The sequence below is a fragment of the Talpa europaea genome (genome assembly GCF_964194135.1).
Source record: "Talpa europaea genome assembly, chromosome: 6".
NCBI classification, from domain to species: Eukaryota; Metazoa; Chordata; class Mammalia; order Eulipotyphla; family Talpidae; genus Talpa; species Talpa europaea.
In genome coordinates, this window is record NC_140072.1 from 39,182,629 (window position 1) to 39,326,807 (window position 144,179).

The 144,179-nt window shown below is 36.9% G+C and overlaps 4 protein-coding genes across 6 annotated transcripts; 2 read left to right on the forward strand and 2 right to left on the reverse strand.

Moving 5' to 3' along the window:
• Nucleotides 1-2,260: 2,260 nt before the first annotated feature.
• MITD1 (microtubule interacting and trafficking domain containing 1) lies at nucleotides 2,261-7,796 on the forward strand (the record flags this gene model as incomplete). Its single annotated transcript, XM_084235116.1, has 6 exons — nucleotides 2,261-2,309; nucleotides 4,170-4,306; nucleotides 4,389-4,475; nucleotides 6,431-6,546; nucleotides 7,418-7,478; nucleotides 7,572-7,796. 6 exons carry the CDS (start codon nucleotides 2,261-2,263, stop codon nucleotides 7,665-7,667), a joined length of 546 nt encoding a protein of 181 aa, XP_084091242.1. The 3' UTR covers nucleotides 7,668-7,796.
• Nucleotides 7,797-10,453: 2,657 nt separating this feature from the next.
• On the reverse strand, nucleotides 10,454-11,560 carry LIPT1 (lipoyltransferase 1; the record flags this gene model as incomplete). Its single annotated transcript, XM_084235335.1, has 1 exon — nucleotides 10,454-11,560. The coding sequence occupies one exon, from the start codon at nucleotides 11,558-11,560 to the stop codon at nucleotides 10,454-10,456; it is 1,107 nt and encodes a 368-aa protein (XP_084091461.1).
• Nucleotides 11,561-25,868: 14,308 nt separating this feature from the next.
• Nucleotides 25,869-26,144, reverse strand: LOC311172215 (uncharacterized protein C2orf15; the record flags this gene model as incomplete). Its single annotated transcript, XM_084235446.1, has 1 exon — nucleotides 25,869-26,144. One exon carries the CDS (start codon nucleotides 26,142-26,144, stop codon nucleotides 25,869-25,871), a length of 276 nt encoding a protein of 91 aa, XP_084091572.1.
• Nucleotides 26,145-58,622: 32,478 nt separating this feature from the next.
• Nucleotides 58,623-103,288, forward strand: TSGA10 (testis specific 10; the record flags this gene model as incomplete). Of its 3 annotated transcripts, XM_084234593.1 has the most annotated exons (15): nucleotides 58,623-58,673; nucleotides 59,186-59,341; nucleotides 64,947-65,117; nucleotides 65,217-65,294; nucleotides 66,273-66,424; nucleotides 77,722-77,837; nucleotides 80,416-80,570; nucleotides 84,589-84,644; nucleotides 85,722-85,890; nucleotides 87,373-87,483; nucleotides 89,979-90,164; nucleotides 94,650-94,859; nucleotides 99,761-99,963; nucleotides 102,545-102,653; nucleotides 103,139-103,288. In XM_084234593.1, the coding sequence occupies 15 exons, from the start codon at nucleotides 58,623-58,625 to the stop codon at nucleotides 103,286-103,288; spliced, it is 2,073 nt and encodes a 690-aa protein (XP_084090719.1). The 3 variants fall into 3 exon arrangements, with proteins under 3 accessions (XP_084090719.1, XP_084090720.1, XP_084090721.1); XM_084234594.1 differs by lacking the exon at nucleotides 94,650-94,859; XM_084234595.1 differs by lacking the exons at nucleotides 77,722-77,837; nucleotides 80,416-80,570; nucleotides 84,589-84,644.
• Between the last annotated feature and the right edge of the window lie 40,891 nt (nucleotides 103,289-144,179).

Here is a 144,179-nt window from a genome sequence, read left to right on the forward strand (position 1 = left end):
ATTTTTCCTCTCATTTGAATGGTATGGAAGCACTGTGTCTTTTACTAGCTACTTTATCCCCAGCTTAGAACAATGTCTGAGATGCATAAATGAGTGAATATTGCAAGAGTGTAGGATAGACATTAACTTGAAGAAACTGAAGTCAAGGAGCTCCTGTAGGAATCAGGATGAGAGGTGATGAGGGCCTGAATGAAGCAGGAGGATGACACCAATATGAGGAAAAGGAGGCGACAGTGTGGATATTGAATTACTGGCACTGACTCATGCCTAGATGTGGAATGACCTTCCAGTGGAAAATAAAGATGGCTTTGAGGTCTCAGGTAGATGTGAAAACTGAGATCTGAAAAACTGAAAAGGTGAGGTGTGATGGCTGAAGAATAGGTCTGTAGTATCAAACATAGCCAGCTGATCAAGCATGATGGTCAAGAAAGAATTACTACATTTATAGAGGATGCAGAATATGTAGCATGTTTATAGGCAGTAGCAAGGAACAGTGGTGTCAGATAAGTTGTTGTTCTAAAGGAAGTCCAGAATGAGGTGTATATAAAAAATTAGATGATAGTGACAATATTTATGTCTTACATGCCAGTCTCTTTCATAATTAATCATCTACACAACTACAGTACTCTAAGGTACTGTAGTATTACTTGTTCCATGTTAGAGAAGAGGATATAAGGAATTTGAATAAATAGCCAAGGTCACAGAGCCAAAAGTGCCAAAACAGGTTTTAAACCCAAACAGTCTAACTCCAGACATTCTGATTTTAACCATTATTCATACTACTTCATAAAGAGACAATAAAATACATAATTCTGACAAAAAAGGACAGTTGAATGTTTTTGAGTTTAGAGTAACAGACAGGATACCTCACAAGAAATTTACTGATTATATGTATCAACATAGCAGATTTTCTTATGCCACCAATGTAGAAGCCTAAGAAACTAGGAGGTCTAAATTACATTAACTTTGTCAATAAATGGATTTCAATAATTATATTGATATCAATAAAACTTTAGTAACAACCTAAATGACCATGGAAATGAGAGTAGTTGAGTGAACAAGTATATATCCACACAATGAATACTATCCTGTTGTAAAAAAATGCAAAAATTGGTGAAATACAATTAAGGTTTGTAGATGGGTCAATAGTGTTATTATCAGTGTCAGTTCCTAAATGACAGTTGTACTGTGCTTATGTAATATATTACATAACAAATGGGACTCTTGGTAAAGGGAGTCAGTACCATTTTAGCAGTTTTCTTACCGATATAAAATTAATTGAAAGTAAAATATTTTAAAAGTCTGAGATGATCCAAAGGAACAAACTTCTGGTTTAAGGTGAGTAAGAACAACACTATTTGAAAGGTACTAAGACTAGATCTTTAAAAAGTTTTCATCACAATGAAAATAATTGTACCTATATGTGGTGATGAATGTTAACTAAACTTACCTTGATCATTTTGCAGAATATACATACATCAAATCATATTGTTCACCTAAAACTAATTTACAGTGTTATATATCAGTTACATTTCAATTTAAAAAAATGTTAAACATACACTTTCCATATGACTCAGTAATCCTATGCTTGGGTATTTACCCAAGAGAAATAAGAAAACAAAAAAACAAGGGTATAAAATGAAATCATTCTGGAGATTATAAACAATATCCATAGGAAAGATGGAAGAAACCAGAAGTGAGTTAGTGACTGGTTAGGGTTGGAGTAAAATTTTATCGATAATGAATATTCATAAATACATTCTCTTCGTAACTGGGAAGATGGTTGAGCATCGACTAAAGTGGGGAAGTCTGGAAGAGAAGCTGTTTTTGTAAAGGATTGATATATATTGTTTGCTCTCTTCTGATTATGCCAAATTTCAAATTTGTGGGTGATTAGGACAAAATAGTGCTCAGAGGCAGGTTTAACATAAATAAGGCACCTTTTTCTTCACCTTACCAGTTTTGGTGTCCCAGAGATAAGACATGGTCCTTACTTCTAAATAAATTACTTCAAATGCTTAGTGCAAAAAATGAAGGATCTTATGATCAAGGCAAAATTGAACCTATTTGTGTATTTTAGAATGAGGCTAACCATGCTAAAAGACAGAATATTTGTTTAAAAAAAAAAAAAAACTTGTAAAACTGGAACTACCTGTCCTGAATAGAAATACTGCTTTGAAAGTGAAATTATTTTTTTTAATTTGTAGGAACCAAAGATGATAAAAAGAAATGTAATCTCAGGAAAAAAATTACTGACTATATGGATAGAGCAGAAAACATAAAGCAATATTTGGATCAAGAAAAAGAAGGTAAAGAAGCTCTTTTAGAGAATGTATCCATAAACTTTGTGATATAGTCCTTTTCATCCCATTTTTTCTGGCTCTGCATTTGGAGCTCTGTGTGGTCTGGATCACTTATTCCTGGGTCTTTATCAATTTGCTGTGTATTTCTGGTCTCTTATACATAAGCTAAGCTTCTTGAGAATCTGATATAAGCTATATGTACTGCAGAATTTTGCATTCCATTTTAAGGAACTTACAGATCATGAAGTTTATTAGTGGACTTGAGTTTAAATAATACTATAGAGGAATATAGAATGTAAATCCAATATTCTTTTTGTATTTCCCTTTATAAAATGACCAAAATATTACAGTAGTAAAGAAACTCTTGGGACTTTGGGATTTTGTTCAGGAGTTAAATGTTTATAATGATTAGAGGTACAGTAGATATCACTCCCTATTTATTAGTTCCCTACTCGTGAGTGTCCAGTTTACAAATATGTCTATAAATGGCCTTTGCCATCTTTGCCTGAAGAGCATACTCCTGCTGCTTTCTTTAGCTAAAGGAACTGCTGTCCTCAGAAAACCAGTGACCCTAGCCCTTAGCTGTTCATCCTCACTATCCTTACTATAGCCCTCTCCTCACTTCCCTCTGGTATTCTGTACCAGCCCATACCATAGCTAACCCTGCTGAGTTCCTCTGTTGAGTGGGAATAATTGTGTTTCCTTTACGCAAAATTAAAATCTACAATGAGATTTCCTTCTAAAACATTAATGAGGGCCTCCCTGGTGGCTCAGGGGTTAAAGTCAGCCCTATCAAGCTATTGGCAGCCACTGCAGCATGAGTTCGATCCCCAGCCAGGGAGCTGACCCACAAGGCACAGCAGACCTCTCCTGTCTTGCCTGCTGCTCCCCTCAGCAGTATATTTCAGTAGATCTGCCTGTTCTACTCCCCACTCTGTCTCTGGTGAATCCTCTCACCACCCCCTGCTCTCGCCCCGAACCTCTGGCCTACACCCTAGTTCTTGTATGCATAAATAAAAGTAAATCTTTAAAATAATAAAATAAAACATGAATGAAATACAGTATTTGATGACATTGGATTAAATTAATAGGTGACTAGCTTGGCTTAAAAATTGATGGGTAGTTGCTAACATATCTGTGGGAATATTAGTAACAGAGTACAAACTACTGGTTTTTAAATAAAGTTTGAAAGTACAACCACCATGGAAATTAGGAATCATATTTTCTAAAAACCTTAAATATCTTTGATAGCTTATTTAGTAAGTATTCATTAGGAATTAACAAAAACTGGCACAATTCCACTGATCTTGTGACATCCTTGTCTTTGGCTTGGGTTATTAAGTGTAATAAATTTCCACTTAAACTAATCTCTACAAGTTCTAAGAACAATTTCTAACATACTATACTACATTTATATGTTTAATATCCACTATAAATTGCAGAACATGAAAAAAAATTTGTATTTGAAGAGAAGGACCAGCCAGCACTGAGTTAAAACTTGTGTTTCTACTCATGGTGACAAATTTATCTGACATATTTATATACAGTTCTCTCTTGAATAAACTTCTTGGTCTATAGGATTTAGCTCATGAATAAGTTCTAAGAAATGTCTGAATGTTCCCCCTTGCCTGGCCTCTGTGAAGACGGAACTTACTCATGGAGTGGTTTGCTTATTTATCTCTGTATTTGTAGCATCTTGCAATGTGCCTTGTATATAGTAGACATTCAGTCAATATTTGCTGAGTGGATAAATAAAAAAAAAAAATTAACTTTTATCTGATCCTGATTAATCACTATATATAAATACAGTATATATAAAAAGAAAATGTTATCACTGGTTTTACTATTGAAGTTTATGTTTTGTAGATGGAAAATATCATAAGCAAATTAAAATAGAAGAGAATGCAACAGGTTTCAGTTATGAGTCACTTTTCCAAGAATACCTTAATGAAACAATTACTGAAGTTTGGGTAGAAGATCCTTACATTAGAAATACTCAGCAGGTAGGTAAAATGTACTAAAATATAATACAATGTTATCATTTAAAATGTACAATTTAGTAATCACCTATCCAATATCTTGCAGCTGTATAATTTTCTTCGATTTTGTGAGATGCTTATTAAGAGTCCATGTAAAGTAAAAACTATTCATCTTCTCACCTCTCTGGATCAAGTAGGTATCTGAAAACACTTAATCTTTGTTTCATTACTTTATTCAATTACAATTTATAGACCAATCAAGGAAAACCTGCAATAATGCTCCAGCTAGAGCTACTTCCTTGGGAATGAACTTATTATCTAACAGTATGCATAAACCATCTTTTTTTTTTTTTTATAGTGATAGATGTATAACATTTTTTTTTAAGATTTATTTATTTATACAAGCACTGGGCACAGTCAGAAGCGCGGGAGGGTGAGAGGATTCACCAGAGCCAGAGCCGGGAGCAGAGCAGGCAGAAAGACCGAAGTACACTGCTGAGGGGAGCAGCGGGCGGCAGGGGAGGTCTGCGCGCCATGTGGGACCCTCCTCCGGTGACCGGGGAGCAGCTGGGGATCAAACCGGCACTGCAGAGGCTGTGGGCAGCTTCGCAACCCAGCGCTCAACCGCTGCGCCACTGGGGAAGCCCTGCATAAACCATCTTGAGAAAACATGCTATTGATTTTAGTATGTTGTTTCTTGCACTGGGTCTCTCTGCTAACCTGTCTTATTCAAATAGTTTGTCAGTTTAGTCTTTTGGATGTTCTAGGAGCTGCTTATGCACTCTGCACTATTGACTAGTTTGTCTTTTCATTAACAATTATTAAATCTCGGGCCTCCCCGGTGGCGCAGCGGTTGAGCGCTGGGTTGCGAAGCTGCCCGCGGCCTCTGCGGCGCCGGTTCGATCCCCGGCTGCTCCCCGGCCACCGGAGGAGGGTCCCACATGGCGCGCAGACCTCTCCTGCCGCCCGCTGCTCCCCTCAGCAGTGTACTTCGGTCCTTCTGCCTGCTCTGCTCCCCGCTCTGGCTCTGGTGAATTCTCTCACCCTCCCACGCTTCTGACTGTACCCAGTGCATGTATAAACAAACAAACAAACAAACAAATAAATAAATAAAACATGCCTCTATAAAAAAAAAAAATTAAAATAAAAAAAAAAGTTAAAAAAAAAAACAATTATTAAATCTCTGTTTTGATTCATTGGCCTCCTGGAGGGTCATTGCATAATAGTGGGCATCTGTATCTGGGCTTTTGACTCAGAGAGGAATGCTTCTAAATAAATCAAATTTCTAGGAGAAAAAAAGCAGTCCTTCTGGGCCTCCCCTGGTGGCTCAGCGGTTGAGTGCTGGGTTGCGAGGCTGCCTGCAGCCTCTGCAGCACCGGTTTGATCCCAGCCACCGGGCAAGGGTCCCACCAAAAAAAAAAAAAAAGGCAGTCCTTTTGAATAACTGAACAGCATCACTAAAGTATATTTTAGGAGATAGAATTGTGTTTACATTGGAAAAAAGCAATTTTTTAAAACAAAATTTGTTGATTTGCCACTCACTTGCAAAACTATAATCATCTGACCCCCTCTGGATCCTTCTTCCTCCCCCAACTCTGGTAACCACCATAATGGTTTTCATAGAGACTAAGAAAAAAGTTATTTTGATGAAAACAATTACTTTTAAACTACTTCATATTTGGTTGCTTCTTTGAGACAACAGACATTGAAACTAGTATTGTTAGGAATTGGCGCCTCAACTCCGTCCGGGGTTCCCAAACACCACACGGAGCCAGAGATGCAAACACAAAAAGGCTTTATTGCTAGCTTAAGCTAGGGCCCAACTCTGCCTGGTACACTGAAGCAGCAGTCCCATCAGGTTGAGAGAAGGGCCCCCTTGCAGGGCACAATGCTTTCTTCATACCATATTGTCGGGAAGTAGGACTTTCCAGTCTTAGCACCAGGTCTATTCTGATTGGTTGATCTGTTATTGTTGGTCTAAGTTTCATTAAGTTCTGTTTTCCCTAGTTTCTGTGGTCTCTGTGGTTTCTGCACAGAAACGAAACTCAGCTGTGCTCTCCCTGAAATGGCTGCTGTCCCGTTCATCCTACAGTATAGAACCACTTCACTTAAAACTGAGGCAGAAAATTACATTTTTCATATTCACAGGACAATGGGAGAACAGAGCAAGTTAGTGCCCTGAATGAAATAAAAGGGTCACTCAGGAATCATGGAGTGTCATTGCAACTAGACTACTCTTCTTCAATACATGACCGAGAAATTAGGTTAGTATATTGTAATAGTTTAATTTTTAAGCAGTGGAAATATACTTTTTATTTCTCTTATTAATTGTATAGATTGTATATATTCAATTTAAATATTACATTTTAAATAAAACTCAATTTTAGTGTCTTCACTTTTGAGAGGGAAAGTCTTAATTTTGTTCTATATGTGAGTTTCACATTTCCTAATGGCATAAAATTTACATGTTCTGTGTCATATAAAAAATGCTTTTCTGTCTATTCAACTACTTATATAGTGTATGGGAGTAATTTTCTTTTCTAGTGAAATAATATTTAATGTGGCTTTACTTACAGTTTATTATTCTAGTAGATATCACAGTATGCTATAAGGAAACAGTATAAAGTTATTTTAGTGATAGGTCCCTTTGCTTAGCAGTGTTTACAGTGATGGCATCCTTTGTCTTAATGAAAACTTAATCACAAGATAAATGCAAAACAGATGAAAATGCAGCTGCTGTGATTGAATTAAAGGTCAGAATCCCAGAGCTCTTTCTACTTACATTATCCAACTCTGGTAGGGGAACCCCTAAAACCACCATAGCCCACCAGAGTATACATTGAAGCCATTTGTTAACAGAACAAGAACGTTTATTTCAGCAAGCTGAAATTCAAGAGTAAGTTTAATTTACTGTCAAACTCTATCAGTTAGTCAAATCGACTGCTGGCTTTTGTAGGACTTTCTGATTCTTTATGGACACAGCCAATGAATAATTCCAAGTTTGGTTCAATGCATGCCATGAGGAAGGGATTTTCTTTGTTAGGAGGAACTTTTGCTGACACTTTGTACACTGCAGCTTTAATAATTGTCTGACTTAAGTGTCTGGAATGCAATGCTATATATACATTTCAATAGGTTCAACAATGGATGGATTATCAAGATTGGAAGGGGACTCGATTATTTTAAGAGACCAAAGGTAGGATTTAGTTTTATGATGAGTGTGTAGAACTCTTGTTACATTTTATTATGGATTTAGTCCTTTTTAAAAAAATTTTTTTTCTTTTCTTAGGGTCCTTTTTCCCTTGGATATTTTGATTATGATTTAAGACCATGTCGTGAAACAACAGTGGACATTTTTCATAACAAGCACACAAAAAAAATATGATGGGCAGTAGCCTAATTTACAATATATGTTTCTTTTTTTATGTGATTGTTGGATTTTTTTTTTCTTTTGACTGACCATTCCTGTAATGTATGCACTTAACAATAAATTTACACATTTTTACTAATTTATGAATCATTCAGTTGTGTAAGCAATCCTAAATATTTTGTAAATATATTATTCAGTAGATTTACAGTTTTGTTTTCAAATCATACAGTTAAACAGTATACCAGTTTTTATTTGCCTTTTGGAGAGTGATTCAGTATATATTGGGCACTTATTCTGAAGATGAATTGAATATTAATCTTAACCCTGGGAATAAGTCCAGGTGGAAAATTCATGGATTAGCGTACTCTTAAGAGACAGATGGACAAGTGGGTTTAATAACCAGTTAAAAAGTATAATGCTAATTTTGTCACAATTAAATGTCTTTGGCAAACATTCACCAATATTCAGAGCTCTTCTAATGCAGCTTACCTAACTCTGTAAGAGCAAATCAGCCCATTTAGCTATCCAGATGCACTCTGGAGCTCATTCAAACTTGACTGGCACATTTGTAAAACTTTGCATTTTAGAATCAACTGTTCTAGGTGAGCTCATTCATTCAGATTCCAGGTGACTGGTCAGGGACAAAGACTAGGTTGCATGGAGATAGACTGGGAGAGGGGATATACGTATAGGCAATGGGCAGTCCAGAAGGTTTAGATAATAAGTTAAGCCAGAGTCCACAGAGGGAAACAGAAATACTGGTATTGGGAGAATGCACAAATGAACATCATCTCCTGCAGAAAACTGAAGATTAAATCAAGATTAAATGGTGAGGGCCTCCCCGGTGGCGCAGCGGTTGAGCGCTGGGTTGCGAAGCTGCCCGCAGCCTCTGCGGTGCTGGTTTGATTCCCAGCTGCTCCCCGGCCACCGAAGGAAGGTCCCACATGGCGCGCAGACCTCTCCTGCCGCCCGCTGCTCCCCTCAGCAGTGTATTTCGGTCCTTCTGCCTGCTCTGCTCCCCGCTCTGGCTCTGGTGAATCCTCTCACCCTCCCGCGCTTCTGACTGTACCCAGTGCATGTATAAACAAAACAAACAAACAAACAAATAAATAAAAAAACATGCCTCTATTAAAAAAAAAAAAAGATTAAATGGTAAGACGAAAGCCAGGTGGAAATCATGGAAATAAGGTAGGATAGAGTGGGCCTGGGTAGACTTGGACACCAGCTTTATATTTTGCCTTTATAAGCAACATGATTGAGTTGTCACAAAAGACCAAGAAGGGCTTCCAGAAAAGTTCCTGATGTTTTTCTCTGATATTTCCAGATTTGGGTGTAGAAAATGCTGAATCTGAAAATACTGAAAAGCAGTTTTGCCAGGCTTTTATTATGAGGATATTAAGGCCTCATTAGAACATGTAGACGAGTATTGGACTTGATCAAAGTTACCTTCTGCAAAGTATCCTAGCTTATTTTTCCAGTTACCCATCATCACATGAATGTAGAGTGGCTTTTCATTCAGATGAGCACATGTGTTAGACCTTCTTTGTTTCCTATTGAAACAACTCTGATTTCTAGAGTGTATGTACTATCAAGTATAAGCAACCCACAACCCTATGAAATTATCCAACTCTCATAGGAATTCTCCCTAAGAGATAATGATACTTAAGGAAGAGAGTCTAGACATACTAGTCATAATTCTAGATTTTGGAAGTTCTATCCCTAAATCCAATTAGAACACTGGAAGGCTACAAATACAAGTTTACCTATTAAATATATCAAGAAATGTGCAAGATCTATGTGGAAAAAAAATCTTTATGGAAGGATATAAAAGTTTAAAACTAGAATAACTGGAAAGACAAGTTATATTGCTGAATGGGAAGACTTAAGATGTCAGTTCTCCAAATCAATTTATTAAAGTGACAAAAAGAGACTACCACTAGGACATTTGCTTGACCAACCATAAAGACAAAGTACATGATTAAAAAAATGTTTGGGCATAAGAATGGAAAATAAATTAATGGGCTAGAATTAGGCATCTGGAACATGAATGAGGAGTCAGAACATGTCTGAGAGCGACAAAGTGAATGTGTGTATGAGTAATTAATACACAGTAAATGTGTCTTTCAGATCAGTGGGGAAAGGCAGACCATTCTATTGTTAAAGCTACTCTAACTGGCATTTTGTTATTGCAGCCCTAGCAAACTAACATACAGTGCTTTATTACTTACCTTTTAAAAGAACTATCTGTGTATTATTAGAAAAATCAATTGTTGGAATAATAAAAGTGACCATTGTAGGTCAAGAGAGAAGCAAATGCAGGTAATAAAGGACATTTTGAAAAATTTCATGCTGGAGTTGAGAGATGAAATGAGATTAGGAAAGAGTTAAGGGCTCAGAAAAGTACAATAGGTTTGACTTAATGGGAGAGGGTGAAGGATAAGAAATTATAATTAAAAGGGAGAATTTTAGAGTTTAAGGAATACAAGGTGGCAAGAACCCTGGGTTATATTCCCTAGGAGAAAGAAAAACTAATTTTTTGAGGTCAGAATGTTTGATAACGGTTTAAATCTCCAATGGTAATGAGTTAAACTATAAATGTATTTGAAATATTAAAATCAGTGATGAAAGAGAGCAAAGTATCCTAGAAGTAGAAAAATATGACAAGACTAGGGGACAGACAACTTCAAATTGGGGAGAAGTTACTATAAGAGAATAGGCCTTTTTTATTTTAGGAGATATACAGTGTACATTTGAAATTTAAATTTTCTCATTTAAACAAATATTAAGAAATTTACTTGAAATCACATTATCCCCTTAATTTTTTCACAGAGAATATTCCATTTACTGTGCAGTTCATCATCTTCTAGACTTGTTTTATGTAATGTAGTTTCAATTGGGCAAAACTTACTGCCAATAAAACTTGAATTTAACTTGTCACATATTTCTAGTGGCAACCAATGATCAGGTGCTTCAATTTTACAAATTTCAATTCTTCCATTCTTTATGTCTATAAATATTTTAATTTCCAAATATGACTGTTCATATAACACATTAAAAGAAGTGTTTATAGTAAACTTTGGAGTTTTGCCATATATCCACTCCCAGGTTTGTAGTTCTTTGGCTTTGTTATTTATTCCAGGAAACAGTGTCTCATCTGTTGGGTTTATTAGGTGAATATGTTTATCAATGTGATGATAAGCAGCATATTCTGCAGCAATAGCATTCATCATTACTTCACAGGTCAGAGTGGGATCCTTATCCAAAAGATTTTTTACTAAGGAAGGTATGCTGGCAGTGGCATTGCTTCTGATCCCTTGGTAAGGGCTCTTCAGCAAAGATGACAAGAAGGTCCTGTCAGTACTACATAATAAAGTGCAATGGTGATAAGCAGTAGTCCGGCCAATCTTAGAAGCTGTTCCTGAGATTTTAAACTGTCCATCAAGTAAAAGGTCAAACCTTTTGGTAGGCTGCACATCCAGCTGAGGCTGGACAGCATTCAGAGCTCTTACAACTAATTTCAGATTTTCCATCCGATCATACTTTTTTTTGGTTGAAAAAAAAGTCAAATTGATATTACCCATATCATGGTAAACAGTTCCTCCTCCACTTCTTCTTCGAGCCAGTTTTATACCTTCTTCTCTCATCAGATTCAGGTTGCATTCCTGCCAAGGATTCTGATGCCTACCAATCACAACACAGGGAGAATTTCTCCAAAGGAAAAGAACTGGCTTGCCTTCTAGATTCATGTGGTCATGGATCCAGTCTTCTACTGCCAGATTTTGGTACACATCATTGGAAATAGACTGTAAAATGAGCCCACTTTTTACTGTGCTTTTAAAGCCAGCTGCTGGGACCTTGAAGTTACAAAGTAACTGGAAGCAATTCTTCTTTGGAAATGGGATCTGCATGCTTTTGAAAATGAAAGGCAAACAAATTGATTGATATATAAAAGGAAAATGAAATTCTATTTTCTAGCTATCAATTCTTGGTTATTTAACCTAAACTTTTCCAATTCTCTAAGTATCTAGACTAGTTGCTTGTCTTTAACTATCGTTAGCCTTTAGTAATTCTACAACTGAGTATTCTTTACTTTTTTTTTAAGATTTATTTATACAAGAACTGGGGTACAGGTCAGAGGTGCAGGAGGGTGAGAGAATTCACTGGAGAGAGTGGGGAGCAGAACAGGCTGAGGGGAGCAGCGGGTGAGGCCGGAGAGGTCTGCAGTGCCATGTGGGTTTCTCCCTGGCTAGGGATCGAACCTGCGCTGCAGAGGCCGCTGACAGCTTCACAGCGCTGTACTCAACCCGCTGTACCACCAGAGAGGCTCTACAACTGAGTATTCAAAGGAAATATATAAAGACAAATCTCAAACCACTTCAACTGATATGGAATAAGGACACAGATTTTTCAAACAATAAATCTACAAAAGCATTATGGAATATATCTCAAAGCCAAACTAGGTATTTTGAATTCATAGGTAATACATTTTCATTAAGAAAAATGAGAAAATACAGATAAGCTAAAAGCAAAATAAAATAATCCATAATGCCAGCCTGTTTAGATGATCACAATTAATGTTTTGGTGTGTACCTATTTTCTTCTTCTACCTAGTTCTGCATGTGTAACATACATTCCCCCTCAAAAGGAAGTGAAACTATTTCAACGTTATTAAGATCAATGATGAAAGAGATCAAAGCATCCTAGGAGTAGAATATATGGACAAGACTAGGGGACAGACAACGTGAAATGGGGGCGAAGTTACCAAAAGAAAATAGCTTGACATCAGCCTTAATATTGTAAAGCAGTAATATTCCATTGTTAGATATACCACAGTTTATTCAAATAGTCCCTTAGTTCATAATTTTAATTATTGCTAGTTTTTCTGTGTTGACAATATATTCATGAAGATCTCTGTGGAAAGCTTTAGTTCTGTCCTGTAATACTTTAAAAATAATTCCTATTTCATTTGAGATATAAGATTTATTGGTGGCAAATAGCCCAAGGCCAGCCGCTAAGCTTGCGCTGGAAAAGAATACGCGGATCACAGCTGCCCTGGTCCCCGCGCCTGCAACCTAGGCTGCTGGGGAGACGCGTAGGAACCATCGCTGAGGTAAATGACCCTCCCTGAGTAATCAAAAACTGGGCTCACCGCAAGGGAGCGGGGTGCAAAAGGTGCAATTTCTGTGGGCACTGAACTGGGCTACAGCCCTCATCGCGGATCTCAGGACTTCGGAACTGAGAACTGGGGCACGAAACTCAGGGTCTGGGATCCCCACGAAGGAGGGGCACAGGGCACACACAGCTCCCAGACGCCACTGAGGTGATCCAAGCCACCCCCACTCTATTGGCGGGGAGGGGAAGGGGCACAGTTCAGGAAGAATACTAGGAAAGATCTCTGGCACCACCTAGTGACTAGAACAAAAATCACCAACTTCTGATGGAAGCCAGGGATCCCAAAACCACCCTCAGGCTGAGAGAGTGGGCCACACGAACAGGGTTAAGAAGGGAAACATGGTGTGGAGCACGACCCCTTTCTGGAACTCAGAGCCAGACACAGGATCTGGGGCGTGGGACGGGCCATAACAGTGGGCACTGCACAGGGTGACAGCCAACATTTTGGATCTGATAACCCTGGAACTGAGACTAGAGCGCAGAATTCAGGGCACGGGATCCATACAGCTGCGGGCACAGCACTGGGTGAACACGGGGCAGACACATCACTCAGCTTGAACAAGAGCCCCTGTGCTGAGGTGTTTGTCCCCACCCACCTCTCCCGTTCCTCAGAGAACCACTGGGAGAAAGCACAGGTCAGCAAATACAGGTCTCTGGCACCACCTAGTGACCAGAACAAAATCACAAAATTACCAACTAGCTGATTCCCTGCTGGAACTGAGTTAATACAGAGGGAGGAAACTGTAAGGGACAGTGCCCAGCAACACAGCATCAACGCCCTGGTGGAGTATTGGCATACAGTGCTGGACTTGGTCTGGTAAACAGTTTCCAACACTACTGAAGGAGCACCCCAAAGAGATGCACGCCACCACCAGTGGCACAACGTCCTAATGCATAGAGCTAATTAGAAAGCAAACAGTAGGAAGAAGGAAAAATATAAATAACCAAGCAAGCCCAAAGAAGGAGGACACACCACAAAAAGAAAAACAGTCACCAGAGCTCAACACTGGAAGAACTTCTCGGGGCCTGTCAAATAGAGAATTAATGATCATGATTAAAAAGCAGAAAGAAAGTGAAAAGAAAAATATAATTTGAGACAAATAATCACTGAACTGAAGAACGAAGTTGAGACCTCAAGAAAGGAAAGAAAAGAAATGCAGGAGATTAAAAGATTACTAGAGGAGATAAAGAACTCTGGGAAAAGTAATGAAAAGAGAATCCATGAAGTAGAAGAACAGATCAGTACTCTCGAAGATACAGAAATAAAAAGAACCAAAAGAGAAAAGGAGAGGGCCTCCCTGGTGGCACAGAGGTTGAGCACTGGGTTTCAAAGCTGCCCGCAGCCTCTGCAGCACCAGTTCGATCCCCGGCTGCTCCCTGGCCACTGGAGGAGGGTCCCACATGGCGCACAGACCTCTCCTGCCGCCTGCTGCTCCCCTCAGCAGTGTATTTCGGTCCTTCTGCCTGTTCTGCTCCCCGCACTGGCTCTGGTGAATTCTCTCACCCTCCCGCGCTTCTGACTGTACCCAGTGCTTGTATAAATAAATAAATTAAAAAAAAAAGTAGAGAGAAGTGCAAAGGAAGAAGTATGAAGACATTTTTGGACAATTATCAGACTCCATGAAGAGAGGAAATGTGAGAGTTAAAGGCATTCCAGAAGATGAAGAGAGACACAAAGCAACTGAGAAATTGTTCAAGGAGATAATTGAAGAAAACTTCCCAAGCATGAAAAAGGAGACGAATGTAGACATACAAGAAGCAAGAAGCGGCCTCCCCGGTGGTGCAGTGGTTGAGCGCTGGGTTGCGAAGCTGCCCGCAGCCTCTGCAGAGCCGGTTTGATCCCCAGCTGCTCCCCGGCCGGCCTCCGGAGGAGGGTCCCACATGGCGCGCAGACCTCTCCTGCCACCCGCTGCTCCCCTCAGCAGTGTACTTCGGTCCTTCTGCCTGCTCTGCTCCCTGTTCTGGCTCTGGTGAATTCTCTCACCCTCCCGTGCTTCTGACTGTACCCAGTGCTTGTATAAATAAATAAATAAATAAATAAATAAATAGATAGATAAATAAATAAATATCTTTAAAAAAAAAAAAAGCAAGAAGAATACCCAATTACCACAATGAAAAGAAAACTACAGTAAGACACATAATAGTAAAGCTTGCAAGAGTCCAAGATGAGGAAAAAAATAACGAAACTGGCAAGGGGGAAGAAACAGATAACTTACAAGGGAAAACCAATCAAATTAACATCAGACTTCTCTGAAGAAACGCTACAGGCAAGAAGAGAATGGAGTAATATATTCAACAAACTTCAAAACAGCAAATGCCAACCAAGAATACTTTAACCTCTCCTTCCTCTATGAAGAAAAAATATGGACCTTCTCAGACAAACAGAAACTCCAGAAATTTATTACCACTAAACCCCACTCCAAAAAATTCTACAACTCCTAAACCCAAAACCAACAGAGGAATGAACAAGAAGAACAGAATAAAGCAAGAAATAAAATCACAAAGAAGGCAAACGACATGGCAAATAAAGATGCCAACATATCAATATTAACTCTAAATGTAAATGGATTAAACTCATCAATAAAAAGACACAGTAGCAGGCTGGATTAAAAAACAAAATCCAACCTTCTGCTGTCTCCAGCAAACTCATTTAACCACAAAAGATAAACATAGACTGAAAGTAAAAGGTTGGAAAACAATCCTACAAGCAAATGGACCAAAAAAGAAGGCAGGAACAGCTATACTTATTTTTTTTTTAAATAATAAATTTTATTTTTATATTCCCTATACAATTGCACCCCCCCCCATTCTTACCCCAATCCCTCCCCTCCCGCCCCTCACCCCCCAAAAAGTGTCTCTGGTTCATAGTTTTTTGTTGATTTTGATTTTCGCTTTCTTATAGTTATTCATTTTTCTGGTCCCTTATTTAAGTTTTCTAGATTCCTGCTATGAGTGAGACCATCCGGTATTTTTCTTTTTCTTTTTGGCTTATTTTGCTGAGCATGATCCCTTCCAGCGCCATCCATGTTGCTGCAAATTGCATGTGTTTATCTTTTTTGAATGCTGAGTAATATTCCATGGTATATATGTACCACATCTTCTTGATCCAGTCATCTATTTTTGGGCATTTGGGCTGTTTCCAAAGCTTAGCTATTGTAAATAGTGCTGCTATAAACATAGGGGTGCAGGTGTTCTTTGGAATTGATGTTTCTGTGTCCTTTGGGTAAATACTTAGGAGTGGAATTGCTGGATCATATGGAAGCTCTATGTTTAGTAGGTCCAGAAATCTCCACACAGCTCTCCATAGTGGTTGGACCAGTTTGCACTCCCACCAACAGTGCAGAAGAGAGGAACAGCTATACTATTATCAGCTGAAATAGACTTTAAATTAAAAAAGGTAAAAAGAGACAAAGATGGACACTACATTATGATCAAGGGAACAATACACCAGGAAGAAATAACACTCATCAACATATACTCAACAAATGAAGGAGCACCAAAATATACTAGACAATTATTATCAACTCTGAAAACAAACATTAAAGAAAATACATATATAGTGTGAGACTTCAACACCCCACTCTCACCAGTAGACAGATCAACGAGACAAAAAATAAACAGACACTAGAGCCCTAAATAAAGACATAGAACTCATTGACTTAACAGACATCTATAGGACACTACCCAAAAAAATCCAAGTACACATTTTTCTCAAGCGTGCATGGATCGTTCTCCAGAATCGATCACATACTGGGCCACAAGACAAACATCAACAGATACATGAAGATCAAAATCATTCCAACTATCTTCTCTGATCATAAAGACATCAAACTAGAAATAAATCAATAAAAGAAAACAAGGAAACTTTCCACTTCATGGAGATTGAAATCCACACTACTGGAAGAAGACCACTGGACTAATGAGGAGATCAAAGAAGAAATTAAAAAATACTTTGAGTTGAACGACAAGGAGGACACCACTTTTCAGAATGTATGGGATGCAGCAAAAGCAGTAATTAAGAGGAAAATGTATACCAATACATGCTCACATCAAGAAACAACCCAAAGAAACAACCTAATCTCACATCTCAAGGAGCTAGAAAAAGAACAACAACAAAAAAACCCTAAAGCCAGTAGAAGGAAATAATAAAAATCAAAGCAGAAATAAACAAAATGGAAATTAAAAAAATCCAAAAGATCAATGAAACCAAAAGTTGGTTCTTTGAAAAAATAAACAAAATAGACAAACCTCTAGCCAGGTTCACAAAGGAAAAACGGGAGAAAACGCATAATTAGGATTATAAATGAAAGAGGAGAAATAACAACAGACTCAGTAGAAATCAAAAGAATAATCAGAAATTACTATGAACACTTATACGCACACAAATTCAACAACCTAGAAGAGATGGACAAATTCCTAGAACAATATAATGATTCAAAGCTGGACAAAGAAGAAATAGAACTAAACAGACCAGTTATAAGCAGCGAAACAGAGGCAATAATCAAAGCACTTCCCCAAAACAAAAGCCCAGGCCCAGACAGCTTCACAAATGAATTCTACCAAACATTCAGCAGTGTATTAGAGCCTATCCTACACAAACTCTTTCAAAAAATTGAAAAAGAAGGAATACTATCAAATATGTTCTACGAAGCCAACATTACACTAATACCAAAACCAAACAAGGACAGCACAAAAAAAGAAAATTACAGGCCAATCTCCCTAATGAACACTGATGCAAAAATCCTCAACAAAATCCCTGCCAACAGAATTCAACAATACATCAAAGGGATAATATACCACAATGATAATACACCCCTGGGATTCATCCCAGGGGCACAAGGACAGTTCAACATACGAAAATCGATCAGTGTAATGCAACACATCAACAAAAAGAAAAATAAAAACCATATGATCATATGATGAAGGCCCTTGAAATTCTCGGGATAGAAGGAACATACCTTAACATGATATAAGCCATATACAACAAACCCATTGCCAGTATTATTTTCAATGGCGAAAAGCTGAAGGCCTTTCCTTTAAGATCAGGAGCAAGACAAGGATGTCCTCTCTCACCACTGCTCTTCAATATAATACTGGAGGTCCTAGCCAGGGCAATAAGACAAGAGAAAGACATACAAGGAATTCAAATAGGGAAAGAAGAAGTAAAACTATCACTATTTGCAGATGATATGATAATATACGTAGAGAATCCCAAAAACTCCACAGAAAAACTGCTTGTAATAATCAGTTCAGTGAAGTAGTAGGATACAAAATCAACACACAAAAATCATTAGCCTTCCTATACACAATCAATCAATCTGAAGAAGAAGAAATCAAGAAAACCATCCCTTTTATAACTGAAACAAAAAAATAAAAACCCAAATACTTGGGAGTAAACCTAACAAAAGAGGTGAAAGACCTATACATAGAAAATTATAAAACACTGTTAAAAGAAATAGAAAAAGGCACAAAGAAATGGAAAGAGATTTCCTGCTCATGGATTGGAAGAATTAACATTATTAAAATATCCATCTTACCAAAAGCAATACACAGATTCAACGCTATCCCAATAAAAATCTCAATGAGGGCCTCCCTGGTGGCGCAGTGGTGGAGCGCTGAGTTGCGAAGCTGCCCGCAGCCTCTAAGGCGCCAGTTTGATCCCGGGCTGCTCCCCAGCCATTGGAGGAGGGTCCCACATTGCTCCCCTCAGCAGTGTACTTGGGTCCTTCTGCCTGCTCTACTCCCTGCTCTGGCTTTGGTGAATTCTCTCACCCTCCCGTGCTTCTGACTGTACCCAGTGCTTGTATAAATAAATAAATAAATAAATCTTTAAAAAAAAAAAAAAAAAACCTTTAAAAAAATGCTAAAAAAAAAACAACAACTCAATGACATTTTTCAAAGAAATAGAACAAATACTGATGAAATTCATATGGAACCACATACACACCAAAAAAACCCACAAATAGCCAAAGCCCTACTGATGAAAACAAAAGAGAAAGGAGGTATCACACTTCCAAACTTCAAGCTATACTATAAAGCCATAATAATTAAAACAGTTTGGTATGGGAACAAAAGAGACACACAGACCAACGGAACTGAATAGAGAGCCCAGAAATAAAACCACACTTATATGGACAACTGATCTTTGACAAAGAAACAAAGAACATGCAATGGAACACTGATAGTTTGTTCAATAAATGGTGCTGGGAAAACTGGATCACCACATGCAAAAAAATGAAAGTAGACCACTACCTCTCACCGTGCACAAAAATCAACTCAAAATGGATAAGAGAACTGGACATAAGACCTGAAACCATAAAATATATAGAAGAAAATATAGGTAAAACACTACAAGACATACATCTCAGAAACATCTTTAAAGACACATCACCCAAAGCAGTGATAGTGAAGGCAAAGATAAACACCCGGGATTATATCCAACTAAAAGCTTCTGCACAGCAAAAGTGATGTTAACCAAAACAGGGAGACACCCCACTGATGGGAAAAAATCTTTGCACTCCATTCAACTGATAAGGGACTGATCACAAAGATATACAAAGAACTCACACAGCTCAACAAAAACAAAATAAACAATCCAGTCAAGAAATGGGCAGAAGAACTCAAAAGACATTTCTCCAAAGAGGAAATGCAAATGGCCAACAGCCATATGAAAAAATGTTCAACATCCCTTATCATCAGGGAAATGCAAATCAAAACCACATTGAGATACCACCTTACACCAGGAAGAATGGCACATATCAAAAAAACAAGCAACAACAAATGTTGGCGAGGATGTGATGAAAAAGGGACTCTCCTACATTGCCGGTGGGAGTGCAAACTGGTCCAGTCACTATGGAAAGCTGTCTGGAGGTTCCTCAGTCTACTAAAAATGGAGCTACCATATGACCCGGCAATTCCACTCCTAGGGATCTACCCAATCAATCAAAAACATTGATTCAAAAGAACACCTATACGCCTTTGTTTATTGCAGCACTATTTACAATACGTAAAATCTGAAACAACCCAAATGCCCCAAAATAGATGACTGGATCAAGAAGATGTGGCATATATACATAGTGGAATATTATTCAGCAATCAAAAAAGATAAACTCATGCCATTCGCAGTAACGTGGATGGAGCTAGAAGGAATTATGCTCAGTGAAATAAGCCAGAAAGAAAAAGAAAAATAGCAGATGGTTTCACTTATACAGGACTATAAGGGAAACAACTAAGACATTAGTGTAAAAAAATAATAACAGTACAAAACACAACAAAGCAAAAATGGACAATTATAAATCAGACATGCTACAGGGGAGGAGGAGGGAGAGCGATCAAAGGGAGGGAGGGAGGGGCACAGGGGACTATGATGATGGTGCATGGGGTGCACTGGTGAAGGAAACTATGTGGACTACACCTGAGGGGGTGAAGGGCAAATATTGTTTAAAAATGAACAATGATGTAAAAATATAAAAAAAAACTAATTAATAAAAAAATCCATATTAAATTACAATTGACCGCCTGGGGGGGGGAGGCAATGACAGTTTCAGGGTTACATGGGAAATCTATTAACAATTTTATTATTTTTAGACACTACACATTATTTTTGTTAGTGGTAATAAAGTACAAGGTGGGGCTGAAAATACTAGCAGTAATAACTATTTCAACTTGTCATAAATAAACCATTCTATTCCAATTCTGTTTTTTAGAATGGTCACAATTTTCCTCCAGGTTAAAGAACTGGGATAGAATGTGTTATTAAAGTCTATAGTTAGATCAAGTTCTTTAGCTAACATCCTAAAGCACAATTCCACTGAAAAATTAAAGTCTTCAGGGCCTCCCTGGTGGTGCAGGGGTTAAGGTCTCAGCGTTACAAGCTATCTGTAGCCACTGCATCCTGAGTTTGATCCCCAGGCAGGGAGCTAACTCATAAGGCACAGCAGACCTCTTAGGTCTCACCAGCTGCTCCCCTCAGCAGTGTATTTCAGTCAGTTTGCCTGTTCTGCTCCCCACTCTGTCTCTGGTGAATCCTCTCAGAACCCCCCACCCCCGGCCTTTACCCCAGTTCTTGTATGCATGAATAAAAATAAATAAATCTTAGAAAAATTAAAGTCTTCATATTATCATTAATCTATATATATTAATAAGTTATGCCACATAAAAGTTGAGGCAATTTATAGTCTCTGCATAGAAAACTTGGGACATAGTCTATAATTGTCATGACATAGTCAAGACTTGGAAAGCCTGCTACATTTTATTTAAACTAACTGCTTATCTCATACCGTTTCATTGCTATTTTTATAGTTTTTCTCTAGGAAGGCAATCTTATTTCTATGCTCTAGGAGGGCACTTCGCTAGCACTAATCTGAATAGTCAAACATGTTTGTCCATCACGGAGCAGGGAAAAAATAACACAATTCCGTCTACCCTTCTGGGCAGACTCAGCTCCTTAGCAAACTTTACCGAGGCTATTTTGCTGCCTCTTTGCAGTACGTAACTTAAGCTGAGTCTCTTTCAGGTGGTATGCATGTTTTAATTCGACTTTTTTTGGCTCTTTGGGGGTGAGGTCACAGATGACCGCCCACAAGGTTAACATTTCCCCCCTCCCGTGTTGGGAATAAACCACCTCGCGGTGAAATTGGCTCGTTCCCAACGCCCAGTGTAAGCCGCTGCGCCCTCAGCACCAGCCACCGCGCGCCCGGCGGGCCGGGTCCCAGGATCCCAAGTCCCCAGGCAGCCGCCCGGGCCCGGGACGCCCGGCGCGCCCGGGGAGTAGGCTAAGGCCCCCACCCAGGCCGCAGCGCCCAGAAACCCCGCATCCGGCCTCACCCACCTGCGGCTCCCGGGGGTGCCTCTGGCCGCGCGCGAGCTGGTGCGGGAGAAGGTCGCGTGTGACCCCAGCCTCCGCGGGCCGCCCACTCGCCGGCCGCCCAGCCAGGCCCGCCCAGCCAGGCCCGCCCAGCCAGGCCCGCCCGCGGAGGGGCGGGAGGAGGGGAGGGCGCGGGCGCGGCGGCCGGAAGCGCGGGGAGAGGCGGGGGCTCGCGTCCGGCCTCGAGCTACCTGGTGGGCCGTGCAGCCCGCCGGGTGCCTGAGGGGTCTTCGCAGTGGCTCAGCCGGTGCCAAACCAGGTACAGGCAGGGCGCAGTCCCCCTTCAAATGGTACCGGAAGCCATGAGGGCCCAGTTGGAAGGCAAGCGCCTCGCGCGGCCGCACAGCGGTGAGAGTGACCGGGGCGAAGGTAGGAGAGCTGCTCTGTCAGGCTGGAGGGGGCGCCTGGAGGGGCGAAGTCTGGGAAGTCCGCCAGGAACGCTGACTGATCACAGGTCAGGCCCATATACAAAACCTGTCAAACTGTCCATCGTCGCAGCAGGTCTTTACGTAGCCGTCTCATTGTCCAGAGGGCCTAAAACTCCACTTGGAAGGTGAGGAAACTAAAATCAATTTTATTATTATTTTTTAAAATTTTTATTTTTATATTCCCCATACAATTGCAACCCCCTTATTTTGACCCCAATCCCTCCTTTCCCCGCTCCCCCTCTTCCCCCCCCCCCCCGCCTTAGTGTGTCTCTGGTTCATAGTTGTTTGTTGATTTTGATTTTTTCTTTCTTATAGTTATTCTTTTTCCGGGTCCCTTATTTAGGTTTTCTAGATTCCTGCTATGAGTGAGACCATCCGGTATTTTTCTTTTTCTTTCTGGCTTATTTCGCTGAGCATGATCCCTTCCAGCGCCATCCATGTTGCTGCAAATTGCATGTGTTTATCTTTTTTGAATGCTGAGTAATATTCCATGGTGTATATGTACCACATCTTCTTGATCCAGTCATCTATTTTTGGGCATTTGGGCTGTTTCCAAAGCTTAGCTATTGTAAACAGTGCTGCTATAAACATAGGGGTACAGGTGCTCTTTGGAATTGATGTTTCTGTGTCCTTTGGGTAAATACCTAGGAGTGGATTTGCTGGATCATATGGAAGCTCTATGTTTAGTAGGTTGCGGAATCTCCACACAGCTCTCCATAGTGGTTGGACCAGTTAAAATCAATTTTAAAAGACACGTTGCATTTAAAGAAATGAATGCTTATATTCGCAATACATTAAGTAATAGGACTGGGTGAATCAGAAAACAAACACACAGAGGCCAATGAACATTACCACTTGGGGTGGGAGGGTATCCCTCACTACAGCTAGCAAGAAAACCCGTCAGACGGGAAAGTCCCCAGCAAGCCAAAGTAGCAAGGTGATAATTTCAGTTAACTATTGCTTTGTAACAGACCGCCTCAAATATTTGTGACTTAAAACAGTTCACTATTTCTAACACTTTATATGGACAAATTGAGCGATTCCCCTATTGGTTTCACCTGAGCCTAACAGTGCAGCTTCATTCAGCAAGGGTTGGCTGCACTGGGAGGTTCCCTATGGCTTTAGTCACACCCTTGCATTTGGTCAAGGACTCTTGCTAGGGCGTCTTAGCCCAGGGCTAGCCTTGGAAGTAGTATTTCAGCCATATTCTACTGGCACAAAAACAACAGCAAAGTCAGCCCAGAGTTAAGGAGTGGGGTAAAGGGCCCTCCTCTTGGTGAGAGGTGCCCAAAGCATTTGTGGTCACTTTTTCAGTCTTCTCAGAAATCAGTCTCTCCTTCAGTTACAATAGATATCATCAAGACTTGAATCTTGAAAAAGCATCCAGTGTTCAGTGTGATGATGTTGACCCTTGAATGACCAGAACTCCAAATAAAGCTATAATAAGATGTAATGGCTCCTCATTTATTTATTTTTACCCTTTTTTTTTGAAGTCACTTGCATTAGTCTTTTTTTTCCTTTTTTTTTTTTTAAGATTTATTTATTTATGCATACAAGAGCTGGGGAACAGGCCAGAGGTGTGGGGGATGAGAGGATTCACCAGAGACAGAGTGGGGAACAGAACAGGCAGAATGACTGAAATACATTGCTGAGGGGAGCAGCACTTGAGTCAGGAGAGGTCTGCTGCACCATGTGGGTTGCTCCTTGGCTGGGATTGAACTCGTGCTGCAGTGGTTGCCAATAGCTTCATAGGTTGCGTCTTAACCCTTGTGCCACCAGGGAGGCCCTGAATTAGTCTTTCTTACAAAATAAGAAGATAGTTAATAAAACTTGAGATGGGAGTTTTTCCCCTTAATTTCTTGAGTAGGAATCCCATTAGTTCCTAACTGCTCTGAGACCTCTGCCCTTTGGTTATTCTTAGCTCTCCCTTGGAGCCATCTCTATTGGAGTCTTCCACTGACACTCAAACACGTACTCAGTCTCATCTTACTTCTCCAGTGGTCTCAGTTTGCTGGTCTGATCCAATGAACCTTTCCGTTTTCATCTAACCTTGCAGTTAAGATGAACAACTCAGATTAGGAATCTTGATATTACCCTGTCTTGGTTTTCTACCAAGCTCATTATCTACACCTCAGTCTCCTTTGTCAGTTTTCCCTGCTCCAACCAGTTCTTAAATGCTGTAGTTTCTCAGGATTTTATCTCACTCTACACATTAGCCTTAAGCAATCTCTTTATCATGACTTTAAACAACACTTTTGTGTACAATTTCCAATTTTATATTTTTAGTTCCATACATACAACTGTCTACTTGTCTTAGAAACCTGCTATGTATAAAAACTGTGCTCTTGAAGTCACCCTTTCCTCCAGCGAACCTCCATGCCATACTTTACCTGGAGTATCTCCCCTTCTCAACATCTTGACCAACATCATTTCACTTGGACAGCAGTATGACTACTATAATTAACATGTCCTCACAGAAGCCTTCCTGCTTTATGTCTCCTGATAAGTCTGAACATTTTACATCCTGTCCCATCACAATTTGCATCTTACAGAAAAATCTGATTTTTTATCTTTCTTTGGGAAATACATAGTACATACTATGAAGGCAGTGGCTACACTCAACTCTACCCCAACACTCAGTACAGTTCCAGGTTAGGTGAATAAATGATTTAGATATATTTTTTTCTTCCAAAGAATTATGTTCTGTAAATGATAAAAAGCATCATCTTATTGGCTTATGTTCCATTCAACAATTATTTTTACTCTAGGTTGATTAGTCCCTACTTTTGTTTAGCATTCTTCTGATTTATAAAATATTACTTCTCCTAAGATGATATTTTTTCTTTGTTTTTATGAATATTAAGGAGATTACTCAATTGGCTATTAGAGATAGTCATTAAAAATTAAAGTATATAAAAAATGTCCAAAACATATATAATATAGTTACAGGTCATAATAAAGCCAGACACAAAATGGCTTTATTTTCATCAAACATTATGTGTAACAATACTGCTGTTTCAAACTGCTAGATACTTACAGTGGCAAACTGATATATGAAACAAGAATTTTTTTAACACTAGACTGCTTTCTTATGGTAAATATTGGTGGTATAAAGTGGTAGCACCTGCAAGATAAACTATTATACTTGGAAATAACTATTTTCAAACTGCAGTGAATTCAATGTGGGAGGAAAAAGGCTTTAAAAGGAAAACTTAAAATGTGGAATGTTAAAGAAGTTACACAATTTACTGGATTTTTGCAAATTATCACAGATCACTTACAGAACAAAAATACAGATTACCACAGATCTTTTACAGCACCCTGAAGCAAAATCCCAAATTGGAAACATAACATACAAAATTACAAAATTCGTACACTAGCAGTAGCGTAAAATACTGATCTCAAATTGTTTGGGTACAGTTTATGTTTAGTTTTTCATCAATTTTAAATACATTACGATTACAATGTTTTGGTGCTATTTAAATACTCTTAATCAAAAACTCTGATTTTTGACAAGGATAGAATGTAATACCAGAGAAATATGCTTTGAATTTTGTAAAGCTTTTTCTTCCTAAAGCAACTTTTTTGAGTACTTATCATCAAAAAATGCAGTGAAAGGTGATTGAAAAATAGTGAAAAATAAGCAATTCTTTTTCTTCATTTTGTTAGGTTTTCTTATTAAGGTTTTCTCATTCAACATACCTTGTCAAAAGCAATTTTTGGTTTCTTTGACAACAGGTACAAATGACTTCATTCCACATCTGTCATTTCTATTCCATCACATTCTTTAACATATACCACTGAACCCAAGTCTTCCTCTGAAAGAGCTCTTGTGCCAGTTTCTTTAGTCTTTGTAAAGATTTCTTGGTTTGTGTCTTCTAATCTTATTTTCTTCGTGTTTTGGAATAATTGAGTCACTGCTTCCAGCTTGCTTTTCTCAGTCCCTTGGATTAAGTGATCATCCACTTTTGAATCTAAATGCATAGCAGATACCTGAGTAGTAGATTTACTCAGAGAAAATCCCATTGGGACAGCTGAACAAATATCAAGGTGATTTTCAGATAACGCTTTATGTAGTGGAAGTATTTCTTCAACTTGATAGCTTGGGGTAAAAAAATGTTAACAAGTGAATACAGCAGGAATTTCAACAACTAACTTCATGGCAATGTTTGTTTTAAATGAAATATTATGACACAGATACCAAAAATATAAAGTAAAATTGATTCTTTCTCTCATTATTTACATTTTCTTTGTTGGAAGGTTTGTATGTTCCACAGTGTCTGTGAGTATTTTTTTTAAAGGAATTTACCAGATTTATGTTCCACCATCTTTGAGAAAATAATACTTTCTCTACTAGTCCTTTCTATTATTCTTTTTATCAAAAACTTTTAATTCATTATTTAAAAAATAATAATTATGTAAGGCCAGAGTACCCACAAATACTCTATTTGTCTTTCACCCAAAGGAGGCAGGGGCAGGATAAAATAGACTTCCAGCAAGTGAAGATGAAAAGAGATATGGATGGACACTATATAATGTTCAAGGGGACATCTGGAAAACATAATATTGATCAATATATACTTACCAAATGAGTGAGAACCAAAATACATTAGACAATTACTACTGTCTCTGAAAATACATATGTGGTAGGAGACTCCAACACCCCACTCTCACCAATGGACAGATCAATGAGATGGAAAATAAACAGACAAAATAGTCCTAAACAAAGATACAGATCACATGGTCCTAATAGACATCTATAGGAAACAAACACATTTGCCAAAAACCAAAATGCACATTTTTCTCAAGTGAACATAGAGAATGCTCCAATATTGGCCACATGCTGGGTCACAAGAAATCATATCAAGTATCTTCTTTGACAATAAAGGTATCAAACTAAAAATCAACTACAAAAAGAAAGCAAAGAGATCCCAAATTACATGGGCACTGAACAACATGATACTGAATAATCATTGGATTAATGAAGAAATGAAAGAAGAAATAAAAAAAATACCTTAAGACAAATGATAATGACACAATCTTTCAGAATGTATGCAAAAACAGTAGCAAGAGAAAAGTATATAGCAATAAAAGCCCACATTAAGAACAAGAAAGAACCCAAAGAAACAACCTCATCTCCCATCTCAAGGAACTAGAAAAGGAGCAAAAAAAACAGTAAAAAAAGGAAATAATAAAAATTAACACAGAAATAAATAGAATAGAAATACAAAAGACAGTCCAAAAGATCAGTGCAACCAAAAGTTAGTTCTTTGAAAAAATAAGCAAAATAGACAAACCCCCTAGCCAGGCACAAAAAGAAAAAGAGGGAGAAAACTCAAATAAATGAAAGAGGAGAAATTACAACAGGCATAGCAGAAATCCAGAGAATAATTAGAGATTATGATGAACAATTATGTGCAAACAATTTCAACGATCTAGATGAGGTGGACAAATTCTTAGAACTATACAATCACCCTAGGCTGAACAAAGAAGAAATAAAAAACTTAGACAAAATAATTACAAGCAGTAAACTGAAACAGTAATCAAAATGCTCCCAAAAACAAAAGCCCAGGACCAGATGGTTTCACAAAGAAGTGCTACCAAACACTCAAAGATGAACAAATGCCAATCCTACAAAAACTCTTTCAAAAAACTGTGAAAGAAGGAACACTACCAAATACATTTTATGAGGCCAACATTACACCAATATCTAATCTAAACAAAGACAACACATAAAAAGAAAATCACAGACTGATCCCCCTAATGAACACAGACGCAAAAATCCTCAAGGATGGCTCAATATCCGAAAATCAAATAATGTAATTCACTAAATCAACAAAAAGAAAAACCATATGATCATATCAATAGATGCCAAGAAAACATTTGATAAAGTTCAACATCCATTTATGATGAAGGCCCTTGAAAAACCTGGGATTATAGGGACATATCTTAAAGTAATAAAAGCCATATATAACAAACATGGTGAAGAACTGAAAGCCTTTCCATTAAGATGGGGAACAATACAAGAATGTCCACTCTCACTACTGCTTTTATTTTTTTTTTTTTAAAGATTTATTTATTTACTTATGCAAGCACTGGGTACTGTCAGAAGCGCGGGAGGGTGAGAGAATTCACCAGAGTGAGAGCTGGGAGCAGAACAGGCAGAAGGACCGAAGTACACTGCTGAGGGGAGCAGCGGGCGGCAGGAGAGGTCTGCGCGCCATGTGGGACCCTCCTTCAGTGGCCGGGGAGCTGCCGGGGATCGAACCGGCGCTGTAGAGGCTTCGGGCAGCTTCGCAACCCAGCGCTCAACCGCTGCGCCACCGTGGAGGCCCCCCTCTCACTACTGCTTTTAAATGCAATACTGGAAGTCTTAGCTAGAGAAGCAGGTAAGAGAAAGACATAAAAGAAATCCAAAATGGGAAAGAAAAAGTAAAGCTATCATTATTTGCTGAGGATATGATAATATATTTAGAGAACCCTTAAAAATCCATGGAAAAACTAATTAAAGCAATAAACCAGTTCAGTAAAGTAGCAGGTTACAAAAAAAAAAATATTTAAAAAATCAATAGCTTTTTTATTTGCAAGCAATCTGAAGAGGAAGAAATTAAAGTAAAAACAAAACAAAACCATTCCATTTACAATTGTACCAAAAAAATTAAATAAAGCTAACATAAGAGGTGAAAGACCTATACAAGGAAAATTAAAAACTTTGTTTTTTTTAAAGATTTATTTATTTATTTATACAAGAACTAGGGTACAGGTCAGAAGTGCAGGAGGGTGAGAGAATTCACCAGAGCCACAGCAGGGAGCAGAACAGGCAGACGGTGGGGAATTGAACCAATACTGCAGATGCTGCAGAGGCTGCAGACAGCTTTGCAGCGTGGTGCTCAACCACTGCGCCACGGGGGAGGCCCTTTAAAAACTTTGTTAAAAGAAATAGAAGAAGACAGAAAGAAATGGAAAGACATTCCCTGCTCATGGATTGGAAGAATCAACATTACCAATATATCCACTCTACCCAAAACAATTTACAGACTCAATGCCATTCCAATAAAATTCCCAATATAATCACAAAAAATCCAAATACCTTAAGCCCTTCTGATAAAAAGGAGAAGAATGAGTCATTATATTCCCTGACTTCAAACTATACTCCAGAGCCCTAATAAAAACAGAATGCTACTGGAACAAAAACAGAAACACATACCAATGGAATCGAAAGCCCGGAAGTAAAACCACACATATATGGTCAACTAATCTATGACAAAAGAGCAAAGAATATACACTGGAACAAGGAAGGTCTCTTCAATAAATGATGCTAGGAAAATTGGACTACCGCATGCAAAAGAATGACACAAGACTATTCCCTCAGACCATACACAAAAATCTACTTGATTGGATAAAAGACTTGAATATAAGGCCAGAAACCATAATATATATAGAAGAAAACATAAACAAAACATAACAAAGTTCAGAAACGTCTTTGAGGACTCACCTCCAAAAGGAAGGAAAACAAATGAGACTAAACAGTTGGGACTACATCAAACTAAAAAGCTTCTGTACAGCAAGACAGTGACCAAAACAAAGAGACACCCCACTGAGTGGGAAAGTATATTTGCATACCATACAACGGGTAAGAGACTGAGATCTACAAGAGCTTACACAAATCAACAAAAACAAAGGAAACAACCCAATCAAAAAATGGGCAGAAGAGCTAAAAAGATGCTTCTCTAAAGAAGAAATGCAAATGGCCTACAGACATATGAAAAAATGTTCAGTATCACTTATTATCAGGGAAATACAAATCAAAACCACAATGAGACACCATTTCACACCAATGAAAATAACCCATATTAAAAAGACCAGAAACAACAAAAGCTGGTGAGGATTTGGTGAAAAAGGAACCCTCTTACTCTGCTGGTGGGAATGTAAACTGGTCCAGTCACTATGGGAAGATGTGTGGGGGTTCCTCAAAACACTAAAAATCTATATACCATAAGACCCAGCAATTCCATTCCTAGGAATCTACCTACCCAGAGGACACAAAAACACTAATTTGAAAGGAAACCTGTACTCCTATGTTTACTGCAGCACTATTTATAACGGTCAAGATATGGAAACAGACTAAATGCCCCAAACCAAATGAATGGATCAAAAAGATGTGGTATGTATACCCAATGAGATACTACTCAGCAATCAATAACAATAAACTCATGCTATTTACAGCAACATGGAAGGGATTATAATAAGTGAAATAAGTCAGAAGGAAAGAGATAAATGTCATATGGTTTCACTTATATGTGGAATAATCCAAACAATGTGTCAGGAAAGACAAAACTTGCAAGTTGACCCCCTTAGATCTGAGACATAAAACAGGGGCTAGGGGAAGGAGAGAGGTCAAATGGGAAGAAAGAGCATGAGGAACTGTGGTGATGGAGCATGGGTGCTAAGGTGGTGGGAAAACCAGGGACTACCCCTGAGGGGAGAAATCAAATACTGTTCAAAAATTAACTACGATGTAAGAAAATAAGTATAGAAAAGAAAAAAACCAAAGTGAATACCCTGTTCTTAGGAGATACTTGCTGAAATAGGGGGTAAAGAATCATACCAACAATTTGCTTTTAAATTATTTTGTGACAGATATGGAAAGTAAAACATGCAAAATATTTAAGTCAGGATAAAAAATGCCTGATGTATTAATCTTGATGCATTTATGTCTAAAATTTTTTCAAAATATGAAGCTGAAAAAATTAGAAAAGAAAATTCATGACACAATCTACTGCACTTGAAATCAACAAATGTAAAATAATGGCAATATATATAATTGTCAGCTAGCCCACTAAATTCAGCTAACAGAGGGATTGAAAAGGAACCAAATCCAATAGGGTAGATTTGACCCTATGAATCTTCACCATAACATCTCTGGGATCTTGAGGAGATGCAGGGAGAACAAGTCTACTTGGGCCTCTTTGGCCTGTCATTCAAGATACATGAATATATATGGAAGAACAAAGAGCTCAATAAGTGTGGACACAAACCTACACAAAAAAAAAACCAAACTTGCCTTACCAGATAGTAAAATATGCTACAATGTCAAAAGAACCAAAAGTCTGATTCTAGGTTTGTGTAGGAACTTCATAATGATATGGTAAAGGTGGTACCACATAGCAAAGTGGTTGTTAATGAGAAAGGAAGAGTCCTTGGATAGGGACAGGACGGGACAGGACTCAAGAACAAAAATTTGCAAATATTTTGCTGTTCCCACAAGCTGGTAAATAAGAGGTTAAAAACCTGATGGTTCTAGGCCTGGACACTTGTTGCCATAAATTTCCTTCATTGATTGTTTCTTTTTAACATTTCTGAGCTATCTTTACACAGCTTATCAAGTTGCTGCTATTGGAAGGAAAAGGAGTTGCAGACCCAGAAGAGTCACGGCCTTTGAGACCAGACAGTTGTAGGAGCAGGATGGTCACAGGGCTGGTTCTTTATGATCCGAGCAACAGGGTATAGGAGAGTTCTGGAGCCCTCGGTGGCTTTCTCAGGCTTTTATTGAGCTTTACATGTAGTGCAACAACTAGGTACACGGCAGGCAGGGGTGTGGGGCGGGGCCAGGATGCCAGAAGGCCTCCAAGCCCCAGGCAAGTCTTTACTCTGGGCGTCTCTGGCCTCCTTTCTCCCCTTCTCTGTCCTGCCTCTTCTCCTGGCAACGATCTCAATACTCCTTCTAGGGCCCACAGAAGTAAACAAGACAGCCTACAACAATGTAACTGTTACGGAGCAACCCCATATAAAAGGGGTTGCCTGGCTGTGGGTCCTCATCCGAGCGCTTAAAAGGGACTTATTAATACTCCACTACAGGCACACACAAAAGGTTAATAAAAGGTTTATTTACAAGGGAAAGGGAAATGAGGAAATGTACAACTCAGGGAGAAAATAGGGAAATAAAGTCTTTAATGCGTCCTACCCCATCTGTGGACCTGGAAACCCCAAAGGCACTCGGAGAGCTGCCCCAGCTGCAAGCTGGCTGCAATCCAAAAAAAAAAAAAAGGGAAAACCCCCAAAGCCCATGTGTCTGGTTTTATACCATTCCTGGCTGCTTAACCCCACCCTCAGGTTCCAGCAACCTTCCGTTTGGTGGTGATGGGATTTGTAGTTCCCAGTGTTTTGATGGCTTTGGACTGGAGTGGGGGTGGAGTCCACAAAGCCTGTATGGAATTAGCTTTAGGACATCCTTTTTCCCCTAACATAACAACTGCAGGTGCCCCATCAGGCAGGGCAATCCTAATGGTGGGAGGGCAGAAAAGCCTGAAAATCATTTACCCCTATACCAGTTCAAACTGGAGCTGTGGGTACACAGTTTTCCTAAGATACTCACCTTGGAGATGGTCACAAGGCCTGCATAACTACCAAGCTGCAGCTGATTGGTGCCCACAATTAGCAACAACAAATGGACGTTAGCCAAGTACACTCTCTGTGCTTTCTCAGCCATTAAAGTTGAATTCCTTTGTCAACAAACCTGAGTCCTTAAAATCTATATAGACCCTTCACCCCAGCACCTCTGGGAATATCTCACCCAGAGAGGTCTCCCCAGAGGGCTCTTTCCTTGCTCTTTTGCTGATAGTGACTCTTTGCCTGCCCTCACTGGTGTCTGTGAGATATTTTAAATATTGACCAGAGAGAGGGTCTCAAAAGCCTTTTCCTGGCTTGGCAGTGGGATCCCTTGGTCCATCTCTTGGTAGATGGAGCAGTGGACAGTGGCTGGTTGGCTATCAGCTTCTCTGCCTGTGTTGGAGGGGAAGTTGCATCAGACTGGGGGCCCCAGGCCCACTCCTTTGTCTGATAACACTGTATTACTAAACTTAGTCTGTTCTAACTCCTTTGTTGTATAGATGAAAATGAAAATCTTCTATCTTATAGAAGATTCCACATTCAGTGATGACCTAAAGTGAAAGTAAGAACTGTAAACACAATTTTTAAATATGGGACAATACATTTGTAATCTTGCGGTGGAAAATAATTTCTTGAACAAAAACTAAAAAGACAAACAAAAAGAAGGAAAACATATGGGTTTAACTACTCACAATTAAAAACTGCTCTTCAATAAAGAAACTATAAACAAAGTTAAGTAGAGAGAGAAGAGACTGGAAGATGTGCTATCCAAAGCTGACTAAGGGATTTATAACATGTTGTCAAGATATGGAAACAGATTAAATGCCCCAAACCAAATGAATGGATCGACAAAGAAGAAGGAAACTAAGGAAATAGGAAACCAAATAAAGAAATGGGCAAAGGAGATAAGGACATGATTCACAGACTGAAGAATGCCAAATAGATAACAAGTATAAAAAGAGATGTTCAAACTTACAGAAATCAGAGAAACAAATTTTCTACCATCAGAATCATCAACTTTAGAAAGGTGGATAGCGCCACATCTTAAGGAGAATGCAGGATTACAGGAAACCTTTGTACTGCTGCTGGAGTCATTTTAAAATGCTATTTCATATTCCACATTTAATACTTCACTTCTGGTTCTATTTCCACTGTTGCCCATCCATCCCATTGTATGTTCCTCAAACAGTATCTGGAATGAGTCTTATAACACATAAGGCAGATCACATCAATCCTCTACTCAATATGCTCTCATTACTTCCTATTTCAGAGTAAAAGTCAAATGGCACACTTTCCCTATTTCTTTTCAATAATGCTAGATGAGAAACTTTCATTCAAAATAATCTTGTATCTGAAGAAGAAATAAGAACATATATTTATTTTCAGGATGGTCTTTGAAAACTCCTTCTTTGTAACTTATTTTATCAAATATTATATTTCAGAGAAAATGTACCTCTTGGGACCTCTGACTGCTTTACATCAAATAACTAGAATACTCAATGTAATTTTTAATATGTAGCTGTATTTACTTACAAATTATGTATTTGAAAATAAATGCTACAAAATGTAAGAAAATGTAATGGCACGAATAATGATGAAAAAAAATCAGAGCAGAGGTTGGAAAAACATAAGGTATTACATTTAAGTGTAGTTTAATAAAAAAATTTGTCCAAACAAAATTGGTTTATGCTTGCCAGTACTACATTGTGGGAAAAAATGAGTACTCACCTGGCAAAACAGGGATTGTTAATATCTTCAAATGAGAGACTACTCTTAAAATGCACAGGTGTACAGTATATGAAGATCGTCAGAGAACAGTTACAAAAACCTAGTTATCTATTTTATCTGTAGAAAAAGACAGGGAGATAAAGTCACCATTAGAGTGCAGACGCTCTTGGATTATTTAAACACTAAGAAATGTTAAAAAGACATTTTTCAAGGTGGGCTCCAAGAACTTGTCAGAATAATGTAATTTTTATTTTTTCACTAAAAAGCTCATTTTTTCCATTTTTAGGCAAGGTCGTTAATTTTAACATAGTTGGATGACCCAAAATAATATTGCACCTGGTTAAGTTAAATAAGTGTTCTCAGACTTAACGTTTCTCATTGATAGAAGACAAGTGAAGTGGTATTAAGGAGGAAAACAATCATACAATATTAAATAAGTGATTTAATATTTAATCATAAATATTAAACAAGTGAAGCTGTACACCCTTTTCTTTCGTTAACCATCACCAAATTTTCTGGGAAAAGGAATTCGGAGAAGAACTGCCATAGGTCCGTAATCTGCACTTTCATTGCTAGTTCTGACATTCCCTGATTCAACTCTGACTGAATCGTGCAGGACTGACCCGAGCCATGGGTCCACCGGCTCCCCAAGACTGCAGGCTGCCAGGGCTCACCAGAACAGGCCAGGCGGGGCGGGCTCTCACCGAGGGGGCTGCAGCCGGAGGAGGCTCCCCCCAAAACTGGCTCCGCGCGGCCGCAGGAGAGCACAACGACCTCCAAGCTCCAGCGAGCCGTTCTGGGGAGCAACGGGTTTACTGTCCGTAGGTCCACAATGGTGCCCGATCCTTGGGAAAAGTGACACAAAGCGGGGGCCGCGAAGCAGCAGGTGTTCCAGAGTTGAAGGCAGCGGAAAGAGACCCAGCTCTGCGCATGCGTGTTCCATCCAGGTGTGGCAGCTGCCTGCAAGCAGTCGGAAGCGGTGGGAAGGGGCGAGCGACTGGTTACTAAGAGACGGAACGCGCGGGAGGGGCGGCTGGCCGCTGAGTGGGCGTGCGCCTGCGCAGCGCGGATGGCCCAGGAAGAGGCCTCTCTCAGGCGCCCTGTAAGGCGGGCTGGTGGATGTACGCGACTTTACGTGCGCGGGTGCGCGCGCACGACTTGTAGTCCCCGCGCGACAGAGGGTCGAGCCAGGTACGCGTGCGCACGGGCACTGGGGGCGCGCGGGACGGAAGCGAAGCGTAGGCGCCGAGGAGGTGGAGGACGAGCCCCCCTCAGGTACAGAGCGTGAGGGCGGGGCCGGCGGCGGCGCTAACCGCCCCAGCCTTCTTCCCTCGGGTTCCCGCCTTCCTCGGCCTCCACCGGGGCGGGGCCAGGGCGATTTGGGGGTGGGAAGAGAGGGAAAAGGGGCGGAGGATGGAGACGCGAAGGGGCTTGGCTCCCCGGCGGAGGCCGCGGCCCACTTGTCGGCAGGATGAGCTCCGGGGAGGACCGCGGGCCGCCAAACTCAGGGAGGGACCTGGAGCTCCAGGTAGAAGCAGGGGGATGCTCGTGCTTAGAGTAAAGCAGCTCCTGAGCAGAAGGCCTCCTAGAAGGCGTCTGCAAGGGTGGGTTTGGCGGAGGCGGGGGGACCCCGGGTGATCCCGGAGGTGGGTATTCACTGCCCGAGCCGGCTGAGGTGCGGTCCGGCAAAATTGCCCTGGTTTCTTGGGAGCTTCAGGTTGGTGGCAGTTCCTATGGTGACCGCTGCGCTTCCCGCCGCGGCTCTCCGCTGGTTGTTGGGGGGACTGTTCTGTTTAGAAACGCTCTGGAGTGGAGCTGAGGAATTTGGAAGGCAGAGATTTGGGGGTTCAACCTGGCTTTTCCTCACTCGAAATACTCACTTTTAAGCCGCTTTGTATAGACTTTGGGAAGTAAAGAGCCGAGAGTTACATAGGCATTTGCATGATAATCTCTTATAAATTCGGTAGAAATTATACGCAGGAAAGGCAGGGTAAGCTGACTTTTGTTTGAAAAAAAAAATACTTGAGATTTTAAGTTTAATAACGAGGTTAAGCATGGATCTGAAAGCTAATAGGAATATGTATACATAAAAACTCATAGGAATATGTATACATAAGTAGTTTCCTTTAAACAGTCAAGGATCGAGGTTTTAGGAAAAGTTGCATAGGTGATAGTGTCCCAGCGTTTTCCTTCTAACACTTTAGACCCTTAAATCCCAGGGAATTCGTTGTTTTAAATGTACTCTACTGTTTTTCAGCTTTTCAAGTATAACTTTTTTTAAATTGTAAGGAAACAAATAGAATAACAGTTGGCTTGTAACTTCAACTAAAGTAGGCTAGGTATAAAAGGAAAGTGTCACCTCTTTTGTGTCTGGAGGATAAAACTGATTTGTGTTTGTATTTTCATTGATCAGTGAACTAAACTGTTGTTTCGATTGAAACAACTAGAAAGGTACATTGATAAAATATTGGTTTTAAACAATAAGCTTATTTAAGGCATTATTTAATGGTAGCTTTCAAAATATATCTTATTTTGGTTACCATCTCATAAAATTCACTACTTGCAGACCAGTATATAACAAAATGTAGAGATTCTTTGGGTATTCTTTTTGGCTTTCAGTTGTGTAATTCGGTGTTTAGGGTAATTTGCTTTTAAAATCCTCCATATAGAGAAGGAATTAAAGCAGGTGTTATTATTCATTCCCTCTTCCCTTCACACATCTCTTCTTTTCCCCAGAGGCAGCCACTCTCCTCACTTCTGTAATAACCACTTTCTTGCTTTTCCTTAAAGTTTCACTATCTTTGTATGTGAATGTGCATATTCTAGTTTGGTTTGGTTTTGGACTGTATATAAAGGAATTTGTACTAAGTATTCCTTTGCAGTTTGCTTCTTTACTCAGTGTTATGTTTCCTGAATTTATCCCTGTAGTTTGTAGTTTGTTGATTTGTGTTACCTAGTCTACTATGTGTCGACTTAGGTTTTACAGTTTTGGTAATTATGAACAACACTGATATGAACTTTCTTGTACATGTACCCCATGATAATATTTTCAAATGAGTTAGTAAGGTGATTGTATTTGTCTAGTTATTCTTATTTTTTTTTTTATTATTAAAGAGATCAGGACCAGCGTCTCTCTCTCTTTTTTTTTTTTTAAGATTTATTTATGCACTCAAGAACTGGGGTACAGGCCAGAGATGCTGGGGGTGAGGGGATTCACCAGAGAGTGGGGAACAGAACAGGCAGACTGGCTGAAATACACTGCTGAGGGGAGCAGCGGGTGAGCCAGGAGACCTCTGCTGCACAAAGTGGGTCAGGCGTGGAGCTCGCGTGGCAGAGGCTGCGGACAGCTTCATAGGTTGTGTCTTAACCCCTTGCGCCACCAGGGAGGCCCTGTCTGGTTATTCTGTTAACATCAGTGTATTTATCACTAAATTCTTTTACTTCAGAAAGTCTCTTGAAAACTATTTAACCCTTATGTTTCCTAGAGGTCTTGATAATGATAAAAACTACCTCTTCTAAGGAAATGCAAATGGCCAACAGACATATGAAAAAATGTTCAACATCACTTGTAATCAGGGAAATGCAAATCAAAACTACCATGAGATACCATCTCACACCAGTGAGAATGGCACATATTAAAAAAACTAGCAACAACAAATGTTGGCGAGGTTGTGGAGAAAAAGGAACTCTTCTGCACTGTTGGTGGGAGTGCAAACTGGTCCAACCACTATGGAGAGCTGTGTGGAGATTTCTGGACCTACTAAACATAGAGCTTCCATATGATCCAGCAATTCCACTCCTAGGTATTTACCCAAAGGACACAGAAACATCAATTCCAAAGAACACCTGCACCCCTATGTTTATAGCAGCACTGTTTACAATAGCTAAGCTTTGGAAACAACCCAAATGCCCCAAAATAGATGACTGGATCAAGAAGATGTGGTACATATATACCATGGAATATTACTCAGCATTCAAAAAAGATAAACACATGCAGTTTGCAGCAACATGGATGGTGCTGGAAGGGATCATGCTCAGCAAAATAAGCCAAAAAGAAAAAGAAAAATACCGGATGGTCTCACTCATAGCAGGAATCTAGAAAACTTAAATAAGGGACCAGGAAAATGAATATAAGAAAGCGAAAATCAAAATCAACAAAAAACTATGAACCAGAGACACTTTTTTGGGGGTGGGGGCGGGAGGGGAAGGATTGGGGTCAGAATGGGGCGTTTGCAATTGTATGGGGGAATATAAAAATAAAATTTAATATTAAAAAAAAAAGAAAAGAAAAAAAAAACTACCTCTTCTATAACCACTGTTATATATAATTGTTTTAAAAAGACAAGTTCATTCTTTACAATGTATTCTGGATTACAGAGAAACAAAGAACATGGATTTTGGATGGGATGATTGGAGAGATTACTTTTTTTCATAAGAAATGTTAAACTTGGTGGTTTTACTTTTTGCTGAAGACAATTTCTGAAGTATTTATTCATTTCCTTTTATTATAAATACAAAAGCCTATTTTAAAACTGTTCATAAGCTTTTGTGTGATTTACTACATCCTTCTGTTAGTGAAGTAATTCCTTCCTACTTCTAAGTCTGAACTTTGGAAACAATTTTATAAAAAGAAAACTAGTTGACCTTTTATAAAGCCAGATTTCAGAATTTCATGCAGAGTACTTCAGTATTTTCAGTTCTATCAAAATATTCCGTAGACATTAGTTGCACACATATTACATGCCTGATGTGCCTGGTATTATGCTCGACACTAAATTTCTATCCCTTCTTACTAAATCATCAGCTAACCTTGCTTTTATCTTGTCTGGAAGTCAGTATACACCCTGGGCTTCCTCTTATTACTTAAGTCACCTTTCTCCATCACTGAACATTAAATCACTTTTTAGGAATTTGTGTTTATTTTGTAGGGCTTTTTAATCTGGAGTACAAGAACATAAGGGAGTTCTTGAACTTCTTGAAACTGTGAAGTTGGTGTGTGTTTGCATTTTCCTGAGGAGAGAACCTAGGACTTTAGGTTAATTCTGAAAGGGGACATTGAGATAAAGAGAATTAAGGAACAAGTTTTCCTCCTTTTGTAATGACCATTCCACAACTTTGTTTTTTCAACTTTCGCTCTCTCTTCTTTAAGGAAGTTTATATTTTGTATTTCCTTTTCTTTACTGCTATTTATTTTTATTATTCCTGTTCAGACTTGGTTCCATCTCACCCCTCAGCCACTGAAATTATTTTGTTTAAAACATTATTCATTATTTTGAAAATGCTTTATTGAGTACTAGCTTTGTATTGGGCACCTTTCAAGGCATTACATTTCTTATTTAAATTCTAGTAGGAGGAGACAGGCAGTGAACAAGTGAAGAAATAAATGATATAATTTCAAGTAGTGCAAATAATCTTAATGAGAGTGTGACTAGGACAGAGGCTACCTTAGGTAAAAGGTTAGAGATGACCCCTTGACATTTGAGCCTAAGAGCTGAGGGTAAGGAGTCAGCTCTGCAAGTATTCCTGATAAAGGGTAAGAAAGGACAGAGGCCCTGAAGTGAAATGAGATTGGTATAATAGAGGAACAGAAAGAAAACCTGTAAAACTGGTGGGCAAACAAAGAGGAAAGTAGTACTAAGTCTGTTTAGGAAGGTGAAGGCAGGGACCAAATCATTTAGGGCTGTAGATACTTTAGATTTTATTTTAATTGTCCATTGGAGTACATTTGAACAGGATCCCATTATTTTACAGTTGTAAACATAAAGATCACTTAGGAAACTGTTGCAGTAAGTAGTAGGTGAAAGATGATGGTGACTTGTACTAGGGAGGTGTAGAGGCGCATGGATTGGTGATATTTGGAGATATTTTGAAGGTAGATCCAGCAGGGCTTGTTGATGAATTTGTGACAGGAGTCAGACAAAGAGAAAAAAATCAAAGCTAGTTCCTTGTTTTTGACCTTGGGCACTATACAAATGATGATGCCATTTGACCTAGGGAAGATTGGGAAAGAACATGATGATGGAGCCAGGGTTGAGAGCCAGGAGTGCAGGTGAGGGAATTAGGAAGTCTGTTTTAGACATGTTAAAATTGTGATGTATGGGCCTCCCCAGTGGCGCAGCTTTTGAGCGCAGCTTTTGAGTTGCGAAGCTGCCCGCAGCCTCTGCAGCGCCTTTTCGATCCCCGGCTGCTCCCCGGCCACTGGAGGAGGGTACCACATGGCGCGCAGACCTCTCCTGCCGCCCCGCTGCTCCCCTCAGCAGTGTACTTCAGTCCTTCTGCCTGCTCTGCTGCCCGCTCTGGCTCTGGTGAATTCTCTCACCCTCCCGCACTTCTGACTGTACCCAGTGCTTGTATAAATAAATAAATAAATCTAAAAAAAAAAAAAAACTTAAAAAATAAATAAAATTGTGATGTATTTGGATGCATGAAAAATACAGTACACTGTGTACTCCAATAGGAGTATGGTCATAGATTTTTTGGGACATAGAAAATATGTCCTAAGTGTTTGGGGATGAAGTAGTAGTGTAGTCCTTTTCTCTGTAGTCCCTTTGTATACTTGTGCTTTTTTCTGACGTTGTACTTAATCAACCTGTAGTATAATTTCTGATTTATTTGTTCTGGACTTTCCTATGTTTATGGAGGGTTGAAATTGTAGATTTTTATTTGTTTCCATGTTTTAATTCCAAGAATTAGGTTCATCCTTATTCTAAATACTTAGAAATTTGTTTGATTATAGTCTGAAAGTATGAATTGAAACAGTAGGAGTAGGAATGTAAATTAATTTGAGAGAAATTTTAGTGAAAAGATCAGTAGGACTTGGTGGCCAATTAGATAAATTGAGTCAGTGAGAAGAATTAATAGTATTAGTAAATAATAATAGTGACATATATAACAATTATTATTGCCAGGATTTATATCTTTTAACTCATACAGTCCGACAGCTGTATGAGGCATGTACTATTATTATCACCCCTGTTTTATAGATGAGTAAGTCTTGACCAGAGAAGTAACTAGCCTATGGTCATGCAGCTAAGGAGTGGCAAAATTTACATGAACATAAGCAACCTGATGTTAAAGAACATGCCCTTAAACATTATGTTACGTTGCTTCCCAGTTTAGAATGACTATGATTCTAGCTTCAGTGTTTGCAATAAAAATTTTCTGCTTACAAAATACTTGTAATCATAGAGATCTGTACAGGAACACAGATACCATTCAGAGATCATGGGACTGTGGAATATACCCTTGTGAACTACATAGGAAACTGCCAAGCGGAACAAGGGCATTTCAGTTATAGCAATCTCCCTGTCAGTCCAAGCTATTCCCTAGAGGAGGGGAAAGTAGCAGCTCTGGCGTGATTGTTCATAATTGTCAGATAGACTCCTGGCTTCTTCCTATTTTTAATTTCTAGACTAGTCTGATAGGTAACTTTGCATAATTGACCCTTGACAGTTAAGTTTGCCAAAGAGAAGAAGGAAAGTTCAGTTTCATGTGCTTTGATACACAGCTTCGTTGCCTCTACAAATTTATAGTGATACCTTTATTATATTACCCAACTCTGTGCAGGTTGTTGGGTGTACAGAACCTCTAAGACTTTGTTTTTAAGATTCTAATAACTGTAAGGAAGACATATTTAGAAAAAAATAGCTGCATAAATTGTTTTATTACCAGTATATTCAGAAATATCAACAAGGAATGATCACTATTTGATAGAAAAGACAGAGAAAACCTAGAAAATGTAGAATTCAAATAGGGACTTAGAAGTATGTTTAGTTAAATGGAGGAAAGGGTGAGGGCAAAGCTCATGACCACAAGATAAAAAATTTCTGAGTGTATGTATGTACAAAGTATGTGCAGAATTGTCTGTCTTCGATAGAAGGATTTTTGAAGGTATCAAGTAGGAGATAAATTTGGAAAAGTGGGAAGGCACCAAATGCTGAAAAACTCTGAATACCAGGAAGATTTAGATTTTAAATAGTTCCTTGCTATTCAAGGTATGGCCTCTGTACTAACCAAGTAGGGATCGCTGAGCAACTTTTTAGAAATGCAAGTATCTCAGGCCTACTATAAATGAGAATCTTCATTTTAACAAGATTCTCAAGATATTTGTATGTTATCTAAAAATTGAAAAATATTGCTGTAGTGAGAATTCATTTGATTCTGTTATTCTAAGTCAAATGTTTATAACTAGGAATACATTTTTCAACAGAAACTGCAGTTTCATAGTTAAGGTCTAAACCATAAAAGTTTGAATGATTCATAATTTGTACTGCTTACGTTCCAGATAAGTCAGTAACTGCTAGAATGAAGAACAAGATAGCAGATTTGTGTCTTTTTAGGGAATGAGAGAAAAGAAAATAAATTTCCTAAATACTGTGTTGCACAGGGTGTAACACAACATCAGTGACTGGGAGAGTTTGTAATTTCCCAAGATCTAGAATTTGGAGAATAGCATCTGTGTTACGGGGAAATGTTTAGGATGCTTGTAGCACATTCTCTCTTTCTAAACATAGTGGCAGCCTTGAAACAGGGAAGGAAGAAATTATTTTCCTAAATTATAAATTTCTAAGATATATTGTCAAGTAAAATAAGCACAGTGCAGTGTAGTATGTATAATAGTTAAATTGAAAAATCTTTGACACTTTTTTTGCACATGTGCAAATATTTATGTAGTATAAGTTCCTAGAAGTGGAATTGTACAGAAATTATGCACTTGTAATGTTACATGTTACACAATTTTTCTCCAATAAGGTATCAATTTACACTGCCACCAACGGTGTATAAGAATGCTAATTTATATATTTCACTTTTTTTAAAAAGATTCTATTTATTTATTTATTTATTTATTTATACATACATACAAGCACTGGTACAGTCAGAAGCGCGGGAGGGTGAGAGAATTCACCAGAGCCAGAGCAGGGCGCAGAGCAGGCAGAAGGACCGAAGTACACTGCTGAGGGGAGCAGCGGGTGGCAGGAGAGGTCTGCATGCCATGTGGGACCCTCCTCCGGTGGCCAGGGAGCAGCCGGGGATCAAACTGGTGCTGCAGAGGCTGCAGGCAGCTTCGCAACCCAGTGCTCAACCACTGCACCACTGGGGAAGCCCTATATTTTACTTTTTTGATCTTTGCCTAGTAGTGGTTAAAAATGGTATCTTGGTTTTGTTTTATGTTGTGTCCTTTTATAGAGGCATGTTTTATTTATTTGTTTGTTTGTTTGTTTGTTTATACATGCACTGGGTACAGTCAGAAGCGCGGGAGGGTGAGAGAATTCACCAGAGCCAGAGCGGGGAGCAGAGCAGGCAGAAGGACCGAAGGACACTGCTGAGGGGAGCAGTGGGCGGCAGGAGAGGTCTGCGCGCCATGTGGGATCCTCCTCCGGTGGCCGGGGAGCAGCCGGGGATCGAACCGGCGCCGCAGAGGCCACGGGCAGCTTCGCAACCCAGCGCTCAACCGCTGCGCCACCGGGGAGGCCCTTTGTTGTGTCCTTTTAAAGAGTGAGCTTGACTATCTTTCAGTCTCATTTGAATGATCAAAGTCATTTCTGTGATATAACCATACTGTTCGTCAACTTTTTTATTTATAGGAATTATTCATGTTAGAGAAGTTAGTGCTTTGTGATATGGGTAGTAAACCTTTTTGCTAATATACAAAGGCAAAAATAGCTAGTAATTAATATATTGGACAACAGAGGCCTACAGGTAAACTACTTAATTTACTGTTGACCCATTTTTCTGTAGGACAGTGGTTTGCAGAAGGGATAAGATGGGGTGTATCTTCCTTGGAAGGCATGTTCAACATTGTAGACATTTAGGAAAGGTTTTATAACAAAATTTTAAGAAAGTAAAGCTTGGTGAAACCCTCTTAGTGAGTAGGAAATAACAAGGTTTAAAACAATTGAAATATATCTAAGAATGTTGCATTTTCAAAATTATTGGTTGATGCAAGAAATCACAAAGTTGTTTTAAAATGAATATCCCTCTATTATTACTTTTTTTTCACTAGGTTACCACCAAAGAACATGATTTTGGTCTAGGGGCTCCAGTTTCTGAAGCTGAAAAATACCAGAATACTCTCCAGCTAGAACAAGAAGTGAGAAATCAAGAAAAATTCATCTTTACACTGAAATTACAGGTTATATTTTGTTTATATATGTATTTCTCTGAATTAATTTGTGATAGTGTCTTTTTTTTTTAAGGATTTATTTATTTATGCATACAAGAGCTGGGGTGCAGGCCAGAAATGCAGGGGAGTGAGAGGATTCACCAGAGACTGACTGGGGAGCAGAACAGGCAGATCTACTGAAGTGCGGCTGAGGGGAGCAGCAGGGGAGGCAGGAGAGGTCTGTTGTGGCATGTGGGTCACTTCTCTGGCCGGGGATCGAACTCATGTTGTATAGCTTCATAGTGCTACATCTTAACCCCTTGCACCACCACGGAGACCCCGATAGGTTCTATTTTAAAACAGGAAGATGGAGAATACATACTAATTCAGTGCTAATATATATATTAAATATTATGGGTGGAGAATCATTCCATTTTATCTTGACTATTTTGATACACATAGATTCAGAGTCATTGAGTGCAAACTGTACCAAGTGTTGTATTAGGTTCTTTTAGATACATAATACAACCTTGTGAAATAGTGATGTTATTTCTATTTTAAGACTTAGAAGTTGAAGTTTGAAGAGATTAAAGAATTATGATATTTGGTTACTGAGTAACAAATAGCATTTCTCTGAATTGCTAAATTAGCTAACATATGAACCCAGTTCTCTGAACTCCAAGTTCAGTATTGTTTCTGATCTTCTGTTGCCTAACTTGTGGTATAACTATTAATAAAGGTTATTAAAAGAAACTTCCTCTTCTAGGAAAATGGTGCAGATTTTACTTTTTCTTATTCTTCCCACTAAATATGGCTAAAAACTTTGAACATTATTTATAGAAAAACATAAGATACTGTGCAAGATGGGAAGAAATAGGAAGACTTCCTAGGGACCTCCAGACATAGGAATGGCATGTTAGCGAATTCCTGGATTTTCTTTTTGTTCCATGTATCCCAGACAGCTGAAAAAATTGGCAACTGGAAATAACAATGAATAGAAATCAAAAAAAGTATAGGAAAAAAACCTCTCAAGCCAAAGGACTAGAATCGGGAAACCTAGCAAGTTAGACTACTTTTAGACAATAATTGCCCACTCTGAACAAACACCACAGGAAAAACTACCTCCTTGTTCTTGCCTAGATTTTCACCCTCAATAGGCTGTAACATGGATCCCCAACAACACCTTAATACCCCTCTATTGACCCCTAGCCCACCATATTAAAGAAGACTGAGTAGGGAATCAAGACTTTCATTCCTACTAAGTGGTAAGGAGGTCCCCAACTCCAAAGTCTCAGCTGAAATCATGGTGTGATAGCAAGGGAGACTTATTGCAAGTTAGGACTTTTACCATCCCCCAAGCAGTAACATGGCCACTGGGGGACTAATGGGACCCCTCTTCCTCTGAGCTGTGTTGGTAAAAGCCAGGGCCTGGTGGGGAGCCTGAACTCCCAACCCTGCATAGCAGTAATAAGGAACCCCACCCTCCCTAGGTGTCAAAGAGACCTAGGAATTGATTTCCATCCCCACTTATTGGTAACAAAGCAAAATCCCCTTTTCTGCTTGAAGTAGTGTATCAGGAAGCCTACCTAAACATGAAACCAGAGTCCTAGAATAACAGGTTTCATGAAAGTATTCCTCATCCCATGAATCAGGAAGCTCTCAACTTGAATGAAAAAGATAATCAGGAGACATCAACACTGCATGAAGCAGATGTTATAATTATCTAACAAGCATTTTAAATGAGCCATCATAAAAATGTTCTTCAATAAATGAATGGATAAACAGACTAGTATGTCCCTACAGTGAAATATAATTTACTCAGAAAAAGTAATGAACTATTGAGCCACAAAATGTATGAAGGAACTTTGAAAGCATATTACTAGGTTAAAAAAGCCAATCTGAAGAGGTTATATACTTTATTATTGCAACTGTATGATCTACAAAAAATAAAATAGGACATTAAAAAGGTTACTATTTGACAGAGAATTGGAAGGAGGGGTGAATATGTAGAACACAGGTGATTTGGGGGGCAGTGAAACTGTTCTGTATGATGCCATAAAGATGGCTGCGTGTCAAATCCCTTAGAATCTCTATGCCAAAGAATGAGCTCTAATGCAAACATTGGACTTTTAGTTAATAATAATGTACTATTATTGGTTCATCAAATTGTAACAAATGTATCACATTAATACAAAATGTATATGCATATGGGAACTCTGTACTTCCTAGTCAGTTTTTCTGTAAACCAAAAACAGCCTTGAAAAAAAGCCTATTAAAACATGCATGGAAGAAAACATTTCCAAATCATTTATCTGATAGGGGATTAATTAATAATCGAAATATATAAGGAACTCCTATAATTGAATAACAAAAAGCAAAACAACTCAAATATGGAAAAATGCAATAGAATTTCCCTTTTAAAAATATTAATTATGTTTGTTTAATGTAGTTCTCAGTGCATGTAGTGGAAAGATTTAAGACAAGTATTTCATTAATAGAAAAGGGTAAAGGGACCTAAAGAGTGTTAAAGTTTCTATATCACTTAAACTGGTAAAATGTAGAGTGTAATAAGTTATGGATATATGATGTAACATTTAGAGCAGTTACTAAAAAGCTGTACAGATATACTAAAAAATGCTATAGATAAATCAATATTCCAGTCAATATTGGAATGCAAAAAAGTGTTCAAGTAACTCAGAGGAAAGCCATGAAAACAAAACAGAAAACAAAACATGTTACACTTGAATCTTTTTTTTTTTTTTTGTTAATGTCTTTTTTTTTTTTTTTTAAAGATTTATTTATTTATTTATACAAGCACTAGGCACAGTCAGAAGTGCAGGAGGGTGAGAGAATTCACCAGACCCAGAGCGGGAAGCAGAGCAGGCAGAAGGACCAAAGTACACTGCTGAGGGGAGCAGCGGGCGGCAGGAGAGGTCTGCGCGCCATGCAGGACCCTCCTCTGGTGGCCGGGGAGCAGCCGGGGATTGAACAGGCGCTGCAGAGGCTTCAGGCAGCTTCGCAACCCAGCGCTCAACCGCTGCGCCACAGGGGAAGCCCGTTACACTTGAATCTTAACATAAAAGCATTTGGGTTAAATATACATATCTAAACACACCTATTGATAGACAAACTGGAGTAGATTTTAAAAAGCATGACCTAGCTATCTGCTGTCTACAAGAAATTTGTTTCAGATATAGTGTTACAGTTAGATTGAAAAGTTGAAAGTATATGGACATTGAATGATGAAGTAAACCTGTTTGCAGATGGCATGATCTTTTACCTCAAACATTTCATAAAACCTATTTACAAAAATGAACTAATAAATGAGTTCAGAGAGGTCAGAATATAAAACATATTTATCGTGTATGTCTTTTCCACAGTTAATTGTATATGTGAGTTCTACAAGTTAACTTGTAGAAATCAAAATTCGAAATGTAGTACAATTTATAGCCACTTAATAATGAAATCCTTACATGTAAATCTAACAAAATAAGTGTGAACTTCTTTTCTGAAAATTATAAAATGCTAATCAAAGAAATCAAAAATCTAAATTGAATTGGAAGCTTTGACATAGTAAAGATGTCAGTTCTCTCCAAATTGATAAACAGATTTAATGCAGTTCCCATCAAAATTCCAACACATACAATGTTGAGAAAAAATAAATTGGAAGGAGTCATTAGCTATTTAAATTTAATATTTAGCTATCATGGTCAAGATGTGGTATTACTAGGGCCTCCCCGGTGGCGCAGCGGTTGAGCACTGGGTTGCGAAGCTGCCCGCACCTCTGCAGCGCCGGTTCGATCCCCGGCTGCTCCCCGGCCACCGGAGGAGGGTCCCACATGGCGCACAGACCTCTCCTGCCGCCCGCTGCTCCCCTCAGCAGTGTGCTTCGGTCCTTCTGCCTGCTCTGCTCCCCGCTCTGGCTCTGGTGGGTTCTCTCACCCTCCCGCGCTTCTGACTGTACCCAGTCCTTGTATAAATAAATAAATAAATAAATAAATAATAAAATCTTTAAAAAAAAAAAAAGATGTGGTATTACTAAAGAAAGAGACACTTAGGTCAATAACACCGAAATCCATACTCAAGAAATAGCCTTTTACATGTCACAAGTGGAGCTAAATGATTTTTGCAGAGGTGTAAATGCAGTTCAGTGGAGGCAAGATAGTCTTTTCAAAATATGGTGCTGGAGCAGTTGGATATCTTTAGGGAAGAAAATGAGCGTAGACCTAAATTTATAAAGAAATTAATTCAAAATGGATCTTAGATTTAACATAACACTATGACACTTATAGGAGAAAATCTCTAGGGCTTTGGGCTTGTTGAAGAGTTGTTAGATAGGACTTCAAATGCATGATTCATAAAAGAAAAAAATTGAACTTCAAAATTTAAGTCTTTTGCTGTGCAAAAAATCCTGTTAATCAGGTGAAAGATGTACTACAAACCACATTTGTGCCTGAGAAATCAAACCTAGAACACATGAAGAACTCGAAACTCTATAGTAATAAGGAAGCAATCCAATTACAAAATGAGCTGAAAATCTGAATATTTCACAGAAGGATATATGTTGACAAATAAACATATACAAAAATGTTCACCCTTTCTAAACATCACAGAAATACAAATTAAGACCAAAATGAAATTATGATATATACCTAGAAACAGCTAAAACAAAAAAGAGTGACAATACCAAATGTTGACCAGGATAAGGAGAGATTGGTCACTTACACATTTCTGGTGGGAATGGGGAAATGGTATAGTCACTCTGGAAAATAGTTCTTATAAAACTAAATATACATTTCCCACACAATTAAAGCCATTGTTTTCCATTACGTTCAATCTTGAGAAATGAAAATATATGTTCATTCAAAAACCTATACACAATTATTGTCATGCTGCAATACTTTGGACAACTAAAATTTCCCTTCTTTGATTGATTAAACTGCGGTAATCCATACTGTGAATATTACTCAGTAATAAAAAGGAATGAACCATTGATCCACATTACAACTTGCACAGATCTCAAGTGCATTGTACTGAGTGAAAAAAAGTCAATGTAAAAGGTTATATACTATATGATTTTGTACAACACTCTTGAAATGACAAAATTAAAGAGTTAAGGATGGGGAAGGAGAGGGTGTGATGATAAAGGGGTACCAGGAGAGTGATGTTTGTGGTGATGGAATAGTTTTGTATCTTACTGATATAGTTACTACACATGTGATATCACATGTGATAAAATGGACTGGAACAATGCACACATGATACCCATGCCAAATCTCTGAGATTAATACTGTGCTGTAATTAAGATGTAGCCCTTGGGGGAAACTGGGTTAAGGGCACACATGATCTCTGTCATATGTTTGCAGCTTCTTTTAATCTTTAGTTATTTAAAAATAAAAAGTTTCAAAGTAAAACTTTGACTACCTATTATCTATCAGAATTTTTACCTGACTTTTTTTTGAATCTCTGTAACTGCAACCCTGCAAATTGTAGATATCCTTTCCATTTAATAGATGAGACTCAGGAGGTTTTCATTTTTTTTTTTCCCCTGAAGTCAGATGCCTCTTTTAGGAGCAAGAAGCTATGGATAATTGCTTAAGGTTAAGTAACTAGTAAAGAACTGCAACAGGATTTAAACTTCTCAGCCTAAGTCTGAAGCCACATCCTTTCTACTATTGATAGTTTAAATTGCCTCTTCTAAAGTACTTGTGTCTTGGAATTGAGTAAAAGCAGGGCTTGATATCAGAGGTGAGGGGAGTGTTTATTTATAATTTACTTGTTTTATTAATTCACTCAGTATTTTTTGCACATGTGTAAGTGATACAGAAATGAGAGGTATGTTGATAAAGAAATTAGAGATATGATCACGTAAGTTGCTTAGAATTTGGTGGAAAGAACAGATAAATAAACAAGTGAATACAATACATCTTATAAAATACTAAGATAAAACTGTCTAAGAAGTTTCGTGGGGCCCTAGAACCTCTTCCTGTTCAGTGAAAGGTTAACGAGTATTTTTAGTTGCTAAGAAATGTGGGACTGTAGAAGCCATGAACAAAGACAAAAAGATAAATCTATGAGAACCATACAGATAGATAAATTGAAACTTACCTGGTTATTTATTTTGCATCCAATAGTTTCTAAGAAAACTAGTGAAAGTAGCTTAGATAATAAGAATAGGAAAATATAGTGAAAGCCTGGAATGAGAATAGCCAACAAAAGGAGATCATTCATTGCACATGGTTTTTGTACTAGTTGGTGGAGGTGGGCTGCAGATGGGATTTAAAATTCCTGGCGGGAAAGGCAAAAAGGAAATTTTAGTTAAATAATTCACCATCCACAGCATAAGAACAAACTAAATATCCCAAAGAAGTATATATTTTCCTGAAATTGTGAACTGAGCATAGTTTTCCTTGAGGAAACTCAGAGTAGATTCTGTAACATGTAACTTTGCTAATACTTCTGTTTCACCTCACTATCTGAAAGTAGAACATTTCTATTTGGTATGAGTTGATATGTTGTTTGGGGGGTCTGACAAAAGTATAACTAGTAATTTATGTAGAAAAAATTTTTGAGCATTCCCAGACCTCTAAGTAACCTACCAATTATCCTAAATAGGAGCATTCTACATTTGAATAGTGGGAGAAACCTGTATAGGTTTTAAGATGAGTTAAATGAGAGAGTTTCTTACAGTCTGGAGCTTTAGGTATATATTGGGGGTGGTGGAAAGTTAAGTTGGACAGATCAGTAGGCAGGTATCACAAATGGTATTTTTTCTCCCTGTGCTTGGTGTGATGAAGATCATAAAAGATGTATACCCATAAGGCTATATCAAATTCACATTTACAAATAATCTTTAGCAGATATGGGAGAAGATCAAAAGAGGAGAGAGTGGGAGGTGTTGCTGAAATTCAGGCCTGTTGTGTTAAAAGAAACTAAGGAAAAATGCATTTAGTTTCACTTTTTAAAAATTCTTTAGTTTTTTTTCTTGTTTTCTGGATATGATAATTCAAATGCTTTATGTCTAAATTTCACAAATTAGGTTGCCTTACAAAATACCAAAGGGAAGGATTAGATTAATATGATGGTTTTGATCATGCCCCTTAGTGTATATCAAGTATAATAAATGGCGTTATAGCATATTTAGTTAAATATAACTCACTAGGATATTTCCTTATGTAGTGGTAAATTATAAAGTTTATATTTTTAAAGAAAATTACTGATTTTGATGCTTTTGAAAGAGCTATTAAATACACTAATTACAGGCAAATATTATAGGATAGGACCTTTATGACAGCAATTTATCTTATAGATATTTCTGTTATGGCACTTAACATATAGTATTTTATTTTCTTAATTAAACAAATTCTCTGAGAGCAATTACCTAACCTATCTTTGTATTTTTGGAGTTTAACATAGTTCCTGACATATAACTTGTTCAGTGGGTCTAATATATTTTTTTTCCTTTAAAGGCATTTGGATACCTGCGTGATAGAAAAGGCCCTTTTCTTCATCCGTTGATGGTTTGATAGTGGGCTGGGAAGGAAAGCTGTGGTCCTCCATATTAGTCAGCAAATACTTGATTGATTTGGTATTTAGCTTAGTCAAGTAAGTTATTGATATATTCAAAAGGACTTTTCTGAAGTTAACATATTTTGTTGTTTTTTTAAAAGATTTATTTATTTATGCATACAAGAACTGGGGTACAGGGCGGAGGTGCAGGGGGTGAGAGGACTCACCAGAGACAGAATGGGGCACAGAACCGGCAGATCGACTGAAATACACTGCTGAGGGAAGCAGCGGGCGAGACAGGAGAGGTCTGCTGCACCATGTGGGCAGCAACCTGGCCAGGGATTGAACTTGTGCTGCAAAGGCTGCGGACAGCTTCACAGTGCTTTGCTTAACCCCTTGCACCACCAGGGAGGCCCTGAAGTTAACATATTTTGTTTTATTTATTTTTTTTTTAAGATTTATTTATTTATTTATACATACATACATACATACAAGCACTGTGTACAGTCAGAAGCGCGGGAGGGTGAGAGAATTCACCAGAGCCACAGCGGAGAACAAAACAGAAAGACTGACGAAATACACTGCTGAGGGGAGCAGCGGATGCAGCAGGAGAGGTCTGCGCACCATGTGGGACCCTCGCTGGTGGCTGGGGATTGAACCGCTGCTGCAGAGGCTGCGGGCAGCTTTGCAGCCCAGCGCTCATCCGCTGCCCCACTAGGGGAGGCCCAACATATTTTGATAGTTAACATATTTTGATTTCAGGGCCACCAAGGAGGCCCTGAAGATAACATATTTTGATAATTAGAAATTTAATTTTAAAGAGCACTTAATTGATATTATTAAAATTAAAAAATTCTAAGACCATGGTTTCTTTTCTGCAGATATACAGTTTGACCCTTTTTCTAATAGTTTGTCTAAAAATCAATAGTAATTCCTTTTTTAAAATATTAAATTATTTAAAAAATTATAAATTATCTTTAAAAGTATAGCTGTAAACCTTTAAATTATCATTTAATATATTTTTTACATAGGTAATTCACATAATAACAAATTCAGAAAGTAAAAACAGATATATAGTTTAAGTCTCATTGCTAGGGAAATAAATCATTCTTCCTGATTCTAGTCACCTAATTGTTCTCCTTGAAGGAAATATTTTTTTTTTTTTAATTTTTTTTTAAGGTTTATTTATTTATTTATACAAGCACTGGGTACAGTCAGAAGCGCGGGAGGGTGAGAGAATTCACCAGAGCCAGAGCGGGGAGCAGAGCAGGCAGAAGGACCGAAGTACACTGCTGAGGGGAGCAGCGGGCGGCAGGAGAGGTCTGCGCGCCATGTGGGACCCTCCTCTGGTGGCCGGGGAGCAGCCGGGGATTGAACCGGCACTGCAGAGGCTGCGGGCAGCTTCGCAACCCAGCGCTTAACCGCTGCGCCACTGGGGAGGCCCGAAGGAAATATTTTTTTATATATATTTTATTTTATATAATTCTTACATCATTTTTCGTCTTTGCACAATGTATGCATTTTCATTTTGGTTATATTCCCCATACAATTGCACCCCCCCCTTTTTTGACTCTAGTTCTTCCTCTCCCCACCCCTCCCTCCTCCCGCGCCCCCCCCCCACAGTGTGTCTTTAGTTTATAGTTGCTTGTTGATTTTGATTATTACTTTGTATTGATTAGTCTTTTTCCTGGTCTCTTATTTAGGTTTTCTAAATTCCTGCTATGAGTGAAACCATCCGGTATTTTTCTTTTTCTTTCTGACTTATTTTGCTGAGCATGATCCCTTCTAGCTCTATCCATGTTGCTGCAAATTGCATGAGTTTATCTTTTTTGAATGCTGAGTAATATTCCATGGTGTATATGTACCACATCTTCTTGATCCAATCATCTATTTTTTGGCATTTGGGTTGTTTCCATATCTTAGCTATTGTAAATAGTGCTGCTATAAACATGTATTTTAACTCAACTATTTTCTTTCTGATTATAACAGATTGAAGATCTCAAACAGACAAATCATGGCTTGGAAGAATATGTTAGGAAACTCTTGGATAGTAAGGAGGTGGTAAGCAGTCAAGTAGATGATTTAACCAGCCACAATGAGCATCTTTGTAAAGAATTGATTAAAGTTGACCAACTAGCAGAGCAACTAGAAAAAGAGAAAAATTTTGTGGTGGATACTGCCGACAAGGAACTTGAAGAAGCAAAGGTACCAGATTTACCATTAATCAGGATTTTAATTCTAATTTAAAAGATCATGTAATAAGTAGAATAGAAAAAGTGATATTCTTATATTATTTGAGAGCTTTTTATTTTTTATTTATTTATTTTTTTTATAGAGGCATGTTTATTTATTTATTTGTTTGTTTGTTTGTTTGTTTATACATGCACTGGGTACAGTCAGAAGCGTGGGAGGGTGAGAGAATTCACCAGAGCGGGGAGCAGAGCAGGCAGAAGGACCGAGGTACACTGCTGAGGGGAGCAGCAGGTGGCAGGAGAGGTCTGCGCACCACGTGGCACCCTCCTCCGGTGGCCAGGAAGCAGCTGGGGATCGAACCGGCGCCGCAGAGGCCGCGGGCAGCTTCGCAACCCAGCACTCAACCGCTGCGCCACCAGGGAGGCCCAATTATTTGAGAGCTTTTTAAATTTGACATTTAAATGTTTGCTCTTGGGATTAAATAATATTTTATCTCACATTTTATTTTAAAAAATTTTCCTCATCAAATTTCTTAAGTAATATGGAATCTTGGTAAAAATTTCAAAGAACAGGAATGTTCTGTATATAGAATGCTTGCCTTCCTAATTCATCCAACAACAAATAAATTCATGTATTTTTATCCTTTTTCCAGTTTGTTTTCACACACAACTTATTTCACACTTTAAAGATTTTAATTTCTATGTAGTAAAATTTGTTAATTTTTACTAACTTCCAAGTTTTGATTCTTTTGGAGGTCCTTCCATATATATATATTTTTATTTCTGAATAGACTTTATTTTTTAGAGCAGTTTTAGGCTCACAGCAAAATTAAACAGAAGATACAGATATTTCCCATAATCCTCTCCTGCCCTCACACATGCATAGCCTCCCCATTATCAACGTCCCCTACTAGTGGTATGTTTGTTAAAATTAATTGATGAACCTGCAGTGGCACATCATCATCCTATAGAGTCTATAGTTTACATTAGGATTCAAATGAATCATGACATCTACCATTGTAGTATCAAAGTATTTTTGTTGCACCAGAAATTCTCTGTGCTCCTTCTAATACTGATTCTTGTTTAAGAAAAGCCTTCTTAAGAACTAAAAAAATATATTTTCTACCATTTAAAAAAATATTTTAAAATAATTTTCTAGAGTTTATTTTTGTTCTACTTTGAGGCAGATATTCATTTTTTGCTCACTGATTTGAAGTATCATTTTAACATTTTAAATTTTCACATATACATGGATAAGTTTCTGGCCTATTTGATTTCATTGATTCATTTGCCATAGCATATAATATTCTTTATTATACCAACAGTACATTAGGGGGATCCTACACTTGCATTATAAAAATGATATAAACCAATATTAATTCAAAAAAAAGAAATAACATGTAACAACAATTAGTTCTTGGTACCTACTTCAAAACAATTTACTAAGTTGGTGATTAATAAAATCAAGATAAATAAGTACATTCACATGCTATCATTTAAAAATTCAATAAATTGTTTTTTGACCTTCAAATATGCTGTCTTGCTCATAAATTTTTAAGAAGTAATAAGAAATTAAATCATTCACTCTGTAATTGTGTTTAAAATTTTAGTTTCTAAATTCCATGGCATAGTACTAAACACAATCAAGAAATAAAATGTTTGCGAAGCTGCCCGCAGCCTCTGCAGCGCCAGTTCGATCCCCGGTTGCTCCCCAGCTACCGGAGGAGGGTCCCACATGGCACGCAGACCTCTCCTGCCGCCCGCTGCTCCCCTCAGCAGTGTACTTCGGTCCTTCTGCCTGCTCTGCTCCCTGCTCTGGCTCTGGTGAATTCTCTCACCCTCCTGCGCTTCTGACTGTACCCAGTGCTTGTATAAATGATAAATAAATAAATAAATAAATCTTAAAAAAAAAAAACTTAATATCTATTTAAAAAAAAAAAAGAATTAAAATATCTTAAAATAGGGCCTCCCCTGGTGGTGCAGGTGATTGAATGCTGTGTTGTGAAGCTGTCCACAGCCTCTGCAGCACCAGTTCAATCCCGGCCAGCTGGGGAGGGTCCCACATGGCGCAGCATACCTCTCCTGTCTTGCCCGCTGCTCCCCTCAGCAGTTTATTCCTCAGCCGGGAACTGTTCTGTTCCCCGCTCTGTTTCTGATGAATCCTCTCACCCTCCCAAGCATCTGGCCTGTACCCCAGTTCTTGCATAAATAAATAAATCCTTAAAAAAAAATCTTAAAATATCTTAAAGCTCTCATAATAATAGTAATGTGGCAGTGGCTATGGCAAATTAATCAAATCAAACAGGCCAGAAAAAAAGTAGAACAAAAATAAACTCCAGAAAATTATACCTAGCATATAACGGTGTCAGGCACATAGCAGGAACCTTCTCATTAAATGTCAAATAAATCAATACACTGAGTAGGCATATTTTCATTTGGGTCATGTGCAACTTCATTTTTCAGAATGGAATCAGTGTTATGTTTTTTATCTTTGTAGAAGTAGTACGTGTTTAGTATAAGCATTTGGGTATTTGGAAGAGTATAATGAAGAAAATGGTCCCTCCCATAGTTCCACTTTGCTGTACTAACACATCACCCATCTCCAGTCTGTGCTGTTGGCTCTGTGCCATCTGTATTGAGAATATGTGGGTATAAATTCTGTAAAATAATTTCTCAGTAGATAAAATTTTTGTCAGCATTTTTATATTTAATTTGTTATGGCCATCTTTACCCATTTAATGTTTAAAGTAGGTTGTCCTTTCTTTAGTAAAATATTCAGTCTGCATCTTTTTATTTTTTAATGGCTTATTTTTTTGCTGCCCTTTCTATATAGTTAAATCAGTTTAAACACTTTTAACTTTTTTCTGATTGTTTTTCAGATTGAACTCATTTGCCAGCAAAATAATATAATAGTATTGGAAGATACAATAAAAAGACTTAGATCTGTAAGTACATTTCTCATAAATAAATGTTAAGGAATACTTATTATTTGGTCAGACTACAAAATATGTTTTGACTTTCATGCTTTTTTTATGAACAATAAAAAATGTTTGTTTTCTAAAATCAGCAATTTAGTGCAGTGGCAATCCCAGCTATAAGAGGGATGCTTTTCTTGTTCCTTTTTATCACTACTCCTTTTGTAGAGGTGTGAAGAGAACTTCTGGATGTTTTTTTAATTAATACCTTTAGCTATTACTTGATTTAAAATGATGAATGTGAATAATTTAATTCTCAAAATATAGCATGCATTTATCTACATATTCCCATTCTTGTCAGTGATATTTTGCCATTGATTTTGAGTAATATATTTCCTATATATAACAAAGTAAAATGAAAAACTGTTCTACTTAGATATTTTAGTGTTATATAAAATATTTGAAACACCCTGTCTGAAGGTATATTTAATTTTCTCCCAATAAAATATTGGTAACACAAATGTTGTAAATGAAATGTTTTTAAATATATTAAGGTGAATGGGATTGCACTTGAAAGTGATTACAAGTTTGAGATAACCAGCATTCATTTAATTTATTCATTCATTGAATAATTATTGGACAAAAATTAAACATTATGAAGAAATGCTTTAATAGTGGATACAAGCTTTCCCAAGCAAATTAATTCTTTTTCTAGGTCTGTGAACATTTCTGGCCTCGCTGAAATTTCTTTACTATTTTTTTCTTTGACATTATTGAGAAATTTAGGGGCACTTTCATTATAAAAATATAGTACATTCAGAAATGCTGGCAAAGAAAGGTATCTAGCTGCTTTTTAAAAAGTGGTTGATGAGGGCCTCCCTGATGGTGCAGCGGTTGAGTACTGGGCTGCGAAGCTGCCCGTAGCCTCTGCAGTGCCAGTTCGATCCCTGGCCACTGGCGAGGGTCCCACATTGCGCACAGACCTCTCCTGCCTCGCCCGCTGCTCCCCTCAGCAGTGTACTTCGTCAATCTGCCTGTTCTGTTCCCTGCTCTGGCTCTGGTGAATTCTCTCACCCTCCCGTGCTTCTGACTATACCCAGTGCGTGTATAAATAAATAAATTAATTAAAAACAAAATATGTTGATGAATTGTTTATATATTTTTTTTAAGATTTATTTATTTATGCATACAAGAGCAGGGGTACAGGCCAGAGGTGTGGGGGGTGAGAAGATACACCAGAGACGGAGTGGGGAACGGAGCAGGCAAATTGACCAAAGTACACCTGCTGAGGGGAGCAGCAGGTGAGACAGGAGAGGTCTGCTGCTCCATGTGGGTTTCTCCCTGGCCAGCCAGGGATCGAACTTGTGCTGCAGAGGCTGTGGATTGCTTCATAGTGTGGTGCTTAACCCCTTGCGCCACCAGGGAGGCCCGATGAATTGTTTTTAAAATAAAATTTATTATTTTTAAGGAGCATTTTTTTTCAACTTTAATGTAGAAATTAATGCTATAGGTTAGCTTGAAATAATGGCCTAATTTTTTCCTCCTTGATAAGATAATTTTAGAGACTGAAAAAGCACAAAATAAATCTCCTTCCAGACTTGATTCCTTTGTCAAGACTTTGGAATCAGACAGAGACTACTATAAGAGTGAAGCTCAGAATTTGAGAAAGATGATAAGAAGTAGATCTAAAAGTCCAAGACGGCCATCTCCATCTTCTCGGGTACGTTTTGCAATCATAGAAGTATTTTGGAATTTGTTGCCCAAACATTGACTTATGTTTGTTTTTCCAAATCTGGATAATATTCATTTTGATTTTGCATGAATTGCTATGTCAAAGAGGTTGGAAGACAAAGCTTTTCTGATGACAAGTAGACGATCAAAATTGTTTCTCCAGCATTAGTAGTGTTTAGGAAGTGATTAGACAAATGTGGGGCAACTTGGGATGAACCTATTTAAAAGAGAGGCAGTTTTTAAATCATTTTTCATCGTTTCCTGTTTGCTGGAATAGAATAATAGTATTGGAAGATACAATAAAAAGACTTAGATCTGTAAGTACATTTCTCATAAGTAAATGTTAAGGAATACTTATTATTTGGTCAGACTACAAAATATGTTTTGACTTTCATGCTTTTTTTATGAACAATAAAAAATGTTTGTTCTGTTCTCAGTAGAACCTTTTCATTAATACCACATGTCAAAGAAGAATTTAAATTTCTTTTATAATCACTGTAGGGTACAAACTGTGATGTAGAGCTTTTGAAGACAACAAGGGATCGTGAAGAACTTAAGTGCATGCTGGAAAAATATGAGCGTCATTTGGCTGAAATTCAGGGTAATGTCAAAGTCCTTACATCTGAGAGAGACAAGACCTTTCTTCTTTATGAACAGGTAATCTTGTTTATAAACAAATATGTAAGTAAGACATCATTTCTAGAGATAGGTAATTTTTAAGCTCTATAAGAACACTTAGATTTGCTAATCAAATTAATCTAACATTTGGGAATTACGTTTGCTTTTAAGATACTCTGAGTAAAATGTAATGAATTTCCAGTTCACTAAGTGGGTGCATGTCTGTACATACACACGTTATCCCCATATCCAAAATAGATCATAGATACAGTCAAATATTTTGTAGTAAGAAATAAGGATGGTGTTAAATGATAGGGTATCATGAGTTCAAAATAAAAAGATTTGGATTTGAGGTTAAAAAATACTAACATCACTTTGATGAACTATTAGTCAATTTAGGAACTGCCATATAATTTGCTTTATTTCAGAAAGTAAAAGTCTAAAGATATTGTAAGAAATAAAAGAAGTGAACATTTTTAGTTATGGTGATATGGAGGAATATTTGCTATATGATTTAGTTTGAGTTCTGAAGGATGAGTTGAGGTTTCTCTTATCTTGAAAAGGTAAGAAGGGACATTATAGACTAAAGGAATAGTATAAGGAAAAGGCAGAAAAATCAGTAGATAAATAGACCAGTTTAAGATTAGAATAGAAGGTGTGTATTTGTGGAGTAAAGAATAACAAAGGCTTGAAATGTATTTTGTTGTTTTTTTTTTTCCAAAGATTTATTTATTTATGCATACAAGTGCTGGGGTACAGGCCAGAGGTATGGAGTGGGTGAGAAGATTCACACCAGAGAGGGTGGGGGAACAGAACAGGCAGAATGATTGAAATACACTGCTGGGGGAGCAGCGAGAGAGTCAGGAGAGGTCTGCTGAGCCATGTGGGTTGCTCTCTGGCCAGCTGGGGGATCGAACTTGTGCTGCAGGGGCTGTGGACAGCTTCATAGGTTGCATCTTAACCCTTTGCTCCACCAGGGAGGCCCTTGAAATGTATTTTGGACTGCAGCAGGAGTCTGCAAACTTTTTCTGTAGAGGCCCAGGTAATAAATACCTTGTACTTTGCAACCCACATGATTCCTAGCAAGCTATACAACTGTGTTGTTTTAGTGCAAAAGTAATCATAGACAATGCCCAAGCAAAATAGTTTAACTATGTTACAATAAAATTTTATCAATATATACTAAACTTTGAATTTATTATTTTTACCTGTTATGCAATAAATCTTTTTTTTTTTTTTACCATTTAAAAAACTATAAAAATGTCAACTTATATATCTACAGAAATATGGGGTGAACTAAATTTGGCCTGTGATCTGTATCTAGTTTGCCAACTTCTGGACTAAATGATAGAGGCCATTGAATGGACTTTATACTTTGCATACTAAGCAATGGATAATCTATTTTTCAAAAATTTTTTTAAGGATTTATTTATACATACAAGAATTGGGGTACAGGTCAGTGGTGTGGGGTGGGGGGTTGAGAGGATTCACCAGAGATAGGGTGGGGAGCAGAACAAGCAGACTGACTGAAATACACTGCTGAGGGGAGTACTGGGTGAGACAGGGGAGGTCTGCTGCCGCATGTAGGTTATCTCCCTGGCTGGGATCAAACTCATGCTGCAGGGCCTACCGATAGCTTCACAGTGCTGAGTCTTAACCCCTTGGGCCACCAGGGAGGCCCAGCAATGGGTAATCTATTTTTTTAAGGCAGAAGAAATATGACTAAAGTAACAGTTTTATAATTTTAACCTGGTAACTGTTTTATACTACATATTTATAGATAATATATATTATTTATATTACATCATATTTCAAAATTATATTATAATTTTTCTTTGTTTTCTTCCTATATAACAATTTTTTCTTCCAGTGAACTAGAGGAAGGAGAAACCATGGACTCTTAGGAAGTCTATTATAGCAGTCCAAGCATGAGGCATAAAGGGACTAAACTAGGGGCTACCAGCAGAAATAAAAACAGGGACAGATGCAAAAGACATTTTAAAGGAAGAGTTGGACAAGATTTGATTTTAGCAAAAAGGAGATACAAATGGAAATAACTGAAGCTCTGTTTTGAATGGTTTAAAACTTGTGGTAATAGAAAAAAGAATTAAGAAAGTCACTGATGGTTCAAGGGAAAAGATGTGTTTGGTTTCACACAGATGGAGTAAGATGATGGTAGTACATTCAGATAGTAATTGCCATTGGGCAATAAATGCAGGACTCTGATGGGGAAAGAGGCAAGAACTGAATATATAAATATAGAAGTCATTTGCTTAGAGGTAGGTTTTGAGCATTCAGACTGCATGAGTTTTCTGAATAAGAAAGCTACATATAACTAGAGGAAAGGAGAAGTCAAGATATAGCTCTGGGAAGTTTCATTCAGTTGTTAGAGAAGCCTTCGAGAGAGATAACAAAGGCAGGAAACAAAGAACAGTGACATAAGCTCAAGGGAAAATGGGTTCTTAACAAAGAGGGTGTTGACCAGTAAGATTGTCACATATCAAAAAAACTAGCAACAACAAATGTTGGTGAGGATGGGGTGAAAAAGGAACTCTCCTACATTGCTGGTGGGAATGCAAACTGGTCCAACCACTACAGAAAGCTGTCTGGAGGTTCCTCAACCTACTAAAAATGGAGCTACCATATGACCCAGCAATTCCACTCCTAGGGATCTACCCAAAGGACACAAAAACATTGATTCAAAAGAACACCTGTACACCTATGTTTATTGCAGCACTATTTATAATAGGTGAAACCTGGAAACAACCCAAATGCCCCAAAATAGATGACTGGATCAAGAAGATGTGGCATATATATACAATAGAATATTATTCAGCAATCAAAAAAGATAAACTCATGCCATTCGCAGCAACGTGGATGGAGCTAGAGGAATTATGCTCAGTGAAATAAGACAGAAGGAAAAAGGAAAATATCGTATGGTTTCACCTATAGCAGGAATATAGGGGAACCAACTAAGACATCAGTGTAAAAAATAATAACAGTACAAAACACAACAAAGCAAAAACAGACAATTATGAATCAGAGATATACTGCAAGGGAGGAGGAGGGAGAGAGGGATCAGAGGAAGGGAGGGAGGAGTACAGGGTACTGTGATGATGGTGCACAGGTGCATTGGTGAAGGAAATTCTATGGGGACTACACCTGAGGGGATGGGGGGAAGCAAATATTGTTTTTTTTAGTAGAGGCATGCTTTATTTATTTGTTTTGCTGGTTTGTTTGTTTGTTTTGTTTATACATGCACTGGGTACAGTCAGAAGCGCGGGAGAGTGAGAGAATTCACCAGAGCCAGAGCGGGGAGCAGAGCAGGCAGAAGGACCGAAGTACACTGCTGAGGGGAGCAGCGGGCGGCAGGAGAGGTCTGCGCGCCATGTGGGACCCTCCTGCGGTGGCCAGGGAGCAGCCAGGGATCGAACCGGCGCTGCAGAGGCTGCGGGCAGCTTCGCAACCCAGCGCTCAACCGCTGCGCCACCGGGGAGGCCCGCAAATATTGTTTAAAAATGAACAATGATGTAAAAAATAAAAATTAAAAAAAAATTTTTATAAGAATTCTTAATGCACTTTCAAAAAATTATTCCTCACTAGCCCAGGTAATAAAATCAGTTTTCTTACAATGAAAAAAAGAAACAAAAACAAAGAGGGTGTTGAAAGTAATGTCAGATATAATGGAAATAACAAAAACAGGGACTGAGAAAATTCTGTTAGATTTGGGTGTGAGGTCACTTGAATTCTGCAGGATGGTGGGTGTGGAGCCAGGTTGGAGAATAACACTGGGGTTAGAGAGTAAGTGGTAGGAAATTACTGACAATTGGTATAAACCATGGCACTTATAAGAAGAAAACTATGTCAAAGGAAAAAGACATAAAATGGTAAATAGGATTAAGATATGGGAACATATAAGGTTAAAGGCAGAAGAGTAGGCCAATGGACAGGGTGCTATTCAAGGGGAGAGGAAATAATTATAAAGTCAGGGGTATCTTTGAAGATATTTCAGGCTAAGGAGGTCCAGGAAGTTGAAGTCTTTCCTATGGAAGCTGGGAAGTAATATATCTTCCTTTAAGACTTGAAAGCTGCCTGAGCAGATAGCGATCAAAATTCACAGGAAGAAAAGAAAACTTAAGCAGCAAAGTAGGATATGAAATCATCTGCAGGTGTAGAGTAAATTTGGAATCCAAGGGTGGTTAAACAAGTATGTAGAGAGTATGCTGGGTTGTCAGCAAGGATTGATGGGTCTTTCTGTCATGTTAGAAGTAGCCAAAACATGGAAATGACACATAAATTTACATAAAGACTGGCACACTGTAATACTTACTAAACCAGTATTCTACCTGAGTTGTGCTGAATTCAAATTTATATTACAAAATGAATGATGTATACCATACAGTCATTCATGGGTATCTCTGGGGGTTTGGTTCCAGATACTCTCTCCCATCTCCCTAGTATAATTATTATATAAAATGGTATAGTTTTTGCATATAACCTGTGCATATCTTCCTGTATAGTTTAAATCATCTCTAGATTACTTATGATACTAAATACTGTGAGGAAATGTTACATAAATTTTTAATATACGGTGATATATAGGGAATAACAGGGAAAAAGTCTGTACCTGTTCATTACAGATACAACCTAACCACACAGTTGTATTTTCTTTTTTTTTTTTTGCAGTTGTATTTTCTTTTTTTTTTTTTTTTTTTGCAATTATTTGGATGTTTATTGTATTTTGTCTAATTATTTTTTTTAATTTTTTTTTTTATAAATTTTATTGTTATATTCCCCATACAATTGCAGCCCCCCCATTCTGACCCCAATCCCTCCCCTCCCACCCCCGCCCCCCTAAAAGTGTCTCTGGTTCATAGTTTTTTGTTGATTTTGATTTTTACTTTCTTATAGTTATTCATTTTCCTGGTCCCTTATTTAAGTTTTCTAGATTCCTGCTATGAGTGAGACCATCCGGTATTTTTCTTTTTCTTTTTGGCTTATTTCGCTGAGCATGATCCCTTCCAGCGCCATCCATGTTGCTGCAAATTGCATGTGTTTATCTTTTTTGAATGCTGAGTAATATTCCATGGTATATATGTACCACATCTTCTTGATCCAGTCATCTATTTTTGGGCATTTGGGTTGTTTCCAAAGCTTAGCTATTATAAACAGTGCTGCTATAAACATAGGGGTGCAGGTGTTCTTTGGAATTGATGTTTCTGTGTCCTTTGGGTAAATACCTAGGAGTGGAATTGCTGGATCATATGGAAGCTCTATGTTTAGTAGGTCCAGAACAGTTGTATTTTCTATCTGCAGTTGGTTGACTGATACAGAACCTATGACAGAGGGCCAACTATATATTTCTTAGTAAAACATTTTCTTTGGCAATGATTGCTTCCAAATTAATCTTTTTTTTTTTTTTTAAATTTAGCAAAGACATTGTGAACCAAACCATATTTGTAATATCTTCTTTTACATTTGTGGAGCATCATTTGCATTTATTTGTATAAACTCATTTAAAAAATTATGTTATTATCTAACTGCATGCAGGTTAATATATTTGCTTTTTAACTGTGTATACATGTAGCTATATTTATGTCTGTTGTAAAACTTGTTAAATGGGAAACTATATATTCTATAATAGGCACAGGAAGAAATTGCCCGACTCCGAAGAGAAATGATGAAAAGCTGTAAGTCTCCCAAATCGACGACAGCACATGCTATCCTACGACGGGTAGAGACTGAGAGAGATGTAGCCTTCACTGATTTACGAAGAATGACCACTGAACGAGATAGTCTGAGGGAGAGGCTAAAGGTTTGAAATAATTTTTTCTCTATGAACATATATGTGAATGAACATATATGTGAAACCCAAAAACTATGACATCGAATGTACTTTGTTTTTTTTAAACAGATTGCTCAAGAAACAGCATTTAATGAGAAGGCTCACTTGGAACAAAGAATAGAGGAGCTGGAGTGTACAGTTCATAATGTAAAGAAAAATAATTTTGTGCTTTTGGCTATAAATTGTCAATGGCTTCCCCTTTCCCATTTTTCTGTGTTCAGAGGAATTCTTTTATTTTTCTAAGATCATGTTTGTAATCTTAAAATATTTAAGGTGGTATGTATAATTGTTATTTATCAGTTGTCACTTTTTCATTATTTCTTCCTGAAAATATGAGTAAAGGCTCTTTTTTATTAGGTTGTAGAGTGTGTTCTTTTAAAAAAAACAGTAGGGATGCATTCTCAGGAATTTTACAACTTATTCATGTCCCAATTTCACTGAAGAAAACATTTCCAGATACAAAGAAATGACTTAAAGACATTTCCAGATACACAGAAAATGACTTAGTCTACTGAAAGAGTAGCTAAGATAGAAAAAATTATGAAGAAATAAAAATTAATGAGAAAAATACATTTAAGCTATTTTAATGTGAAGCATCACATTTTTACTAATCAAGGATTTGAGATGTTATGAATCTGTATTTGATATGTTATGACCATATTAACAGCATTAGGGGTATTTAACTTTGTTACCAAATTTAATGGAATATATTTATAAATTCATCTGTACTATGTTGTTATAATGAGTAAAAAAGAGACAGTATACAGGACGAAAACAATTTTGTCTTCATAAACCTACTTTTTATGTGTAATTTGTTAATGTTGGACAACACAGAAGTAATCCTTTCAAATAGGATATATGCTGTGGTCTAATTGAATGAGATTGAAAATGTACAGATAATGTTAATGTGATAGGCTTTATAGGAAAGCTGTGCAGTGGATTGTTTTTATTCTTACTTCACAATTCCTTGTTTATACAATTTCCCAGAATTCAAGCCTAGTCTGATTATTTCATTGTATAAATCTGGTCATATATCACAGTTTGTACAAAGGGAGTATGTCTCTTTAAGAAAATAACTAACACTTTTTGAGTGATAGCAGTAACCTTGTCATTCTACTTACATAGCTTGATGATGAACGTATGGAGCAAATGTCAAATATGACTTTGATGAAGGAAACCATATCCACTGTGGAAAAAGAAATGAAAGCACTAGCAAGAAAGGCAATGGATACCGAAAGTGAACTTGGCAGACAAAAAGCAGAGAATAATTCTTTGAGGTAAACTAAATTACCTTACAGCTAATAGTTAACTATAACTAATAGCTCTGCTTTTTGTAGTATATTTTATAATGATAACTAAGTTATTAATTTTAATTTCTGAGTGGATTATTATGAAGCAGTTGTAGGAACTTTAGCAAACATGATTTCCTCAAGATCAGTCATAGACTGTTAATGCCACACATAAGTGGGATTCAAACTTCTAGTAATCTTAATCTTACATTTGCAGAAATCCTCAATATTTAATTGAAATAGTTTTTACTAAACTCTTCTAGATATAGAACATATTTGACTATTTAATTTACATTCTGTTCTGAGATCTGAATGGTATAAGAAAGAATAAAGCAGAGGTTTAATAAAGCTGAGGAAAATAGAGTGACTTAGAATATATACTATGAAAAGTCCTAGCAGACAAACAAGAATATGTAATGTAGCTTCTATTAATTGAATGTCAAGTACTGTGATTAGCCCTTCCATACCATACATACTGGTATGGTAGCAGAACAAATACCATTTAAAGCGAAGGGCAATAAGTATAGAGAAATAAGTTTTTGAAGTTCTCCATGTTAATGGTGTCACTTTTACTGTCTGTTGACATGAGAAATAGACTCTACAGACTCAGTAAGGTTTGGTTCCATTTCATCTATGAACATTTGAAAAAATAGTAGTTCATGGTGAGAATGAAATACAGTTATGTGGTTCACATATGAGTTCCTAGAGTTCCCTCTTTAATTTTCCAAGTGTCTACAGGTACATATATTTGAATCTCTTGTCAGGCCAGATGATCACTCAAATGCTATCCTTTCATTTATTTTTTAGTTTCCTGTTTACCAGGTAAAATAAAAATAAGAAAACGGGGCCTCCCCTGGTGGTGCAGTGGTTGAACACTGGGCTGCGAGGCTGCCTGCAGCCTCTGCAGTGCTGGTTCGTTCCACGGCCACCGACGAGGGTCCCACAAAAAAAAAAAATAAAGAAATAAATAAAAAATAAGAAAATGTTGGAAAATAGAAAAAAGTAAAGAAAATTTAAATCATTCACTATTCATAACCCAAGGAAAACTATTATTAATATATTGGGTTGTTCAAAAAGTCAACATGATGTATTTTTTCTTTGAAAAACATAGAAAAAAAATGCATTATGACTTTTCCGACAACCCAATAGATACTTCTAACCAGAAATATTTCTGTGTGTATGTAAGCTTTCTATGTAATTGACATCACCCTTTATTAAATTATATAGAGAGCCAGTTTCACTTAATTCTATACCATAACAATTTCCCATGTCATTAGAAGTTCTTTGAAACATTTTTAGTAGTTTAAAATATTCTAACATATATTTTGGGTTTTTTTATGGACTTTTTTTGCCTTAACAGTTTTATTTAAGTGTAGTGACATACATAGAGTAAACTGCACATAAAGTATTCAGTTGGTAAGTTTTGACATATGTAGGTACTTAAGAAACTATCATCACCGTCAAGATAGTGGCTTAATCATCACTCCTAAAAGTCCTCTAAAGCCCTCTGTAACCTCTTCCGTACCCTACCAATCTCCAGGCAACCACAGATATGTTCTGTTAGTGAGTTTTGCTTGGATTTTCTAAAATGTTATATAAATAAAATTATACAGTGTATGTATTTTTTATTGGTCAATTTCACTCAGCATAGTTATTTTGAAATTAATCCATTATGTCATATATAATCAATTCATTCCTTTTTATTGCTTTATAGTGTTCCAATTTATAAATGTACTACAAAGTTCTTGATTATTTTGTTACAAAGTTTCAGTTGTTTCTAGTTTGGGACCATAACAGTTAAAGCTGTTATGAACATTCTTTTATGAGTCTTTGTATAGACGTATGCTCTTGTTTCTCTTGGATAAATACTTAGGGGTAGAGTGGTTGAGTCTTACGATTGATATATGTTTAACTTTTGAAGAAATCATTAAACTCTTGCCAAAAGTGGTTGTACTATTTTATTTTACATTCACAACAGCAGTATGTGAGTTTTCCAATGTTACATATCCACACCGACACCTGGTATCTTTCTAATTTTAGCCATTCTAATAGGTATATATTATGGTTTTAATTTACCTTTCCTAATGACTAAGATTTGAGCATCTATTCATGTGCTTATGTGCCATATATGTAACTCCCTTAGTGACATGTCTGTTCAAATCTTTTGCACACTTTTTGGTGAGTTGTTTATATTATTTAGTTGTAAAAGTTCTTTTTATATTCTGGATATAAGTCATTCATCAGTTATATCTTTTGCAAATACTTTCTGCCAGTCTTCTTATTTATTTTCTTACAGTGGCTTTTAAAGAGCAAATGTTTTCAATTTTGATTAAGTGAAATGTTTTGATTTTTAAAAAATTTATATGTGGCTTTTGTGTTCTTTTAAGTCCTTGTCAATCCTGAAGTCCCTGATTTTTCTCCCAGGTTTTCTCCTAGTAGTTTTATAGTGTTAGTTCTTACACTTTAATCTCTCATCCTTTTCAAGTTAACTTTTGTATATTGTACAAGGCATAGATCAAAGTTCACTTATTTTTGCATCTGGATATCCAGTTGTTCCGGCACCATTTGTTGAAAACTGTCCTCTCTATGCTAAATTGTTTTGCACCTTTGTAGAAAATCTGTTCTCCATGTATATGTGGGCCTATTTCTTGATTATTTTGTTCCATTAATTTACTTATATATCTTGATGCCAGGACAACATGCGTGATTATTTTGATTTTTTGAGTCTTCAAACTAGATTGTGTAGGTGTTCTAACTTTGTTCTCTCTCAAAGTTATTTTGACTATTCTAGTTCCTTTGTACAGTATTTTAATTGTAGACCAATTTTCCCCTGTTTTCACATCTTATATTAGTATGATGCATTTGTTACAATTAGGAACCACTATTGATACATTATTATTAACTAAAGTCCATACTTTATTAAGATCTCCTTAGTTTTTCCCTAATGTCCTTTTTCTGTTCCAGGATCCCTTCCAGGACACCACATTACATTTAGTTGTCATGTCTCCTTAGGCTTCTCTTGGCTATGACAGTCTCAGACTTTCCTTGTTTTTGATGACCTTGACATTTTTGAGGAATACTGATCAGGTATTTTGTAGAATGTCTCTCAGTTGGGGTGTATCTAATAATTTTTTCATGATTAGACTGGGTAATATGTTTTTGAAAAAGTCACAGAGGTAAAATGTCATTTTAGGGTACATAATCTATCTAGGATATCATGGAAACATACTAACAGTGTGGTTTATCACTGCTGATATTGCCCTTGATCACTTGGCTGAGGTAATGTTTGCCTTTTCCAGAATGTTATATTATTGAAATCATAGAGTATATAGCCTTTTCATACTGACCTCTTTCATTTAATAATGTGCATTTAAGGTTCATCCATGTCTATCTATAGAGCTCATTTCTTATTACTGAAAATATTCTATCATATGTATGTACCACAGTGTGTTTATTCATGCATTTATTGAAGGACATCTTGGTTGCTTCTAATTTGGGCCAATTATGAATAAAGTTGCTATAAACTTTTTTTGTGGACATAAGTTTTCAAATCAGTTCAGTAAATACCTAGGACCAGAATTATTGGATCATACACTAAAACTGTATTTAGCTTTACAAGAAACTGCTAAACTCTCTTCCAAAGTGGCTGTACCATTTTGCATTTTTACCACGAGTGAATGAGTTTCTTACTCAAATTACTCCACATCCTTGTCAACATTTGATGTCAGATTTTTAGACTTTAGCCATTAAAAGAAGTGTTTTTTATTTTAGTTGTTTTAGTTGTTTAGTTTAATTTGCAGTTTGCTGATGAAAAATGATTTGGAGTATCTTGTGATATGGTTAATTACCATGTCTGTCTTCTTTGGTAAGGTGTCTGTTTTAGATCTTTTGCCCATTTTTGCTGTTTTTTAATTGTTGAGTATTAAGAATTTTTAGTATATTTTGGATACAGGTTCTTACCAGATTAGTTGTTTTGCAAATTTTTTTTTTCTGTTTGTGCCTTTTAATGGTGTCTTTTGCAAAGCAAAAGTTTTAAGTTTCTATGAAGTTCAGCTTAACCAATTCTCCTTTCATGGGTTGTGCTTTTGGTGTTGTATTTAAAATTCATCCCCAAACTCAAGGGCATGTATTATTTTTCTATTTTTTTTCCTAGAAGTTGCAAGGTTTTGCAGTTTATACTTAAGGTCAGTGATCCATGTTGAGTTGATTTTTTTGTCAAAAGTATCAAGTCTGTGTCTAGGTTCACTTATTTTGTGAATGGATGTCCTACAATGTGTTCTCACACCATTTATTGCAAGACTGCCCTTTCACTATTAAGTTGTCTTTGTTCTTTTATCAAAGATCAGTTGACTGTATTTGTGTGGGCCTATTTCTGAGATGTCTATTCTGTCCTATTGATCTCTTAATTTTTTCCCTTTTGTTCTTGACTTGTCTAACATTATAATAAGTCTTGAATCCAGTTAGTATAAATCCTTCAATAGTGTATTGACTATACTATGCATTAATTTTGGAAAGTCCTGGGTCATTATTATTTAAAATATTTCTTATGCTCTTCTTTTTGTTCCTTTGGCCTTTTAATTTCACCCATTATTCTTGGGTGCTCTGTTTTTGTTTGTTTGCTTTTCAGTCTTTTTTCTCTTTACATTTCATTTTGGGAAGTTTTTTATGGACCTATGTTCAGGCTCAATGATTTATCCTTGATTATGTCCTGTCCACTAATGTACCCATCTAGGGCATTCTCCAATTTTTGTCACAATATTTGCTTTCTAGTATTTTCTTTTGATCAAGCATTTCTCTCTCTGCTTATGCCACTCACCTGTTATTGTATGTTATATTCAGCAACCTTGTTGTGTACTTTTCCCATCAGTGCCCTTAACCAATATATCATACTTAAAATTTTCTGTCAGATAGTTCCCATGTCTGTGTCATATCTGAGTCTGAATCTGGTTTTGATCCTTCAGAATGTTTTTACTTGACTTTTGGCATGCCTTATAATTTTTTGCTGAAAGCTGAATTTGGGTATTAAGTAATGGAGGTATGAATTTGGGTATGAATTTGGGTATTAAGTAATGGAGGTAAATAAGTATTTAGTGTGAATGTTTTTGCTAATGTGGCTAGAGGTGCCTGTGTTCAGTTTGTTGTGGCTATAGGAGCCAGAGGCTTCAAATTCTGTTGTCCTGATTTCTCTTTCTCCTCTTTACTTTAGGCTTTACATATTCTTCCTCACTGAGAAACTGTATCTTGTAGCTTTATCAGTTGTAATTCATTTTGATTATACTGGAACCCTATTGATGTGGTGATTGAATGAGCAGAAGTGAAATTTTCTATACATTTATGCTATTTATGGATGCCATTTAATATTTGAGATAGGCAGGTAGGTTCTCTGCAGTTACAGTTTTACTTATTCAGTCTGTATGCTTTTTTTCTTTTTCCTGCCTTAGTGCATTGAAGTATCCAGTACAGTGTTAAATAGAAGGGGTGAAGTGGATAACCTTGTCTTCCATGTTTTAAGGGGAAAGCATTCAGAGTCTCAACATTTAGTACGATGTTAGCTATATACATTTTTCATAGATGTTTTCTATAAGGTTAAAGAAATTTCCCTTTATTCCTACATTACTGAGAATTTTTTTTTTCAGGAATGAATACTGTGTTTTATCAAAATTGGTCAGGATTATTATACTTTTTATATATTTCTGGTCTCAGTTAACTAATACATTAACATTTGATATTACTCAATAATTGCCTCTCTGAAGCTTTTTAAAATCAGATTTTGTATTAAGATAATGTAACCCTCATAATAATCTTTCTAACTTACTTTGTCTTCTTTCATTATCTGGAAGAACTTGTATAATACTGGAATTATAGAACTTACCATGAAGTCATTGGATATCAGCTTTTCTGAAGGAAGGCTTTATTTATTTGATGATAAAGGAACAATTAATAATTTCTTTTTAAGGCAGTCAATATAATTTTTTGAGACATTTGTCCATCTTGCCTAAATTGTAAAATATTTTTAGAATAATGTTATAGTCAACAATTTAATGTCCACAAACTCTATAGTGATTTCCCCTTTCTGTAGTCTATTGTTACTGCTAGAATTTGCAAAAGACCAACTTTTGATTTGGTGAACCTCAATGGTTTTGTGTTATTATTTCATTAACTATTGTTATTTCTTTATTTCCTTCCTTCTATTTTCTTTGGATTTCATTTTCTATTATTAAAAAATTTCTTTATATGAATGCTTATATTATTACTTTTCAGGCTTTTATATAATATAAATATTTAAGACCTTAAATTTCCCTCAAAATGCTGCATGAATCCCACAAGTTTCGTTACATCTTTCTTTATAAAATATTTCTAATCACCATTATGACTACTTAATTGATCCACTGGTTATTCATTAATGTGATGTTAAATATTCAAATACATAATGAATTTTCATTTATCGCTTTGTGACTGTTTCTTGTTTAGCTTTAGTATTCTCACAGAATATTCTGTGAGATCTCAACCTTATGAAATTTATTGCCCTCTACTTTTATGGTAGTTTTTAGCAGTGATCTATGCATACCTGCGAATTTGAAAATTCTGAAGTAGTTGAGTACAATGTTTTGTATTTGTCCATTAGTTCAGATTTATAATCATATCATTCAGGTATTCTATATTCATACTAAGTTTTGTGACCCATTTATGGAAACTTCGTTGAAAGAGGTATCTAAACTTCTGGCTCCCATGTTTTTATTCTTACTTGAATCTGCTATGATCTGCTTTCTTTCCCATCATTCTGTCAACCCTTTATTTCAAGGCAATATTTACTTTCATATTCAATTCAGTAGTTAATCCTCAACTTTATTTTATTTAAACTATTAGCAACAATTGTCAAAGTTTATCAGTTGTGCTTTCTCTCTGCTCTTCAACACTTCCTTCATTTGACTTTTGAGTTGCTGTGCTCACTTGATTTTATATTTATCTCTGGCTACCCTATCTCAGTCTGTTTTGCTAGTTCCTCCTCATCTCCCTGACCTCCAAATGTTGGAGTGAACTGTTCTTAAACCTCACCTCCTCTCCTCTTTTGTACATATCCTCACCCTTTTGATCTTATCCAGTTTCATGTAGTTACTTTTGACTCTCAAATGTATGTCTCCAGCCTGGAATTCTCTCTTGAACTTCAGAATATCTAATAGACTCTATTAAAATACCTAATCATCTCAGACTTAACTTTATCAAATCTGAGTTTCTGCATCAGCTGCTCTTCCTCCTTTGGCACACACAAATCTGTTTTTTCAGTCTTCCTATCTTGGTAATAGAAATGACATTTATACAGTTCTTGACCTGAAACCTTGAAATGATCTGTGGTTTATCTTTTTTGTGGCACATCCATATCAATCCAATTTATTCTGTCTTCAAAATGTATTAAAAATCTTAGCATTTCTCATCACTTCTCTGGCAACCTTGTGGTACCGAGACATAGTTTTGCTTTCTAAAGGTTGGGAATTATTTGTATTTTAACATAATTATTTTAATTTCATTTTTGATGATGTCCTTGCACTATCTTATGATTTTCACTATTTCTGCTGAGAAGACAGCTGTCAATTTTTTTATAGAGCAATGTCTTACATTTTATAATTTACTGACTTATTATGTTTATATGTATAAAAGGTAAAGGATTACAAAGAAACTACTCAGGAGCTACATAATTCACCTATAATGTAGTCAAAATGTTTTCTCCCTGTTCTGTCAATCAATGAGAAAATTACAAGTTTTCTCACAACACTACTTAATAGAAGTTGAATTCTGAATATAGTTCAGCATACACCTAGGTTTCTGTATGTCTGAATTGAAGTTCTGCAGTGCATCATTACTGTTTGGGATTTACTGATGGTGAAGAACAGAATTCCCAGGGTTTCAAAATCAGTACTCATCTGTTTCTATATTGCTTAAATGAAAATTTATTTGTAAATAGATTTTAGTAGTAGAAGCTGTTCTGTGTGAGGTTTTATGTTAGATCAATAAATAGTTGTGACAAATTGGAGTGTTTTCATAACCTAGAAGCATATTTTCAAAAAAGAGGCCTGTGTGTCTGTTTCTGTGCATCAGTGATCTCTAAGCCCAAGATAGATCAATGGAATAGACTGCAGAGCCCAGAAACATAAATATAGTCAACTGATCTTTGATGGGGAAGCAAAGACAATACAATGGAACAAAGATAGAGTATTCACCAAATGTTGCTAGTACAGCTAGATATCCATATACCAAAACCAAACAAAAACATCTAGACTCCAAAATCAGCCAAAAAGGATGATGATCTAAATGTGAAATGCAAAACTACAAAGCTTCTATGTGGTAACACAGGAGAAAACAGATAATCTTGGCTATGGTGAAGACTTTTTAGATATAATACCCAAGACACAGTATTTGAAAGAAATAATTGACAAGCTGTATAATATTAAAATGAAGAAAAATTCTGCTCTGCCAAAGAAAATGAGACAAGCCACAGACTGGGAGAAAATATTTACAAAAGACAAATCTGATAGAGAACTGTTATCCCATTGGTTTGATGGATAGAATTGGACTTCTGGCAGTGAACTTTGGGATACATACATTGGTTCTCAGTGATGCATACCAGATACTTATGTAGTGTCATAATGCAATGTTACTTAATGGAAAAAAAAAACAATTTTAATACAGAGGGAAAAAACGTTATATAAAATATACGAAAGCTTTAAAAATTCAACAAAAGGGAAACAACCTTATTTAAAATTGGGCCAAAGACACCCAACAAAGAAGATACACAGAAAAAGAGAAAACTTATGAAAAAATACAAAGCTATTCCACATCATATGTCATAAAGGAAATGGAAGTTAAAACAATGAAACACTCATAAATTTACTGTTGTAGAATGACTAAAGTCCAGAACACTGACAAGAAATGCTCAAGGATTTGGGTCAACAGAAACTCATTCATTGCTGGTGGGATTTCAAATGGTATAGCCACTTTGGAAGACAGTTTTAAGAGAACTGTAAAAACCATCATTACACATTACAACTTGTAAAAACATTAATTTGAATGACTTTGAGTGTAATTCTCTTAGAACTGTGTAAATTGTATAATCTGAGTACTGATGAAAAGTATAGCTTGAGAACAAATGTCAAATTGCTTTGAGAATAATACCATACTGAGGAATCAGGATCCCAAGTTGCAAAAGGTTTGTGAAGTATAAGATGTCTATATAAGGAATGAGAAATGTGTTTGACTTTTCCCTGATTATTGTAAAATGGGATTTATTTGTAATGGTGAAAAATGAACGTAAATATCATTGATTGGGGAGTACTTAAGTAAATGGTTATATTTATTTAAAAATAAATGGTTACTCAAGGAAACAAAAGATTTGTACAATGAAAGCTAAGACTGCTGAAAGATATGGAAGAACACATCTACAAGTAGAAAGGTATTCCAAGTTCATGGATTACAAGAACTAATATTGTTTAAATGCCCATACTACCCAAAGTCATCTACAGAGTCAATGCAATCTCCTTTAAAAAGAATACCAAAGGCATTCTTCACAGAAATGGAAGAACCAGTCTCTTGTTTCTTCACATAAAACATGTAGAACCACAAAGGGCCCCAAATAGCCAAGCAATCTTGAGAGAGAAGAACAAAACTAGAGGCATTATACTTTAAAATTTCAAACTATACTAAAATGCCATAGTCATGAAAACAGTATGGTACTGGCATATTGACCAGTGGAACAGAATAGAAAGCCCAGAATTAAATCTTGGCATACATGTTCATGTAATATTTGACAAGGGAGCTAAGAATGCTTAATAGGGAAAAGATGGTCTCTTCAACAAATAGTGCTGGGAAACAGAAAAATGCAGAATAATGAAACTGGACTCATATTTCATACTTATAAAATGAACTAAAAAAAATGAACTCAAAATATATCAAATACTTAAAACATAAGACCTGTAACAAAACACCATACTGTACCATAAAATACCTAGAAAAAATATAGGGTAGAAGCTCATTGATAATGGTTGCAGCAATGATATTTTTTAATGTGACACCAAAAGGAAAAATCAGCACGCAGGATGATATCTAACTTGAAAGTTTCTGCACAGCAAAAGAAACAAATAATGAAATGAAAAGACAACTTACAGAGTGAGAGAAAAATTGCAAGCCCCTATCAGGAAGGGGTTAATATCTAAAATATGTAAAGAATTCAGTCAGCTTATACAGCAGTCCCCAACAATTCAATTAAAAAATGGGGAGAACTAAATATACATTTTTTTCAAAGAGATATCAAAATGGCAAACACACATGAAAAGAAATATTTAACATCATTAATCCTTAGGGAAATGCAAATCAAACCACAATGAGCTATCACCTCCCACTTAGTAGGATAGCTGTCATCAGAAGAGACAACAGGTACTGAGAGGATCTGATGAAAAGGGAACCCATATTTGTTGTTGGTAGGAATATACATTGGTCCGACAACTGTGGAAAACAATATGGAGATTCCTCAAAAAATTAAAAATCTATCATATTATCTAACAAGGGAAATGAAAATGGTTGTGATGACACATACACTTACCTGTTTATCACAGCAATAGCTAAAAAAACCCCTAAAATCCCAGCAATAGCTAAAAAAAACCCTAAAATCCCATCAGTAGATGATGGATAAAAAATATATGATACATTTACATAATGGAGTATTATTCAACCATGCTAAAGTAGAAATAAGCCTGAGAGAGTTAATAATGCAGTGTATTGACTATAAATATTAATATTGCATTATAAATATGTAATGTGATAAATTTGGCTATATTGGTGATCATTTATTATATATCAAAGTTACACCCTGTACACCTTAAACTTGCACAATGTTGCATGTCAACATTTTATTCCGTTTTTAAAAATAAATGGTTATTGCTCATGCTTTTCACTCAGAAAATGGTTTGGATGTTTGTATTGTAAGGTTGAAAAATATTAAAGATTAAATGGAGGTAAAAAGTCACGATTCAATTTTTAATTTATAGTATAACTTTAAAATATGCGTGGCAAAAAACAATACTGAATAATGAACACCAGAATGCTATTTATGTTAGACTGGTGCATTGAGGATCCCTTTTTAACTTTTACTCTCCAAACTTCCTATAGTGTAGTTTTATAAAAATACTGAAAAAAAATGCATATTATTGTCCTCAAAAGTTTTTAGATTTAAGTATGCTAAAAAATTTACAAACACAAAAACTTCAGAATTAGTTTTATTATTAAAATATTTGCAGACTTTTATATGAAAACACAGAGAAAGATCTTTCTGATACTCAGCGACACCTGGCTAAGAAAAAATATGAGCTACAACTTACTCAGGAAAAAATTATGTGCTTGGATGAAAAAATTGGTGAGTTTTCTTCCTAATACTAATTTAAGAAATATGGTAGAAAATGGATATTTTTTTTCCTCATTAGTTGTGATAGGTCCTTAAATTTATTTTATGAATAAAAAAATCATGGAAAAATGCATGCATTTTTCTTTTGATAGTGAAATTTATTTTCACTTAGATTTAAGAACATAAGTACTTAGTTATGGCTTAATTTTTCAATGAATAAACAGCTAGATAAAGCAGCAACACTGTAAATTTATGATGATCACTTAAATTTACAAGTTTTTGTATTGTGACTTGTTTATAATTCAAGTGTATTATTTGTATATTTTGGTGGAAAGTATACATATATTTAGCTATATCTATGATACTACTTGAGTTTATGGAGAATTATTTTTTAAAGTCGCCTATCGATATTTCTTACCAGTGATTCCCATGAAAATATTATAACTGTAAAGTAGAGACACCATTTTAAAACTGAAGAAAGATTTTTAACATTTGCTAGTATATAGTTTAAAAAATTCTGGCATCAGTGATTAGGTGGATGGAGTTTTTTTTTTATTGAGGTAGGAAATATTAAAAGATATGAAAGGGAAGTACTGAAGAACTCATTTTGAATATTTTAAGTCCCAAGTGAAAATATAAGGTAAAAGTTAAATACATACATTTGTATCTCAGAAAAGGAATCTAAGCTGGAGGTATACATTTGGGACACATTAGCATTTAATTATATCTTAAAATCATGAAATCACCTAGGAAAGTATAGAAAATAAGAAGTGCATTCAGAAATAAGTCAAAAGAAGTAGGAAGAAAACCCAGAAGTGAGTGGGTTTTTTCTTTTATTTTGCTTTTAGGCAACAAAATATTTTTTAAAAGAGGGTATGATCAATTGTCAGATACTTTTGAGAAGTAAAATAAAATGGAAGCTGAAAAGTGCTGATGGGATATGTGCATGGAGGTTTTGGTAAACTGACAAAAAGTTTGAGTGGAGTGTTAGATGTGGAAGCTGGAGAAGTTTGAGGAATGGTTTGGAACTAAGGAAACAGATAGGAAGAACAGAGAAATCTCATGAAGTTTGCCTATTAAGAGTAGCAGAAAAATGTGGAAGCTTGAGTGCGATGTAAGGTTAAGGATTTTGTTGAAGCTGAAAGATAGATACTAGAGCTGTTTTAGGTCTTTTAAAATTTGTTTTATGCCAGTGGGTGTGAACTCAGATATCTAAATACCCAAAACAATACCCAATCACTGGTGGTTTGCATTAAAGAAAATATTGTTTGGAAAAGGCATATGATACGTACAAGTACTATATAAATTACCCTCATATGGCAGTATGGTATTACCTTCCTTACTGATGCACTGGATGACACTTGGCAGGGATTTACACAGGAGTGTGGTATAACAGAACTTCCCTTCTAGAGCTCCAAGCCAGTCGTTCTGAAACTTTGGTGCATGTCAGAATCACCTAGACAACTTATGAAGATCTCTGGAGCCAGGATCCTTGAAATAGAATATTGCCAGAACTTTTGTATCTTTTTTATATAGAGTAGTAGTTCTCAAACCTCATTGAGCATTAGTCACCTGGGAGGAGGTCTTGTTACAACACTCCTCATGTACAATCAGAATTTAAAAAAAAAATTATTCATGCATACAAGAACCCGGACACAGGCCAGATGTGCGGGAGGGTGAGAGGATTCACCAGAGACAGAGTGGGGAACAGAACAAGCAGACTGACTGAAATACACTGCTGAGGGGAGCAGTAGGTGAGATAGGAGAGGTCTGCTGCACCGTGTGGGTATCTCCCTGGCCGGCCGGGATTGAACCTGTGCTGCGGAAGCTGCTGACAGCTTCACAGTGCTGCGCGCTCAAAGGCCTGCGCCACCAGGGAGGCCCCCAATCAGAATTTTTAATTCAGTAGGTCTGGGGTGAGATCTAAGAATTTACATTTCTAGCAAGTGTCCAGATGATGCTGGTGGCGCTGGTGGAGAAACTAGTTTGAAAACCACTATTCTGTACCGTTCAGGCCTTATGTTGAAAATGGCTTGCCAATGTTCTCCCTGAATCAGACTTCCTGGGATTTTATTTATAGAAAAATTGTTCATGCTGTTTAAGAATAATCTAAATATTTTGATTTTGTGGATCAATTTCAAGAGTGAAAAGACACTTAACTCTGAAGATAATGTAATTGAATAGTTTATTATTAAGATCTATTGGTTAATGATGTGTGTACAATGGTGATTCCAGACTACAAGGAGGGGAATCTAGAGTGGGAAAATGTTACAGGTTGTTAAAATGTTTCACCTACTTTATACACTTATATTCCTCTCCCCTGCCAAGTAAATCCTTGAGAAATTTTGATATAGAGCTCTTCGTTGTTGTTTTATTCAAATGTTTGTGTTTGTACATTTATGAGTCATTTAGAATTTACCATTCATCTTAGTTTCTAAAACTAACAACAAAAAACATTTTTTTAATTTGGGATATAGTACTTATTTTCAGTTGTTGAATATAATATAGGAGAATATGTTTTGGAAGGTATTTCAATCTGCTTGAACAGATAAAAATTTATCTTGATTAAAACAATGTCTTACATATTTAGATAATTTTACAAGACAAAGTATTACCCAGAGGGAAGAAATCAGCATTCTTGGTGCAACCCTGAACGATCTGGCTAAAGAAAAGGAATGCCTGCAAGCGTGTTTGGATAAAAAATCTGAGAATATTGCATCCCTTGGAGAGAGTTTGGCAATGAAAGTATGTTCTGAAAACTGTGGATTAAGAAAATGTTTGAATTTGAATCTGAATAAAACAATAAGGTTTTCTCAATGTTTTTTCTAGAGAACTGAAAATTTAATATCTGATTAGAGATATTTCAAGGTAGTCTTAGAAAGTATGTATTCAATACTTTCCCTTGGGAAGCAAATATTTATTCCATTGAAACGGCCTTTGTAATTATGTTCAAAACCAGGAGCACATTTTTACTTTGTCCGTCACCTTTGAGAAAGGAGCATGTGGAATTGGTAATTAAAGCTGAATGATAGTCTTTATTCAGTATTTTTAGTTGCTCAAACACAATAAAGAAAAAGATGTTGCCATCTTTTCTAGTTTATAATCTGATGAAACTGCTTTCCATAAATGTCTTAAGCAAAGGCAACAACACTGAAATAAGGTCTTTTCCCTCTCTAAGGGAACCAATTCATTCATTTATCCATCTATACAGTCAACAAGCATTAAATGACATGTACCAGGTATTATGTTAGATAATGAGGATATACAGATATCTTCCAAAAGCCTATAATATCAGTGGCAGGAAGGTAGAGATGCGATTATAGTATGTGCTAAGAGTCATAATGATATATGCATAATATATGATTGAATTTGACAGAAAAACACCTAATTCAGTGTGGGGGTTTATATTAGGGGAGGGGAAATATTTGGAAAGATTTCCAGAAGTGATTGTGCCTGTACTGCCCTGAAAGATGAGTAGGAATTAGCCAGGAAAAGATTTAGAGAAGCAAGTGTGAGAAGCAAGTGTTTGGGGTGACCCAAACAGGTAGAAAACTTATATGAAAGCCTAGTGTCTTTCAGAAGAGAATTCCATGATATTTCTTCATAGTTTAGTATGGCTAGAGAATAGATTGCGAAGAGGTAAGCATGGCACAGGAAGGATGCAGAAGATGAGATGGGATAGATAAGCACTAAATAATAAAAATACATGTATCTTGAGTTTAGAGTCTATTGTCATGGGCATAGGGAATCATTGAAATAATGTAAAGGAAATGTCAAAGATGGGTTATGGGGAAATGAGACTAGTGACAAGGAAGCTAGTTAGAAGGAAAATGATAAGAACTGTATTAGCATAGTGGTAATATCTATGAGAGGAATAAATTATTAAGGAAGTAAAATTGACGAGATGTGCTTTCTGAACAGTTTCTATGCATGAAGTTGGAAATACAGGAAATAGAATGGCTTAGAGAATAAGTTTTATTTTTCTTTTGTGCTAACATTGGTTTATATCACTATCTTGTGATTCTGAGGCATAGGATCACATCTCAGGTGCATGTCACCATACCCACTACCAAGGTACCCGTAGTCCTCTCCCATAGTCCTCAGTAGCCTCAATTCTACAGTCAGATTTCTAGGGTTTTTTATTGGTTCAGTTTTGTCTCACCCTTTGTTTTAGTTTTCCATATTCCACATATAAACGAAATTACCCAGTGTTTACCTTTCTGTTTCTGACTTATTTCACTTAGCTTTATCCCTAGAGAGAAAATTTATTGCCTATATTTGGGACATGTAGTTGAAATATGCATAGAGTTCTTTGGTGTGGCGACATACAACTGAGAGATGAGCCTGTTCCCCAAAATCATATACAGTGTTGTAAACCAATGTTACCTCAATAAAAAACTAAAAAATAATTTTAAAATATTCATAAGTTCTTGAATTTTTAGGTTTGGAGAGAAAATTATAGTTAATATAATGATTGAAGTCATCGAAGTAGATAATAAAATTGTTTTTTGTTTGAAAAAGTAGAGTCATTACTTTAGAATTATACCTTAATATTTTTGAAATTTCATGGGTTTTTTAAGATGGAATTTTGCCTCATTATTTTCAGGCCAATTTTTTAGTAGTTAAACATGATTTTTAAGAAAAAAACTATAGCATTTAGAAATAAACTTTTCAGATCTGTTTTGTTCTTATTTCCCTATATTGTATGTAACTCACATTTCTTCCATCCTGCTAACTATACCAACATTATCATTTCCTTCACAATGAATATTGAGTTGCAAATTCATTTAAAAACAGAGAGTTTTGTATAAGATTGTGACATCCTCTGTAGGAAATACCTTTTTAAAGTAGTGTTACGCATTCAAAAGAGGAAATGTTCTCTATTATGATGTGTCAGAGCTGAATTTACTAATACTCTTCAATGAAATGCAAGTTTCACAGTTTAATATGAAAACTATAGAAATAAGTTACTGTGGAAAAATCTATATAATAGTGAATAAGGTGAAATTTTTTTCTGGTAATAAGGTTAAAAAGATGTTCTACCACTTGCTACCCATCAAAGTTAGAAAGCTCAATAGCAAGTTTATAGATTTTTGAGTAAGAAAACTCTAGGATTATTTGTGTAAAATAGTTTCTTTTTGTAAATATTTTCATGACTCTCATGTCCAATTTAAATTTTTAACAATAATTTGAATCTATGTCCCTGGTTACAAAATCATTGCAGTTGTACAAGGAATATTAAACTGATACTGATGGCATACATTTCAATAATTTGAGTCATGATGGTGTTAGGATTATATTAAAGAGAAAAATAGGCTAAGAGGATATATTATTGGATTCTACCAAGTAATTTTATTGCCCTGAATACTATACAATGTTCTTAGAGGAACTTGTTTTCAAGATTAATTTTTATTGATAAAGGAAAGTCCTTTTTAGGTTTATAAGCTTAACCAAGTAATAATTTTCAGAAACATTAGAAGTTTAATTAGTTGTAAGAATTTATTTAGAAATATATTCCATTTCAAAAGCATATGTAAATAGTCTTTTAATCAGTATTTTCTGTTTGAGTTTTTCTTCCATTGGTTTGTGCTACTTACGGGTGGGGGTGGGGAGCTGCAGCTAATGGTTTTGCTAATGGATATTTTAACTATGGCCCCATATTCATTACTGCCAGATATGGAATCTGTACCATTCTAGTAGAAATCAGAATGGGAACTAGAGCTAAAAGAGGTAACAAATACCCTGGAGAGGAGAATGTGGTAAGAGCAAAGTAAAATCTAGTTATTTGGTGAAAGCATAATTTTTCTGCTTTTTTAGGACTAATGTCAGCCTTAAATATCTACATATGGTGTCTAATTAGTTCAGGAATCAATGACAGTTTTAAATGAAAGAGGGATGGATACATTGATGGCATTAAGATTGATAACCATTTCAACCTTGACTAATTCCACTAATTCTGTTACCTCGCTATGCTCTTGGAAAAAGAAGAATATCAATTTTTTTTAATTTTATTTTATTTAAAGATTTATTTATTTATTTATACAAGAACTGGGGTACAGACCAGATGTGCGGGAGAGTGAGAGGATTCACCAGAGACAGAGTGGGGAACAGAACAGGCAGACTGACGAAATACACTGCTATGGGGAGCGGTGGGTGAGACAGGAGAGGTCTGCCTCGCCATGTGGGACCCTTGCAGGCCAGCCGGGATTGAACTGGCGCTGTAGAGGCTGCGGACAGCTTCACAGTGCGGCGCTCAACCGCCTGCACCACCAGGGGAGGCCCTCAATGTTTTATATATATATATATAAACTTGTTCTAGGCCTAATGCTTACATCCTTAGTAGTTGATATCTGAAATTTATACTATACTATTGTAAGTAATTCCACTAGAGCAGAGTTTTGAAATGCTATTGATGACTAAAATAATATACTTGATCAGAATTATTAAGAACTAAATTTTGTTTTATATAACTCACTTTTGTGAGTTTTATAACATGAAGTGTGGACGTGAATCAGACCTGTACCCGGTATAGAACAGCCCAAAGGCAAATCATTGGTTTTGCCTCCAAAACCAATAATCTACTCTTTTTATCCAATATAAATATCCATATTAATATTTAGGTTTGGAAGTATAGAAAAGAAGAATAAGACATACATTATTAAAACAAAATGGAAATCAAAAGGGAGGAAAATTTTCTTTTCATTCAATTTTAACAGAAATAACAGTTTAATTTTTTATTTAATACTTAATATTACTTTTCAAGGAAAAGACCATTTCAGGCATGAAGAATATCATTGCTGAGATGGAACAGGCTTCAAGGTAAATCATTTATTCGACAAATATTTGTGTACCAATTATGGGTAAAATACTAACATAGGAATAAAAATAGGAAAAAGGCACGTGATGTTAACTACTAATAATGAAGCTCTTTAATGTTGAAAGAAGGTCTGACTCTGTTTAGGGACATGTAAAGGAGGATATGGTGTTAGCCATATAAAGTGAAGGGAATCTAAGGCAGAAAGAATAACAAAGAACCACAAGTCATGTTCGAGAACATCTTGAATGACAAGTAGATGAGAATGTAGAGCCCAAAGTATAAGGGGAAGTGAAGAAAGGAAAGACTAAACAGGTATGCAGATGCCATAGTATTATAGACAAATTAGACTTGTTTTTATCCTTTGCACAATAGGAAATCATTAAAGAATTTCATATTTTTGTGTTAGAACACTCAAGCCAAAGAGGTGATGAGAGATTGGGGTCGGTACGTGAGGAGACAGGAATGGCTTGCTTATGAAGGAGAATCTAGAAAAATGTCAGGTTTCTGACTGGGGATGAATACTGGACGAAATGAAAGTGTGTGGAGAAAGATGACATCCCTCTAATTATAGGACCTTCTTGTTGACATATCTGGTAAACAGTTAAATATACAAGTCTGGAGTGTAAGAAAGATTGAGGATGACTTTGGAGTCATCTGGGTATAGATGGGTTTGGGAGCCATGGATATGAATTACATTTGTTAAGAGAAGGGGTAGAGTGGGAAGAATCAGGAAACTAAGGATAAGCTCTAATTGATTTTTAAGAGGGCAGAGGAGGAGGAACCTGCAAAGGAGACTAAATCGACAGCCAGAGAGGTAGGATGAAGGTGTTCCTCTTCTTGAGTGTCAGTTTTGAAATACTTAGCCATTGACTATTATGTGTATTTAGCATCCTTTTTCTTAGTGAAATGTTGGCAACATAGAGAAACTCCTGTGCACTGTCTTCTCAGTATTTCTGTAAATTTAAGTGTTTTAGACTTCTTCAATTGTTTTCATGTTAACTGTCTATGTTCTGCTTTCTGAGATTTTGTTATTTGTGTCAGTAAAATGTCTTTTATGTACTATTTGATTTGTGAAATAGACAGTCTACTGAAGCCTTAATTATGTGTGAACAAGATATTTCCAGAATGCGTCGGCAATTGGACGAAACAAATGATGAGCTGGCTCAAATTGCTAGGGAAAGAGATATCTTGGCTCATGAGAATGACAATCTTCAAGAACAGTTTTCTAAAGCTAAACAAGAGAACCAGGTATAGTTGGTCTTAGGATCTTTTTCTCCAAGAAAGAAATTTATTTCTTCTGATTTACTGTACTTAATTCATTTTTAAGAAACCTCAGACTTTTGAAATAGCCCTTTTTTAACCTTTATTTATATAGAACATGCCACATAATTTCAAAATGAAAATTTAAAATCTAGAGTGTTAAATATTAAAGAAAAGAGGGAATTGGGGGGTATAATTGGTTTTTATTAGAGCTTAGAAAGTACTTACTAAAGGGTAAGTATTTAAATAAACCAACAAGCAAATGATAAAAACCTTTAGAAACTTTCATGAAAAGGGTAGATTTATTTCTTTGACTAAGTCTTAATCTGTTTTAGTATTACTGTGCCACATTTTGGGGTCCTTTTTGCCACTTGGCTTGATTTTTTTTTTTTAAGGAAATTTTATTTTGTAATTATTCCTTCTTTAAGCCAATGTATTTCAGTTTATCCACACTTCTCATTTCCAATATTATTTTAATTTGAACATTGAAGAAGTCTATTTTGGAAGCTTTCTTCTCCCCTCAAAATTCTTTGATCCAGATGATTTATCCCACTTTCCTATCACTCTCAATGTTATGTTCAGTTTGTATCATAAAAATTTATGTTTTTTAGCTACTATTTTTAATTTATATGAGCAGATGTGACTGTTCAATTAAGTGTTAAAAAAATTACATGAGATGTTAAAATGCTTTGTTCAAACTTATTGAATAATGGGACCCAGGAATAGAAAAAAGGAACATTCCATAAAAATGAAAGAGCAATAAAATATGGACTTTATTAAATATTTCAATATTCATTCATTAATTGTGGCAAATGTACCATATTAATAAATGTACCATAGAAATAGATGGAAACTGAGTGTAGGTTATTTGGGAACTCTGTTCTATTTCCATACATTTTTGTAGCTCTAAAACCTTTTTGTACATCTTAAAGTGTTTTTATTAAAGTTAATGAATAACAAAAAAGAACAAAATAAGTGATTTTATAGGATCTACCTTTTTGTATTCTACTTATAACTCAAGCAAATAGGCTAATGGCAAGTACAGCTTGTATTTATGAAAATCCTGATTAAAAACTAGATTAAAAGCTAATTTTTACTACCCAGAGATAACCACTGTTAACATATTTTTTAACTTATTTTCACTGTACTTAAATATGTTCATACTATCTTTTATAACTTTTTAATATTATATGAATGAAATAGGATTTTGTTTTAATTATCCTTTCTTTGATTACTAGTTAATTTTAACCTTTTTCATGTGTTGCTCATGTGTACTTCTTTTTTGTGGAGTCTCTGTTTGGCTTCTTTGCTCATTCACTGTTTGGACTTCTGTTCTCTGACTGTTTTTATATGAGCATAAATATTAGGTATTAACTTTTATTTATCATGTATATTGCAAATATTTTAAAAGTTATGGTAGTTTTGAATTATAGCAATTTTTAATCAAATCTAGCTATCTTTTTCTCATAGGCACTATCTAAAAAATTGAATGATACTCATAATGAACTTAATGACATAAAACAGAAGGTCCAAGATACTAACTTGGAGGTTAACAAGCTGAAGAATATATTAAAGTCTGAAGTATGTATATATATTTTCCTTTCTGCTCATGATACTTAAGAGTTTTTGCTAAAGTTATTGATCAATACTACTCATAGTGACAGGTAAATTAAGTCTTTCTTTAATACATAGAATATTTTTCTATTGATAATTATGGGTTAATTATATGTTTAGAATATTACCCATGTCTGCAAAGGTATCTCAAGAATATGCCCCATTTTAGTTTGCTACTTGGCCATTTATAGATAAGCAGAATTCTCCTAACTGACTGAAGGCCATGGGACTGGAACCAACTTGGATTCCTTAATAATTGAAAATAGTGTTTCCTCTACCATACCTTTGAAAAGAGGCCTCATTATGTAGCAGATCAGAGTTGATCACCTTGATCACCTTGTTGTAGGGCCATCTATTTGTTAAAACTGTTTTCATGACAATTTGAGCACAGAAGTTATTTGAAGAATTGTCTTTTACAAAGGTCATCCTGGGTATGTTAGGGTAAATCAGTAGGAGGGACAGCAATTAAGAGAGGCTATACCATTTTTCAGTCAAGAATTGCAAAAGATTCCAATGGGGACAGCAAATGTTGCCTTGGTGGAGTGTTATAATGAACCCAGTGAATACAGATGGTACTGTGGGTAGGGAAGGACCAAAAAAAATGGGAATTAGAGAATACCAAAAAATAGTTTTACTTTCTTTATGATATTGCTTATCTTGAGCACAAACCTGCTTTGGCAACTTTGGGCAGATAAACAAACAGTGGTAAAATATAGTTTCTAGTTGCTACGAGAAAGAGATACACAGTGGTGGGGGCTGGAGACATGTTTTATGGCATTGTCTTTTTTCATCGTTTAAACTGAACTTTACATTACCTTGTCACAAACTGAATTTAATATAAAGTATAGTTTCTATTTTCTAAGAAATCCAAGATGTGATTGGGGAGATTGTTCATCCACCACTAACTACATAAAGTTGTAAGACAATTTTAAGAAAATGACAAGACAGTAAGAACCTCTAAAAGAGGGTAAAGATTGATAGCAGTAAAATTCACTTTATGTGTATTACATGATATACCTCCCAAGTACATATTCTGAACACAACTGTTGTTTTTAGTACAGTAATGGATAAAACACATCACATTCTACTGGCATATTTGGAAAATCTGAACTTTGACACTATCCAAATCTTGATAATTTGTTGACTAAGACTTTGCAGAGATATTTTATATTTGTCAAGGCACAACCAGACCACAAGATGGCGATATCAGCTGAATTTCAACCAGTTTTATGATAAACTAATCATGTTTGTGAGAATTTAAATTTCTTTTAAAAGACTTATAGGGTGATACTTTATTGCAATTTGGTCATTTCATTTGCTTTAGCATTTCTCATATGTAAATGTACCTTTTATTAAAAGGTAGGATAGAAACAGATCTAGTATCTTTTAAATTAAATACCAAATTATAACTGAGTTTTTACAGTGAGTTGGCCAAACTATACTACTAAAATGTTCTTTAATATAGCCTCTTAGACATCCTGCAGGGGAGGAGAGGGAGAGGGAGAGGGATCAGAGGGTAGGAGGGATGAGCACAGGGGACTCTGGTGATGGTGCACGGATGCACTGGTGAAGGAAACTCTATGGGGACTACACCTGAGGGGGTTGGGGGAAACATATTGTTTAAAAACGAACACTGATATAAAAATATATATATAAATTAATTAATAAAAATAAAATGGCCTTTTAAAGATAAATCATTTTATTATATTATTTTTAAGACTGAATTTTTTCCTCTAAAAATAAGAGCCTATTTTAGTCCATCTGTCATGACAGAATTTTTAAGATTTTAACAATGTGGTGCTATGCTGTATGCCCAATATGTAGATGTACATTTATGAATAGTGTTTATTGGTCTAAGTTTGATATTTCCTTCTGAGCATTTTCAGGCAGTTATTAGAGTAACAAGCAAAAGTGATTCATAGCACAGTCCCTGATTGAGAAAATTAAGACTGGGGTAATGAATGAAAGGCAGGAACTGGACACGAAATAGACCAAACCAAGAGAATTACTAGAAGCTTATGTTTGAGATGGGCAAGCAGTCAGAAGCTCTGTAATCAATACAATACGGAAACATAGTCAGGATGGGAGCACACAGGTACAGCAGCTCAGGCCAACGCAGAAGCTCAGTAATCAGACCAGCAGGTAGTCAACAAGCAGAAATATGGGGAAAGGAGGTGATGAAGGATTTTGTTTGAACAAAAATATTCCTCCAGGTAATTGAGATAAGGGTAATTATCTTTACTAGACAGATGCATGTGACTCATGTTCCAGATCCTGGTCCCACTCTTTTATTTTCAATTAAAGGTTGGTCAATTTTCTAAACTAAGAGTATAAGTAGGATTCCTCAAGGTTGTGTTATAAATGTTTGTTGTGGTAAATTCCCAATGACCTGACAAGTAAGCTGCATTATATGTTGAACATTTTACAACTTTTAAAGTAATACCTGAGGGCTTGCCTTTTAGGAATCTGAAAACCGACAAATGATGGACCAACTCCGAAAAGCCAATGAAGATGCTGAAAACTGGGAAAATAAGGCCCGCCAAGCAGAAGCAGATAATAATACTCTCAAACTGGAACTTATCACTTCTGAGGCAGAGAATAACAGATTAAAAGAAAAAGTTGATGCCCTCAATAGAGAGGTTGAACAAGTAAGTTTGGGGAAATATGTGAGTAGTTAGTTAATCCTGCATTCTATTAAAGTTTTTGCTTAACTTTTCCATAAACTAAAATATAAGGTGGCACTTAAATTATTTAAATATACACTGAATTTTATCCTGCTAACCATTTTCTTTATAGCTTCTCTGGTTCTCCTCTAACCTTTTACCTTCCCTACTACTAGAATCATCTTTCCCTTTATTTATTTATTTATTTTATATCTTTATTTAGGCTGGAAGAACTGGGGTCTAGGCCAGAGGTGTTGGGGAGGGTGAAAGGATTCACCAGAGACAGAGTGGGGAGCAGAACAGGCAGATTGACTGAAATATACTACTAAGGGGGAACAGTAGCAAGACAGGAGAGGTCTGCTGCACCATGTGGATTAGGGATCAAACTCAAATCATAGTGGTGATAGTGCTGAGACTTATCCCTTAGGCTACCAGGGATGCTCTCTTTAACATTCATTTTTTAATTATGAACTCTTTCCAGCATTCCAAAACTCTGCAAAACGAACATAAAAGATATATATACCCACTTCTTAGGTTTAAAGATGCAAACATTTTGCCATATTTCTCTCAAATCTCTATTTAAAGAAACGAAACATTACAGATATAACTCCTCATCCTTTTCCCTTCTCAGGGTTGGTGTGCATAACTTTCATCTCAGTTGTATAAACCCTTGTCATATGTTTATGCTTTTCTATATATCTGTCACCACAAATGAAGCTTGTTATTTTTGTACTTTAAGTTTTTATTTAAGTGATAATATACTGAAGATACCCATTTTCAACTTTCCTCTTTTGTTCAATTATAATTTTGAAATTTAGTCTGCTTCATCGAGTATACATCTAAATGTTGCATCTAGATTCATTGTTACAAATATTTTCTTCTTTATAATAACATGGTTTCATTTTAATTATATAAGATGGTATAAATAAAGCACCTGCTAAATAGGCAATCCTCAATACTAGTTGTCTCCTCCAAGAAGGAGAGAGGATATGTTAAGGCTGTGTCTACACTGTCTGAAATAAAAACTGACATCACATCAAGGCTCTCTCTGACATTCAGAGGGAGGGCACACGCAACAATAGCAGTGATGATAATTGGTTACAAATACTTTATTTTAAAAATCCATCCCCTTATTGAAGGAAATTTATTTTCACTTTTTCTCTAATACAATACTGCAACATTCTTTTGTGTTTTCCTTGGGTATAGGTTTATACCTGGAAATAGAGTAATTGGATTCAAGATATATTTTTAACTCTTCTAAGTATTGCCAGTTGCTTAAGTTGTTAATCTACCAGAGCTGATGTACTTATTTTCTCAAATACAGATCAACACTTGGTATTAGCAGACTTTAAATTTTCTTAAACTTTTTGTTTTGTGTTTCCTAGGTTAGAACTGAAATTGGGGATTGTTTTATGTTTGTAGGCCATTCAGGATTCATCCTCTATGAATTTTCTCTTGAATGATTTTTTTTTTCATAAATTTTGCCATTTTTCTACTGGGTTGTTTATCTTCATTTGATTTACAGAAATTTTCTAGATATTCTTTTTAGTAAAATTTTAAAGGTATTATGTTTATCTTTTAACAACCTTTGGCTTGCCTTTTAACGTGCTTGCAATATAAATGAAATGCTCGTTCTGACAGTTAGGTTTATTGTCAGTTGTTTGTCCTGTGACTTATGCTTTCATATATGCTTTAAGAAACCCTTTACTATCACAAATCCAGGGTTTTTTTCTCATATTTTCCTTTAAATAAGGGGACTCAAAAATTCTAAAAGCATAAAATTTTTCCTTACATTTTAGATCTTTAAGCCACTTGATTTGATTTCATGTATCATTTGAAAAAGAGCTGTAATTTAATGCTTTTGTGAATGTATATCCATCATCCTTTCCTCGCTGAATTACAAGTCTACGTTGTTGTAAAAATAAGTTTTCATGCATTTTACTCCATTGATCAATTTATCTATCTGCTTGCCGATAATGTGCTCTTGGAGCTAATATATATACATGTATATATATATATATATATATACATATATATATATGTATTTTTTTTCCTTATTGGAGTAACATGGGTTTACAATACTGTCTATGATTTTGGATAACCTATAGAATGGGGAAAAATAATAACACATCACACTCTGACAAGGGGCTTATCTCCAAAATTTACAAAGTTCTTATACAATGCAATAACAAAACAACCCAATCAAAAAATGAGCAATGGGCAAAGGACCTAAATAGATACTTTTCTTAAAAAAGACGTTCAGGTGGCCTATAGACATATGAAAAATTGTTCAACATCACTTATTATAAGGGAATGCAAATCAATACCGCATTTATATACCACCTAACACCTGTGAGAATGGCCCATATAAAAAAGAACAAAATCAACAAATGTTGGTGAGGTTGCAGTAAAAGAAGGAACTGATTACTGTTGGTGGGAATGCAAGTTGGTGCAGCTCTTATGGAAAACAGTATGAAGAGCTCTTAAAATAAAAATGGAAATTCCATGTCATCTGACAATACCACTATTAGCCATTTATCCAAATAATATGAAAACAATACAAAAAAGATTCATCTATGTTTTGCCCTGTAACTATTTATTTATTCACCTATTGATGGACATAGTCTCCTTGGGCTGCCATAACAAAAAAGCACATATTGGATGGTTTAAACAATGGAAATGTATTTTCTCACAATTGTTGAGGATAGAAGTCCAGAATCAAGGTGCTTGCAAGTTTGGTTTCTTCTGAGGGCCCTCAACCTATTTCATTCATAGTTGTCTTATTGCTGTGTCCTCACAACACCTTTCCTCTGTACGTGTACTTCCTTGTTGTATCCCCTTTTGTTATAGGGATATCAGTCATAATGAATTAAGACCCCATATTTATGACCTCATTTAACTTTAATTACCTCTTTAAAAGTGCTACTCCAAATACAGTCACTTTGGGGGTTAGGGCTTCAACGTAGGAATTTTGAGGGAACACAATTCTATACTTAATAGGGTGTCTTTAGTTTTTGGCCCTTATGAATAAAATTGCATCACTGTGATCATTGTATATAAGTCTCTGTATGCACATAAGTTTTGATTTTTCTTGCATAAATAACTCGGAGTAGATTTGCTGGATCATAAGTGTGCTTCACTTTGCAGGAAAGTACCAAACTGGTTGTACCACTTCATACCTTCAGTTGCATTGTATTAGATTTTCAGTTGCTCTAAATCTTTTCCAACATATGAGATTGTTAACAGATGTGTAGGGTTATCACTTTGTAGTTTATTTTGCATTTTCTTCATGACTAATGATGTTGAACAGTTGTACACATTTTATTGTTCACTAATAATTTTTTTATGAAGTATATGTTGAAATGTGTAGCCCATCTTTTCATTAGATTGTCTTCTTATTGTTGTAAGAATATTTTTGAACACTTTAGATGTTCCTCTTTTGTAATTTATACTTTTTTTGTAATAAAATTTTGCATATAACAAGGTACTTACAACTTTTTTCTAGGAATCTTATACTATTATAGCTTATATTTAGATCTGTGATACATTTTCAATTAATGTTTATATATGATTTAAGATAAGGGTCAAGATTAATTTTTTTTCAATATGAAATTGTCCAGAATAACTTGATTATCCTTCACCATTGTATTATTTAAGAACCTTTGGCAAAACTCAAATGATCATATTTAGATCATTTTCTGTTCTGTCCTTAGCCAGTATCACACTGTCTTAGTTAATATAGCTTTATAGTATATATTAAAATGAGTTAGTGTGGTGCCTCCAGATGTGTTCTTTCCTAAATTATCTTTTTAAAAAACAATAACATTTATATTATAGAATAATTGAAATGGTGGGCATAGACAGAACATAGACAAAACATGTATATATTGCAACGGGTTTTAGATCTGAGACTTTTTTTTTTTTAATCTTTTTTTTTTTTTAAGATTTATTTATTTATACAAGCACTGGGTACAGTCAGAAGCACGGGAGGGTGAGAGAATTCACCAGAGCCAGAGCGGGGAGCAGAGCAGGCAGAAGGACCGAAGTACACTGCTGAGGGGAGCAGCGGGCGGCAGGAGAGGTCTGCGCGCCATGTGGGACCCTCCTCCGGTGGCCGGGGAGCAGCCGGGGATCGAACCGGCGCTGCAGAGTCTGCGGGCAGCTTTGCAACCCAGCGCTCAACCGCTGCGCCACCGGGGAGGCCCAGATCTGAGACTTTTAAGGGGGAAAAGTTGTTTTGTAAATACACTAAAAAGTGATCATTGACCAGCTTAGACTTGGATTTTATTTATAGCAATCTGAAATCTAAATTACTCTTTCCCTGAGTATTTTGAACCTATTACCACCTATATCCTTTAAAGTACCTTATAATCTAAGTGCACCATCATTAAAAAATTTGCCGTACTTTTCCATATTGTTTTTTTTTCAAGTTTTAAAAATTATGTATCTATAATAATTTTGTCCTTGCAGCACTTAAATGCAGAAAGGTCTTACAAGTCCCAGATTTCTACTTTACATAAGTCTCTTGTTAAGATGGAAGAGGAGCTTCAAAAAGTTCAGTTTGAAAAAGTGTCTGCCCTTGCAGATTTGTCTTCCACGAGAGAACTTTGTATTAAACTTGACTCAAGCAAAGAACTTCTTAATCGACAGCTGGTTGCTAAAGATCAAGAAATAGAAATGGTACGTAATATGTTTTTAAATGGTTCTTTTAACATTACTATTGCTATAAAACCACTAAAATTTTGCAAAAAGCAAAATTTTTATAAAGTACTACATCAAGCCATGTCTTTCAGCTTTAGATTTTATTTTTAAAGTCCAGGGGATTAATTTGTGACTGTTGTTTTCCAAACAATTCAAGATGGTAACAGAACCTCTTCCTTTCAATGGGTAATTTGCATTTATTTTTAGCCAGAAGAATTATAAAACATACTGTAGGGTAAGGAAAAAGGTATCAGGCTTTTCTGCCCTCCCGCCATTAGGATAGATGAGAGAACCCTGTGGTCCTGAATGCATGCCTGATGGCACGCACCTGAAGTGGGTACACCTGGGCTGAGAGACAGTTTATAAGGGCGGCGTCATGGGGACGCCAGCAAAAGCCAAGAACGAATGGAAGCCGAGAGAAGAGAAGCAGAGAGAATGCCAGAGATCCCAGATAGAGTGAGGATTTGCTGGGGCCTGGGAGGACTGCCAGCCTCCCTGCCCCTAGCACCCCTGCCTGCCCTATACCTGGTAATTCTAAATAAGACCTGCAAAAGTCACTGAGGACTCTGATTCCTCCTTTACCCGGTCTGCTGGATCAGAAATCATGCACTGTGTCAATCCTGCTCCTACACACACTGATACAGCAATAAGCAAAGAACCACAAAGTTGACATTTTCCCAACTAAATTATAACTTTAATGATACTCTTTTAAGCTGGATTTATTTACGAATTGGCTGGGTACTATTCAACTGTAATTCAGTTGATTGTATCCACCATGTACCTGACTTTGTACTTGCCACTGCGAATATAAAGTTCAAAAGATACAGACCTCTGCCCGCAAGACCTTCAAGTGTTACCATACAAATAATTTTGGATGAATTGTGTACTACTTAGAAATACTCAAGTTTTTAGAGATAATTCCTATAACTTCCAGGGGTTTCAGGGAAGAGTTTACAAAGATACTACTGAGCTCAGAAAAGATGGGACATCCCATTTTAGTAGGAACAATAGTGTAGTGATGGTATGGATGTATAAATGGAATTCTTGAGTAAATAGTAAGTAACTTGCAATGGCCAGTATAGCATGTATAGGAAAAGTGAGTAGAAATGTGTCTGGAGAGCAGGTGGAGCTCATATACTAAAGGAATATGCATACAATCTACATGGTGTGATTGAAATAACACTTTTGATCGTGTTTACCTTTCTGTTATTACCAAATCCTATTTAACTTTTTTTGTTTACTATTTGCTAGGATATAATGCTTTTAAGAATTATGTGGTTGTTGATTTCTATAAGAATCAACTGTTAATAATTTAGTAACAAATGTTATATGCCAAAATCCTCACTCTTCCTTAAATTATTTTTTTCAGCAAGAACTTTTTCATTGTTATTTTATTTTTTCCCTTTCATTAAATTAGTTATTTTTCAATTGAAGTAACATTGGTTTACAATGTTATATGATTGAGAGGTATAGGATCTCCCCCTTCAGATGTTGTTCCTATACATACCTACTACCAAAGCACACGTAGTCCTCAATCATAGTCCACTGTGCTCCCTCACCACTTTGTTCTCTCTCTTCCCCTTCCACTCTGGAAGTCTCAGTTTCTAGGGTTTGTTAAAGTCAGTAAGAACTTTGTAATGAAGGATGTAACTCATCAATAGATACTTACTGTAAAAGTTCTGTAGGGTAAGAAAAAAATGTCAGGCTTTTCTGCCCTCCCACCATTAGGATAGATGACGGAACCCTGTGGTCCTGAACGCATGCCTGATGGCGGGCACCTGGAGTAGGGTGTGGGTATATGTAGATGGGATTCACCTGGGCTAAGCCTGGGTTTTTAAGGGCAGCATTACGGGGATGCCAGCAGAAGCCGAGAGAGAAGCAGAGAATGCCGGAGAGCCCAGATAGAGTGAAGACTTGCTGGGGGCTGGGAAGACTGCCAGCCTCCCGGACCCCCAGAGTCCCTGCCTGCCATATTCCTGATAAATCTAAATAAAAGACCTGCAAAAACCACTGAGGACTCTGACTCCTCCTTTACCCCGTCTGCATGGGATCATGGAAAACCTGCTCAGTGGCATATCATGCCCCTACAAGTTCCAATAGTATGTCCTTAATTTTTTCTTTAAAGGCGTTTTTACTTGCTGTTTTCAAATGGAAAAGTCATATGTGTTGCTGTAACAACTGAAACAACATAAAGATGAAATACCAGAAAATATTATCCCATTGCTTATTAGAATAACACTATGCCATTACCAGATAAGGTATATTCCAGTAATCTTTATGTTTTTAAAATCATTACCTTTAGCAGTAGAATTACATATTAAGTTGCTACTTTTTAATATTTTAAGAGTATTTAATTCCTTTAATAATTAGAATTAAAGTAATTAATATTTTTATTGTTTTAGGGATGTTACACATTTTGTAGTTTATTTACTATTCTCACAATGTTTTTTTATGTGTTAAAAGGAGCATAATGTAATCTTTACCATCTTAACGTTTTTTATTGTATATTTCAATGGTATTAAATATATTCATGTTGTAGAGCCATTACCGCTATCCATCCCCATAACTCTTTTCATCTTGAAGTCTGAAACTCTTCCTATTAAACAATAACAGCCATTGTCCCCTCCCCAGCCCCTGCAACCACCATTCTGTATTCTGTCTCTATGATTTTAACTAATCTAAGTACCTCATATAAGTGGAATCATGTAGTATTTGTATTTTTGTGACTGGACTATTTCACATAGAATAATGCCTCAAGTTTCATAGATTTTGGCAGTTTCTCTAAATATGAGAAATAGGATTACATAAAACCTAGAAATTCTACTCCTGCCTATCCAAGAGGAATGAAAACATATGTCCCTGCCCCTAAAAATGTACACAAATGTTTTTAGTGCATTATTTGTGATAGCCAGAAAGTGTAAATAACTCAAATATTCCTACATCTATGTAAGGAATTTTTTTAACAATAAATGTACTTTAGTATTGATACTTCCTAAAACATGGATGACTCTTATAAACATATCAAGTGAAGGAAATCAGTCACAAAAGACCAAGAACATATATATATATATATATATATATATATATATATATATATATGAAATGTTTAGAATAAGGCAGATCATAGAAATAGAGAATAGGTCAGGGATTACTGAGGCTGGTGCTATAGATGTATAGCTGGTAATGGGTGCTGAGTTTCATTTGGGGATTATGGGAAAGTTCTAACATTAGATTGTGAGATTATGTTATGAACATACAACTCTGTTAATATACTGAAGACACTTAATTATAAACTTTATTTTTTTTTAATATATTTATGTATCTAAGAACTGGGGTACAGGCCAGAGGTGGAGGGGGTGAAAGGATTCACCAGAGACAGAGTGGGGAGCAGAACAGGCAGACTGACTGAAATACACTGCTGAGGGGAGCAGCAGGTGACACAGGAGAGGTCTGCTGTGCCAGTGGTTATCTCCCTGGCTGGGGAGATACCTGGTGATTGAACAGCCAGGGATTGAACTCGTGCTGCAGAGGCTGCAGATATTTCACAGTGCAGTGCTTAACTCTTTATGCCACTAGGAAGGCCCTAATTTTAAACTTTAATGGGTGAGCTGTATGGTAAATGAATTACATTTAAAAAAAGCTATTACCAAGAAATAGTCATATCCCATTTTGTATTCCTGCCAGTAGAGTAAATGAGATTGTCATTGCCCATGATAATGTAATCAATACAATGAAGAAATTTGCCACTTTGATAAACAACAACAGTGAGTCAACTGAAAGTGATTTACTCCTCAGAGGACATTTGGCAGTATCTGGAGAAATTTTTTATTGTTTTAAACAGGGTGGGTGGGGACTGCTACGGGCTTTTAATGAATAGAGGTCAGGGATGCTATGCTGCTAAACATCTTATGTATAGGCAGTTCATATCACATAATTATCTAACCAAAAAGATCAGTAGTCTCCAGGTTAAGAAACCCTGGACTAGAAATATTATCTTATTTTAAATTTATACTTATTTGCTTATTAATAAAGGTAAAATGTTCAATATGTTCACTATTAGTTGTATTCATATTTTTGTTCCTATCATTACTTTGTATTTCTTATCAATTTGTATCAGTTTCTTAAATTAGTAAGATCAACTATTTACTGTATTTATTTTCTTCCAGTTTTTCCTTATAAATTTTGTTTAAAAAGTTTATACTGTCTATCAATGTCTTTGTTTTTTATTTCCAGATACCATTTTTAAATTGTACACAGTCTAGAAAGTTCTTCCCTTATTTGCCCCGATATTTTCATTTTTATTTAATTCTATTTTCTTAGACTTTATCTTTTCATATTTAACTTTTCAAATGCCTATATATTTATTTTAATGTATATTATAAGATAAGGAATAGGCTTTTTCTTAATAGTTATGTCTGGTTTTCCTCCTTTGAATAACAATGGCTTATAGAACATATTCTAGGCTCACAATGATCTTCAGGAAATGAAGCTTTCCACCGATTTATGCAGGAGGGAATGTCCGCCTTATTATGGAGTACAATGACATTCCATAAGCTTGTAATTCACCTAACTCATAACAAAGCAGTAGTTACAGATATCACCATGTCAGTTTTGTAGAAATGTATAAAGAAACATGAAAAGTGGAAATGGAAATTGTTTACAGTTCTGGATTAATAAGTCTTTACTTGAATGAATTTTTTGATTTGATAGAGAGTTGGGTAAAGTGATACTCTGTGTGTGTGTTTGGTTTGGTAAGGACAAAATTCTTAGTCAAAAAATTAAAAAGGTTTGTCAATTTAGAACATAATACATTTAATGAATCTCTGATAATATGTTGAATGAAGGGAATAAGTATAGGTTATCTTCCTGTTTTTGTACAGATGGAGAATGAGTTAGATTCTGCTCGTTCTGAAATAGAACTCCTCAGGAGTCAGATGACAAATGAGAGAATCTCCATGCAGAATCTAGAAGCTTTGCTGGTGGCCAATCGAGACAAAGAGTATCAGTCTCAGATAGCCCTTCAAGAAAAAGAATCTGAAATTCAGCTTCTTAAAGAACACCTTTGTTTGGCAGAAAATAAAATGTGAGTTGGTCAGCAATATAATAACATTAAGTCCTAGTTTCTTAATTTTTGGCATTTTATAGATTGGGAGGGTTTTAAGAGTTGAATTTAGAAAGTTTTAGTGCCCATAATTTGCCATTATTTAAACCAAGGGCCAGAAATATTCTGATTTGCCTGAGATTTAGTGCTTATTTCTATTATGTGTTTGTCTAAATTTAAGTTTAATCATCTCTTGTTTCCAACAGAACTTTGAATATAATAGAGTGGGTGGGGGAGGGTGGATAGCAATGTGTGGAGGTGGATAGCAAATGGACTATGGTATAGGATGGTGGGTGTCTTGGTGGTGGGAGTGGCTGGTGACATACATCTGGAGAGGTGTGATAGTATCCCCTTGAATCAATACCAAAATATAGTATTACCACAATAAAATAAAATATTTGAAAAGTAGGAAAAATAAATGAAATAATGTCTTTAGGAAATACTATAAACAGATTGGGGGGGGAAATAAAGCACTTCTGAAATCAGAACAATTTTTCTATATATGGATCCATCTGGTGTACTTATCACTTGGCAGATAGTATTTCTTAATGTACCTATAAGTTATACTGGGTACACAAAAGAACTTCTGCATTCACAGAAACTAAAGACCTACCCAGAGCATTGGTTTTTTTGAGAATCTCTAATATTGTTAGCACAAGACCTTTAGCTGAAGGGTTGGGAATTTGATTACCTCTCACAAAACTAATATGGACCCTTAACCTCTGATTTTGCTTTTTTTTTTTTTTTTCAAGATTTATTTATTTTTATACAAGAGATGGGGTACAGGCCAGAGGCACGGGAGGGTGAGAGGTTTCACCAGAGACAGAGCGGGGAGTAGAACAGGCAGACGACAGAAATACGCTGCTGAGGGGAGTAGCGGGCGAGACAGGAGAGGTCTGCTGTGCCATGTGGGATTCTCGCCTGCCCACCGGGATCAAACCCACACTGCGGAGGCTGAGGACAGCTTCACAGCGGGGTGCTCAACCCACTGTGCCACCGGGGAGGCCCCTGTGTTGTTGTTTTTTTTTTTCAATTCTTGAAATTTATTTAACAATTTTGCAAAAACAGGGGCCTCCCCGGTGGCACAGGCTGTTGAGCACCGCTCTGTGAAGCTGTCCGGTTCTATCGCCGCCAGCCTCAGAGCAACCCACATGGCGAGCAGACCTCTCCTGTCTCTCCCGCTGCTCCCCTTAGCAGTGTAATTTGTCAGTCTGCCTGTTCTGTCCCCCACTCTGTCTCTGGTGAATCCTCTCACCCTCCTTCACATCTGGCCTGTACCCCGGTACTTATAGAAATAAATAAATCTTTAAAAAAAACAATTTTACAAAAACATATACAAATAAAAGGTACTCAAGTTTGTTTACAGCATTTAAAATTATTTGCTTGTTTATTATTTATTGAGGTAACAATGTTTTACAACACTGTATGCCATTCAGAAGCATAGGATCACACCGCCTCAGCTGCATGTCACCACACCACACCCATAAGCCCATTATCTGTCCCATCTATGACACTTTTTTATCCAACTAGACCCTGCCCGCTCATTTGAAAATGGGATGAGAGAATGGAAATCATGGCCTCAGGTACTAGCCATTTAGAGGAAGGCTGCAGAATCAGGGCAAGTTTGTTTTAAAAACTATTTTCAGGTTTTGGCAGCTGTGGCTGAGTCTTTTCACTCACTGCAACTGTGCTTTGGTTATACCTTCAGCGCGTTCTGCAGGATCACTTTCTCAAGCTGATAAATGAAAATCGTCCTTAGTGAAGTGTGTGAAGTGTGCCAAAACTCCTACCTTAAAAGGGCATTTTCTCTTTTAGCCCAGCTGTTAAGTACTATCATGTAGAACTGGGGAGCATAATACATTTTTGTATTTTTAGTCTCTAAAGTTTAGATTTCAGTAGTCTATAATGCAATCCGGAAAACAAAGAGGACAGACTCTTCTGTGCAAGCAGCATTCATCTGTCATTATCTTCCTGATGAGAATGTGTTTTATCACAGGGTTTGAAGTATTATTTAGCCCTAAGAAAATTCTGTTATATTGAAGAGATTTTGTTTTTAACACTGAGTATATTAAATTTCATTATAAGCCTATATAAAGTTCTTGGTTGATAATATGTATATGTGTGTGTGTAGTTATAAAATAGAACATATTAATCATGGTGCTAATGATTCTAGTGTTATTTCATATTACTATACATATAATATCTCAATGTACTTTTATAAAAATGATTTGCAATAGATAGATAATATAGATATATAATAGATAGTAATAGATAATATAGATGTACAATAGATAGTAACACCCCATCTAATTATAGGGAAACTGACAGAAAAGGTTTAACTAATTGAATGGGATTGGGACAGCATAGTCTTTTCATAGGCTACTTTGCACGTTTACAACATCTAAAATTGGCATATTTTGCATATACTTATATGTCTATCCATAAAAATCACAGTTTGACTTGGATCTAGTTGAGAGACCATTGCTAGCAAGGTTTAATGTATTCTAGTCATCCTCTCTATATTTTACGTTTAATCACCTGTCACTCACATTCTCTTTCATAGGGCCATCCAGAGTAGAGATGTTGCCCAATTCAGAAATGTTGTAACACAACTGGAGGCTGATTTAGATATTACCAAAAGACAACTCGGGACAGAGCGCTTTGAAAGGCAAGTTTGTCTCTATGCAGTGTTCAGCCTGGAAATGATTGTTTCTTGAATAAGAATAGATTTTGCTTATTTTATGATGGTTAGATTTTTATTTATTTATGTATGTATATATTATTTATTTATAGAGATTATTTATGTATATAGGAGCTGGGGTGCAGGGGGGTTGGGAGGTGAGAGGACTCACCAGAGACAGAGTTGGGAGCAGAAAAGGAAAATAGACAAATTGACTGAAATACACTGCCGAGGGTAGCAGTGGCAGAGGCAGGAGAGGTCTGCTGCACCATGTGGGTCACCTCCCTGCCTGGGGGATCTTACTTGTGCTGCAGTGGCTGCGGATTGCTTCATAATGCTGACACTTAACCCCTTGTGCCACCAGGGAGGCGCCGATGGTTAGATTTTTAATGTATGAATTGAACTCTAGTTTTATAGTAGTAGTAATAATGTCACTGCAAATGAAGTTTAAAAATCTCACTGTTTCGCTTTAGGGAGAGGGCTGTGCAAGAGCTTCGCCGCCAGAATTACTCAAGTAATGCTTACCATTTGAGTTCTACAATAAAGCAAAATGCAAAATGTCATTCACCAGAACGTGCTCACCATCGATCTCCTGACCGAGGCCTGGATCGATCATTAGAAGAGTAAGTGGTTTAAGGATCCATTCTTTTGGGGTCATATGGCAGTATATTTCCCAGTCTATATAATGAATATTTGAGTGAGTTGGGAAATACAAAAAGTCTATCATTCATAATGTTATTTTCAACATAATTACTTTCCTAGAGCATGTATGTTGTATTATAATATTTTGTTGATAAAAGCACATGAAAAACTTACTGTGTACCATATGAAATACATGCTCTAGGAAAGTAAAAAGTTAAATTTTTCTAGGAAAATATTTTAGATATATTCATATATGTCACAAATTTTGTAAAGACCTTTTTGTTTGGAAATCATTTCAAAATTAAATCAACACAATGAACATCAGTATGCTTTTTACCCATCCTCATTGTTAAATGTTTAACCCATTTGCTTTATATGTGTTTGAAACAACACATGCTTTTTTTTTATTTATTTGCAACCACTCACATAGCTATATAACTTTCACATTTCCTTATGCCCATTTGCTTCATTCATCTTTCACCAAACTCCATGTCAGTGTCCTATCCTCTTCCTTCTCCTATCTCGTCCTTCACCTCTGTTCTCTCTGGTAACCAGGATGTTTTTCACAGAGTCTAAGAATCATTTTTGCTGTGTTTTGCCAGTAATGTTTTCTTTGTTTATATTATACAAATAAGTGAAACTTTCCAGGATCTGTCTTCCACTTTCCAACTTCACTTAGTATACTCACCTCAAGGTCCATCCATTTTGGTCCAAAAGGCACTATTTCATCCTTTTAATATCTGAGTAGTTTTCCACTGAGTATATATTCCACAATTTCTTTATCCAGTTATCTGTAACCAGGCACTTAGGTTGATTCTACAACTTGGCTTTTGTAGATAATGTTGCTATGAACATAGGCATACATGTCTTTTCATATGAACATTTTCTTATTTTTTGGATAAATAATTAACAGTGGTATTGCTGGTTCATGTGGTATTTCCATTTTTAATTTTTAAAGGTATCTTCATGCGTTTTTCGATAGAAGCTGTGCCAAACTATATACTCAGCAAAAGTGGATGAGTGTTTCTTTTTCTCGGCATCCTTACCAACATTTGTTGTTTCAATTCTCTTTGATCCTCATAGGGGTGAGGTGATATCTCATTGTCTTGATTTGCATTTCCATTATAACAAGTGATGTTGAACATTTTATTTTCATGTGCATGTAGGCCATCTGGATGCCATCTTTGGAGAAGTGACTAGGTCTTTTGACCATTTTTCAATTTGTTTTTTGTTGTTGTTATTGAGTTGTATGAGTGCTTATATATTTTAGAAATTAACTCCTTGTCAGACACATTTTGGGCAAACATCTTCTCCTAGGCCATAGATTGATCAGCTTTTTGTTTTTCTTATGGTTTATTTTGTGGTACCAAAGCTTTTTAGTTAGACTTAGTCCCACTTGTTTATTTTTGCTTTTGTTACCCTTGCTATTGGGATTGTGTTCAGTAGTGTTATCACTTAAATTTTCTTTTAAGTTTTTTATGGTTTCAGGTCTTATATGTAAGTCTTTAATCATTTTAAGTTAATTCTTGTGTATGTAGTTAAGTAAGTTTCATTTTTTGCATGTTATTGTCCATGTTTCTCCACATGATTTGTTAAAGAGGCTTTCCTTTCTGTAATGTGGAGTAGTGGCTCTTTTGTCAAAGATTAACTGTCCATATTAGTGTTTATTTTTGGCTCTCTATTCAATTTCATTGATCTATGTTTCTGCTTTAATTCCAAACACCATACTGTTTTACTGTATAATACAGTTTGAAGTCAGAGTGTGTGATCCCTTCACTTTTCTCTCAGAATTGCTTTGGCTATTTTGTGGTTCCATACAACTTTTTTTTTTTTATAAATAATAAATTTTATTTTTATATTCCCCATACAATTGCAGCCCCCCCCCCATTCTGACCCCAATCCCTCCCCTCCCGCCCCCCTAAAAGTGTCTCTGGTTCATAGTTTTTTGTTGATTTTGATTTTCACTTTCTTATAGTTAATCATTTTCCTGGTCCCTTATTTAAGTTTTCTAGATTCCTGCTATGAGTGAGACCATCCGGTATTTTTCTTTTTCTTTCTGGCTTATTTCGCTGAGCATGATCCCTTCCAGCGCCATCCATGTTGCTGCAAATTGCATGTGTTTATCTTTTTTGAATGCTGAGTAATATTCCATGGTATATATGTACCACATCTTCTTGATCCAGTCATCTATTTTTGGGCATTTGGGTTGTTTCCAAAGCTTAGCTATTGTAAACAGTGCTGCTATAAACATAGGGGTGCAGGTGTTCTTTGGAATGGATGTTTCTGTGTCCTTTGGGTAAATACCTAGGAGTGGAATTGCTGGATCATATGGAAGCTCTATGTTTAGTAGGTCCAGAAATCTCCACACAGCTCTCCACAGTGGTTGGACCAGTTTGCACTCCCACCAACAGTGCAGAAGAGTTCCTTTTTCTCCACACCCTCGCCAACATTTGTTGTTGCTAGTTTTTTTAATATGTGCCATTCTCACTGGTGTAAGATGGTATCTCATGGTAGTTTTGATTTGCATTTCCCTGATGACAAGTGATGTTGAACATTTTTTCATATGCCTGTTGGCCATTTGCATTTCCTCTTCAGAGAAGTTTCTTTTTAGCTCTTCTGCCCATTTTTTGACTGGATAATTTTCTTTGTTGTTGTTGAGTCTCATCAGCTCTTTGCAGATTTTTGTGATCAGTCCTTTATCATTAGTGTTGTGTGCAAAAATGTTCTCCCAGTTGGTGGGGTTTCTCTTTGTTTTTGTTATTGTCTCTTTTGCTGTGCAGAAGCTCTTTAATTTGATGTAGTCCCAGCTGTTTATCTTTGCCTTCACTATCACTGCTTTGGGTGATGTGTCTGTAAAGATGTCTTTGATGTGCAAATCACGTAGTGTTTCGCCTATATTTCCTTCTATATATTTTATGGTTTCAGGTCTTATGTCAAGTTCTTTAATCCATTTTGAGTTGATTTTTGTGTCCATACAACTTTTATAATTGTTTATTCTATTTACTTGAAAAAAGTCATTGTGATTTTGTTACATATTGTATTGAACCAATAAATTGCATTAAGTAATATGGCCATTTTAACAGTATTTATTCTTCCAATCCAGGGACATGAGCTATCTTTCCATTTCTTTGTATTTTATTTTATTTCCTTTAACAGTGCTTTATAGTTTTTGAAATATAATTTCCCCCCCTCCTTTGTTAGGTTTACTCCCAGGTATTTCATTCTTTTTGGTACAATTGTAAATGGATTTCTTAAAATTTCTACTTCTCTTGATACATTGTTTGCATATAGAAATCCAACAGATTTTTGTGTATTTATATATTCTAGAAAATTTTTGGTAGTCATATAGGTTTTCAGTGTATATTATGTCAACTGTGAATAGTGATAGTTTCACTTCTTTTCCAATTTGGGTTTCTTTTGTGTCTTCTTCTTGCCTGATTGCTTCAGCTAGGAATTCCAGTAGTCTTACAAGTGGACAGTAGTCATACAAGTGGGCATCCTTGACTTGTTCATGATCTTAGAGAAAATGCTTCCAGTTTTTCAGCACGAAGTGTAAGTTCTCTGTGGGTTGGTCATGTATGGCCTTTATTGTGTTGAGATAAGTTCCATTTATTACCATTTTATTGAGAGTTTTTATCGTAAGTGGGTGTTGAATCTTTCAAGTGCTTTTTAGGTGTCTTGAAATGATCATGTGATTTCCCTCTATTTTTGTTAGTCTGGTGAATGACATTGATTGATTTTTATTTTGTCGAATCAACTGTGTATCCCTAGCATGAAACCTTGATCCTGGTGGATCATTTTCATAATATATTTTGGATTCAGTTTGCTGAGATTTTGTTTGGAATTTTTACATCATATTCATTAAAAATATTGGTATATATTTTTCTTTGTGCTGTCCTTGTTTGATTTGGAGATCAGGGTAATGTTGGCCTTATAAAATGTATCAGGGAACTTTTCAACCCTTTTCAATTTTTTTGAAGAGCTTGAGTAAAATAAATATTAGGTCCTCATGGAAGGTTTGTTAGATTTCACTAGAGAAGACATCTGATCCTGGACATCTGTCCTAAGGAGACTTTTGATTATTCATTCAATTTCTGTGTTTTGATTGGGCTTTTTGTCTTTTTTATCCTGGCTCAGTCTTGGAAGGTTGTATGATTCTAAAAATTTGTCTATTCTCCCACATTGTCCAGTTAGCACAAAGATGTTCACAGTAGGGTCTTATGAGCTTTTATATTATTGTGGCATCTGTTGTAATTTTACCTCTTTCATTTCTGATTTTTTTTTTGATTTTGGTTTTCTTTCTTCTTTTTATAGTGAGCCAAGCTAAGGATTTGTAAATTTTGTTTATCTTTTCAAAGAACCAGTGTTTGGTTTCACTGCTCATTCTAATTTTCTATTTCATTTAGTCCCATTCTAATTTTTATTATTCCCTTTCTTCTAATTTTTTATTTTGTTTACTCCTCTTTTTCTAGCTTTTTTCAGTTGTAAAACTCAATTTGTTTTGATGTAAACCTGTATTGCTATGTACTTCCCTCATAATACCCATTTTAGAACATCCATATGGATCTGGTAGATTGTCTCCCCATTTTCATTAATCTTCAGATAAATTTTAATTGCTTCTTTGATTTCTTCACTGACCCAAGAGGTATTCCATAATACTTTTTTTTTAGTCTCCATATATTTTGATTTATTCCAGGATTCTTTTTGTGGTTAATTTCTAGTTTTATACCCTTGTGATCAGAGAAGAAGCTTGATATAATTTCTATTTTCATAAAATTTTTAGACATGTTTTATGGCCCTGTGTATGATCCAGTCTTAAGAATATTTCATGTACTTGGTGATAATATATATTCATTTATTTTGGGATAGAAGGCCTTGTAACTGTTTATATTATGTCCAACACTTCACTGAAGGGCTTTATATTCTCTATTAACTTTTTGTTAATGTATAGATTGTTTTGGATAATCTGTTTTGTAATCTATAGATTGTTATGGATAATCTTTCCCTTTGTGTAAGCAGTTTGTTGAAGCCATAACTATTAAGGTTTTTGTCAATGTGTTGTTTTAGGTCTGCTAATAGTAGTTTTATATTAATAGGTGCCCCTGTGTTAGGTACATAAATGATATAACAGTTACATTGTGTTGATGAATTGTTGCCATGTTTGTTACTGATTACTATTTTTAGCTGAAAGTCTAATTTATAAAATATAAGGATAGTAGTTCCAGCTTTGCTCTCAGTGTTATTGATTTGAAGTAGCTTACTTCAGCCTTTCACTTTAAGTTTGTGTTGTTTTATTTATTTATATTTTTTCATCCATAAATATTTAATATATTACTAAAGATGCTTTTACAGCTCCACTGATTTATATGACATAGTTCTTCAATGTGTATAAATTACAACAGCATTTATTATTTGTAAATTATTTTTTATGTTTTACATCATTGTTCATTTTTAAATAATATTTGCTTCCCCCCATCTCCTCAGGTGTAGTCCCTGTAGAGTTTCCTTCACCAGTGCACCCATGCACCCTCACCTAAGTCCCCTGTACTCGTCCCTTCCTTCCTCCCTCTTACTCCTCTTCCTCCTCCTCCCCTGCAATATGTCTCTGATTTATAACTGTCTGTTTTTGCTTTGTTGTGTTTTGTACTATTGTTATTTTTTTACACTGATGTCTTATTTGTTTCCCCCATATTCCTGCTATAAGTGAAACCATCCGATATTTTTCTCTTTCCTTCTGGCTTATTTCACTGAGCATAATTCCTTCTAGTCTCATCCATGTTGCTGCAAATGGCATGAGTTTATCTTTTTTTGATTGCTGAATAATATTCCATTGTGTATGTATGCCACATCTTCTTGATCCAGTCATCTATTTTTGGGCATTTGGGTTGTTTCCAGGTTTTACCTATTGTAAATAGTGCTGCAATAAACATAGGAATACAAAACATAGGGGTACAAAAACACTGAATCAATGTTTTTGTGTCCCTTGGGACGATCCCTAGGAGCGGAATTGCCGGATCGTTTAGTAGCTCCATTTTTAGTAGACTGAGGAACCAAGTTTGTGTTGTTTTAAATGAGTTTCTTGTAAGCTAAGTATAGATGGCTGATACTTTTAACCCCAGTTTTTCCCAGGCACTGGAAAGATAGTTAAATACAGAAAGAAAATTTAGTAACAAAACACTGATTTTTTAACAAGGGCATTTAAAATTAAAATAACAATGGCTTATAACATTGTATATTATTGGGGGTTATAATTAGCACCTCTTCAGACATATGTTACAACACCACTCCCTATATCAAAATACCTATACTGTTGTCCCATGATCATTTATTTAAAAGACTTTGTCCTGGTGTTTCAAGTCTCTTTCTGAACCCTCTATTCTATTCCTTTGGGTCTATTTATGTGCCAGTCCACACTGTTTTACTTGTAGAAACTTTGCAACATTTTAAGTTTTTAGGGCTAGTCTGAGGGTTTGCTGGTAAATTGGCTCTCCAAAGAAGGGGAGGGAGAAGTCCTGATTTGTAGCATTTGCCAATTTCTTGATATAAATACTCCCACTGTGGCCAATTTCAAGCTACCAGTGCTTTAACCACCAGCTCTCAAAATTCCTGAATATAACAAGTTCTCAAAGTCTTTTTCTTCAAAGTAATTTTGTTATAAAGTTGATATGGAAAAAAATCCCAGCCAATGTTGAATGGATAACATTATTCAAGGATCTGATTTCATTATAAATCATTTTTGCTTAAAGGGGCAGTTTCCAAGATGTTAAATGAGGATTTACTGTAATTACAATCAACTCTGACCAGCTCTAGCATACTAATGGGCTACTACCACCAAGTATACTTCCTTTTAAGTATTTATGTACATTGTACTGTGAGTTTATTTTTCATTTGAACTTTAGGGTTAACTTCTTTAGCCCTAATAAGAAAAACTCATTAGACTTATGCTCATATTGATTTATAAATTAACTTGGGAAGAACTGACATTTTGATAATGTTGAGGCATCCTGACCAAGAAATGTGTTTCTGTTTATTAAAATTTACTTTGTGTCTTTCAGAAATGGTTTGTAGTTTTCTTTATGTAGGTTTTAGAACTTTCCTTATTTATCCCAATTATTTTATCCTTTTTGTTGTTATTATAAATATTTTTCCCTATGATTATATCTTCAAAAATGCTATTTCTGCATATTATTTTTCTATCTTGTTACCTGGTTATATTTATTTTGTTTCATTAAATTTTGTCATTGATTCTTTTTTTGTGTATTTATTTATTTTAAGATTTGTTTGTTTATTTATTTATTTATTTATACAAGCACTGGGTACAGTCAGAAGCACAGAAGGGTGAGAAAATTCACCAGAGCGGGAAGCAGAACAGGCAGGAGGACCAAAGTACACTGCTGAGGGGAGCAGCGGGCGCAGCAGGAGAGGTCTGCGCGCCATGTGGGACCCTCGCCCAGCGGCCTGGGATCGAACCAGTGCTGCAGAGGCTGCGGGCAGCTTCGCAGCCCAACGCTCAACCACTGCGCCACCGGGGAGGCCCCCAAATTTTGTCATTGATTCTTTATGACTATTCTCTCATGTCATCTACAAAAGAGATAATTTTATCTTGTCTCCTGTTTTCGTGATTTCTTTTGCTTCTTGTTCAGTGTATATAAAAAAGCTATGGATTTTTATATGCTGATTTTGTAACATGCCATTTTGCTATATTTGTTTACTGTGTCTAATAACGTTTTGATGGAGCTTTTAGGATTTTCTATATAGAGAAACTTGTTTACCAAGATATGATCAGTCTTGAAATTATCAATGTGCATTTGAAAAAGATGTATATGCAACAGGTTTAGGGTGGAGTGTTCTATAGATATCTGTTAGAATTAATTTGGTCTAGACAAGCCATATTTAAGACGGAATTCTGCGTGCATCCGGACCTCACCAAAGCTGTTGTGTGGAACTGAGAAAGGGCTGTCCCCCCAGTCAGAGGTGAGCTGAAGTGCCCCACAAGCCAGGCCCTGCCTGGCAGTGAGTCAGAGCCCAGATGGGGATCCAGCCACTGCGGGGGCACACCCAGGGCACACCCAGGGAAGTGCCCAGCAGACTCACCATATTTAAAACAGGGAATCCTGCGCCCATTTGGATCACACCAAAGCTGTTGTGTGGAACTGAGAAAGGGCTGTCCCCACAGTCAGACGTGAGCTGAAGGCCCCCACAAGCCAGGCCCTGCAACAAATCGGAGCTGAGAGGGGGATCCAGTGATTTGGAGCACAGTGGGTTATCCAGCCACCGCCAGGGCAGTCTGTGGGACCTCAAGACCCACCTCTGAAATTAAACAAATACCGAAGGAGGAGATTTTCAGGGACAGCAACCATTAACATATCCATAATACCACTGCCCTACTGGACTTCTGGCATAACGGTATTGGACTTGATTGGACCACCAGTTCCCAACATCCCAGAAAGAGCACATGAAAGAGATGCCGGCTAGTACCAGCAACAGTGTCCCAATGCATAGGACAAATTAGAAAACGAGCAGCAGGGAGAAAAAAAATTACAAGCAACCAAGCACATCCCCAGAGAGAAGACACACCACAAAAAGACAATCATTAACACCAGACTGCAACACGAGTGACTTAGAGGAACTTATGAGTCTTCCCTATAGAGAATTTAAAATCATTGCGATTAAAAAAACTGAAAGAAGTAGAAAATGATATGGGAAAGATAATCAATGCTCAGAAGAATGAGATTGAATGAGGGAATGTGAAAGAAATGGAGGAGATCAAGGATTAATGGAGGAGCTAAAGAACTCTGGGAAAAGCAATGAAAGCAGAATAGATGAAATAGAAGAATGAATAAGTACTCTCAAAGACACAGAAATAAAAAGAACCAAAACAGAAAAGGAAAGAGAAGTACAAAGGAAAAAGAATGAAGAAAGACTTCGGGAACTATCAGACTCCATGAGGAAAGGAAATATAAGAGTAATGGAATCCTAGAAGGAGAGGAGAAAGACATAGGGACAGAGAAAATATTCAAGGAAATAATTGAAGAGAACATCCCAAACATGAAGAAGGAGCTGGAAATAGACATACAAGAAGGAAGAAGAACACCAAACTTCCATGATGAAAGGAAAAATACAGCAAGACACATAATAGTAAAGCTCCCAAGAATCCAAGACAAAAAAATAATGAAGCTGACAAGAGGGAAGAAACAGATAACATACAAAGGAAAACCAATCAGGCTGACATCAGACTTCTCTGAAGAAACACTATGGGCAAGGAGAGAGTGGAGGGACATAGTCAACAAACTCCAAGACAACAAATGCCAACCAAGAATACTCAATCCTGCAAAGCTTTCCTTTCTCTATGAAGAAAGAATAAGGACCGTCCCAGACAAACAGAAAAACTCCGGAATTTCATTACAACTAAACCCCCACTTCAAAAAATACTACAAGGAGTCCTAAAGCCAGAACCAACAGAGGGATGAATAAGAGCAAAACAAGACAAAAAAAATTACATAAATAAATAAAACCAGAGAAAAGACAAACAAAATGGCAAATACAGATGCTAACATAACATATCAATATTAACTCTAAATGTAAATGGACTAAACTCTTCAATAAAAAGATACAGAGTCGCAGGCTGGGTTAAGAAACAAAGCCCAACCTTTTGCAGTCTTCAGGAAACACATTTAACTACAAAAGATAAAAATAGACAAAGTAAAAGGATGGAAAACAATCCTACAATCAAATGGACCAAAAAAGAAGGCAGGAACAGCTATACTGATACCATGTAAGACAGATTTCAAACTCAAAAAGGTAAAAAGAGACCCAGATGATCACTACATTATGATCAACGGGACAATACATCAAGAAGACATAGGGCCTCCCTGGTGTCACAGGCAATTGAGCGCTGCACTGTGAGGCTGTTCACAGCCTCTGCAGTGCGGGTTCTATCCCTGTCAGCTGGCAAGAATCCCACATGGTGGGGCAGACCTCTTCTATTTTGCCTGCTGCTCCCGTCCCCCAGCAGTGTATTTCATCAGTCTGCCTGTTCTGTTCTCCGCTCTGTCTCTGGTGAATCCTCTCACCCTCTCATACATCTGGCCTGTACCCCAGTTCTTGTGTGAATAAATGAATCTTTAAAAAAAAAAGCAGAAGACATAACACTCATTAACGTATACTCACTAAATGAAGGAACACCAAAATATATCAGACAACTATTATCATCTCTGAAAACAGACATCAGAGAAAATACATATGTAGTAGGAAATTTCAACACACCACTATCAAACAACGAATAGATCAACGAGACAAAAAATAAATAAGGACACTAAAGTTCTAAATAAGGATCTAGAGCTCATGGGCTTAACAGACAATTGTAGAACACTAAACCCAAAAAAATTTGAGTACACATTTTTCTCAAGCACACACAGATCATTCCCCAGGATCAATCACATACTGGGACACAAGACAAACATCCACAGATACACCAAGATTGAAATGATACCAACCATCTTCTCTCACCATGAAGGCATCAAACTAAAAATAAACCATAAAAAGAAGGCAAGGAAACCTCCTACCTCATGGAGATTGAAAGCCACACTACTGGAAGACCACTGGACTAATGAGAAGATCAAAGAAGAAATTTAAAAATACTTTGAGTTGAATGACAAAGAGGACACCAATTTCCTAAATGTATGGGACAAGAGCAAGAGCAGTAATAAGAGCAAGAGCAGTAATAAGAGCAGTAATAAGAAGAAAATATATAGCAATAAGGGCTCACATCAAGAAACAAGAAAGAACTCAAAGAAACAACCTAATTTCATATCTCAAAGAACTAGAAAAACAACAAACAACAAGGAAAAAAAAAAACAAAAAACCAGTAGAAGAAAGGAAATAATAAAAATCAAAGCAGAAATAAATGAAATAGAAATTAAAAAAAAAATCCAAAAGATCAATGAAACCAAAAGTTGGTTCTTCGAAAAAATAAATAAAATAGACATCCCTAGCCAGGCTTAAAAAGGAAAAACGGGAGAAAGCACAAATACATAGGATCACAAATGAAAGAAGATAAATCACAACAGACACAGCAGAAATAAAAAAAATAATCAGCAACTACTATGAACAGTTATATGCAAATAAGTACAACAATCTAGAAGAGATGGACAAATTACTACAACTTTATAATCACCCAAAGCTAGGTAAAGAAGAAGTAGAACACCTAAACAGACCAGTTACAAGCAGTGACATTGAAATGGTAATCAAAACCCTCCCCAAAAACAAAAGCCCAGGACCAGATGGATTTACAAATGAATTCTACCAAACATTCAGAAATGGACCAGTACCTATTCTTCATAAACTCTTTCAAAAAATTGAGAAGGAAGGGATAATACCAAACACGTTTTATGAAGCCAACATTACACTAATACCAAAACCGAATGAGGACAACACAAAAAAAGAAAACTACAGGCCAATTTCTCTAATGAACACTAATGCAAAAATCCTCAATAAAACTTTGGCTAACAGAATCCAACAATGTATCCATAAGATAATTCACCATGACCAAGTAGGATTTATTCCAGGGACACAAGGATGGTTCAACATCTGAAAATCAATCAGTGTAATCCAATACATCAGCAAAAACAAAAATAAAAACCATATGATAATATCAATAGATGCTGAGAAAGCTTTTGACAAAGTACAACACCCATTTATGATAAAGGCCCTTGAAATTCTCGGGATACAAGGAACATACCTAAACATCATAAAGGCCATATATGACAAACCCATAGCCAATATCATTCTCAATGGTGAAAAGTTAAAAGCATTTCCATTAAGATCTGGAACAAGACAAGGATGTCCACTCTCACCACTGCTTTTCAATATAGTACTGGAAGTCCTAGCTAGAGCAATAAGAGAAGAGAAAGACATACAAATAATCCAAATAGGGAAGGAAGAAGTCAAACTATCACTATTCGTAGATGATATGATGATATACATAGAGAACCCCAAAAACTCCACAGAAAAACTAATCAAACTAATCAATCAGTTTAGTAAAGTAGCAGGATGCAAAATCAACACACAAAAATCAGTAGCCTTCCTATACACAAACAATAAATCCGAAGAAGAAGAAATCAAGAAAACCATTCCTTTTATTATTGAAACAAAAAAAATCAAGTACTTGGGAATAAAGCTAACAAAAGAGGTAAAGGACCTATACAAAGAAAACTATAAAACACTGTTAAAAGAAATAGAAGACACAAAGAAATGGAAAGACATCCCCTGCTCATGGATTGGAAGAATTAACATCAAAATGGCCATCCTACCAAAAGCAATTCACAGATTCAATGCTATTCCAATAAAAATTTCAATGACATTCTTCAAAGAAATAGAACAAATATTGATGAAATTCATATGGAGCCATCAAAAACCCAAATAGCTGAAGTTCTCCTGAAAAAAAAAAGAAGGGAATGGCGGTATCACACTCCCAGACTTCAAACTGTACTACAATGCCATCATAATCAAAACTGCATGGTATTGGAACAAGAACAGACACACAGACCAATGGAACTGAATAGAAAATCCAGAAATAAACCCACAGATTTATGGTCAACTAATCTTTGACAAAGGAGAAAAGAATATGCAATGGGGCAAAGAAAGTCTGTTCAATAAGTTGTGCTGGGAAAACTGGGTCACTACATGCAAAAGAATGAAGTTTGACTACTACCTCACACCATGCACAAAAACCAACTCAAAATGGGTCTCCCTGGTGGCACAGTGGTTGAGCACTGGGTTGCAAAGCTGCCCACAGCCTCTGCAGCGCTGGTTCAATCCCTAGCCACTGGGCAAGGGTCCCACATGGCGCGCAGACCTCCTGCTGTGCCCACTGCTCCCCTCAGCAGTGTACTTCAGTCCTTCTGCCTGTTCTGCTCCCTGCTCTGGCTCTGGTGAATTCTCTCACCCTCCCATGCTTCTGAGTGTACCTGGTGCTTGTATAAATAAATAAATCTTAACAAAAAAAAATACCAACTCAAAATGGATGAAAGAACTAGACATAAGACCTGAAACCAAAAAATATATAGAAGGAAATAAAGGCGAACACTACATGACATACACCCCAGTAACATCTTTAAACACACATCACCCAAAGCAGTGATAGTGAAGGCAAAGATAAACAGCTAGGACTATCTCAAATTAAAGAGCTTCTGTATGGCAAAAGAGACAGCAACCAAACAAAGAGACACCCCACTGTTTGGGAGAAAATTTTTGCACACAACACTAGTGATAAAGGACTGATCACAAAAATCTACAAAGAGCTGATGAGACTCAACAAAAACAAAGTAATCCAGTCAAAAAATGGCCAGAAGAGCTAAAAAAGAACTTCTCTGAAGAGGAAATGCAAATGGCCAACAGGCATATGAAAAAATGTTCAACATCACTTGTAATCAGGGAAATGCAAATCAAAACTACAATGAGATACCATCTTACACCAGTGAGAATGGCACATATTAAAAAAACTAGCAACAACAAATGTTGGCGAGGATGTGGAGAAAAGGAAACTCTCCTGCACTGCTGGTGGGAGTGCAAACTGGTCCAACCACTATGGAAAGCTGTGTGGAGATTCCTCAGCCTGCTAAAGATGGAGCTTCCATATGATCCAGCAATTCCTCTCCTAGGTATTTACCCAAAGGACACAGAAATTAATTTAGGACACATTAATTCAAAAGGGCACCTGCACCCCTATGTTTATAGCAGCATTGTTTACAATAGCTAAGCTATGGAAACAACCCAAATGCCCAAAAATAGATGACTGGATCAAGAAGATGTACATATACACAATGGAATATTACTCAGCAATCAAAAAAGATAAACTCATGCCATTTGCAGCAACATGGATGGAGCTGGAAGGCATCATGCTCAGTGAAATAAGCCAGAAAGTAAAAGAAAAATACCGGATGTTTTCATTCATAGCAGGAATTTAGAAAACCTAAATAAGGGACCAGGAAAAAAACTAATTATAATAAAGTAAAACTCAAAATCAACAAACAACTATAAACCAGAGACATACTACAGGGGGTGGAAGAGGGAGAAGGATCAAAACAAGGGTAATGGGAATTGTATGGGGACTACAAGCAAGATGAAAATGCATATATTGTACAAAAATGAAAAATGATGTAAAAAATATATAAAATTTTAAAAAATTTTAAAAAGATTTGAAGTGTCTTCCTAGCTATTAACTAATGAAAATCAGAGAAAAATAAAATAAAAATGTGAAAGACCAAAAAAAGAGAATTATTTGGTCTAGCTCCTCATTTAAACCTATTGTTTCCTTATTTATATTTTGTCTTGTTAATCTGTCCGTTGTTGTAATTGGGATATTAATGTTCCCTACTTTTATTATGTTATCAATACCTCTCAAGTTCTGTTCTTAGTTTTCTTATGTATCAGTTGCTCCCTGATTTTGTACATATATGTTTATGATTTTTATTTCTATTTGTTGTATTAGACCATTAATCATACTATAGTATGATAGTATTTTCTTTCTTTTTTTAAAAGATTCATTTATTTGGGCCTCCCCAGTGGCGCAGCGGTTGAGCGCTGGGTCACGAAGCTGCCTGCAGCCTCTGCAGCACCGGTTTGATCCCCGGCTGCTCCCCGGCCACCAGAGGAGGGTCCCACATGGCGCGCAGACCTCTTCTGCCGCCCGCTGCTCCCCTCAGCAGTGTACTTCGACACTCTGCCTGTTCTGCTCCCCGCTCTGGCTCTGGTGAATTCTCTCACCCTCCCACACTTCTGACTGTACCCAGTGCTTGTATAATAAAAAAATAAAATAAAATAAATCTTTAAAAAAAATAAAAGATTCATTTATTTGTGCATACAAGAGCTGGGGTGCAGGCCGGAGGTGTAGGGGGTGAAGGGAGGGGGATGAGAGGATTCACTAGAGATGGAGTGGGAAACAGAACAGGCATATTGACTGAAATACACTGCTGAAGGGAGCAGCGGGCAAGACAGGAGAGGTCTGCTGTACCATGTGGGTCAGCTCCCTGAACGGGGATCACTCATGCTGCAATGGCTGTGGATTGCTTCATAGTGCTGTGACTTAATCCCTTGCGCCACCAGTGAGGCCCCAGTATTTTCTTTATTAATTGAAAGTCTCTTTTAGCAGATATGAGTATAACAGTTCTAGATTTTTTAAATTGTAATTTGCCTGTATAATTGTCTTCCAGCCTTTAACTCTAAGTCTATGATTATCTCTGTTGGTAAGTTGTTGTTTTTTTAAAATAGATTTAATTTTTTTAAATTTTTATTTATACAAGAGCTGGGGTACAGGCCAGAGATGCGGGTGAGAGGATTCACCAGAGACAGAGCAGGGAACAGAACAGGCAGATCAACTGAAATACTCTGCTGAGGGGAGCAGCGGGTGAGACAGGAGAGGTCTGCTGCGCCATGTGGGATTCTCCCTGGCTGGCCGGAATCTAGCCAGCGCTGCGGTGGCGGTGGACAGCTTCACAGCACTGCGCTCAACTCGCTGTGCCACTGGGGAGGCCCAGATTTAATTATTTATGCGTGCAAGAGCTGAGGTTAGGCCAGAGGTGTGGGAGAGTGAAAGGATTCACCAGAGACAGAGTAGGGGAGCAGAATAGGCGGACTGACCGAAATACACTGCTGAGGGGAGCAGCAGGTGAGATAGGAGAGGTCTGCTGTGTGCCATGTGGGTTAGCTCCCTGGCTGGGGATCCAACTCATGCTTCAGTGGCTTCCGATAGCCTCTTAGTGCTGAGACTCAACCCCTTGCACCACCAGGGAGGCCCCAGTAAGGTAAGTTTCTTGTAAACAAATACTCTACACCTTTTGACTTGTGAGTTCAGACCATTTACACTTATGTTGGTTATTGAGACATAAGTGCTCATTGCCATTTTATTTTGTTTTGTTTTTGGTTAGTCTTGCCTTTTTTTTCCCCTTGAGGGCTTCCTATTATGTATGTTTTGATTAATTTCCATTTACATTATTTTACATGCTACTTTTATTATTTTTTTGTTTGAGGGTTCTACTGAGGTTAGTATATAATGACTACTCATGTGACCTGTTATATGGTCTTTCTCTTGCTTTCTGATTTGCCACATTGTTGACTCCTTTTCTTCCTCCATGGTAAATGACTTAGCAGTCTGTTGTCTGAATATCCTTTGTTCTGTTGCTTTACAGTAAAACCCCTTTGGGATTTCTTTCATGTGTGACTTGGCATTGATAAATTCTTTCATTGATAGTGTTTGCTTTTTAGTGAAGCTCACACTCTTCCTTCTGTCTTGAATGTTAATCTTGCTGAGTAAAGTGTTCTGGGCTAGGAGTCTTTCTTTAGGTACATTAAATATCTCTTTTCAGACCCTTCATACTTGTAATATTTCTACTAAAAACTCCATTGACAATCTAACTAGTATTCTCTTATATGGTATCCTTTTTTTTCTTCATGTTTTTAATATTTTATTCTTGTTATTGGTCTTCAACAGTTGTATTATAATGTGTCTTGGTGTGTGTCCGCCTGGTATTTTGTTTAGAACTCTTGGAGCCTCTAGGAACACAATGTCTGGTTTGTCTCCCAAACTAATTATTTTCAGTGATTATTTCTTTAAATGGGTTTTCTATGACTTTCTCTTTCTCTTCTTGTAGGACCCCCATAATATGGATGTTATTACTCTTTAAGATGTCCCAGAGGGCTCCTACACTATTTTCATTTTTTAAAATTCTTTTTTTCTCTGCGTTGTTCTAGTTGTGTGTTCTCCAACATGGTGTTTTCAAGCACATTAATTCTCTCCACTGCTTTTGTTTGTCTGCTATTGAGGCCCTCATTTATAATTTTTAAATCAGCTGTAGTGTTTCTTAGTTTTGTTATCTCTAATTGTAGCTGCTTCATATTTTTCTTATCTTTATTCTGTTGTTGTTTTATAACTTTTTTTGTGTTTTGAGTTCCATAAGCACTTTCAGAACTGTTTTATTATAATGGTAACTTTTCTATTTATATTCTTTTTTTTCCTATTTATGTTCTTTTTTTTTAAAGATTGATTTATTTATGCATTACAAGAACTGGGGTATAGGCCAGAAGTGAAGGGGGTAAGAAGATTCACCAGAGACAGACTGGGGAACAGAACAGGCAGATTGACTGAAATACACTGCTGAGGGGAGCAGCGGGTGAGTCAGGAGTGGTCTGCTGTGTCATGTGGGTTGCTCCCTGGCAGGGGATCAAACTCATGCTGCAGTGGCTGCGGATAGCTTCATAGGTTGCATCTTAACCCCTTGTTCCACCAGGGAAGCCCTCTATTTATATTCTTAATATTGTTTTTAACTCCCAGTTTTATCACTTAACCCTTTGTTGTTAGTTTTAAGTAGTATCCTTAATGTGACATCTATTATCTAGACAATACTCAACATATTTAATTTATTCTCCTCCCCAACCACTGTTAATTTTCCTGTTAAGATAGTTTTGCTTTTTTCCATGTTATCATATAAATGGAACTGAACAGTGTATCTGTACAATATATAGCCTCTAGTGGCTGACTTTTACTCAGCATAGCATATTTGTGATTTATCCAGGTTGTTAATGTATATCAGCTGTTGTTGTTCCTTCTAAACTACTGATTAGTAACCCATTATTGGGCCATACCACAGTTTTGTTTTATTTTTATTTTGAAATGATTGTAGTTTTATGGATAGTTGCAAAAATAGTATAACAGCCCTACATATCCTTTTCCAGCTTCCTCAATGGCAGCATCATATAAAACAGGACATTGATGTCGGTATAATAAAATTTACTGATTTATAGCACTTATTCAGTTTTCTCTTGTTTTTACATTCATTCATGTGTGTATGCATGCAGCTTTTTTTTTTTTTTTACATACCACATATACCACCACCACCATCAAGACACTTAAATCTTTCATCAACACCAAGCAACTCCCCTCCTCATTATACTACTTTATAGTAACACTCCTTGCCTCTATCCCTCTCCTCTGGCAAACACTAATTTCTTCTCCATCTCTATAATTTTGTCATTTGAGAATGTTATATAAGTGGAATCATAAAATTGTGTACTCCCTTGGGATTGGTTTCTTTTCATTCACCATAGTGTTCATGAGATCCATCGACATTGTATGTATCAATAGTCATACATCAATAGTTTGCCCCTTTTTAGTGAATATTATTCCATATTATAGATGTATTAGTTTGTGAAAACTGAATGAAAAAATACATTATATCTGTTTTCTTTCACAGAATCTGGGGAAAATGATTATGCCAAAGTAATGCTAGAATACATTTTTTTGTACATATTGAAATTGTTGAGTTAAAAATACTAATCTGCATAATTTTTTCTCTCTTTTAGGAATCTTTGCTATAGAGATTTCTGACACACAAAATGATTCTTCATGTCCTTGGGAAAAGTCAAGGTTACAAACTGATTTTTTTTGCTATATGATTGCATTTATCTTTTGAATGCTTGACAATGTTAAATGTTTTTATTAACTGTGTGCCTCTGAATCTCTGTTGTCATGTGCCATATTGCAGTGATCTGAGATGACTTATAAAAACAAAATGAATATGGCTCTTTTCTATCCATACAGTAATAGTGAGTGTAAAATCTGCTTACTTCACTATTGAACACTGTTATGTTAACTATCCGGAGTAAATAAAGAAGCTTGTAAAAAAGAGGGAAAAGTGTTTTTACAAAACTGATTTCCTTTCCTTTCTTGGTATCTCAAATAATTGGTTGGTTAAATTTTTCTTTGTGATTTATGCTTTCATGACTAGAGAAGTTGTGTCAAAATAGGAACAGCTTGCCAGTACTGGCCTGGTACCCAATATTCCATTTTGGAACCAATCTGACATAAGTTCCAGGCCATAATCTGACATCAAAACAGCAGATAGTAGGAGTTTTTAAATCCATAGTACTGGGTTTTTAAATCCATAGTATTGTACCACTAGTTAACATACATTTTCTACAATTGTGTTTATCCTACTATTTAGAAAGGTAGGTGATGCTATATCTGTCATATCTGTCAAGAATGTAAGATTTTAAAAATCTGTATTTTTAATAAGTTTTCTTTAAAACATTAAAGTACTGCAATCAATTTAATTGCCATTTTATTTATTTATTTTGCCTGTGGTAGCTGTCTGTAATGCAGCATAACAAGTTTAGTGATGTTTTCTTATTTCCCCTAAAGCCTCTTAAATAGCTAATCTTTTCTGTCCATAGGCTGATTTAATGTTGATATTAGAGTCTGAAAAGTGTTGTATTTTACTGATATAAGCTATTTGTATCTTTCCATTTTAATAAAATAAGTCTTGCCATTAATAGTATCATATGTAGACAATTTCTCATTTTATATAGTCACTATTAGTATAACTATAGTAATGTAGAATAGCACCCTGGCTTAGGTTTTATTTAATCATTAGCACTTTGATATTTTACTATAAATTTATATTATATATCCACTTTAGTTTTATTTTTAAAAATATTTATTTATTTATATATACAAGAACTGGGGTTAGGGCCTCCCCGGTGGCACAGCGGTTGAGCGCTGGGTTGCGAAGCTGCCCGCAGCCTCTGCAGCGCCGGTTCGATCCCTGGCTGCTCCCCGGCCACCGGAGGAGGGTCCCACATGGCGTGCAGAACTCTCCTGCCGCCCGCTGCTCCCCTCAGCAGTGTACTTTGGTCCTTCTGCCTGTTCTGCTCCCCACTCTGGCTCTGGTGAATTCTCTCACCCTCCCGCGCTTCTGACTGTACCCAGTGCATGTATAAACAAAACAAACAAACAAACAAATAAATAAATAAATAAATAAAACATGCCTCTATTTAAAAAAAGAAAAAAAGAAAAGAAAAAAGAACTGGGGTTATAGGCCAGAGGTGCAGGGGGTGAGAGGATTCACCAGAGACAGAGTGGGGAGCAGTACAGGCAGATCTACTAAAATATACTGCTGAGGGGAGTAGTCGGTGAGACAAGAGAGGTCTACTGACCCATGTGGGCTAGCTCCCTGGCCAGGGGTGGAACTTGTGCTGCCATGGCTGCCGATAGATAGCTCCATATTGCTGAGACTTAATCCCTTGTGTCACCAGAGAGGCCCTTACTTTAGTTTGATTTTTAAAAGCCTTTGGGCTTACTCATCTAGTTTAAGCCTTCAGATTGGTTTTAAATATTGAATAACTTAAAATAAGATGCCCTTTATAAACATTTTAGAGAATAATATATAAAAATCATTCTTACTAGTATTAAATAATATACTGATAAATGCACAATACTGATACCTTTGCTAGGTAATGCAATGATCTAAGCACTAGACAATTGCAATATTAATTTCAGTCTGTCTTCTTTCTAGAAGAATTGACAAGGAGCTGAGTATCACTTGTCATATGTTCTTAACATATGTGGTATGTGGCAGGGAGTATGTGGAGAGAGGGGCATGAGAGAAGGGAAATAAAGCATGTAAGAAAATATTCCCATACTTTGATTAAAAGTTTACTTATTTGCGCCATTAATTAGAGAATATTTAAAAGGAAAATTATGTGGTAAGTATAAACGACCAACATTATCCAAAGGTAGAGAAACCTCAACTGTATTTTATGTTAAAACAAAGAAAAATTTTTTCTTATGGTGATCTTTAAGAACAGTTATTTTTTTAAATGAAATTCTAATTGCTTGACATAACCTATTGATATGGTAGAGACTGCCCAATGCAATAAAATAACACAATACAAAATCTATATAAAGCATATTCTTTCTTTGATGCCAAAGAAATCTCCTGAAAAAAGAGTTGGATTGTCATTTTCAATACAAAACATGCATCCTTTCTGAAGTAAGGATATTTTGAAAGAGAAATTGATAGCTCTCTGAGTTAAATATCTCTTAGACACTGAGTCTCAATACATCTAAACTCAATTCAGTGATGTCTCCTTATATTCTCTGTCCTTTTTCCCAATATAGAGTGTCACCACTCACTATGTCAGACATTTGAACACTGTGTCCAGCTGCCATGCCAGGTCACCACTTCCCCTGCTAACTTCACACATTCATTAAAATAAATGTTACTTCCTACTACACAGTTTTGCTCAAAGAAATTAAAGAAAACCTATATAAATGGAAAGTTATTTCATGTTCATGGATTAAAAGATTTAATATTGTTAGGATGGCAATAGTTCCCAAACTTCAGATTAAATATAATCCTTATAGAATCCCATGGAGTTTGTTCCTTTATTTATTAGGACTGGGAAGGGCAATCCTCAAATTCATATGGAATTGTTAGGAACTCAGAGCAGCCCAAGCAATCTTGAAACAGAACAAATTGAAGGACCCACATTTCCTAATTTCAAAACTTGCTATAAAGTTGGAGTAATTGAAATAGCATAAGAATAGACATGCGGATCAATGGAATAGAATTCAGAGTCCAGAAATAAACCCATAGCTCTATTATCAATTGATTTTTAACAAGGGCACTAGGACCATTATATGTAGAAGGAACAGTCTTTTAACAAGTGTTACTTAGACAACTGGATAGCCATACGCAGAAGAATAAATTTGGACACTTACCACATTGAAAAAGCAAATGGTAAACTGGCCAAAATAGATCACCTTAATTTGGGCGCTAAAACTATACATTTTTTTGTAAAAACAGAGTTCATGACATTGGAGTTTACAATGGTTTATTAAATATTATTTAAACAATAAGTGACAAAGTAGATAAATTGGACTTAATTGGAATTTAAAACTTTATGCATCCAACTATACTATCAAGAAGATGAAAGAACACACACAAATAATAGAATATATTTGCGAATCATATATCTGATAGGAGTGTAGCATCAGGAATATATAAAGAAATTTTACAATCCAAAACTAAAACTCCACTCAAAACAGGGTGAAGGACTTCAATAGAAAATATACAAATGGTTAATAAGCACATAAAAAATAGTCTACTTCATTAGTCATTAAGGAAATGGAAATCAAAACAATATTAACATGTTCCTTCACATGCACTAGGATGACCATAATAGGAAATAATGGCAATGAGGATATGGAGAAATTGGAACTCTTTTACTTTTTATTGATGGTGGTCATATAAAATGGTATAGCTACAGTGGAACACAGGTTTGGCAGCTTTTCAATAAGTTAAACATAAAATTATCTTATTACCTAGTAATTTAATTCCTAGGTTTATACCCAAAAAATCTGAAAATGTGTTCAAACAAAAACTTGGCACATGAATAGCAACTCTAATTCACAATAGGCAAAAGGTAGCAATATCCCAAATGTACAACTGAGAAATGTATAAACAAAATGTGATATATTCCTAAAATAGAATATTATTTGGTCATAAATGTGAATGAAGTACTTATATATCCAACAACATGAAAGCCCTTGAAAACACTGTGCTAAGTGAAAGGAAATTCACAAAATCCACATTTTATATGATTGCATTCATATGAAATATCAAGAATAGGAAATCCATAGAGACACAAACAGATTCGTGGTTGACAGGGGACAATAGGGAAGAGTGGCTATGGGGTTTCCATTTAGGGTGATTAGTAAGTTCTAGAACTGGATAATAGTAATAGCTGTCAACACTATAAATGTATTAATGTCACCAAGTTGTTCAATTTAAATTGTTAAAATGGTAAGTTTTATCATAATAAAAAAGTCACTTCCTCAAGGTTTTTGATCCCAATATTGGTATGACTGCGTCAGATTTCAATGTAAAAACATCCTGCATTTCTCCTTGAAGTACTTATCATAGTTATAATTAATTGTTTGCATAATTATTTATTTTTCCTTCTGAATTCTAAGATCCATCAGGGCTTGGACCATATTGTCTTGCCACTGTATCTCCTAGTGTATGCACAATACTTGATACATATTAGATGTTCTACAAATACTGATGAAACAAAGGAATGAATTATTCCTAATTTCTGACTGTTCTACCTCCCAAATATCTATGAAATGAATAATCCTCTTTTCTCTGTTCTCACTTTTATTCAGATCATGGTAACCTCTTAATCTAGAATAATGCAGTGTCCTATTTTCTCTCTGTTTTCAGTCATATTCCCATTTAATCCATTGTCCACACTGTATGAAAAGAAATACTTTTTAAAATTTTTTTGTGCTTAACTTTATTTTTTTCATTTTATTTCATTTTATTTATTTTATATATTTTTTACATCATTTTTTCATTTTTGCACAATGTATGCATTTTCATCTTGGTTATAGTCCCCATACAATTCCCACCACCATTATTTTGATCCTACTCCCTTCTCCTCCCCTCCCCCCTGTAGTGTGTCTCTGGTTTATAGTTGCTTGTTGATTTTGATTTTTACTTTATTATAATTAGTATTTTTCCTGGTCCCTTATTTAGGTTTTCTAAATTCCTGCTGTGAGTGAGACCACCGGTATTTTTCTTTTTCTTTCTGGCTTATTTCGCTGAGCATGATCCCTTCCAGCTCCATCTATGTTGCTGCAAATGGCATGAGTTTATCTTTTTTGATTGCTGAGTAATATTCCATTGTGTATAATATACCACATCGTCTTGATCCAGTCATCTATTTTTGGGCATTTGGGTTTCCATAGCTTACCTATTGTAAATAGTAATACTTTTTTTAAATTGAGGTTTAGATCATTGTTTCTTTTAGAAGTATATCTTCCTTTAGGTGTTATTACCACACTGCAGCCCCCACCAACACACCCATAATCCATCACCATAGTCCACTGTGTTCCCTCCCTACTTTGTTTTTGCCCCTCCCTATCTTTTTGGTAGTCAGTTTTCTAGGTTTAATTCTTTGGCTTTATGTGACCCTATGTTTGGCTTTTCTATATTCCACGTATAAGTAATGCCATCAGATATTTCTCTTTCTCCTTCTGACTTATTTTGTTGGCATAATCACCACCCCCAACTCCATGTATGTTGCTGTGAATGGCAAGTTTATATATTTTTTGATAACTGACTAGTAGTACATTGTGTGTGTGTGTGTGTGTGTGTGTGTGTGTGTGTGTGTGTGTGTATATATATATATATATCTCACAACTTTTTGATTCAGTCCTCTGTGTTTTGGCATTTAGGTTATTTTCATAGACTGACTATTTTAAATAGTGCTGCAATGAACATGGGAGTGAATGTTTTGTTTGAATTAGTGTATTTTGTTCTTTAGGTAGATGCCTAGGAGTAGAATCACTGGAACATATGGTAGATCTGTTTTTTAATATTTTGAGAAACCTTTATACCATTTGCAGTAGGAGCTGGACCAGTCTTCATTCTCACCAATAATATACAAAGGTTCTTTTTTTTTCAAAATCTTATCAACATTTGTTGTTTTGGTCTGTTTGCAATAGACCATTCTCATAGGTGTGAGGTGGTAGTATCTCATTGTGGTGTTGATTTGAATTTCTATGATGATACTGATGAGCATTTCTTCATGTGCCTTTTGGCCATCTGTATTTCTTCTTCAGAGAAGTATCTGTTTAACTTTTCTACCCATTTTTAAATTGGGTTGTTTCTTTTTGCTGTTGAGTTGTAAGAGTTCTTTGTGAATTTTGGATATTAACCTTTGTCAGATATAAAATATGCAAATATTTTCTCCCATTCAGGAGGGTGTCTTTTCATTTTAATGATAGTTTCTTTCACTGTGCAGAAGTCTTTTAGTTTTATGTAGCCCTGCTTATTTTTGGCTTTTGTTTCACGTGCTATTAGAGTCAAAGACCCAAAGACATCACAGAAGCCAGTGTCTCAGAGTGTTTTGCCTCTGTTTTCTTCTTTGTATTTTATGGTTTCAGGCCTTATATGCAATCCTTAAATCCATTTAGAGTTAATTTTTGTGCATGGTGTGAGATTAGTGATCTAGTTTCATTCTTTTGCATGTGACTGTCCAGTTTTCCCATTAATATTTTTTAAAAAGACTTTCCTTGGGCCTCCCAGGTGGCGCAGCGGTTGAGCGCTGGGTTGCGAAGCTGCCCGCAGCCTCTGCAGCGCCGGTTCAATCCCCTGCCACCGGGCGAGGGTCCCACATGGCACGCAGACCTCTCCTGCCGCCTTCTGCTCCCCTCAGCAGTATACTTCGTCATTCTGCCCGTTCTGCTCCCCACTCTGGCTCTGGTGAATTCTCTCACCCTCCCGCACTTCTGACTGTACCCAGTGCTTGTATAAATAAATAAATAAATCTTTTAAAAAAATAAAAAGACTCTATTGTATTCTCTTGACTCCCTTTTCATTGATAAATTATTTATTTCTGGGCTCTCGGTTTTACTTCATTGATCTGTGTTTCTATTTCTATTTCAATATTGTTCTGTATTGATTATAATGGTTTTGTGGTATACCTTGAAGTCTGAGAGTGTGATACTTTCTTTCATCTTTTCCGTCAGCATTGTGTGGTTATTTTGGATCTTTTGTGGTTCCATACAAATTTCAAGGATTTTATTTTTATTTCTTTGAGGAACCCCATTGAAAAATTGATAGGGATTGCATTGTATCTGTATATTGCTTTGGGTAAGATGGACATTTTAATGTTAACTTCTAATTTATGAGTAAGGAATAGCTTTCCATTATTGTGTGTCTTCTATTAATGTCTTACAGTTTTTATTGTACAGGACTTTCAGCTTTTTTTTCTACATGTAAGATTGTATACAAACCATCATAGAAGCTTTATTTGTAGTAGCCCCACACTGAAAACAATCCAAATGTCCCTCAACAAATAAACAATGGAATAATATTCAACAAGAAAGAAGGAACTACTGATAGATGAATAACTATGCTAAAAGCCTACCCATATGACTTTATAGGTATGGTGTGTTTCACAGTAACCTGATGATGTGTTCATTTCTGCTTAATGAGTCTTCCGTTTCCAGGTGCCCCACCTTCCTGGATGGTCCAAGATGAGGACTGCAGCTCTGAGAACCAACAAATAGGACCTACCTAAGAAGAATTCCCACTTACCTCACCTAATAAAGTTTTATTTTTCAAAACGTACAGTTGTTGAGACCTGTTTATGCATCTTCACCAGTGGCTCAGGCATTTTCACCCTAGATATTTTGGGTACAAATTACTTGAGTTCTTTGTTTTGAAACCAGTTTATTAAGTTCCTTACTAAGGAGGGGCTGCTCTGGCCAGGGAACAATGAATCTTTAGCCTCTTAGACACAACAGTTGGTATTATAAACTTCTAGTTGGGAACTTCCTTACAGAGTTGTCATATATGGCTTTGTCAAACAAGACTATATTACTGAGCTTTTTCTCACCTTTGCTTTTGGACACTTCTTTTTTGGCCTTACCTACAGATTCGTTCATTGGGTCATTGTCTATATCAGCTGCCTTTCCAGCATCTATCTTCTTATGGTCCTTGGTGACACCTCAAAACTTGGAGAGCAGCAGCTACCACAACAACCTGACTAAGGTGCCATACAAAAAGGAAGTTCCTTTAAGTTTATTCATAGATATTTAAATTCATTTGAATGTAATTGTCAATGGGGTTGTTTTCTTGATTTCTCTATCTTTAAGTTTGTTGTTTGCATGTAGGAATGCAACTGATTTGCTGATTTACTAGTTCAAATAAATTTTTTTGGTGGTGTCTTTAGGGTTTTCTGTATATATTATGTCACCTGCAAATAGCGATAGTTTTACTTCCTTTTTCCAATTTGTATTTCTTTTTCTTTTTTTTTTTTTTTAGATTTATTTATTCATGCATACAAGAACTGGGGTACAGACCGGATGGGAGGGAAGGTGAGAGGGTTCACCAGAGACAGAGAGGGGAACAGAACAGGCAGACTGACCAAAAAACACTACTGAGGGTAGCAGTGGGCAAGGCAAGAGAGGACTGCTGTGCCATGTGGGTATCTCGACGGCCAGCCAGCCAGGATCGAACCTGCACTGCAGAGGCCGCGGACAGCTTCACAGCGCTGTGCTCCACGGCTTGCGCCACCAGGGGAGGCCCTGGATTTCTTTTTTATCTTTTCTCTTGCCTATGAACTTAGCTAGTATGTCCTATCTATATTGAATTCTAGTGGTAAAAGTGGACATCCTTGTCTTGTACCTTATCTTAGAAGAAAATCTCCTTTTCACCATTGAATATAATGCTAGTTTTGGGTATGTCATATATGGCATTTATGATGTTAAGATATGTCCATTCTGTCCCCATTTTTAGAAGAGCTTGTTTTTACAATCATAAATATTAAATTTTGTCAAATGCTTTCTTTGCGTCTATAGATATGACCATGTGATTTTTGTCTTTTTTTTTTTTTAAAGATTTATTTATTTATTTATACAAGCACTGGGTACAGTCAGAAGCGCGGGAGGGTGAGAGAATTCACCAGAACCAGAGCGGGGAGCAGAGCAGGCAGAAGGACCGAAGTACACTGCTGAGGGGAGCAGTGGGCGGCAGGAGAGGTCTGCGCACCATGTGGGACCCTCTGGTGGCCGGGGAGCAGCCGGGGATCAAACCAGCGCTGCAGAGGCTGCGGGCAGCTTGGCAACCCAGCGCTCAACAGCTGCGCCACCGGGGAGGCCCTGTCTTTTCTTTTTTGATTTGGGGAATTGAATTAATCAATTTGTGGGTGTTGAACCATACTTGTATCCCTGGACTAAAATCCCACTTGGTCATTATGTATGATACTTTTATTAATGTATTATTGAATTTGGTTTGCTAAGATTTTATTCAGGATTTTTGCCTCTATGTTCATGAGGGATATTGATTGATAATTTTCTTTTTTGTGTGATGTCCTTGTCTGTTTTTGGTATCAGGGTTATGTTAACCTCATGAATTGTGTTTGCATACCCTTCAATATTTTGGAAAGTTTGAGAAGAACAGAATTAGTTTGTTTTTGAATGTTTGATAGAACTCACTAGTGAAACCATGTGATACTGGATTTTTGTTTCTGTGAAAATTTTTAATTTCATAACCAGAAGGGAAGTGTTGTGGGTTGGGAGTGGGGGATGGAGGGAGCCCAGTGAAGCATGGGCTTTGGTAGTGGCATGATGTGAAAACATACTTTTAAATCTAAAGTATGTTTTAAACATACTTTTAAAAAATACTTTTAAAAACATAACCTCTAAACCAACTTTACTTAAATAAAGATAACTGGAGATAAATGTGTAGGTTTGATAAGTCTGTGTCAGGATTATATAATCATTCCTTCAGTAAAAACAAACAGACTGCTGGGTCTTTGCAAAGTGAGTTAAAGGCAGATCTGAGGAACATAGTCACAGACAGGAAACAATTCAAAAATTCTTCTGTAGCAGCCCAGGATTGTAAAATTCAATAATTAAGTTAACCCATGATAAAACAAGTTCCTTTGTTTTCAAAACTGCTTTGAGGAAAAGGAGAATTAGTCCTGGGTTTTGTAGGCATTGATTTAAGTACTTTATTACCTTTGTTAGAAGAAAAACATATTGATTTAAAAATAAAAAAGACCTGTAATAACAACTACACCATTTGTAGTCACTCCAAGTTGGGTCTGAATTCCAAACTCACTAGTTACATGAACTTTGCCAAGTCTCCTCTGAGTTTACTAATTCCTGAAATGGGAATACTTCTATCATAGGTGTACTGTGAATGTTAAGTAGGAACGTGTGCATGCCACCAAAACCTGCTGTGAGTGACTCATGGAAAAATAGATGGGGACTTGGTGTTGCAATGGGAGTTCACAAGACCCATAACCTCACAGCTCCCCCCATACTCCATGCTCTCTGCTTTTCGTCAGCAATGGTACATTTGTTAGGATTTTTTCTTCAGGATTTAAAAATCATACATACTCCTATTAAATGAGGATAGAGGCAGGAAAACATCAAGTGAATACTTATCACTTACATCCTTGAAAGTATTAGCTTACTACCATGCCAGTTTATTTGTTGTGGTTTATGTATTGGAGGCATTTGAATCAGGGCAGCAGGAAAGGATAAAATGGGGCCTTGTCTGGAGAAAGCAGGTCTAGGCCATCTGCATAATATGTCTTTGAGATGCAAGAGGACTCTTAAGTGCACCAAAGTTCAAGCTTTACCTACTTCATAAGTTAGCACCGGGTCAGCATCCCCTATGCAATTTTCTATAGAATTACTATAGAGTATAGATCAATTAGTAGGTAACTAGAAATAAAAACACAGTTGATAAAAACTTTCATATATATGAAATAAATTTATTATATTCCCATGTTTGTTCTCCTTATTTAGAACAGGAATAGATCATGGAGAGGGCAGTGAAATGATTAACTGCTGTTTAGAGAGTTAACTTGTCAGCAGATGCCATTCCATTTTTTTTAAGGAAATCTCCAAATCTACTTAAGTCTTCATAAGCACAGATAGTCAGTGGATATATCATTCCCACTTTCTTATTTTTTCCATGGAAACAATGAAAAAATTATTCCTCATCCTACTTTAACTCCAAATCCTATTTTTAGTGGCACCATTTGCTATGGAAACATTCACTTAGTTCTTTCACCTTAATGTCATATCATCTCACTGACAGAGACAAGGAAGAGCTGTTCCAGCAGTTTTCAGAAGAGAGTATATATTTTGGGCACCAAACAACTGCCTCATGAACATATTTTTGTACATAACTCAGGCAAAAATAAAAAAAATTGCCAGAATATAATTGCCAATGACAATTATAAAATCTGCAATTAAAAACCCATATTTTTAATGTTTATATTTTATTCTTATCTTTTATTCTTATATTTTATTCTTATTTATAATCTATCAAGTGAATAAGATGGTATATTTAGTTGAAATGAAGAGGAATGTTGCTAACTTGTTCTACTACAAATATAAGTATTTAATCAAAATTTTCCTGGTAATTACCAGCGACTCAGAAAGCGACAGAATTGTGATAGGTGGGCAGGTACTTGACTAGAAGCAGGTGTGAGGTATAGCTCAACCATCATTGTGTAACTTTGGGCTAGTTACTTTCTGTAACCTCCCCTCTGCCCCCAAGTAAAACTGAAGAGCATGATCTCTAAGATTTCTGGACAGATCAGACCTTCCAAATCTGGATTCCAGTCACGTAATACATCGTGTTAGGGAGGCAAGACAAGCTCCAGGAAGCTTCATCTAAATGAAAATCGTGAACTGCATTGGGTACTCAGAAACACAGCAGTGTGTTCATTGGCAGAGATTATCACTCTTATTCAGTGCCTTACATTTATACTCCCACATTTGTTCTCCTTGCTTCTAAATTAGTCAGTATAAAGACTTCTAAAAGATTAGCTTGTTTAAAACCACATTTGCAGAAGGAGCTATGTGGGCCAGCACATAAATCAGATACATGCTTATTTTATCTTTCTGCCCAAAAGAAAAGTAGTGGTTTAGGCTTTTTCTTTATAAGCATAATTATTGCTCTTATTTAAAATACTAATCCATATAAACACAAAATTGGGCATAATTACGGGCGTGTTCCAAAATAATCTTCCAGATTCATCTCCAGTCCAGAAAGTTGATACCTTTGGTCAAGCAAATACTTGTTAGGTTAGAGTAAAGGTTAAGTATGAATGTGCAAAGTTTATGGAAAATAACATTATTAATGTTAAAAATCAACAAAATGATGTTTAGATGGCATAATAAAAAGGAAACACTTGTTTAAGAGGGAAGAATTAAAAATAAATCTTATAAAATCTGGGCATGTTAAAACTGAAAGCATTTTTTAGTTACCAGAAAAAAGTGTTATGGACAAACAGCTGATAGGTTTTTAAATGGCTGCCCAAAGCCGCGAACTTTCAGATTGTCAGTGTTTGGAATTTGTAAAAAATAAAATAAAATAAAAAATCAGGTGGCATGTGCTTGTGGGGTGCCTACAAAATCCTAGGTAATTCCTTTGAAACCCATTAGAGTAGTTTGAATGATAACTGCCAATTAAAATATTAAGCCTATTCAGCTAGCATTCAGGCAAGGTAAATGGAATAGAGAAATGGGTTTGCAGCAATAAAAGAAGAGAATTCTAAAATAAATTCTGTGTTAGTTTCCTATTTTAACAGTAATAAATGACCACAACCTTAAACACAAAACAAATTATTTTATAGTTCTGGAGGTCAAAAGTCTGACACACATCTCATCTAGAATGAAGGTATTGGCAGGATTATTCCTTCTGGAGAATAAGGGGGAAAATTCATAGCCTTACCTTTTTGAGTTTCTAAAGAAAGCCAATTTTCCTTGGCTTGTAGCTGTTCCCTCCAACTTCAAAGTCAACAAAACTGAATGAGTCCTTTTATCAAGTTGCCATCTCTGGGCCTCATCTACCTCTCTCTTCCTTTTTTTAAGTGCTCTTGTGATTACATTGGGCCCACCCAGATAATCCAGGAAAATCTCCCTATTTTAACATCATCTGATTAGCAAACATTTACATTAATTTTCTCTGAGAAAAAGAAGCAAAGTCATCTGTTTAGAAGAGAACAATGGGGACCAGGAACATCTGGTACATGAAAGTAGTTAGGGCTCTTTTGCTGTGGGAGAAGAAACTGCCCAGGGACAAATGAAAGCATCATCCAGTAGGCCTTTGAACCTTAGAAGTCTTCATGCCCTGATATTCAATCAGAGTCTAAGACCCATTCACAGCCATTGATTCAAGATTCCTCTTCTGGGACTCTCCCAATTATAAATGTAGATAATGTACACAAATAATTGTCATATAATTTTGTATAATACCTTCACGTTATAAACAATGCAATGGAGAAATGCCAAAATAAATCATGCTATATCCACATAATAAACTATTAGTTATTAAAATTTATATTTATGGAGACTTGGTTATTACATAGGCAGATATAGTATAGTTGAAAAAATCAGGTCACAAGATTCTGTATCTGGCTTAATCTCAGCTATGTCATTTGAGTTTGGAGGTTAAGTTCCAATGCCTCTCTTATAAAAGAAAGACTGAAAGAAAAGAAGCAGTAAAATAGTGACAGTGATTCTTCTAGGGTTAGAACCACTAGGTAGGATGATCTTTTCTTATATACTGTCCCATCTGTTTTTCCAGAATGTTTTAAGGTATTAAGGCACAAATGAGGTTAGAAACGGTATATTTTTGTTTTAGTGTTCATGGTTCTGTGATTTTTTATTTTTTTCAGCATAGAAAGGCCTGGGGCTGTAGGAGGAGCTTGACACTGAGCAGAGGAGGTTGCTGCTGAAAAGGGAAGTCACAGATTAGGAGTAGATATTTGCTTATACCCTCCCTCTTTCTGTCTCTCTAACCTGTGCATGCATGCACACATACATAAGTGCATATGTATTTCTAAAATATTTCCAACTGATAAATAAGAAAAACCCATGGAGTCATCCTGAGTCTGGGCAATAACCAGAACCAATTGGCTGTTGAGAGTCAGGTCCCATGCCTGTTGAGGCATGCTGAGGCATGCCCACAGCCAAGAAGAATGCAATTTGACCAATTGCAACTTGTTAAACTTTTCACCAATCAGAATTGCAATGACTGAAAAAAATCTCATTTGCATAAAGCAGACATAGCCCTGTTGCTATCATATAAAAGCACAGTCCCTGCAGAGCTCCTTGGACATTTAGCTGAAGAACTCCTGGAGTCTGTAACTCTCACAGTGCACTCTGCAGCTAACCCGACAGGAGCAAAAGATTAGAACAGTCATTTTAAAAAAGAGGATATCAAACGAGCCAATGAAAAGATGCTCATGATTAGTTATCAGAAAAATCAGCATTAAAACCACAATAAGATACCACTGGACACCCATTAGAATGATTAAAATTAAAAAGACTAATAATCTGACATATGCAAAGATGTGGAGCAACAGAAAATTTTACATTAATAGTGGTAACACAAACTGGTTCAAACACTTCAGAAAAATGTTTTGTAGTACTGAAGTTAACATACATATGCCCTATGACTCATTATTCTAGTCAGGAAAACTGAGTGCTCATGCCCAACAATAACATGTTTTAGAATGTTCACAGCAGATTTATCCTAATAGCCTACACATGAAACAGCTTTAATGCCCAAGATGAGTGGAATGAGTAAATCATGCTATGTCCATGAATGGAAAACTATACAGCAACAAAAGTGAACTGATACATTTTGGATGAATCTCACAGACATAGTGTTGAATAATAAATTCAAAAGAGATATGCCATGTTAATCTATTTATGTCTTTTTGTAGTCTTACCCATATAGTTAATTAATCTATAGTGATAAAATATGAAATAGTACTTAGCTAGTGGGTGTACACTGACTACAGAAGGGCACAAGAAAACCTCTGTGGTGATAGGAATGTTCCAGATCTTGATGTGATGGTGGCAGCATGGGAGTAATCATATGCAATTAAATGTTCAAATTAAAAACTTAAGATGTGTGTGCTTTATCTCAGAAAAGGAAAACCAAACCAATTCCCACAAACAAATAATGAAAATTACTACCAAGATTTAGCTCCACCGGAAACAAAATGATTTTATGAAATTTACCATTTGTGACAAATTTCTAACAGAACTGTAACTTCCCAGCTCCAACCAACCCTAAGCTGGAATTATTGAGTATTCCTATTTCATTAAACCCAAATCGCCTTTCTAGATCAGATAAATGAAATGGCCAAAATGGATAAATAGCATCTAGGTTAGGGAAAATATTCCACCAGGAAAATGATAGATTTCCCTGCATTTGTTCTGAACATAAACCCACTTGATTTTAAAATATGCAATCTATTTTTCAAAAAAGTTATAAAGATTTATGAGAAAGCATTCAGAACCACCAAAATGAAAAAGGTGTGACATGAATGCAGAGCTTCTTGACTGTTACAATTGTCTTGCAAATTGTCTTGTTAATCATTACTTAGAGCTAAAATGCATACTGCTACTTGATTGTGTGGATAAAAATGTAGCTGCCTGGATATGTGGTGACAGATGATGCCATGTAAATAATAGGAAAGGAAGTAGGAAAAATAAAATAAACCTGCACTGAAAGCATGTATAAATGTAATGTTAATAGAATATCTTAGAATTAAAACAAAACCTCAACATCAAATGAATACACAAGAATTTATAATTCCTAGACCATATTTCCAACCTCATGTGAAAAATGGGATTATGATGTGCTCCCTTTCAAATTTGGAGAAATGCATATAATAGAAAATGTTGAGCAATACCATGTAGAATTTAAAAGCTTTGTGTCCTGTATAGTCTGACATTTAGTCCCAGTGTGGATTTCATAAATTTCCTTCACAGAAGTTCAATGGAAATCTTTGAAAGGAAGTATTATGAGGTATAATAGTTACCCAACAAATGACAGGTATAATGGTTATATTTGTGTGTTAGAGAGATCCATCTTTGTTGGCGATATTCTTGGAAGAAAATCCAAGACAACCTTATCTAAAATTTAAAAGGCAGGGAGATACCATCTTACAACTAAGATCAGAGATCAATGTTATGGACTGGGGAGGGGCGAGGGGCTTTAAGGGGGTTCATTCCTGATAACTTTAATCTTCTCTGAAGCAGCAAACAAAATCATCTTTTCAGAAGAATAGGCTAGGGACCAAAAATGTACAGTGCATGAGAGCAGTTAGGTCTCATTATTGTGGGGAGAAGAAACTGTCCAGGGAAAAATGAAAATATCATATCCAGGTATGTCATTTAAACCCTAACCTAGAGATTTATAGCCATTGGCCCATTCATAGTCATTGATTCAGGAATTCCTCTTCTGGGTCTCTCCTAAGTATATAATTATACATATAAACAAATTATGTACACAGATATTTGTCAAAGAAAATTGTATAATACCTTCAAATCAAAAGCACTGCAGTAGAGTAAAACAAAGTATGATATATCCACACAATGGACTATTAGCCAATTATTAAAATTTGTCTTTGTAGAGAATTGGTTGTCACATGGGTAGATACTTCTGTTATAATGAAAAAAAAATCAGGACATAAAATTGTGCATTTGGCTTAATCTCAGCTAATTAGAGGACATTTGAGTTTGCAGAATGCTTTAAAAAAAAAACTGGAAAGCAATACAATAAAAATGGCAACTGTGATTCCTCTGAGATTGCTTATCATAACTTCTTATTTTACATATTGTCCAATTTGCTTTTCAGAGGATATCAAAGGGAATTAAAGCCAAAGTGAAGCTTTGAGTAGACAGATTTTTGTGGTTTTGGTCTGCACAGATCTGTGATTTTCTTTGGCAGCATAGCTGTAGGCTAGAGAAGGATGATGTGGGGTTGGGGTTTCAAACAAGAAGATATAGCAGGAGGACTAAGAGATGAGAGCAATAGGGGTGCCTGTAAGAGAGCAATTGGGGTGATGACCATGAGGATCAGGGCTGTAGCTGGAGGGTGGGGAAGATTGTCTCTTGAGACATGAGAGCAGTCAAAGAACAGAATTTTGGGAAACAAGGAGCAAAAGCAGAATGACGAGGAACTGCAGATTCATATATTTGTGGGAGAGCAATTCAAGGTCAGAACAGGTCAAGGTGGTAATTCACTAATTAATAAATATTTTTCTAGCAGCTACTATCACTGCACTAGGTACTAGATGTGCAACAGAAATGCTCAAAACAGATACAGGCTCTTGGAGTTGTACTCTGGTGTGGGGATTCAGTGTGAAACTAAAGACTGACCATTGTAAGGTATGTTATAGATTCTGAGGAAAAGAATAGGTGCTGGTGGGAAATAGAGATCAGGAGAAAAGACCAAAGGAAGTGATACTTAAGTTAAAACCTGGAGGATGAGAAGAATTAGCCATCTGAAGGGTGGGGGTAAGTTGAAGGGCTGGGGCACAGCTTTCCAAGGGGAAGGGGCTGCTCTGGCTAAGGCCCCAAGGCAGGAAGAGGTTGGGTGCACAGGAACTGGGAGAAGGCTGGCTTGGCTAGAGTGGAGTGAGCTGATAGTGGTACTGAAAGGAGCCCAAGAGCTGGACAGGGAGTAGGTCAGGCCTTGTTAGGGGGGCTGGATTTTATCGTAAGTGCATGAAGGCCAGAGAAAGATTTTGAAAGTGGGAAATGACATAGTCATTCATTTCACTGAAGGAGGATAGGAAGGACAGTGGTCGGGATCTGGATTCTGCTGGATAGCCAGCCCATGGAGAGAGGCCCTCAGGAGTAAGGTTCTTACGGACTTTGGCGGTGAGACAACTCAATTTGACCTCTGTCACTAAGGCCCACTTGAGCAACAGGCTTGTTGTCATGAGAAGAATAACATCCTATTTTCCTAGTCAGTTCCCTGGATGGGCCTTAGCTCCAATCCTCTATCCAGGTAGGGATGCCTGTGTCAATGGAGTCTGATTTTCTGAACCCAAGGGAGGACAGGTAGATTGAGTATCTAAGGAAGACCCAGAAGCAGAATTCTTGGATAAAGTGACCTGCAGAATCCAATCTCTCGGATACCACAGTGGTTAGAAACCTGTTGCCTTTGGCAAAATCCTCTTCACCCCAAAAATGGTAGCTTTCTGGTTTTACTAAATGAAGATTGAGAAGGCTGCAAACAGATTTCCGGTTAAGGTTTATTATTGATGATGATGATTTGCTGGGAATAATTAAGTGAAGAAGTGACTAGAAATATTTTAAAATGTGAACAAAAGTTTAAATACTCTCGCTTTCTGATATTCCAAAAGATATCTCTTCCTAAGTCGGGGAAGAACTGATTCTGCTTTGTTTTCTAAACTGAAAAGGAGTTTCCGTTTGCAGGAGTAGATGCCATTTTTAGAAAGGCAGCCTGTTCAGTGTGGAGAGCACAGATTATGGGTTCAAATCCAGACTCTGCCACCTACTTCCTGCCTGATCATGGGCATATAACTTGCCCTTTTTCACACTTGCACTCTCTACCCACAACATAGAGGTAATAGCAGTACTTCATCTGTAAAACAGGGGTAATGGTAGGTCTTAAGTCAGTATTTTGCTGGGGACTGAATGAGTCAAGTGAGCAGCACACTGTAAGTAGCTTAGAACAGTGCCTGGCATTTGACAAAAATGTATTTCCAGATGAGGGGCAACATATTCAGAAGTAGTTTAATCTTTTTTCTTTAGCCTTAACAGTGAGGTTCTCCTTCCCTGGAGGGGGCTATTTAGGTATAGTTGAGAAGTAGTTCTAGGCAACAGCCATGTTCTTAGCTTTACAGTTGTTCTGTCTAAGACTCAAGAAACTCTGTGGGGTTTATGCTTCCCTGGTGTCAAATCCTTCCTTGAGCATTTCAGCCTTTTCTCAACCCAGCTTCAAGGTTTGTGCAAGAGGCATTAACAAGGGAGAGGGTGCCCTTAAAGGCAAATGGCAAGGCCCTGGGAACCAGGTTTTGGCAGGAAGGTAGAAGCCACTGGCTGAGGAAGGGCTAGTCTTTCTTTAAACATTTTAAAAGCATGTAGCTTGCCCTCCAGGCTCCAGATAATTTCCCATTTTCCTAACCTATTCACAAAATTCCTACCACTTTCTATTTTGGGTGTTGACACCATGTTCTTTCTCACCATTAGCTTTAGCTAATCACCAAGAACTACGGTTTTTGTCCTCTCAAAACCTCCGGGAACTTCAAAAGCCACCCACAGAACACACAAATAAAGGCACAGACTTAAGTCATTCTGGCAACAAATTCAATTCTTAGGTAGAATGGCGATTTATGGAGTCAAACATTTAGGAGTGACAGCAGCTACAACAAAAAAAAAAAAGATGTGATTTTTGAATAGCAAGGAGCAGAGGCTCAAGGCAGGAGAGAAGAGAAAGGTGTGTTGCCTTGATTCTCATTCATTTTAGTTTGTGGGAGGATTTTGAAGAAAGCAAACACACCTAATGTAGTCATTGTCTCTGATTGTCATGAGTCACCTGTCCATCGTGCATGCAGGATATTGACCCGAGGCAGAGGGTCCTGCAGACAGAGTCACAATACATTTTTGTTCCTCTCATACAGGGAATTTAAAGCACATAACCCTCAAAAAGGGCTTTTAACCAAATAGCTTATGCCAAAGGGATTATGTCAGAAAATGTTGAAACTTATTTTACGTGCTCAAGTAAATGGAATCTATCTTTAGCCTCCTTTCCCTGCCTTCTATTCTTCCACTGGGTTTTGATCCGTTTTAAAGTCAGAGATTGCAGAAAGCCTTTTCCAGGGCTCTGCTGTGGGTGGTTGAGCAAACATAAACTCGGGCCCTCAATGTCGCATGGAAAACATCGGATCCAGCTCCCCAGGGTGGTCCACACACAGCCGCGCCAATATCGCTGATAAGATTCAGACGTTGGGAAAAATTGGAGCCTCACTGACGTCAACACTGTCATCTTCTAGCTGGGACATGAGAGTTTCTTGGATATAAACTGTCATGGCCTCGGTTCCCTGCAGGAACACAGGTCACGTTCATCTTTCCTGCCTGCGAGAAAAGCTCCCTACTCTTGGGGGGCACATGTTTGGGGTGCAGGCGTCCTGGGCTATGCAATCAGCGCCTGAGCAAGGCCTCAGTGCGCATTTTCTAGTTGATTAGCTGAGCCACCATCTGAGGCCAGCGCATTTCCTAAGATGGTCTCCTTAAAAGGATCAGCCCGTCTTTAAAAGAAAAAAAAAAGGGGGGGTTTGGGGGGAGCCAGCGAGACTGAGAAGTCATCAGCAGCCTTTCTTCCCACACTTGAAGTGTCACAACAATGATTCACCTCAAGACAGGGCGGCAGCTTCCCTAATTAGCCTGGAGACGCTCCGGACCCACATGGTTATAAAAAAAAAAAAAAGAAAAGAAAAGGAAAAAAAAAACTTTTACTTTTCTTCAAATACGCACTTGCCACCCACGGCGCCCACTCGCTCCGGCCCTGGGGCCACCGGCCGCCGGCTCTCTGAGGTGGACCCGGACACGAAGCCCCCAGGTGACAGGGAGGTTGGGGTGGACCGGGGTCCCGGCAGGGCGCGCAGGTGCGCCGGAGCGGGCACGCAGCCTGGGTGCCCGGGTGGACCCAGCTCCCTCAAGGTGGGGGTGGCGAGGCCCGGAACCCCCACAGCGCCGCCGCGCGGGCGGGCTGAGGCGGGGCCGCGGAGGGAGGGGTCCCCACCAGGCGTGCGGGGGCAGCACCCCAGCCGCCCTCCCGCGGCCGGCCGCCGTCTTGCCCCACTGGCGCTCGGAGCCGACTCCGCCCGGAGGGCCGGGGCTGTGGCGGGAGCGGAGCCCCGCGGGGGAGGTGCGCGCGGCGTCGGCCGGCGGGGCGAGGCGAGGCGAGCCGAGCGGAGCGGAGCGGAGCGGAGCGGCGCGGCGTCCGCCCCCGCCGAACCGAGCCGAGCCGAGCCGAGCCGGCGCGCCAGGGCTGGGAGAACGCGCCGCGGCTGAGCGGAGGCCGGCGGCGGGAGAGTCGTGCCCGCGCCCGCGTCCCGGCCTCGGGTCACCGACCCCGGAGCGGGCCCGGCCGGGCGGCCACCTGCTGCGTCGCGCCCCCGCCCGCAGCGCTTCCGCGCGGGCGCCTGAGCGGTTTGGGGCGCGGGCCGCTGGGCGCGCACCCGGGGAGGGGGCAGCCCTCGTCGCCGCGCTCCCTCGGAAGCTTCCCTTCTTGAGCGTCTCTCCCGAGTCGGGGCCGCGCTCCGGGGCCAGGTACCGGGCACGGTTTGAGGTGGGTTGGCCGCGAGGCGGGCGTGGGCGGAAGACCAGTGGCGGGAGGGTGTGGGGGGACCTCACGGGGGGAGGGGGAGGACGCGGACCCGAGACACGACTGCACAGGTGGGCCGGGTGTGAGGGCGGTGAGGGCAGCGCCCGCGCGGCCAGGTGCGCCTCGGACCGGGTAGGGGGCGCCGTTCTGCGGCCGCCTCTTTGGGTTGCGTCTGGGCCAAGGGACTGAGGAGCCAGACACGCTCACGCAAGTGCCCAAAGTTTGCTCACTTGGCTGGACTTAACTTTGAATTGTGAGGCACAGCTTAGCAATTTAATGCGTTTACAAAAAGTAGGAGGGGAGACGGGTTGCTGGGTTTAAATTTTCAGTGCATGCAGTGTTTGGGTCTGCTGTCTCCGAAGGCCATTGCAGGAGAAAATTTACTGTCTTCCTTATGGCTCAGGTAATGGTTTAAGCGGGTTTCAGGTTTTTCTTCCAAACCACCAGTAAGGAACTCTGGGTTTGATCCAAGAAATAGTCACATTTTTAATCACAAGTATTTATTGAACAAACGCTTCACAGGACATTAATAGGAGGTTAACAAGTGATCAAGGGGAAATGCTCAGATAAGCTAACTGGCCTTTGAAAGGCAAGTAAAAAGGAATGCCTCTGGATGAATTTGACTTGTGTAGATACAGGCCAACAGCTGGCATCCTGTCACTGCTGAACGCTAAATTTTGAGCCAGGAAATCCATCAAATGGGAGGCAAGCAACTGATCCCTAATTTAGGGACCAAGCCACACCTTCCCTGGCTGAGATCTTAAGGTAACCTTCATATTGGAGTCCACAAGTGCCCTTTATTTACATAACACATGTGCATGATTATGGAATAGAATCTATTTAGACCCCTGCAATTCTCCCTGGAGCTCAGTCACCCAGCTTAAACCTGGGAGGATGGAGCATCTCAGTTACTTTAAGGAGCCCTTTGAGGTTATAAAATTGTGAGGAGGAATGCATCCAGAGACAGTGCAGTGCCAGGCAGTGACATCTAGGGTCTTTGGGTCCAGGGCAGGAAGGGTTGAGCTGGGCTGGTTTTCTTGCTCTGCCCCAGTGTTGTGCTGTGCTGAGCTGTATTCAAGCCTGAAGCAAAAAAATCAGTAATATTGATCCTGTCTTTATTTAAAATTGTGATTTTGTATACAGTGTGGGTTTTTGTATTTATTTTGATGCTTTAAAAGACTGCATTAAAACATTTATCTTAGGGAGATTTTTGGGATTCTCTTTAAAGGTATGCCTGAGTGGAAAGCCCCACTTGCTTCCCCTTAATTCTTGGCTTGCTCTGTGAGTCAAGTTTTTTGACTTCTCTGAACATCAGTTTCTTCATTTATAAAGCAAAAAAAAGG